Source organism: Athene noctua, chromosome 12 (genome assembly GCF_965140245.1).
Source record: "Athene noctua chromosome 12, bAthNoc1.hap1.1, whole genome shotgun sequence".
Taxonomy (NCBI): Eukaryota; Metazoa; Chordata; class Aves; order Strigiformes; family Strigidae; genus Athene; species Athene noctua.
The window spans coordinates 16,470,492-16,609,190 of record NC_134048.1 but is presented as its reverse complement, the minus strand read 5'-3'; the positions used below and the strand labels follow the sequence as shown (position 1 = coordinate 16,609,190).

General features: G+C 47.9%; 5 protein-coding genes across 11 annotated transcripts; 3 read left to right on the top strand and 2 right to left on the bottom strand.

Moving 5' to 3' along the window:
* The first annotated feature begins 21,057 nt into the window (after nt 1–21,057).
* On the top strand, nt 21,058–64,056 carry LARP1 (La ribonucleoprotein 1, translational regulator). 3 transcript variants are annotated; one of them, XM_074916171.1, is made up of 20 exons: nt 21,058–21,451; nt 38,136–38,162; nt 51,810–51,871; nt 53,465–53,530; nt 54,310–54,481; nt 55,053–55,184; nt 55,378–55,521; nt 56,212–56,374; nt 56,651–56,795; nt 56,988–57,162; nt 57,954–58,123; nt 58,586–58,945; nt 60,125–60,248; nt 60,871–61,076; nt 61,173–61,279; nt 61,665–61,816; nt 62,114–62,258; nt 62,499–62,608; nt 63,122–63,249; nt 63,810–64,056. In XM_074916171.1, exons 1-20 carry the CDS (start codon nt 21,091–21,093, stop codon nt 64,029–64,031), a joined length of 3,171 nt encoding a protein of 1,056 aa, XP_074772272.1. In that variant the 5' UTR covers nt 21,058–21,090; the 3' UTR covers nt 64,032–64,056. The 3 variants fall into 3 exon arrangements, with proteins under 3 accessions (XP_074772272.1, XP_074772273.1, XP_074772274.1); XM_074916172.1 differs by having other exon boundaries at nt 55,378–55,530; XM_074916173.1 differs by lacking the exon at nt 38,136–38,162 and having other exon boundaries at nt 54,313–54,481; nt 55,327–55,530.
* Nucleotides 64,057–70,748: 6,692 nt separating this feature from the next.
* Nucleotides 70,749–83,362, bottom strand: FAXDC2 (fatty acid hydroxylase domain containing 2). Of its 4 annotated transcripts, XM_074916013.1 has the most exons (12): nt 83,281–83,362; nt 83,032–83,152; nt 80,522–80,609; nt 80,294–80,355; nt 79,122–79,169; nt 76,148–76,239; nt 75,941–76,044; nt 75,106–75,227; nt 74,574–74,779; nt 73,536–73,641; nt 72,338–72,504; nt 70,749–71,117 (listed from the first exon to the last, which is right to left on the bottom strand). In XM_074916013.1, the coding sequence occupies exons 3-12, from the start codon at nt 80,538–80,540 to the stop codon at nt 70,961–70,963; spliced, it is 1,083 nt and encodes a 360-aa protein (XP_074772114.1). In that variant the 5' UTR covers nt 80,541–80,609; nt 83,032–83,152; nt 83,281–83,362; the 3' UTR covers nt 70,749–70,960. The 4 variants fall into 4 exon arrangements, with proteins under 4 accessions (XP_074772114.1, XP_074772117.1, XP_074772118.1 ...); XM_074916016.1 differs by having other exon boundaries at nt 80,580–80,609; nt 83,032–83,357; XM_074916017.1 differs by lacking the exons at nt 80,522–80,609; nt 83,032–83,152.
* A 4,252-nt stretch (nt 83,363–87,614) lies between these two features.
* Nucleotides 87,615–95,587, top strand: CNOT8 (CCR4-NOT transcription complex subunit 8). Of its 2 annotated transcripts, none has more exons than XM_074915694.1 (7): nt 87,615–87,669; nt 88,680–88,879; nt 90,463–90,656; nt 92,101–92,262; nt 93,056–93,200; nt 93,874–93,984; nt 94,282–95,587. In XM_074915694.1, exons 2-7 carry the CDS (start codon nt 88,763–88,765, stop codon nt 94,429–94,431), a joined length of 879 nt encoding a protein of 292 aa, XP_074771795.1. In that variant the 5' UTR covers nt 87,615–87,669; nt 88,680–88,762; the 3' UTR covers nt 94,432–95,587. The 2 variants fall into 2 exon arrangements, with proteins under 2 accessions (XP_074771795.1, XP_074771794.1); XM_074915693.1 differs by lacking the exon at nt 87,615–87,669 and adding an exon at nt 87,680–87,799.
* Nucleotides 95,588–95,681: 94 nt separating this feature from the next.
* GEMIN5 (gem nuclear organelle associated protein 5) lies at nt 95,682–115,048 on the bottom strand. Its single transcript, XM_074915692.1, has 28 exons — nt 114,891–115,048; nt 114,485–114,639; nt 113,778–113,959; nt 112,893–113,044; nt 112,559–112,690; nt 112,234–112,366; nt 111,630–111,789; nt 110,792–111,004; nt 109,973–110,058; nt 109,376–109,470; nt 108,679–108,815; nt 107,414–107,487; nt 106,824–107,005; nt 106,583–106,722; nt 105,959–106,130; nt 105,481–105,708; nt 104,859–104,972; nt 104,289–104,417; nt 103,801–103,896; nt 103,395–103,532; nt 102,706–102,853; nt 102,464–102,583; nt 101,385–101,595; nt 100,510–100,770; nt 99,664–99,826; nt 98,470–99,046; nt 97,930–98,026; nt 95,682–97,276 (listed from the first exon to the last, which is right to left on the bottom strand). The coding sequence occupies exons 1-28, from the start codon at nt 115,042–115,044 to the stop codon at nt 97,121–97,123; spliced, it is 4,605 nt and encodes a 1,534-aa protein (XP_074771793.1). The 5' UTR covers nt 115,045–115,048; the 3' UTR covers nt 95,682–97,120.
* A 62-nt stretch (nt 115,049–115,110) lies between these two features.
* On the top strand, nt 115,111–122,638 carry MRPL22 (mitochondrial ribosomal protein L22). The gene is made up of 7 exons (XM_074915852.1): nt 115,111–115,180; nt 115,265–115,310; nt 117,195–117,330; nt 119,248–119,313; nt 119,846–119,923; nt 120,753–120,822; nt 122,063–122,638. The coding sequence occupies exons 1-7, from the start codon at nt 115,153–115,155 to the stop codon at nt 122,272–122,274; spliced, it is 636 nt and encodes a 211-aa protein (XP_074771953.1). The 5' UTR covers nt 115,111–115,152; the 3' UTR covers nt 122,275–122,638.
* The last annotated feature ends 16,061 nt before the right edge of the window (nt 122,639–138,699 follow it).

Below are 138,699 nucleotides of genomic sequence, written 5' to 3'. Positions count from 1 at the left end.
CAGGTGGAGCGTGGATGTGTCTGGGCTCTTACTTTTCTCAGGAACAGCCCTAAATCTTCTGCATGACAGTCCACGAGCCAGTCTCCAGAGCTATTTTATGCCTGGTGAGACAGTTGCACATGAAAAGAAAGTGGCTCTCATTGCTCCTAGCAAATCACCTGCAGTGTATTTTTATGGGATGCTTTGGGAGCCTGTGGGTGCAGAGAGCCCACAGCCACAGGGCACAACCCTGCCTAGGGCTGAGCCGCTGCTTTTATCAGGCTGTGCCCATCCCAGTGCAGGGCAACCTGCTTTGCTCCTTGTCTGCATCCCATTTACATCCCATAGGAGACTTTGCTGGAGCTATGGCTCCGCGTGGGGCAAACCGTGGTCCTGGCACCTTATCCTGCCCACATCCCCCTCGCCGGGGCTGCCTCCACCCTCCCAGCACCCACACGGTCTTTGCAGCTGCATAAATTTCAGCTCGGTGCTTTGAAGTCCCCAAGGAAGGGGGTAGTTGTTTTTGTTTGTGGTGTGGCTTATCGCCGAGATGCCTCCTGCCTGTCTCCCGCCACACGGCCCCGGCCCGCCGTCCGTGCAGCCCCGCTGCCAAGGACCGCCGGGCTGCCAGCGCTGGCTGATAAGGATGATGGATGGGGAGGAGGCTGGCTCCACCACGGCCCAGCCGCTTCCTGGGAGCTGGAGCCGGCCCAGTGCTCCCTGAGCCCGGAGGAATTCATCTTCGAGGAATGGAGAGCTGGCACGGCATGCAAGCGGCTCCCTGCCCATCTGAGCACACCATCAGCCCTGACAGAGGGTGCTGGTATCACACGTGGGTACCCCCACATCAGCCAGGGTCCTTTCTGTATCCCCTGGCCTGAGCAGGGTGGGCAGTGAAGGCCCAATTCCACAGCCTGGAGGTGTGTGTCCCCCCTGCTCCATCACCTCCAGGGTGGCTCTGCAGCCCACCCTGGTCCCCTCTGTGGGATGAGGGCAGTGGGTGGCATTGGCAGGTGATGGGAGGCTGCAGCCACAGTGCTGCCAGGGTGGCACCACAACTATTAGCAGCAGCCTGATGGCATGGGGAGACCTGCAAGCAGAGGGTCCTCACTCATCATGCTTCAGTGGGGCTTCCTGGGGCTGGAGCAGGCCTGAGCAGCCCTTGCACACCCTGGTCTCTTTGATAGGTGCAGTGGCTCCAGCACTGGGAGGTCCCTGCCCTGAGTTTAGGGCATCCCAGCTGGGAAATGATGCTGCATCACATCCTTCATATCTGGGTCTCCCTGCCCTTTGGGGAAGCCCTTTGCAGTGATTCTCAGAGCTGAGCTGCTGCTAATACACCTGGAGCAACTCCCTCCATGGGTCAGCTCTTGTTTCTGACTCAAAACAAGCCAAGGGAAACATTTTCATGCAGCTACCACAAGGACCACATCGTAGTTTCTTTGCAATGCCATTCTCGCTTCTCTCCCTTACCACAATTTTTCTTTGCCTTCTTTTGACCCATATGTGCATCCCTTTCATATTTCTTTCCCATTCCCTTTCCCCCAACCTGCTCCATGGAGGAATAAACATCTCTGCTCCCAGGTTCCAGCAGCAGTAAGCAGCCAGCCCAAATCCCTTTCCCCTGGCAGGAGTCTGGATTCAGCCCCCTCTAACAGGCAGGATAACAAAGAGCCCAGAGTGCAGAGATTACGGCTAGCCCATTCCCCAAAGCATCACTCACCGAGCTGTGCCAAATGCAAACCTGGGATAAAACACACTAATTGCAGTGCCTCGGTCAGACAATGGAAAAATCGGATGCCTTTCCACGCCAGCCTCATTACAAGGGTTTCTTAAATGGAGGTTGTGCTTGTAATTAAATAGCCATATCTTGGCTCCCCAAGACAGAAGGAAAAGGCAGTTTGAAAATGTATTAAAACAGGGAGTTTGGCAATTCTCCTGGATTTAGAACAATTCATGGATTTAAATTGTTCCATTTCAAGTATGTGTGCTTGCTTTCAATGGAATTAAATAAAGATGTGTAAGATGGAGGGAAAGCAGTGCTTTCCTGGATGCTTTTCCCTCTCCAGCTATCAAGGGAAGGGGTAATACTGGGCTCTGAGAACTTATTTGGTAGCAGTGTGTTTTCTGGGCTGCTCTGTGCAGCTGACACTGTGGCTGACTCAGCTGATGAGTATAGGAAAGCAAGAAGTCCTATTAATGCCAAATTTTCTGAAGGTTTTAAGCCTGGCTCCTGGTTTTACACTTACCTCCTGTACTCCCTACCGTGCCCCTGCCACTGGCAGGACCGGATCCCCGAGCACAAGCCGTGACTGTCTGGGGATGGGCAGTCTCCTTCAGCTGCTTTTACTGCAGGGGTGCAGCATTAAAAATAGTAATTTAAAGGTCAGTAACAAAGGACTCCTTGGGCACCGTGCCTTTATACACACCCTTCGATTTGGCACAAAACATTGGTAATATCATCATTGTACAAGTTTCTACACCTACAGGGAGAAACACATCAGATATTTGAGAACCACGTGAAAACCTAACACTTCTTTTACTCCAAGAAAAGAAAAGGAAACCACCTTTAATTTCTCTTTAGACAGCAGCTCTTGTGCTGGGAAGGTTTATCTCAGTGATAACAGCTCCTCACTTGACCATGGGTAGCTACTGGGGAGGAAGGGTCCGGCAGCACCCCAAAAAGATGTTCCCCCTTTTATGTAGCTCCAGGAGAGAGCACCTCTTTGCAGAGCACTTGCACACCTTTGCCTGCTTGTGCATTTGTTAGTCACTTATCTGAAGCCCAAGTAACAGAAAAATCCCCTCCCTGCTCCCTCTGGCATCATGTGTGCGTGTGTGTCAGTGGGCAGCTGAGAGGTGAACAGGAGATGAACTATGAGATGACTTACTTCAGTATCAGGGGGGATGGAGGAGTAGTTTGAATCCAGCCCAAATCCTGAGTTCTGTGGGCTTGTCATAAGCATTTAAGCCTTTGCCTGGGATCTGGTGATAGAAGAGGGCTGGAAAGCACATTTCTTTTGTGGTTAAAGGTCCTTTTGTCGGTCCATAAATCCAGAGTGGGGTCTGTTTATTCTGTTTACTGCAGTTACCTAACCTGTGAGCCTCTGTGTAAATCATGGCAAGCCATGATTTAGAGGGGAGCTGGTCTCCCTGTGGCGTGTGCACCGTGTGCCTGCCCAGACCCCCACGCAGGCAGCGTGCTCCTCCAGAAGCTGGGAGATAAGAGCAATAAAAGGCACAGTTCTCTCTCCAGCGCCACTACCGCTTCATTTTTTTTTGGCACAATCACTCATTGCTGCTAACTGATGGAAAGAAGAACCCGAGCGCAAGTTATTTTCCTTTCTTTCCTTATTTTCAGGAAGCAGCAGGCATTTCCTGGGGTTCCTTGGCTGTAATATGCCATTCCCACCCCGTCACCCCCAGGGATGTCCAAGCACCGCTATCTGATGGGGCTTGGCCAGACGAGGAGGTGGCCAGGCTGATAACCCCCCTGCGGGTGCCGGGCATGGGCAGCTGGTAACCCAGCCTTCCTCACCTGAGACATGCTGACTCCCCGGAGCTGAAATCGGCTGCCAGATAAGGGACTGACTCCCAGATAATGGCGCCAGCTGCTCCGTATGAGCCCCCCAGGCCCCCAGGGAAAACTGCCTGTGTTATCTGTTGGTAGAGCATGGGAAGCAAGATGCAGAGGAGGGTTTGGGCAAATGAAAGGGGAAAAAATCACCTTTGAAACCCCAGCCCTGGCACGCTGGGCTTGGACATGCAGGTTTGGTGATGGAGGAGGGATGATATGAAGCCAGAGGACTGCAGTCGGGGAGCCAGTTCATCCTGGGGAGAGTGAGCCCCCAGCCTGCGGCAGGGTCCCCACTTCCCATAGCCTGGGCTCCATCCTCCAGGGTCCCTTCAGCCCTTCCTCCACCTCCTCCCAGCCGCCTCCATTAAGCAGCCACAGGATTCCCTTGGCCTTCTCCGTTAGGATGTTGCTGCCAGTTTTGATGCTAACCATTGCGCTCTCCCCGAGCCCTCCCCATTTCCAGGCCAGAGCAGCGCAGGGGGGGATCAGCCCAGGTCCTCGCTGTTTAGTCTACCGATCAGATTGGTGACGAGGAGTCTAGCAGCTAGCAAAAAGCACTTTTATAATTGCTTAGATGCTGGCTTCGAGCTGTTTGCCTGGTGGATCTTTCTTTCTTTAGAGCAGGGGGAAGGGGAGGATGATTGGCAGAGGGATGGGTGAAAAAAGTTATATCCCTGGCATTGAAGTCTGGGCATCTGGAGAGGGCTCTCTGCTGACTTCAAAGGCTTGTGGTGTTGGTCACTGCGAAAAGTAAAGACAGGAGGCAGCTGGTCAAAGCACAGCATCCTCCAGGCTGGACAGGCTGGCTCGCTCCACCTTCAGGCTGGAGCATCCTTGTCTGAAAAGCTGGACAGACAGCACATGGTTCTGGGTGTGCAGATGTGCATACAGATGTGCATGTGCATTTGGTGGTGCCTCGCAGGGAGGGTGAGGGTCTGAGGACCCCCCAGCCTGGAGCCTGTGGGCATCTTGGTCCCTCCAGCCCCAGCCACAATGCAGCGGGATGTTCTGCCTCAACTTCAAGGCTTGAAGTGTTGAGGAGACCATGCCCCATGTCCAGCAACAGATGAACCTCATTTGCTGGAAACCAGAGCTGCGTTTCTGAGAAAAACGTGGCAGAGTGCTTTACTGTACACAGCATCACTGAGAGGCACACTGGGGCTGCCGTGTGCCGAAGGGGGAGCCCAGATGGCCAAACCTCACTCAAAGCCTGCGAGTCATCTGTCTGGCTTCAACTCACGTGTGTGCTCAAGTGTGTAGGCAAAGCAAACGACCTAGGATGGTCTTCAGGGTGTTGGGGCTCCTTCTTTGAACACTGATCAAAGTGAGCCCCGCAGAGCTCAGGGCTGCTAGCTTGGAGTGGGATGCAGACGCTCAGAGGAGTCAGCACAGCAGCCCCAATGATGAAGTGGATGGTCCGATCTGGTCAAAGAGATGGGGTTTGTTTTCTCTAGAAAGCCAGAGATGAAGGGGGACATGATAAGAGCTTCCCAAGACCTCTGGGACAACAGTGATCAATTGGTCTTGGGGTCTGCTGGAGTTGAGAGAAGTTGTAATTAATTCGCAACGAGAAAGCTCGAAGGTTAGATATTAAGACAAACGATTCAGGCACGGTAGGAGGATAGTCAGCCCTGGGCCAGGTTACATGAAGAGTATTTTAAAACTGAGCTGGATGAGCTCTGTGGGGAGCAGTCGGGTGCAGGCATGGGGCTTGGAAAGACTTTAATTGCCCGAGTTTGGCAGCCAGGCAGGGGACACACAGCGGTGCCATGTGCCGAGGACACCCCTGTCCCACATCCCTGGCTGCCCCCATTTCAGCAGCTCTGTCTGCCTCCAAATTAACTGGGTAGGCTTGACCCAAACCATCCATCTCTCTGTCACCGCACAGCCTGGACCACTCAACATCCCCTCAGCAGCTCCTGCCCTGTGGTGGGACAGGGACCAGCGAGACCTCCCCAAGCCCTCCCATGTCTCGTGGCACCACTCTGGCGGTGGCATTTCTAAGCCCAAGTGGGGAAAGCTCGGAGGCTTTTAGTCACTTACAAGCTATTTTACAGGAATTTTCTAAGCCTTGTTTTGGGCTGGTGCCTTTTGGCATTTTAAAGAGAAAAATTATGAGGGGGCTGAGGCTTATTAAAATCCGAAACTCAACCACTCCTGCAAAAACAACCTCGCTTGTTCCAGGCTGGTTTTTATGGCTGTTGTATGTGTGTGATAAAAATTGGCTGGGGCTAGCGGCAGAGTGGTGTGGCTATTGCCATATCCCAAACCGCATGTTCACGGGTGTGTTAGTGATTTGCTGAAGCACTCTGACTTTGGAAAGGTTTCACTGAGAGAGGGTGAGGAGCAGTGATCATTTGGGATTTTGATGGCTCTTTTCACATGAAGTTAGATCTCTGGTTAAATAAGCAGAATTAATCAAGATTAGTAAAAATAAAAGGACTTTCCTTCCTTTTCGGAGGGTGGATCCGAGGATGCACACTCCGTAGCCACTGGCTGTTGCAGGAAAACTCCCAAATCCTGTATCTTCCCAAGCCCATGCTCCTGCCCACATCCTTTTGGTCGGTGCCTGCTGTCTGCTGGTGACTAAGGTGGTTTATCTGCAGGGTTTTACAATCAAAGGGTCATGATAGGCAGGGAGGGATTAACCCCAGAAGGGGAGGAAAATCCCTCGCCGGCCTCCTGCCCCATACATCAAACACAGCGGTCCCGCGGCTAATCTGCTGCGCAGCCCAGCAGTTAATCACGGAGGAGCCTGACCCTTTGCGATGGAGAAGACCTGAGATCTGGCTCCTCCAGTCCTGGGCCAGGCTGCCACAGGACCCTCCGTGCACCCTCCCACTGATACCCATCACCCTCCTCTGGGCTGCTCTCCTGACCTCTCCCACTCCAGACCCAGCTGGGGCTGGGTGTCCATTGTTTTTCCTGCAAAGGGAACCCGATGGGACATTTCATCCCGTGCTGATGGGACAGGTTGGAGACAAGTTGTTGGATGTGGCCACTCCAGATGCTGAGACTCCCATCCCGCCCAGCCACCAGCAGCTCCAGCCCCTCAGCTGCCCACTGAGCCCTCCTGCAGCCTTGTACACACATCCTTGGCATCTCCTTAACTTTGGCAGTCAGGTGCAGGGCGGCTTGGGGAAAAGGAGGGTCGTTAGATTCATCTGTTGACAGGCAGATACAGCAGCCAGCACCAGCGGTGTGCTGGGAGAGCTGCTCTCTGCACCGCTGGCTGTGATGCCAGGCAGTGCAGTGCAGGGCAGGGCAGGACGGTGCAGTGCAGGGGTGCAGTGCTGTGCAGGGGTGCAGTCTCCCCTAGGACCAGAGAGCCTCCCTGGGGGTGCAGCAATCTTTAGGAGCAAACTAGAGCAGAAGCCACAGCGGTGAAGCACCAGGCAGGGCGACCCATCTTCCTGTAGGTGTCAGGGACGGTGATGAGACCAGAGCCCTGTGGAGCTCAGAGGGGATGAGCTTTGGGGACAGCCTTGTCACACACCCCTTGACTGGAGGTGAGGGGCTGGGGGGGATTGGGAGGGACACTGCCACATCCCCTTACCCTGAAACTGAGGTGGCTTGTGAGGTCACCCTGGGACCTGCCCTTCAGCCGCCTCTGCCTCACTTCATGGCCCTGTACGTGGCTTCCTCCCATATGGTTTCCATCCCATGAGCTAATGCTTATTGCTGATGATTCTTTTGAAGCTTTTCCCAATTACTGTGAGAGGCAGCGGTCTGCAGCACAAACCCCACAATCCAGCGTATTTATGAACTTGCTACCTGTATACTTACCCCCTTCCTTTTGGACTAACCTGCACACCCTGTCCCCCAGCCCAGCATGTTCCCTCCAGTGCTGATGCTGGATCACACCCGCTGCCGGCTGGCAGTACAGTGATGTGCTGGGGACAGCCCTTCCCTGGGAAATGCCACCATCCATAAACGGCACCATGCCACACAGATCTGCCAAGAAGATATATCCCCACCAGGAATTCAGAAGAGAGCGATGGTGACCTTGGGAGCTGGATGGATGCATCGAGTGCGCACAGCTAACACCTTGGTACCCTGAACACAACAACCGAGAGTGGCTGTAACATCCGTCTGGCAGGTGAGTGGCTCCTGAACAAGCAGAGTTTTTGGAGAAAAACTCAAGGGAGCTTTTATGGAGAAAGATCCTGGTTTTACAGCTGTAAGAGTTTCCTTAGGGGAGGAGGTGGCCATCCCTGCCCTGTCCACAAGCTGTCCTGTGGGAAGCAGCCGGGCAGGGATGCCCCAGGCTGAGCTCTTGTAATCCATGGCCACCTCCAGTTTAGAGGGAATCACCTCTGGGACCTGCATGGCAGCCAGGAGGGGTGTAACCTACCCAGCACCAGGGATTTGTGCTGCCGCTCTGGCAGCTGCAGGCTGGGCATGTTTTCCGGCAGCTGCTCAGTGATGGCCAAACCCCTGGAGAGCCAGCAAATCCCCCCCCCCCTTGGTACATCATCCTGGCAGCTCATCCTCGCTGGTCATGGAAGGGACCAGCACTAAAGTGAGACCGTTGTGTTGGGCAGGATGCGAACGGCTCTCAGGGCACAGGCAGCGCAGGCAGCAAGCGCATCTGCACGTACATCTTAGGGGGTGTCAGGAAGGCAGGATCCCCGGGGAGGGCTCTGCTTCACCATCAGCGTCAGGTAGTGCCAGGCCTGTAAGGGATGGGAGCTGAGGGCCAAGGGGGTGATGTCGCCCTGCCTGCAGCTCTGTCTTGTCGCCCTGCTCATCCGCAGTGGGAAAAACTCAAAGGAGCAAGGCGGGATGCCCGTGTTGCCTGTGCTGCAGGGACTTCCCGACCACGGGTGACCGTCACCCGGCCAGCAGCATCCCTGGGCAGGAGGTGACCTGGGAGCGGCCGTGGGGCCCAGCCGGGAGGGCTGGATTGGGCCAAGCCCCGAGTGGAGCCACTGGCCACAGTCCACATGTGCCACCCCCTGGACACTCGGCGTAAATGACTGGAAGCTACTGGATCCCGCGGCAGAAACTTCCAGGTCTGGCTTCTGTGAGTGGGAAAGGCAGATGTTTGGCACTCCTGCTGGGACCCAAAGGGACACCGGGGCTCAGAGATGGGATGAGGGGTGCCGTGGGGTGACTTAAATTTTCCTCCCCATAGCCCTGTCAGCCCTTGGTGCATCCTCCCAGACAGGCGCTTGCTGGTTTGGGGGGATTTGTCTCTCCTGTCCCTGAGGAGCTCAAGGCACTGCAGGGAGCAGCAGGGTTCCATTAAATTCTCTCCAAATTTGCAAAGAGCATGTAAACTCTGGGCTTTTCCACTGCTGCGTTTCTGCCAGCCCACCCCTCCGGGTGTATCTCGGGTTGGTGGCAGCTGGGGTGTCTGTTTGGGGAAATGGGGGGGAAGGAATTGGGTCTCACTGGCCCTGAGAGCAGGGGACACAGAAAGAAAAAATTGCCTCTTTTGGGAACCCCTGGAAAATGGGATCTATTTGCACATATATCTATTTGCATCTATACATACACAAAGGCTATTGCTCTTGCAAAAGCGTCGCTGCCTCGCCTGGCACGGGCGCTGTGGGATGCCAGCTCTGGGAGCTGAGATGCTATCTCGGGGACTAGCTGGCAGTCCCAGCCAGAGCCAGGGCGTATCAACCTGTACTGTGCTAAGGACACCTTGCAAAAGTCCCGGTGTGTTCCTGAGATTTATTTCTGGGCTAAAGCCAGGCAGGAGGAGGCTTTCTGCAGGCAGCTGTCTGCCAGCAGAGTTTTCCCTGCCCCGGGCTAGCTGCTTTTCAAGCAAATCCTTTGTCACCACAGGTCAAACCCTTTTGAATGAGAGGAAGGGCTGATTTCAATGTTTTTAGGTGAAAGGGGGATCCTCCAGCTGAGCTAACCGGTGTTCTGGGTTTCCCTGTGAGCTGGGCGGTGTTTGGTCCCCGGGCTCGGTGGGCGGCAGATGGCAGCAAAGCCGGGCTCAGGCTGCGCCTCCGCTCCCCGGGGCTGTCCAGCTCCCAGGCCTAGCCTGGAAGAAGCCACCAGCAACATTTCCTTCTTAACTGATTTTTCTTGTGGGGCGAGGAACCTTTTCCCCTCCTCTGCCGTGCCCTGGCTCCCTTCCCAGCAGGAAGGGGGAAGCACACTGGCAAATTCAAGCCGGCTCTGGGCGGCTCCCCATCCCCAGCCGTCCCAAAGCTGCCACTGTGACCTTGCCAGGGCTCTGTGAGGCACAGTGGCAGTCCAAATGTCCCTCTCCCTGCCCCATCCTGGGGTCTTACCCTTCCCGGGAAGAATAAGCAATTCCCACTGCATCGAGCGATGGTTTCTGATCCCTCTCAAGAGAGAGCCCTGTGGGCTGGGGAGAGGGGCAAAGACACACACACACACACACACACACACCCCAAAACACTCTTTGGGAAAATAAAACAAAAGCAAAGCACAAGTCTGTGAGAGCCGTGAACAGGTTTTCAGTGGGTTTTCCATGGCACCTTCCTGATGGCCGAGAGCACAGCCAGAGCCCACAGGGGTGCATGGCCGGCCAAGGCAGCTGCAGCTCTCCCTTGGCACCCGGTGCCAGGGCGATGCCGGGAGGGGACCAAGGACAGCCCCCTTCTTGGGACACCCTGGGGTGCGTCTTTACAGGGGTGGCTGATTTTGTTGAGTCATAGGTTGGGGCTGGCAAGCAGCCAGTGCTTCAGCACCAGCCAGAGGGAGGCTTGGGCCTGTGTCACCCTCAAAGAAATAGTGGGGGAAAAAACTGTAAACCCTGGCAGGGAGCTGGGAGCATCTTCTCCAGCCCATCAGGCTCCCCTACCACCACACATGGTTTAAAAAAAAAAAATAAAATAGAGAGAAAGCAATGTCTGCTTCGTGAGTACAGAACCCTTGCTGGTGGAGCAGCTCCTGCCAGGAGAGTGGTCATGGGGACATGGTCGAGCTGTCCCCAGAGGCGTGGTAGGGGCTTCAAAGCTGGGGTCAGGCCTGCTTTGGTGTTAGACAATTTTAGGAAGCCCAGACCTGGCCACAGGGGCACATGAAGGCTGCTGCAAGCAAATAGTGAGTCTGAGCCTGCAAGTGCCTCTGAGCAGGAGAGGAGATGGGGATGCTGGTGGTGGAGGATCTGCAGTCCCCAGTGCTGAGCCACCCCCAAATAGCTTTCTTTTACTCCCTGGATCTCCTCTCCCTAGAAGCAGGGATGGGGGGATTTCTCCTATGGAAGCCTAGGGCAAGGGAGGGAGCACCAGCACTGGCTTTGCCAGTTCCCAAAGGAACGGTGCAGGGAAGCCCACCACAGCTGCACAACTTCTTGAGCTGCACCAGCACCTGCCATGGTGGGAAATACTCCGTGTCAGAAGCAACCCTCTCTCTCCCTTGCAAGCTCTGCCTCTTGGGGCATCGAGTTATCTCCAGTGCTGCTGTCCTGGGTGCCTGTGTCACCCCACCCAGCACGGCTCACCACAGATGCAGTTAAGAGCCAGGGCTGCCCTCCCCTGATTACACACACGGGTGATGAAGCTTTTATCGTGGGCAAAGCCCTGCTGGCTCACTCAGTCTTTTCAGCCGCTCCCAAGAGCCCTGTGCTCAGAGCCTGGCTGTGCTATCTGCCCTCCCCACGTGAACCACACCACTTGCAGCCTGCCTATCTGAAAAGCAATGCTGAGCAGGACAGGGTCCCTGACCTCTGCCCAAGGGAAAGTGCCATTTGCCACTACCCGTGGAACTGGTTGTTCTAAGGGAGGATGGATCTTGATTGCTCTTGTGCTGGTGTTGTGATCTCCTGAACACCAGCAGCTGCTCCTGGGACAGGTCCAGGCCAGGAGCCCGCTCCAAGCCCTGTTCTGTCCCTGGGAGTAGGATGAAGGGGCAGGACTGCCCTCCAGCAGCCAGCAGACCTTCAGGATGGGCTGAAAAGGGTTATGCAGTGTATTAGAAAAATGTTTAAATGTGAGCATCCAACCTCACTGCCATTTCCCTGGGGGTTTTCCTTGGTTTTGGGCTATCACACAACCAAGGAGATTGCTAGAGGGGTTGCATGGAGAGCGGCTTCACCAGGCAAAACATCCAAACCAGCAGCACTTGGGGGATCTCCACAGGAGCATCTTCCACTGCCCTGTGAAAGGATGGTGCCATCCCAAACAGCCCTCAAAGAGCAGCTGGGGCTCCTGCATCAGTCATCAGATCCCCTCCTTGGAAAAGAGGCAACATGGAAGTTTTTGGTTCTCCAGGGAGCACAGGGAGGGGGAGACAGGCTGGAGACCCCTGGGAGGAGGTATCTGTGTTTGAAGATCAAGCAGACGACGTGCCCAGAAGCCCCACAGTTAGCGTGAGCACCAGTGGCTTCGGCCTCCACCAATATTATCAGCAGTCATAACATGCTGTCAGCACGTGTGGAAGGGCAGGATGTGCCTTAATGATGCTCACTGAAGTAAATTATTAAATTAACAGCTAAGGCAGTACAGCTGCAGAAGCGACCAGTGCTGGCACAGGATTTGCAGCGCCACGTGGAGCAGGATGGCTCATGCCTGACGGAGGGAGCATGTTGGGCAAAGCTGCCTCAGGACCCTCTGGGAAGAGGAAGGGGGGAGCTGGTGATGTGGCAGGTGCAGGAGGGGAAGGATGTGTGTACAAGAACTGATGTTGCCCTGGGTGTTCCCCTCTGGTGACTCTGTCCCACCAGGCAGGAGATAAAATTAAAAGCAGCCTCTAACATGGCTTTTGTCCTTCTCTCGTGTTGTACTGGGGAGGTCTCATGCCCCACCAGCATTAACCATCCCCAGCTGCTCTGCAGGCTCCAGCTGCCATCCCGCTCCAGGCCACCATCAGGTGCTCCTCCCCGCTCAGATAAACGACAGAGATGTTTTGGTTTGGCACGAGCTTTGGTTTTGCATCTTTAGGAGAGGAGTTACAAAACAATAAGATAAGGCTGTAGACTGGAAGTAAGCTCAAAATGTTTCAAATGTAGAGGTCTCTCCTACCCGGCAGACTTGTGGGGTGATTTTGGTTTAGGACTAAATCGCTACCAAGGGTTTCTGGAGAGCTGGAGAGCCCTCAGTGCTGCCTTAGGGTGGCCCTGTGCTGACCTTGTGCTGACTCTACTGAAACAGTGACAAGGTTTTGCTGTGGGAGCAGGAGCTTAAAAGCAGCTTGCAGGGCTGGAAAGGGGTAATATGTGCTTTATCCCGTTTTTTGTTGCTGGTTTGTTTTTTTTTTTTCTGAGGGTGGAGACAATCTGAAAGGTGTTTCTCTCTGAAGAGGATGAGTTCCTCTCTGCGTCCTGTTGTTTCCACTCTGAAGTCCTGGCCCTGCTTGCTGTCAGATGAAAATGTGTTTAGAAACAAATGAGATTAGCTGAGAAGCATGAAAATTGAACAGACTGAAACACAGGCGAGAAATCCTGGCTCTGACTACACACAGCTTCACGTTGCATTTATTTTGCTTATGATTTAACTTCAAAGTCTAACAATCAGCCTGGGAGGAGGTCAGGCTCCCTTACAGGTCAGCACCGTTCCTCTTGCCGGATGAGGGAAAGCTCTCATATCACTGTGAAATCAGGCAAACAAAACATCAAAAAATCCACCTGCAAATTCTGCATTTCTAGCCTGAGATCCCTGTCACCCAGCATGGCTTGAACTGGTTGGTAATTTTCACTACTGCAACAACTTCCATCCATTAACATCATCAGGCCTTCTTAATTTGCTTGGTATAATTGATACTACATCATATAATTGTAAAAAATGAATGCATCAATGCAGAACATAGCCACTGCATCCCCAGCTTTGCAATTAAGCTTCCCATCCCACATTAATTTCCACTGACGGCGTTGGAGGCAGAGGATGTCTCGGGTCCCTGGGGTGGGTCTCTTTTTCCCTCGTTGCTCACTTGGCAGTCAAGAACCGCAGGAGCTCATTGGGAAGTACAGGGGCAGAAGAGCCAAGAGAAGGAATAAAATAATTAAGTAGGGGCTCTCGCAGCCTGGACTTCTGGTCCACTGTCTCTCTGTGGGCAGTGGATTCAGGATCCTCCTGGATGCTTTACAGCAGCATGTTCATGAACATCCCATAGTCTTGCTTGCCCCCTGGAGCTGGGAAAGAAGACATGCTACATTCTGGGATTAATTAGAGATAACTCTGGTTGATGCCTCTGCAGCTGCTGATCTCGATGAGCCTTTCCTACAGCAACAGCTTCAGGCTGACTTTTTAAAACCACTGATGGAGCAATTCCTTTCCATTCTTCCTGTCTCCAGAACCAGGTGAGATTCTCCAGCTCTGCTGAGGGCCACTATAGATCCAGGGAGCTCCCTACAACCTTCCTGGCATTACAGCATTATCCAACAACCCCAGTCCAGGTCTCTGCAGGGAGGGGAGCAGTGGGATGGGGGGGGGTTCCCCTTCCCCAGGCCAATCTCCCTCTGCTGTCCCCAGCCCTGTCACCCCTCTGGCTGCTCGGCCAAAGGGAGGGCTGACACAGATGCTGCACGTCTGGCCCTCCACAAACCATTCCCATCCCTGATGACCTCCCCGGGGACAAAGCATGAACATTAGCCCTTTTAGCTGTCGTGTTTGTATACACAGGCCTGCTGCTGACACAGAGCTCTTAATCCCCTCGCCTGTGTCCCATGGACCGTGCTTGTACAATGGTGGCCACGGCTGGGTGCTGGCACTGCACTTTACTGAAGCCTTTTTACCTCTGACTCGCTGATCAGCTGCTGACGGGGTGTTATTGGGAGGCTGCAACAGGCTCAGTTGTGGTGCCAGCATCCTGGCTAAGAGCACTGTCCCCAGCTTGACTTGGTGGTACCAGGACAGACTGACGGGGGATGGGGAGGACCGGTGTGTGCTGCTCTGTGCTTTGGCATTGCTTTGCTTCCAGGTTATCATTGCTCCCAATTCACAGGCCTTCAGCTCAGAGGTGGAGGTGGCTCAGCTCACCATGCAGCAGGCTGATGTTTCCTTTGCACTAGCAAAATATTTGGGAAAGCAAACACATAGCTGGTGAGGGTGGGTGGGAATTACAGCCAGAGAGCCCAGGTCACTGCAGGGCACAAGTGGAGGGGATGCTCAGAGCAGGCTGGAGCCATGGCCCCCCCTGCACCCTGGGTGTTGGGTGCATGAGATAGCTGTGCTGGCTGGTGGGGGAGAGTCTGTGTAGGATGGAGCTCTCCCCAAAAGACAGTGTGGAGAGGAAAGCCAGGAAAAACAGCTCAGCACAGAAACCTCCCTGCAATGGGAGCAGGGACGGGAGCGGAAGCATGCGCAGTGCAGGAGGATCCTCGTGGCACTGGGAGCATGACAGCCCCACGCAGCACATCCCTGCAGTTAAAGGGAGTTTAGTCACACCTGGCGGTCAGGCAGAGCCAGGCATGGAGCTGCCCTTGCTTTGGCCCCTTTGTTTATGTGCACGATGCGGCTCTTGGTCACAGAGAGATGTGCTGTCCCCTCCCAGGGTCCCTCGCTGTGTGTGTGGTGGCTGGTGCTTGGGGCAGGCGGGTGCGTGTAGACTCTGTCCTGAGGGTGATGGGGGGAGAGCTGAACACTGTGTAGGAGAGCTGGCCAGGCAGCTCGGCCTCACCATCCAGGACTGGCTCCTGATGGGGTTCCTGACTGGTTCCTCCTCCTCTGGTACCCCTGGGATTCCCGTCGGAGCCCACACTGCTGGCTGCTTGACCCTGTGCCAGAGTTGATGTGGCTGCAAAAGTGGGAAGGAAAGCATCAAGGTGGGATACCCAGTGCCCTCAAAAGTTGGGGACAGAAGTCAGAACTCTTGCAGACAAAACAACGAGAAGCTTTTAACTTTTCTTCTCACCCAGCAGCAATTTAATTGTGCTATGGGTCAGGCTAGGATTTGAATGGCAAAGCCCAGGGCTTTGCTTTAACTGCAGAGGGGTAAAACAATACTTAAATAACTGCCAGCCACTGAAAGGAGCAGGAGTCCCATGGGAAAAGAGAGAATTTGCAGCCGTGCGTGGCTGATGGTTTTATCATGAACGTACGACCAGCAAAGGGAGCAAACGAAGCTTCTGGGAGCTGCCTCTGATTTAGTATTTCATAACTTTGGTGGTTGACTTCGAGCCTTTTGGCTGTTAATTACCCTTAGGTGCTTAGAGGAAAATATCCCAGCAATTCCACCCATAAATCTTATTGATTCTCACCTTGAGTCTTTGGGAGCTTTTAGGACACCTGCACAAGCTGCCACCACTTGAATTAATTGAGCTCTGCAGAGCAGCTGCTGGATGGTGCCTCCCTGCACATTAGGCATGAGGCAGAAAGATGTATGTCCCCGGCGAGCTCTGGTGCGAGGAGCTGATGGCAGAGAAACATGAACTCCTGGGACTCGCAGCACATTGCCAGCATGCTTCGTTTCTCCGTGGGAGTGGCACATCCCTGGCTGGGCTGAGCCAGGGGCTTCCAGGGCTGCTGTGGGCAGTCCAGGACCTGCAAGGGATGCAGGACGTCTCCTCTGAAGCACAGAGAGCTTAAGGCATTTTGGAGAAGGATGCTAGACCATTTATACCTCATTTCTCTTTGCCAAAGTGTCTGAAATAATTTTGCTGAAATTTCTGATGGCAGAGGGGTGTCATGGAGGGTAAATATCCACTGAAGAAAATATCAGCCTCGGTGGTCAACTTATGCCATGTTTTCTTGAGCACCTGGAAACTGAAATGATTTAGGGGAGATGTTAAGCAACCTTGGCCTACTATATATCTACAGCAAAATATACAAGGTGGGAAATTCTGGTCTAGAGGAGGTATTACTTTCTACACCAATGTCATCAATAACTAGGAAATGGGGGTGTTTTCAGAATTTTTCTTGAGCAGACAGGGTTATTTATTGGCTTTGGGAGAGTCCTACAAGAACTGTGGCTTTTGGAGGAAAAACTTGTGATGATAAAAGTAGTTATGTATCATTCGCTGCCTCCAATCCGTTTATTAAAAATATGCAAAAACTGCATAGCAGACTTCAGATTTTTAATGATGGGATATTTACTCTCATTTAAATCTAACTTCTTAATACCAGCAAAATCCATGCGGTGTATTCTCAACACAAACATGTTTGCAGCACCACTTCCCATTGGGCAGCAGATGGGTGGAAGCAGTGAGGGGCCAGCAGCTCTGCAGAGATGATGGGAGCTGGTTTCTACCCCACACATGGCATGAGTGCCCAGACCAGCACGGTGCCTTCGGCTGGGCTGCAACACCAAACCACCGAGCCCCTGGGCCGTGGAGTCCTGCTAAGTGAAAGCACTTTTTAATGGGGATGTAATGGAACTCGTTAGTGTCTGCTGCTTTATTACACAGGTTGAAAATTACTTATTAGTGTGAATGTATTCACTCTTCATGCTGATTGTTCATATGCTTTGCTAGAAGGGTCCAATCGCATTTATCTCAGAACCAGGCACTATCTTCCATCTCTCCGGATCACACAGCTGCAGACAGAAAAAGCCTACAGGGCTGTCCGTGAGTACTCGATGTGTTCTCAGCCCCTTGCCCTCGCAGGGGAAGTGGAGTTTCCTGCCCTGGCTGTGTATCATGCTTTCATGTATGGCCCCTCTCCCCAGAGCAGGGGTGTGAGCTCTGGGGTTAAAAACTTGGAGCAAGGAGAGATTAAAATCTGGGTTAAAGAAGGAGATTTGGAGGAGGTCTCTCTGGCAGAAACCTGCAGGAATGGGCTCTTTCTTCTGGTTGAGTTAAAGTGGGTTGAAATGTCAATATTTAGAGTAGCAGAATAAAAAGTTTGGGTGTTTCATTTTAAAAGTACTTGAGTCCTTTGTGATGGTCACAGTGTGCCACTCATAGGTGTCTGCCGGGGTTGGGAGGCATCTGCCATGTGGGGTGACAGGGACTTGCTGGCAGCCTGCCCTCAGCCCCACTCACTGCTGGGGCTACAAACTGGGGCTCGCATTTGGGCTTCCACTGCTTTGTGGGAGAGAACCTGATCCAAACAGCAATGGTTGGGTTAGGGTTTCCTGATGAGGACTCATCCTTAGGGCAAGCTGGGTATTTTTCAATGGGAGGCTATCAGGTTTTCTGAAATTGAGAATTCCCAGTTCAATCTTAGGGTTGTAACTGGTGTTCCAGAGACCTGGGAATGGTTCTGCACCATCTCAAAGAGAAGATGTCTCTCTTCTAGGAATGAGCTCTGAGTGCCCTTCAAAAAGCTCTTCCCCTGTGGGTGGCAGAGGTAGCCCTGCAGTGTGGTTGGTCATGCTGCTTTTGCAAGTCCCTCGGGAGCAGGACTGTGACACCCCTCTGGGACAGCCGGGTGCGCTGGAGGGTGGCACTGCAGGGCTGCTGCACAAAAATTTGTCCAACCTTAAGTGCATCATCCATGACAACGTTCCTGCCTGGCAGGATTTATGGACCAGTAATAACTACACAAATAAGTCAAAGCATATGACTCAGGATAGGAAGTTTGGGCTTTTCTTGGCAAAATCCCCTTTCTCTTTTGCAAAGCGTTAAAGGTACCTGAGCCTTAATATTCTGCTATGCACATGTAAAGCTTGGGCTTTACTCAACTCACCAGGGAACAGCATGACCAGCACTTGCCGACAGCGAGCAAGTTGGAGGTGCTGGGAAGAGGAGAAGACTCCCTTTGGAAATGTGCTCTTGCTCCGAGCCGGCTGCGAGGTCGGCAGAGCCCCTGGATGCAGGGAAAAGAGATGTGATCAAGAGTGTGCTGCAGCTGCTGATGGGCATTCGGCCCTCAGGACCAGACTAGAGCAAAAGGAAAACTGTAGGAAGCATGTATAATGGTGATCTGCTCTCCCCAGCACCAGACAAAATTAGGGAAGTGGAACCTGACAGAGGGACTGAGCTAACACCCAAACAGGATGGTGGAGCTAAGGGGTCTATCAGCCACATGAGCTGCTTTGTGCTTCCATAGCACGCACATCCCTTGCTCCAGGCCACTGAATGAAAGCTGATCCTAGAGGGAGGGTCAGGACTCTGGTTGTGGCCGCCAGACAGGCAGAAATGAAACTGGGGATATTCAAGGCCAAGCAAGACCCAGAGATGCTCAAAGAAGTTAACAGCCACCATCAAAGTGTCTTTAAACCTCCAGGCCAGCATCAAAGCAGGCAGGCATCTGTGATAAATACACAAGCCACACTTTGGTCAGGGAGAAAAAAGTAAGCTCTTGTACATGGAGGAAGGGAGGTGGGGAGCTGCTGCACAAATCCCTGCTCAGCAGAGGAGTTTTCCTGGAGATGCTTCCTCAGAGCTTGCACGGGGCCGGCACAGGGCAGCACCTGGAGCTGCTTGGCATGGCCTGGGCAGGCACGGGGACATGTCTGGGGTGAAGGGTGAGGCAAAGAAGCAGGCTTGGGGATGACAGGTGCTTTCATTGAATTTGAGGAAAGCAGAGCTGGGTTACTTCCTGGTGAATTTTGCTGCAGAAATGCAGCGACTTCTTGGCTGCTTCTCTGCGAGTCCCTGGAACTGAGGAGCAGAATATCCCAGTGCTGCAGATGCTGGGCAGAGCAGAAGATGGGTCTGGCAGAGGTTAAGACACCAAGGGAGGAGTGAGGCGCTTGGAGCTCACTAGACATGGTCAGTGTGTTTACACCAGCTGGAGTTGGTGCAGACTCAGCTTCCCTTCACGTGAAGGATGGGTGTTTGAGAGCTGACCAGCCAAGGCGATTTCTCCCTATGGCTGATGCAGAAAGGTTGCACAGACGCTTCCCTTTCTTCCCCTTCATCCAAGCATTTATCTTCTAGCATTTAAAATTCTGAAGAGGTTTGGCCTGGCTGGCCACCGAGGGAGCGTGAGGGGTGAGACTCGCCCAGCTCCCTCCTGCCACTGCGGGCTCCTTCCCACTCATGTGGCAGACAGAGCAGTTGTCCCGAAGGGACCGAGTGGCAGGAACGCCGTGCCCTGGCTGGGGGACAGGAGAGGGACCCCGCTGGGCTGCACATCCCCCCGCTGCAGCCACCTTCCTCAACCCACGAGGGGCTGCACTCCCCACCCAAGGACCCACTCCTAGAGAGGGTAACGGTGCGAGCCTGGCTGGCGGGGAAGGTGGCCTGAACAGATGGGAGTTGTGCAGCCCCCAAGGAGCGCAGTGACCCCTGGCAAACAGGGGACCGGGCTGTACGGAGCGCGGGGGACAGCTCGTGTTATTGCAACTCGGGTCTCAGCGCGTCCCCTCTGGGTATTCAGCCAGGCAGGCAGGCCAGCTGCTGGCTCTTCTGGAGTTATATATAAACTTCCTTTTGGAATTTTACCAGCCAAATTCTTAAACGTATTTGGGATGTGTCACACGCCGGTGATCTCGGAGGCAGCAGCACATGAGGGTGCTCTCTGAGCCGAGGCTGGGTACTGAGGGGCGCAGAGAGCCAAGATGGTCCCAGTGGAGCAGCATCCCTGACGGCCCCAGACTCCCTCCACGGATCCACCAGGCCCGTAACGCTGTCGCCGTTCTAAATAGAGCGCTGAGCCCCTGTTCGTCGCTTCTTTTCTTCTAACAGCTCTGCTGTGAAATCGGCTTTTCATCCTTCTCCACGCGCCATCAGCTGGGAGCTGCATCTTCAGCGCCTTGCCAGGCTGGCGGCTCTCCGGTGGGGTTTGCGCAGACGAGTCCCTGGGGCCACAGGACTCGCCGGGGCTTCCCGAGGAACCTTTCCGGGGAGAAGTGGAGCAGCGTGCTAGCGGTTACGGGGAAAAGGCCGGGAGAGGTTTGTTACGAGTAAAAAAGGCACCAGCTAAGGGTCGCTGTGTATTAGGTTGTGCTAAATGACATCGGCAGTGCAAATTGACTTTTAAATGTGTGTATAATTTGCGTGCGCTTACACACAGGGTCTGGGCTCTCTCTGTCCTGCCGGCCGCAAGAATCTGGGGACAAATACCGGGGACGTTAGAGACGAAGATGAGCGAGCGACATCCCATCAGCTAGAGATCAGTCAAAGATTTTGACCTGCTCGGGTGAAGGTCTGTGGGTTTTGCCGGCTCAGGACACAGGAGGGGGGTCCCCAGGACAGGGTTATTTCCCAGCTCCCTTCCCCTGGAGATGAGCCCCCCCGCAGCCGCGCAGTCCGTTACCCCCGGGCGCGGGTACCCGAGAGCATCCCCGAGCCCCCGCTCGGGGCTGGAGCGTGCAGGCGACACCCCCGCGGCAGCCGTTGCTCCCCGCTCCGCACCCCCCACTCGTGTCTCTGTGCCGGCTCGGGGGCTCCGTTCCGAGCCGGAGCGGGCCGGGGGGCGCAGCCGGGCGGCGGGACTTGCCCCCGAGCGCGGAGAGACGAGGCGGCGCGGGCGGGGAGGGGGCGCGGCCCCTTTAAGCGCGCCCCCCCCCCCCCCCCCCGCCGCCTCCCGCGCAGCCGGGCGTTGCATCAGGCACGTGCGCGCCGCCGGCCGGCCCGCGGGGGCGCGCCCCGCCCCGCCCCGCCCCTCCCCTCGCCGGCGGCGCGCCCGGGGCCGGCGCGGCGCGCGCGCCCCCGCGTCAGTCGCGTGGTCCCCGCGCGTCTCCATATTGCGGCGGCGGTTGAGGGGAAGGGGGGGAGGGGGGCGGGCAGCGCGGCGGCGGCGGGGCCCGGGGAGTTCCCCGAGCGGGGCGGGGGCGCGCAGATGGCGACGCAGGTGGAGGCGCTGCTGCCCGGCGCCCCGCTGCTGCCCGCCGAGGAGCGCGCCCTGGTGCTGAAGCCGCCGCAGGACGGCGGCCGGGAGAAGGGCGAGCCGCCCATGGGCCCCGACGGCGGCCCCGCGGCGCCGCGGCCGCCCAGCGCCAAGCAGCAGAAGGAGGAGAGCAACAACCAGGAGAAGGAGAGCCTGCTGAGGGCGGGCGGCGAGGCGGAGGACGGCGGCGAGGCGGGCGGCGCGGGGCGCCGGGAGTTCATCGAGGCCCCGCCGCCCAAGGTGAACCCCTGGACGAAGAACGCCAACGCCGCCGCTGCCGCCGCGCCGGCGGTGAACGGGCAGTCGCCTCCAGGTGGGTGCCGGGGGGTGGCGGAGCCGGGGGCGGGTGTGCGTATGTGTGTGCGCCGCCGACCGCGCCCCGGCCGGCCGCGCCATGCGGCACGGCGTGGGGACGGCGCCGCGCCTGCGGCCTGCCGGGGAGCGGGGCCGCGGCCGGCGTGAGGGGAGCGCGGCGCGGGGCCGGGGGGGCGGCGGGTGGACGGGGGGGGTCGCTGTAAGTAGGAAGCGGCGGCGCCGTCCGTGGCCATGAGGCGGGGAGCGCGTGTGCGGGGGAGGGGAGCGCGGCCCGGCCCGGCCCGCGGCCATGAGGCGGCGGCGGGGCGGGGGGGGGGAGTGTGTGTGCGCGCGTGTGTGTGTGTGTGTGAGGTGAGGCGGGGGGCACCGAGGGCCCGGTGGTGGCGGCGGCTCGGCGGGCCGGGGCGTGCTGCGGCCGAATGCGTGAGGCGACCGGGCCGTGGCGGCGGGCACGCGGCGATCACGCCCCCCCCCCCCCGCGGTTCTGGTCCCCCTCCCCCCCGCTCCCAGCATTCCGCCGCAGCGCAGCGCAGGCAACGTGGTCGCTTCCCCGAGCGCCGCCAGCGTGCGGCTTCCCCCGGGAGCGCGGCCCGGCCCCCGCCGCTCCCCGCCACCGCCCCACCCCGGGAGGGAGGCGGGGGGGGGGGGGCCTTTCCCGGCGCTGCCCACGTGTGCGCGGCGGCGGCGGCTCCCCCCGTCGCGCAGGCCGCGCCGCCTTTCTCTGCCGACTCATGGCGGCGGCCGGGGCGGCGGGGCCGGGGGCTGCGGCCGAGCGCGGCTCTGCCCCTGCACGCTGGCAGCCGCGGATGGAGGCTGTCGGCAGCGAAGCGTGCGCGGCTGAGGGGGGGGTGCGGGTGTCCCCGAAAGGGAGCCGCGTGGGGAAGCGGAGGGGCAGCGTCCGGCGGTAGCGACGGGGCGACGTTGTCCAAATCGCGTTTGTAACCCGGTGCTGTCGTCAGCAAAAGCTGAAATTGCAGAACACCGTTTCCTCGGAAGTTGGGATAGGGGCTGATTTTACCAGCGGGGCTTCGCTCGTACCTGCTTCGAGTCAGTCGGTGCCGTGAGGAAAATACAGAAGTTTTCCCGAAGCGTCTTGTTTGGGAAAGACTTAATTTTGTCCGGCCTGCCTCTGTTAACTCTAAAATCACACTGCCAGATATGATATCAGATTCACAATTACTGTGTGTGCTAGTGTTTTGCAAGAATTGTTACTGCCTGGCGTGATGATTCATCAGAGGTATTGATCTTTGGAAGATGGACAGCTCTGCAATTGCCATCTGGAAAGCTGTCGTCTTTAATGGGGAGTATAGAGGAGAAGTTAATTGTGCCAGGTAAAAGTCCACGTTTGGGTTGTTTGGTGGTTTGTCATTGTACGCATCAACATAAGCAAAGCTTAATGAAATCCAGGACAGCGTGGCTGTCTGCATTTGCCTCTTGTGGCATGCCATAAAACTGGTCACATCACTCCTTTGTGTGGAAACCTCACTCAATCGCACAACCTTCTCAGGTAACAGTCCCTAGAAATAAACCAAAAGATGCAAAACCACAAGATTGAATGTTCCTGTTTGGGGCTTACGTCTGAGGCATGTCCAGATTCGTTACCAGGCCTGTCGCAAAGGTGGGTGACTCGTCAGAGCAAGCAACTGAGGCAGGAGCCAGCGAGACAGGCTGCCCAGCATGAGGAGGGGGCCCTTGCAACTCCTGACAGGACTTTTTGAGGGAGAGTGTGTCAGCAGCATGTCCACCCTATGGTAGGGCAAAGGACTAATGCTGCGCCACTCGGAATTTTGGGCCTGGCACAATTGTCCTGATAGTCCCAAAGGTGTTAAATAATGGAATTGGTCAGTAGTGTTTTGGCATGCTTGGCAGCAGCGACTGGTTCCTGCAATGCCCCAGACACTGCTGCTTGGCTCTCCTCTCTTGGGGCATTGTTTCTTTTGCTGGTTGTTTGTTAGCAGAAGAGAAAACGGGTAAAATAAACATGGCTGGCAAACTCCCACAGAGGCAGGCTGGCAGCTGACCTTGCCTGGTGGCCCTTCACCTAAGTACCTTCTTGTAGAGTTTGCAGGCTCCTGTTCATTGCTGCTTTGGGTGGAGGATTTCTTTTGGCAGATGCTTACAAAAAAAGATCTGGAGCATGAGTTTGTGTGGAAGGTGGTGCTGGTGAGGTGAGTTGTCTTGTTGAAGTGACCTCCAGGAGGTTCGCCTAAGGGAAGTGACTCCTTTGTATGCTGGAAGCAGACTGAGGGCTTTTAAACTCTAGAAAGTCACTGCTGGATGTTCTTTGGTTTTTCAGCAGAGCTTAGCATGGCACACGATACAGCAGTGATCCAGAGCAGTGCTTGTGTTCTGGAGATACTAAATGTTTCCAGCCCTGATTCTGCCAGAGGTGGTGAGGAGACCAAGGAGCCTAGCAAGGACAGATCTGTAAAGATAAAGGGATCCCTCTATGACTTGTTTTACAGGCTTTGAAAGCCCTAATTTTTTATAATAATTGTATTAATTATTGACCTGTAGAAGAGTTAATGGACAAGACCTACTCCTTAGGTGTTCACCTATTCTGTAATGGTCTGTGTCGGAACTGGTGCTGATAAAAGTAAAAGCACTGAGCTCTCGCCCAGAATAAACAGAGCCTCCTTCAAGATCTTTGAGTTTCTGTTGTCTGTGTCGGAATATGGATAGGGAAGAGCTTAACAAATGCACCTCTGGTTGTTTTGAACTGTTTGACTCGCTGCAGCTGGGAAAGTTAAATGCGTTTGGGGGACTGAAGAACATTGTCCTTTTTTTGACAGATTAGGATTTATCTTCAGAAGCTGGTGTCCTACCTGCTGCAGCATTTTTCCGCTCGAGGGTGGCAGTGAGGTCTGTAATAGGATGTTTGAGTCAATGTTTCTGCTTTTTCAGGAAGGAGGACTATTGAAGCAAAGCCTCTCCTTGCTGCTTAACCCCTCCTCCCAAAAGAACAACGGCATGGCAGTACGTGGAGCAACCATTAGATCGAGTTAGACAACAGTGATACTGCTGATGCTGTAAGCAGAGGCTGAGGTTCAGCTGGATTGGCACAGCAGAACATTTTTTTTTTTTTTCCTAGTGTCCTGACAAGATGCGTGTTACGGTTCTATTCGTGTGTGTTTCAGAGTCAGGGTACAGGAGAGCAGGGGGGATCCTTTGAGCCCTGAGAATAACACGTGGTCCTGTCCTGTGTGGCAAGGCTTGTACTTGACACGGCTTACTGCTTGTGAGGGACGCTGGCAGAGCTGGTAATGATGCCTCATTTTTACTCTCTAATGATCTAGTAATGAGGTCTGTGTGACTGTCCCCTCGTTATTGTACGTGCTCTTCTTATCATGTAAATAAATGCAGCCAGCAGCCTGACTGGTGAAGACATGATGGTAGTGTGTGTGTCTGCAGTAGCAAAGGAAATGTTTTCTGGCAAAACCAGCTTTGCACTTTTGGCTATAAACCAAATTCAAAGTATTTTCTCAAATTTTTCTATAGAGCAGAAGTGTGGCTTGCAGTTAAGACAGCTCGACCTTCTGGAACATGCTGTACTCCTCCGGTGTGCCCTGCACCAGGGCTGGTGCTGATGCAAGCATTGGTGCAGACAGGTGTTAACAGCACCCCGTTTTGAAAACCTGCTGGATTTATTTCAAGAAAGGTTGCATCAAGGCACTTGGCACTTCTTAATTTTTAAAGCCATTTACATCTTGGAAGTAAGAACACGAAGGTTTTTTCATGACTGGCACTGCAGTTGCCGAGCTTTGCCTGCACTGAGTTTAACGCCAGTTTTCGTTCTCGTTGCAAATGCTCGGCCAGGAGAAAACGGCGTATTTCCTAATGGAGATGCAGGAGGTGTTTTAATTTCTTGAGTAGAGTTTCTTGCTTGCCGTTTGGCAAATGCACTGGGCGGATAGGCAGTGCTTTCCAGAAGGCACACCTTAGTTGCTAGCAGCAAGCACCAGAGGTTAGCTGACTATTCTTCAGAGAGAGCGTGTGTTTCTTTATGCCAGAACAGACACTGGGTTGGCTACTGGTACTGAGGAGAAGGCAGGGGAAGATTCATTAGCTTCTCACCCTTTGCTGACTAACTCCCCATGGGGCTTTCCTTGAAACCAGCCTCCAGTACAGGAGATAAGATGTATGGCAAGCTTATTTTACCTTTGGCATTTCTTTGCGTTCAGAGTAGACGGCACGCATCTGCCTGCTTGGGTATCCAGCTCGGTAGGGCTGCATGCACCTATTTCCAAAGTGTTGGGCAATTCTTGCTGTGTCGTGGCATGTAATTGTGGAGCTCTCCTGGCTGTTTGTTGCAACAGAGCTGCTATCGCAGCAGGAGTCCTCCCGCCCCGCCCCAAGTTTCCTCTCTGAAATACTGTTTTGTTCCGATCCTACAACTCACGTTTGAGTAACTCTTCCCGTTTTGTCGGGGAAGACGAGAGTAACTGGAACTTGCTGCTCCAGAAAACTGTGAAGCTTAGTGTTTTCCCTCCCCTGCATACCTTTGCCCTTCAGCTTTGTGCTGGACCTTTGCCCTGTTCTGCACTGTTTGTTTCGGGAAGGCTGGGGAATGCAGCGCAGCTCCTGAGAGCTGACTCACTGGCCCTGGGCTTCAGCGCTTGCTTCTGCTGCGACCTCCGGTTCCAGATTTCCAGGTCTGAAGTGTTGCTGGAGGATTCTCGCTGACCACCTCCTTACTCTCACACCTCTTCTTTTAAGCTGTTTATTACCTGTGGTGCCATGGGGGTTTCCACCGGGGTTGCGTCTGGGATCACTGGACTGGGCAGCAGAAAGGCTTGGGTCAGCTGTGAAGACAAGGTGCAAAAAGCTGGGCTGGGAATGGGGGACTGGGACTGCAATGCTCTGCTCTCCCTTCCAGATTATGAGATCTGATCCTTTCGCTGTGCTTGAATAGTGTGAAATTATCCTCAGGGGAATGCCAAATGCCGATTTGGGTAGAGTTAGGTTGCTCTTTGCATACTTGAAACTACTTTGTAATGTATCTCCGTCAGTACCTCAGTGGCAGTGCTTGTTTGGCTAAATAAGGAATGTGCATTTTAGTAGAAAGCTGTGCTGTCTAGACCAGGTTGAATGTTTTAATCCTTACAGTTACTACAGCTACAAACAGCAAGGGTTTAAAAAAAAAAAATCTTAATGAAAATTTAAATACACTTAAATACTGCCAGAGGTCTGTGGTGTCCTTTATGGTGGTGCACCTGTCGGAGGAGCTCTCCTCCCATCTCAGGAACCAGGTAAACAGAGGTACAGTGACCTCACTGTAGATCTGGCAGATATCCGATAGGAGAGCTGGGAGGGCTTTTGGCTCTGCTCTTGCCATAAGTCCAGTTGGAAGTGGTGAGCTTAGTTCATTCCCAACCATGATACACATTTACATTATGGTCTTTAAAATGTTATTTATCCTCTGATCATTTTGGCATTGGAACTTTTGCTGATTTCCACAGAATCACAAAATCAACTAGGTTGGAAAGGACCTTGAAGATCATCTAGTGCAACCATTAACCTAACACTGACAGTTCCCAGCTACACCAGATCCCTCAGCGCTATGTCGACTCTACTCTTAAACCCCTCCAGGGATGGGGACTCCACCACCTCCCTGGGCAGCCCATTCCCACGCCCAACAACCCGTTCTGTAAAGAAATACTTTCTGATATCTAGTATAAACCTTCCCTAGCACAACTTGAGGCCATTCCCTCTTGTCGCTTATTACTTGGTTAAAGAGGCTCATCCCCAGCTCTCTGCAACCTCCTTTCCTACCAAGGGCTTAAGTCTCCACGCTGCTGGCTCTGTCAAATCCCTGGCTTGCTGTGCGCATAGAGAGCTTGGGGAAGGAGGTGGTGGTGCAGCCTTGGTGATACCTGCTGGGATCTCTCATGGTGGTAATGCTGTCTGGGTAGAGCTTTGCATGGGCTGGAAGTCATCTCCTGGGGTTGGGTAAAGTTCTGGGTGTTCTCTGGCATGGCCAGCTCTGCATTTGTCCCTTTCTTTGCTTGAGACCCGCTTTAGTTCCAGATTCATTCTGCAGGTCCAGGTCCTTGTTAGTGATCTCTGAGTGGAGTTGGGAGACTTTTCTCCTTGCATTGAAATAACTGGCTAATCTGAATATCTAGTAGCAAATGATACAGCTGCGTGACTTGAGCAGGTCAGAGGAAAGGTAAAAGAAAGGCTTTAGAGCAGTTAGTGCAGTGCTGTGAGAGCTTAAAGCAGCTACTTGTGTATTTAGGCAACAATAATTTGTGATCAGAACAAACGGGAAATGAATTTGGCCTTGAATGAATCAATTACCAGACTTCTTTCTGGGGGGAGTCCCAGGTCAGGGTCAGTCTGGATTGCTTGGCTGAAAGGAGAAGTGGGTGCGCTTGGGAAGGTCCTGCAGCCGTGGAGTAAAAACTGACACAAGGCATTTGGTGAAAATAGGTTTGCTGATGGCAATTCTAATACTGTGCAAGATGCACGTTTTTTTGGGGAAGGGTTGTGGAAATGGTGGTCAAGTGTCAACATGTTTCTAAACAGAGTCTCATCCTGTAATTAATTGCAGGTTTCCAGAAGATCCTCCTAACTGAACTTTTCTGTCAGAGCATGTGTGTGTGTGACAGTTTGGGGGGCATCTGTGGGCAGGCCTGGGTGAGTTGCCTTTTCTGAACGAATTGGCGTGTGACGTGTTGTGGCTCTGCTGGTTTCAGTACTGCATCGGGCTGCCGGAGCCATCCTTAGCAAGTTGTCCAGCCCAGCTTTGGTGTGACACTCGCTATGGATTTTGCCAGGATCAAGAGCTCTTCCTACAGCATTAAAGCTACATGTGCCGGGGGATATTCTGCTGTGACGTACAAGGAGAGAGGGAGGAAGGGCTGTGAACTGGCTGATTTAATACCTGCCTTATCAGTGGTTTACCTTCAGTGTCCTTCTGGAGCAAAGCTGACTTAGAGCAGCAGTTTGCCTTGACACTTCCATGTGTTGCAGCACCGTACAGGAATGCACAGCAGGCTTCGGTACTCTGCGGTGGTTGTGATTTTATTTTTGTTCTTTTGGGTTTGAGTCATCCTGTTCCTTTACACGGTCACAAGTTGGAAGGATTGGTAGAGATCTCTGCGGTGGATAGCTTGGGGCTTTGATGGTGTGTGGGAGGTGACCATGGTGGCCCTGGCTGGGTTGGATGCTCTGGCACGACAGATCAGGCGTAAGCCTCCATTTGCTTTAGAAACGGCTAATGGAGGAAGTGGCTGTTGGTATGACACAGGTCGTGTCAGTGCCACTCAGTCTGGTTCAGGTGGCACTCAGAGGTGACACAGGCACCCTTTCTTCCCTTGAGCTAGAAGATGGCACTCGGGTTCCCTCTGAAGCATGCGTGGCACGCACAACGTGCTGGCAGGTGCAGCTTGCCCTGACCTGCTCTCCTGGGGAAGCACATTCGCTTCCTGCCGGGCACCCCTTGAAGTGGCTGGAAACAGTCTGCAACCTGCTGCTTTAGCAGGCAGAGCTGGCCTGTGACCTGGCCACATGCCTGCAGGTGCTTCTCTGCACTCCTTACTTGCTCCCTGAAGTGGCCTTGGCCTCGGCTGGGGCCCAGGAGAGGCATCCCTGCCCCAAAAGGAAGGTGCTGGAGGAGAAGCATCTCTGGTGCTCCACAGTGATCCTTGCTCGGTTGCTGGCAGGCTCTGCAGCCATCCCTTAGTGACGGTGAGAGTGATAGCCAAGGGGGCAACGGGGAGAAACGCGGGCTTGGATGGGGCTTGTGAACCTCACGTGTCCTTGACACACGAGCCAGAGTCAAACCGTGACTGGAAAGCTGGGGCAGGGGCGGGGGGTGTGTGGAAATGTGCTGCGTGTCCTTCCCGTTGGATGCCGGTGCATAAGCCTGGGGGGGGGGGGAACGGCGTGCAGGTGGGAGCCCAGTGCTGCTCCATTCTTCCCTACCCAGGTATGGGGGTGCAGCCTGAGAGGCTGGGGGCGTTGGTGGGAGGAAGCAGAGTGCGTCCTGAGCACACTGCTGAGCACGTTTTTCCAGCTGAGCGGCAGCGTGTGCCGTACTCCTGCAGAGTGACTCTGCAGTCTGCAGGTCATGGCTGCGTGCTGGAAGGGATCCGTCGGCAAGAGGGAGGGTGCAGGGGGCTGCTTATCTCTTCTCCTTTCCTGGTAGTCATTTGACTTTTTTGACTTGGCTGCTGGATGTGTGCGTGGAGAGAACAGAGGATTTTCAGGGCTATATATGTTAGGTTTTAAGAAGTCTAAAACACTGAGAAAAGAGGTGAGTTTTTCCTGACTAAACATGTGGGGAAACAGGTATGAAATTGGAAAAGCCACAAAAATGAGGAAAGGGTAGAGTTTTGTTGATGGGAAAGTAAGAGAAAAGGTGTGTGAGGAGATGGGTGTCTTAACCTGCCTGGTAACTTGTATGTGCTGCCAGAAGGTGGGTATGTTGCTAAATATGTAGGTAGCATTGTCCCTCCGCAGATTATTTGTAATTCATATTCAGCCTTCACACTAAATTCACTCTGCTTTTATTTTTTTTCTTTCCTCTTTATAACTGTGCTTTTGAAAGCCTCTGGTCAGTGGTGCAAATGAGTGATTGAGAGACATTTTACTGAATGTGAGTTACCAAACTGTCTGGTTTGCACACTTACAGACGATAAAGCTAGTGATAGAATGAAATAGGGAGAATTTATAAGAACATTCACTTCACTTCAGACTATAGGAAATTAATTTCTTCAGATTCTCCAAAGTCAGTTACTCCATTTTTTTTGTATCAAGTGTTGCAAAAGAAGCACTGAGTTTACTCCCACGAGACACTTAGGATTCTCACTACAATAATTTTTTACCTTCACTGTAGCCCTTCTAAATAGCCACAAAGTCAGCATAGCTTGGGAGCAGTGTCTGTTTATGTCAGCTCTCCCAGCCTCCCAGAACAAGCCTACCGAAAATAAAGACTCAACCATAATAACAAATAGCAATGCTTTTGGCCTCATCTAGCATGAAAAGAGACATTTAAAGGAGTGACTGAAGCACTTTGCCCCACCTGTATATCTCCAGACAGGCTCACATTGGCAAGTCAGCTACAAGGCTGTGCAAGGGGGCAAGTAAAGGTAAAAAGAACAAAGCAAAGATTTAAGTGTGAAGAGTGACACCAGTATGCATGATGCTGAGAAGTTATTTGACTGTAGCAGTAGATACTGAAATGTGGAAAAATGCATCCCAAAAATGATGTTGGGAGGTTTTACTCGGACTGAAACAGAAGTGATAGGATATTTGTGCATGAGATCCCACCCAACCAGACAGAAAAGCGAATCATGGAGGTGTCTCCACCATGTGCTCAGATGACAAAGCATGAGACTTTGCTGGCTGTAATCATATTAAATTTCACTTCCCAGCTAAACCTTGAGAGCTCGGGGGAATACCTAATATGATCTAATGCATCTTCTGAGTGTTCAGAAATCCTCTGCCACTGCAAACAGTCCTGCACTGAGATGAACAAAAAGGAGACTGATTTCTTGTGGCTTCCCAAACTCGGGTGAATTCTTCTAGCTCCCCCTTTTTAGTTGGAGAATGACAGAAGTGACATTTGCATGCTCTGTAGGGGAGGAATTTGCTGTAAGTGACCCTTGTTTTTAAAATCTAAAATTAAACCTGTAAGTGCAACTGTGAATGTGATTTGGAAGAGAGGGTGCATGTTACAGGTGGACAACCTTCTTGACTTCAGTTGGAACTGAAATCGGAGTTATCTAAATAACAGCAGAGAAGTGGAACCAAGCAAGGATGGAATTTGGAGAGTGATTGGAAAAGCTGTGTGTTTGATTAAAAACAATCAAATAGACTGGACCAGAGAGGGGAACATCTAAGACTGTGAGTCTGATGATTTTTGATTCAGTTAAAAGATTTAATTATTCTGTCTTCACTGTGCTGCCTTGTGTATCCTGCAGACACCCTGCTTGGCCCTCTGCCCACAGCCCCAAGGAGGAGAGTGCCTCGCAGTTTTCAATTCCTGGGGTTTTATGGCATCCCTGCCTGATGTTACAGGGCAAACCCATAATACTGGGGCTTTTGAGGAGGTGTGGGGGGGGGATCTTCTTTCATGGAGAGGCTGGATTTTTGTTACAGTAATGGGTTCTCCTCTGTAGTGTCTTGCTCACGGCTTACTGAGCTGTCTTTAGGCAAAGCTTTGCAGTGGTGTCTGAGACTGCCTGCCCTTGATGTGCACTTCGAAAAGCATGTTGTAGAGCAGTGTGCGATGACCCTGTCAGAGGGAAACGCCATCCTATATTGATTTCCACAGCGTGGGATCCAGTTGGCTTCTAGGCCGTACCAAAATGGTTCCTGTGTTTCAGGAAGAGTCCCTGACACGTGTTAATTTTGCTTGACCGTGTCTGAAATTCTACTGCCTGTTCAATATCCAGTAGCTTAAAGAACAGTTTGGGGAGGGTGACTGTGATCATTGGGCCTAGACTGGGTTGGTCTTCTGGAAGGCTGGAGACTTCCAGCGGTGTCACTTGAGGCTTACTGGTGATTAAAGGATGTGAGGTGGAGAGCTGGATCACCAGCTGCTTCATGGGAGCAGTAATCGGGCATCTTTAAGGTGCCTTGTACTTTCTCCACAGCTTTTCGTCAGATGCATGAATAGGAGCGTTAGGGCTTATGGTTGGAGCAGTAGCGCTTTGCTGCTTGTCCATTTTGGAGATGGGGGGAGAAGGAGTTAATGGCAGAGAGCGCCCAGTGTTTGTTCTTTCCAGTGCAAGCACTGATAAGTGGATGGGAGAAAAAACAGCCGTGACCTTACAGTTACTCCTCGTGTGCCTGTGCATATGTGAGTGTTGCATTTGCAAGACTGTCTGTTTGGAGAGATCTCGAGTCTTTTCTGGTCACGCTGACCAGATGCATTCTTCAGAACCCTGTTGGCATCTCCAGTGCTCGGAGAAGAGACCTGGACCCTTTTCCAAGCAGATCTCTGGAAGGTGCTTTTATCAGGCACGGTGCTGGTGACCGTGACTTCAGCCAGAGTCGCAGCCCTGCTCGGTCAGCTCTGCTCATCTTCTGTCTGGAAGAGGCTGTACGTCAGCATTAAGGTACTAATTTAGTGTGTGGTGTGAAGTTAAAGCTAGGGAGCTATCTCACTCAGTTAATGCTCTGATTTTGGAATAGGTGATTTTTGTCCCACGGGTGTGTTCCTCTTGCAGCTTGGTAATGCTGGAAGTCTTCATCCCTTTTCAACTACATGAAGTTACAGGGGCACCCCAGCTGAGCTTCACCAAAACCATGGTTGTTTATACTCTGAAAAGGTATTTCAACCATTTGTTTCCACGTGGTTTGTGGGAAATCAGTGTCAGAGCTCACACTGGCTGCAGCTCTTCAGCCTCTTAGTGTGGGTGGTGGGGGTGTCTGAGAAGGAAACAAGCCTCTCCCTTGGATGAAGAGCAGAAAACCATTTACTAGGGGGCTGGTGGTCTGGATACCCTTGCAGAGAAAGTGATTTGGGAGCTGATAAACACTTCTGTAGGGTTTTTTTTATCTTGCACAGACCTTATTGGTATTAGGACCTAACCAACATCAGGTTAGGGTTGAGCCATCTGGTTTGGATCTTTTACCCATCTCAAGCTTCAGCTTCTCTTTGAGGGGGTAAATATACTTATTACAGTAGCTGAGCATTGTTAAGAGATATGGGAGGTGTTTGCCCAGACCTGGCAGCTGGGGAGGGTTGGGAAGATCTGGGTGGCTGAGAGCCGGACCCTCCCTGAGCCTGCTTGGCGAGTAATGAAGAAGGAGAGCAGGAAGCAAGCAAGATCTCGGGAGGGACGTAATTGTCCATGCTAATCTTTGGGTTTGGGGTTTCTTGCTTTGCTACTTTTTCCTAGCAGACCTCACCCCCTTCTCCGCTGAGCATTGCTTTGAAGAGGCCTGTAACTGTCTTGGGAACCTGTGCAGGCACTACCTTGGCCTCTGAGGGGGAGCCAGGTGATACAGATTTGAGCCTGGGGATGGTGAAGGGATTTGAGCAGCACTGGTCTCTTTGCAGCAGATGCTGGACTATGTAATTTGGACCTTCTCCCTGCCTGTGCTGTTTGCACTGGGAGGATTGCTGGCATAGCCAGAGGAGCAGAACTGAATCGTCCCTGCTGGGCGGCAGGTCAGGTTAGGAGGAGAGATCCTCGGAGATCCTGCTATGCATTAGCATCTCCCTTCCCCAGCCCTCTCTCGGGCAGCCAGTGCAGCCCTGCAGCTTTTGAGCCATTGTGACCAAGTTCTGGTCAACGTCTCTGCTGCCGAGTCCCCGCGTGACCTTGGAGAGGTCATTTTTTTGCTGACGTCCGAGTCTTTTGTCTGCAAAACGTGGAGGATGATTTAGTTACAACTTAATGGGTCAAAAGCCAGAACAAATCAGCTGGCTTCTCCCTGTAGCAGTGGCAGTGTGGATGAGCCCTGTGTCCCACTGGGAGCGGCTGAGGAGTGTGTTGTTGTGTATACTTGTACCTGTGCGTGCAGAGGAGCAGCCCTCGCTCCGCACACCGGTGCAGTGATACCAGTCAGCGTGCTTTGGTGACGGGCAGGTGACAGAAAGCAGATGAGGTCATTTTTCCCCCAGTTTGGAGAGCAGAAGGGTAATTGCAGGGGGCTGGTGGTGGGCGTCAGGGTGCAGGGATCTGGTTCTTGCTGGCACTCTGCCTGCGGCCGTGCTGCCCCTCTCGGCAGTTACGGCTGTGGGTTGCTGTAATAACGAGTCAGCGTTTCTCTTGCGTCAGGGCTAATGAGCTGCTCTTCAGTTACTGCCTCTCGGGCCCTGCTGGGAAGAAGCAGCATCCGTGGCAGAAGAGAGGTGCTGGTGGCAGAGAGGCTGGGGCAGGCAGCGGGTGGTGGAGGTCCCTGCCTGACTAGCTGCCGTGCAGGGAGAAGGCAGGTGAGCAGGAAGAAGGCAGGCTTCCTGTGAGGGGGTTTGGATTCAGCACTGAAGCGTGGCTGGCTGAGGAGCCCAGTTAGCAGCATGCTTCTGCAGTGAGCGGGGGGAGCAGCAGAGGGGAGATATGTGCTCGTAAATGGGGTAGCCTTTCTGGACCTGTCCCAGATACCTGAATAGCAGTGGTGGCCAGATAACCCTTCGGGAGGGGGTATGTGTGTGGATGCATCAGCTTTTCTCTTTAAATGCCCCATTTTAGCATATGGTCTTCTGCGTTTAAAAATACCATCAGGCAAAAATTGGGATTCTGTATCCACCCCCCAGCACTGCCTCAAGAAGGAGTGCCCTCAATTTGGTTATGTCTCATAGGCTTTATGTGCAGCGGCTCTGGGTATTGTGTTCAGAGCGAGCACTCCTGTATCTCATCTGCGCTCTCATGACAATCCTGAAAGGGATGCTCCGCGCCTGTCCTGACATCCTGCTGCCTGCCACATGCCTCTTGACCTCCGGCTCGCTCCTTCCTCCACCCCCCTTTGCTGATAACAGGGAGATTCATGAAACGTGGTTTCCTCTGAGATGTTGTAGTTCCGTATGAATAATGTACAGAGCTGAGGAGGATGAAAGGTCTTGGGAAATACCTGGCTTGGCAGAGGCTGGACCTGTGATGAAGAGGTCACTGGTTCCTGTGGTGATTATAGACCTTCTCTTTAGACTCCAGGTCTTTCTGGTTTTGGGCCCACGCTGAGAAACAAAGTGTCTGCATGCAAGAAGGGGACGGAAATGTGAGACCACAGGGTCCGAATTTCATGAGTCTTCCTTGCTTGCATCGCGATATTGTTACTTCTTGCTCCTTTCCATTTGGCTGCCTGGGGACTATTTTGTATTCGCCCAGTGCAGCAGGCTGGATTTGGCTGGGAGGTGTGGTGGAGGCAGGAGCAGAGCTGTCTGTGGCTCCCACATGGGGAGTGCCCACTGCTGGGCAGGTAGTGGGTCGGATGGTGGAGAGCTGCAGAGCATCATCCTCCACAGCATCTGGATACCGGGCATCGGGGTGCCTTGGCGGGGAAAATAGTTGGGAAAGTGGGTCTGTGTGGTGGGAGGAATTGGTGGGGCTGGTTTGCTGGCTTTGACTTTCCATGTTGGGACTTTGCTTGAGCAAAACCCCAGAATGGTCTCTCTGCCTGGGTCCTTCTTGTTTGATTTTTAACCTTGGGAGCACTGGGAAGGGAGCTGACCTGGACAGGCAGGCTCAGCCCTGCAGTGTGCTAGACAGGCTCCATGGAGAGCAGCCCTAGGGGTTTATCTTTGCCCTGTCAGCCACACACATTCCTGCCTCCTTCCCCACCGTGACTTTCTTGGGAAAAAAAGGCGCTGCCTGATTTAGACTTCTCTTGGGCACCTCAGGTGCTGCCCTTAATTGGCAGGCTAATTTCTAATCTAGTCCCTTGTGCTTGCAAGAGAAGGCGGCGTCCCAGAGGGTCGTTGTGCCTGGCATTCCCTGACCAGCCCTGCCTCCTGCATGTCCTCCCAGCAATCCTATTTTTCAGAAGAGCAAGTCCTACAGACTGTTCTGTTCTTGTTCTTAGCGGTGGGGAAAGCTGCCTGCAAACCCAGCACTCTGGGTTTCTGCTCTGGAGAGCTTGGAGTCAAATCTGCGTTAATCATAGGTGTAATGAGTTATGACAAGCTCCGTCTCTCCCAGACAGGAGGGCTGAGGACTGGAGGCAAGTGTCCTTCCTCAACAGGAGTTGCACTAGCAGACCTCTCCCTGAGTGTGAGCAATGTCTGCCCCTGCTCATCATGTGCAGCTCTTGATTTCTACTGACCTGAGCAGCTGAGGAGCTTCCACTGCTTTTTTAGCAAATGTGGTGGCAAATACACTGTCGGGTCGCTTTGGTTTCTAGAAGGAGATAGCCTGGACCTCTTGGGGGTAGTTGGTTGCGCAGATGGCTGGCCAGGCTGCGGCGTGCATTTGATGGAGAGTTGGTTGGACAGGCTAGCAGGAATGCTAACTGGAGAACTGCACCTGGCAGGGGTATAGCGGTGGGAATGGTTGCCAAGGCCTGTAGTTCTTGGCTGACACAAAGAAATTCCTTTTCTCAGTCATTGTAGTAGTATTATTTGTTAATTTTGGTTTTTGCTAATAGCTGGTACAGCTAGCTGATCCAAACAGGTGGGATATGCATTAACCAGTGCTTCTACTTCGTTCCTCTGTGGAGAAGCTGTCTGGGAGTTGCCCAGTAGGAAAATGCAGAAGTTGCCTCTTGGGACCTGTTAGATCAAGTACAGAATGTTTCTACTCACTGTTGTAGGAGCCTGATCTTGTCAGCAACCATGACAGAAATACAAAATGTTTAGGTGTACCTTGGTGACATGCTGGTGGAGGGTTGCGGTAGAACATGCAGTCTGCAAAAGATCCAGGCTGGTGCTTGGATGCCTCTCTGGATGTGCTGGCTTTTCACCGAGATCATGCCTTCAATGCAGACCATAACCCTGTATAACTACAGAGGTAGTTTTGATTTTATTTTATTTTTTTCTCCCCACCACTTGCTTCTGCTGCTTATACGTGGGATGAAAGCATCCCTGCCTGAGGACGCCTTGAACACGGTGCACTGTTAAAGGTAGATAAATAGGAGCTCTTTGGTAGAGGCGTGTTTTTGCTGTTTCTGCATTGGTTGAGCCTGGGCCAGAGAGCATTGCCCTGTCCAAGGGGTAGTCCTTGCCGCAACTCTTGTGACTTTACAGCTGAATGTGTGTTTTGGGCAGCTGATAAGCAGGAGCCGGGGGCCTGCCCCTGTCCTAGGAGGACCTTGGCTTCCTGGCAGCCTCCCTTCCCTCTCTTCCAAGTTCCTTGAAGAAAACAGTGTGTTGCTCTCTTGAAAGTGCTGTTTTCATAGCTTCCTGGGGAGCCTTTATCAACAGGGTTTCTCCACACATGCTGTTGTGCATGCTCCTCAAAAGAACAAGTCTTTCATCTGATCCTTCCCAGCTACTTCAGTGAACATCTTTCTCCCAGCAATAAATAGGGTCCTCAGGAGAAGGACCTGTACCTCTAACTGGAAAGAACTTGCAGGGTGGGAAGGTTGAGTAATCCGTTTTGGCATCTGACACCCTCCAGACTCCAGCAGCTCTGTGCAACAGGCCATGCTTGCTGGCAGAGCCACCTGAGATGGGAAGGGGAGGGCAAAGGCAAAAGTGTTTCCCCCAGGGTGATGTGTGACATACCAAGGCACGGGGCATCTGTTTGGGTGATGGATACGTGCTTCTGGCTGCCTGTTCTCTGGTGTAGGTGCTGTGTTGGAGCCAGGCACAGCTGTTGATGTCCCTTGTGGCTGCAAAAATCAAGAACCATCAGGAAAATGCTCATTTTGCTTTTGCTTTGGCTGCCACCTGCACTTCCCAGTAGGTCAGCATGTTGGATGTTCTCTGTGCAGGTTTTCATTTGATAATGCTGGCCAGGGGGAGCATGTGGGTGTCACCAACGAGCTCATTGTGTGGATCCTTGTACATCTTAACGAGCTTTTCATTCCTCATGGCTGTCTGTTAGAAGCCAATTTAGAAGGTTGTTTGAGAGCAATACATTCAGGTAAACACTGTCTCCTTCAAAATCTTTCTCACAAGTGGTGAATTGAGGTGGGTTCCAAGCTGGATTGATGTTTAACTTGGGATACTAAGAAAATACTTCCTCTGTTTAGCTAAAGCAAACAAATCAAGAGAGGAGGGACCTTTTAAATATGATTCGTGCTCCAGCTGCAATCAATACTGATTTTTTCTTTTTTTTTTTTTACAGATATATTTCCAACTGATGGCCAGTCTGGTATGTATTAATTAATAATAGAGTTCTTCAAACCTCCTTCCCCCATTCCCTGCACTTCTCTTTCTACAGAGTCAGCACAAACCAGATTTAGAAGACTGGTACAGGAATATGTTACAGACATTAATTAAAAAAACAACCCCACAAAAAAAACCTCCTCAGAAATGCAAACCAAAAAAGCCCCGTTAATATTTGGCCATGCCTGTATGACAGTGACATGTTTTATGCTTTCATGTAGTGATGCCTGCAACTGCTGGAAGGTAACTTTCCTCCCATACGTTGTAGCATGGCAAGTTTGGGTGTCCAGGGTGAAAGAGTTTGGGAACTTGTAGGTCTTGATCATCACAACTGAAAACATTTACGTGTCAAGATGCAAATGTAACTCAGAATTGCTGCTGTTAGTCTGTATGTTAGTTGTATACAGCTTGATGTGTCTGTGAACCTGAACCTGAAGATACATATTTGAATTTGCAATACTTTGCAAAGATGCAGACTTCCCTCTTGGCTTGTTTAGTCTGTGTGTTGCTGCTGAGTGCTGCTGTTAATGACAACCAAGATACACAGTGCGTTGCCATCAGTGCAGAACCAATGAAAACTTCCTGGCGCCAGCAGTGCATGCAGCCATGCTGGGAGGGACTGCAGAAATGGATTGGGGTCCTAGGGAGGGAGGGGAGGCTACTCTGGCTGGAGATCCCAAATCAGGAAGGGCATGTAGCTTTTAAAAGCAGGTATTGATGATCTCAATTCTTGCATTTCCCAAACTGCCAGGAGCTCTTCATCCAGGTTGGTGTTGCTGAAGTGCCAAGACTGAAGGAAAGGCTTATGTTTTACCCAGTGATACCACGACCAGTCAGTAAGATCCTCTTGTCTCAGAGCTGTCGTGCCCTGTGGAGATGTCCTGTAGCAAACGCACCAGGAGTGGGCATCAGTGCCCGGCTTGGCCTTGTGCAGTCTTAGACACATCACTATGTCCACCAATCTTTGGCTTTACACAGGGTCACATTTCCCAGTTCACACGATAGTGTGAGGATAAATGGCTGTTGATTGTGGAGGCATTGCATGATCAGGATTTGGAAGTATGGAAATCAGCTCCATTGTCTTCAAGCTGATTTCGGTAAAAGCAACTCACTGGTTTTGACTGTTCTGGTGTGACGTTAGAGACTCTGTAATTTGACTTCCTGAACTGAACAGAGGGCTGGAAGTTGTGCATGTGTATGTGTTTCCAGAGCTCTAGCCAGATCCACTGGAACGTTGCAGAAGATGCCTCTGTAGGTGTTGGAGAAGTAACCCAAGTATTAACCCAACCCATTTGTACGTCTTCCATGATTTCCCTGCATTTGGAACATGTTTGAGAGTGAAATACTAAGACTGGTTTTGAAGGAGCAAACGTATATTCCCATGTGTTGAGTTCGTAAGAGGCTTTTCTCCACCCTGCTGAAGATCGTTCTTCATGAGGTGTTTAGTTTTATCTGCCTGTGCTGCAGACTGGGAGATGTCCTTTGCTTGGCATAACTCTGTCCTCTGCTCTCCAGCTGGTTGGGGACCTTCACAGCTGCCTCGAGGGTGGGGCACGAGTGTGTGTCTGCAGCAGATGATAGCGTTTCAGTAAGTGCATGTTACATGTCAGTAGTGTTGCAGAAAACATTACCTACAGAGCTTGGGTTGTTTGGTTTCTTTTTTTTTTTTTTTTTTTTTTTTTTACAATTCTCTGTATTTAAGGAGATAAGTGAAAGCTTAAGCAGGATTTTTCTTAATGGTAGCTGCACAGGACACTGCACAGTCTTTTCTCATGCCTTCTCCAGAAAAGCCTTAAAGCTGGTGCCACGGTTTTTCTTCCCATGTACTAAGCTTATCTGGGAGCCCTGATACCTCAAGACAGTGAAGTGTGAAGGCAGCAGGCGAAGGCAGGGTAGCACCGCTGGTGGGGGGCAACAGGCTTGCCTGGAGCATACCTGCTCCTAGCATCAGGGTGGTTGTGCACTCCTGAGGCTGTTGGGTTTGGCTCCCTTACCTCCCTTTCATTGCTGAGGTTGTTTAACAAGTTAATTTGCTCAAGTATGTTACTGTAAACCACCAGGACTCCCATATCTGTGTCAGTGCCTATTTTTTAAGATTAATCTTGTAAGGCCAGGTGGGTCTGTATGACTGGTTTCCCCTCTTGGTGAGAAGTCCGTTGTTCTTCTGCCCAAGGAAGCAGTCAGCATAATGATGGAGGATGATGAGTTGTGGTAACAGAGTTGAGACTTGCATAGGTGGGGAGCCTGAGCCAAAAATCAACCATTTTGTAGGCACAGTAGCTGTAACGTGCCCCAAAGCATGTTCCTGCTTGTTAGCGTATGGATGCTGGAAGCTTTCTGCCCTCAGCCTGGTGTCACGTGCAAGCGCTATGGAGGTGGAAGGGCAGCAGTGCTTGCGTCCCAGTTACCTAACAGCCTTTGGAAATAAAACTGTTCTCGGAGAGAGACAACTGGCTTTCCTTCTGTCTAGCGCAGCAGTTCCTCGGACCTCTCCTCTCCAACATCCAGCGACTAGGATTCAGCAGCTGTAGGGTGCTTTTCAGAAGGTAGCACTTCAAACCTTGTGATCTGGAGTTCAGGTGGAAAGCTTCAACACCTTTGAGAAATGCGGGGCTGGGCTTGGTGGTGTGATGGCAGAGTGGAGGGACAGACTCTCATTCCCCACTTCTGCTGTTAGAGGAGGGCCCTGAGGGCATTTCTTCACCTGGACCTCTGTGGAAATGCTGGCTGTGAACACATAACCCCTCTGCAAGGCCGCCGGTGCTGTCCACCTCCCTGGACTTGCTGTCACAGGTGGTGGTGAAGTTTGGTGCCTGCTATTTAAGCAAATATTTTTTTCTTGCTTTAAACAGATCTCCTGCTAGCTTTGTGTGCTGTTCTTGTGCCCTCCTAGCATCGTACACTGCAGCCAGCCCTCCTCCTCAGTGGTGGAAGATCCCGGCCCTTTTAGTCTCGCCTCATAAGGGGCGATGTAATTGCTTTTCTCTGTGCAGCTGTAGCACTGCTGTGCTCTTGTTGAAATGCAGAGACCAGAGTTGACTGCAGTTGTGGATGCACTGGTGTTCAACAGAGTGGCAAGTGATGTTCTGTCTTGGTCTCACTACTCCTGATGTTTTGGGGTTTTTTTAATCTTCTGCTGCACCCTGAGCTGATAGTTTTGGAGAACTGTCAGCAGTGGCTGAGATACCTTTCAAGTTTTAAATGCCACTTTGAATTAAATGCTGTGAAGTTTTCCATAAAGAGATGTGGGTGATGCTCTCACTGCAAGGAAGCGATTTTTAATCCTTTATAAAGAAAAGGAGGAGAGATGGATTTTTAAATTAGGAGAGAGAGTGCTGTGTTGCACTCTGTAGCTGGGTATTCCTGACTCCTTTGGGAAGGCTCACTCTGGTTAGGGTGTTTTACTCAGGCTGTGTATTGAGACAGGGAGACAGCCACCTGTAGTACCAGAGTTGCCTGGTTTGGAGAGAGTGGTTTGTGCAGCAGGATCCACGTGATTGTGCACCCAGGAAGGAAGTTGGCAGTATTTGTTACAACAAAGTTCTTCAGAAAAATCTTGAATTTCACTGTGTCTGACTTAAGGTGGGGGATGTAAGTGGAGATGTTGTCTTGTGATTGGTGAGCACGCCCTGAAATTGGCTCAGCTGAGGTACAGTAATCCTTAAGTAGCAAAAAAAAAAAAGAGCCTTTCTGCCTGCTCTCAAAGATTGCAAGGATGTTTGGCTGCCTTGTTATCATGATTTTAATGCTCTGGATTTGCCAGTGGGAGGAAGCCCCCATACCTGTGCTTAGTTTAATCGGGTGGTTATGGGACTGTAGGATTTCTTCAGCTCATTTCTGGAGACACCCTGTTTAGCAGGTGACCTAGGTCTGACCTCTCTAAACTCCTGGGAGTGTTTGCTGCACCTGGTCCTACCACCAAATCGCTATTGCTTTCCCTTGCCCGGAGAGGTGGGGCTGGATTTCTGCCTGGTGGTGGCTTTGTCTTCCTTGGCCTCGCAATCTGAGCTGCTGCTCAGTTTCCTTTTGTTATGTATGCAGTCGGGAAGCAGGTTTGCAGCTGAATTGGTGCAGGCTTCGAGGGTGAGGTCTAGCCGTCACTTTGGAAGTGGCTGCTGCACAGGGGACACACAGGTCCAGCAGAGATCCCTCTGGAGAAGTAGCCAAAGCTGGGCATGGGAATCACAGCAGGGAGGAACTAAGAATGATGTTACTTAAATTACGTCACAGTCTCATTTCTAGAAAGTCTCTGTCTCTCTTCTTTAAAATGACGGGTTTTCCAGAGGCAGGTTTTGTGCGGAGTTTGCACCTTTGCCTTGTGTGACCCCTCACCCCCTCCACTGGCACAGGCCGTGGGAGCTGCGCAGACCCCTCCTAGACAGTGCGAATATTCAGAGCCGGAGGGTCTCACGCCAGGCACTTGGCACTCCACTCCTGTCTCTTCGTTGCTAAATATTTACAGTGAGATGTACCAGATGCTTCCCAGGAAGGGTTTTGTCAGCTTCCAAGTCCCCAGATGCAGCTGCAGGAGAGGCTGACGGCCACTGAAGGGATCCTACCAGTGCGATGCCCTGCGTTCGGCAGCAGCGCAGTGACCTCTTCCCGTTCATCCTGCGGGCACTGCCAGTTGTGCTGTCTCATCGGCTGCAGCGGGATGCAGGCGGAGAGCACCCCACTGCTGATGACAGGAGATTAATGATGTCTGGTCTTCAGGCTTTGGTGGTGGTTTTTTTTTTTCTTCTCCTTTGAAGCTCTTCCACTGCAGTGGGAGGGGGAGCAGGTGATGCTCTCGGCTCTTGTTGCCTCACGTCTTTTTTCTGGGACCTTCTCTCCACAGCAGTGGCACACGTGTGTGACTGCTGCACGGCTGCCTTTGCTCCCTCTCTGTTCTCAGCATGGCCATACCTATCTCATTCACCCAGCTGCCATGCAGAGGGGTGGACTGATCCAGGTGAGGCAAACTCCCATCTCCAGCTCTGAACATCCCCAGCCCTAGGCAGGCAGAGGCTGGCTGCAAGAGCGTTGCTGCTGAATGCCACCCTTGCACTGGTCACACTGGTCAGGTTCCCAGTGTGCCTCCTGCTTTCAAGATAAGGTCCAGGACGTTGGGCAGGGCCCTGTTTGTTGCTTTTGGTGCTTATCAGCTTTTGCCGCTGACAAGGTGACCCACTGTGCAGCGCCGAGGATGAGGAGGAAAGGTGCTTGTGGCCCAGGGTGTGTGTTGGTCTGGCCCCCCAGGACAGCCTCTGTGTGTGTGTGCGCGCACACTGGGCTCGCCCTCAGACCAGCCATCCCCCTCTTGGTGTTAGAACTGGATGAGGGACTTCTGGGTGCCATGGAGGTAGGATCTCCGAAGGTGGCAGGTCAGCTCCTCCAAGGGGGGGCCGGAGAGGTGCGGGCTCGCTAGGTCATCGTTTTTCCAACTAAATATAGTTGACCATGCTTTCATAAGGCCAGGATTTTTGTGTCACGTGACTGTCTTATCCCTCCCAGCCGGCAGTCGGTCAGAGTAGGGGATCGTGTGTCTGAATGGGTAATAATTAACTGTTAACTAGCTTTTCATTAGAGCCTGGCAGAACAAGCAGAGCAGTGCAGCAGAGGTAAGCAGGAGCCGAGGAAAACTGCTCCTGGTCCCTCCTGGAGGGTGGACAACCCCCTTTAATTTGGAAATCAGTTGCCCCCAAAGGTGAGTGGGCTGGGTCTTTTGCTGCTGTGTTTTATTAGGAGTTGGGAGTCCTGCCATGCCTTGTGTGTCTGTCCCTGCTGTCCTGTAGTTCCTGCTCATGTCACCCCTCTCTCTCCTCCACCACTGATTTTTATTTTTTGAGGTCATGAACTATCAGCTGGTCTTTGAGCCAGCTTGGAGGAGAGCCTGACCCGTTGGCTCCTCCATGATTTGGCCCGCCTGCATGCCCCGGGCCCTGCAGCCTTGCCTCGGGCACCGTCCTCTCCCAACGCTGAGGTGTCCTTGCTGTGCCTCCACCGTGAGCAGCAGCTGGATCAACTCGTGCCTTTTCTCAGGGGCCCCAGCCTGCCTGTGATGGACTGATGTGGTGTTTGAGAGGGAATGTTGCTGGCTTTTCTCACCCCTCTCCCTGAACAATTTAACCTGACGGAGTGTTTGCAGGTGTCCTTGGAGGCTTTTCTCTCTTACATGATGGCAGAGAAGTTGCTGGCTAAATGCTCTGCCAACGGGAGACTTGTATGTACTAGACAAGCTGGGTCAGGCACTGGTGCTGGAGCAGCCTCTCCTGCAGGGTGGTGGAGTGATGGGTACCTTTCTCCCTGCTCAGGGAGAGCAGGGTGGCTCAGCAACTGTGGGGGCCTGAGCCAGCATGGCTCCCTCGTTTTGACAATTTCTGGAGTCCAGTCAGCTGGGTCACCTTGGCTGCATCCCCATTGTGATGCCTTCGGGGGTGTGGGAACCACTGGTTTTCCCAGCAGAGACCCCAAACAGAGTTTAGGGCTTGGTTTCCCTTAGCACAGGAACCCCCCTGTTTTCTATTTCATTTTGCACAAGCCTGGCATCTCGGGGATGGGTGCAGTGGTGTGAGTGTGGATTGTGTGTCAAAAGTTTCCTAGAAAACCTCTTCAGGGAAGAGCGTTGCTTGAAAAGGTGGTGGAAAGATGTCAATCACCCTTGAGAGGGTTCATTTACTACCTTTAATAGTAGCTGTCTGTGCCAGGAAGAATCCACGGTGCCCTTGCTGATGCTGTTAACATTAGAAATGCCTGTCGGCGTTTCTTAACCTGCTCCTTCTGCAGCGTAGCTTGGCCACAAATCGAAGGGTTTTCTGTCTTGGACTGGGAGGCTGCATCTTTGCTAAGTCCAGATCCTTCCTAGCTCTCATTTGCCCTGGAAAGAAAAGTCAGATTCTGCAGATAACTTGGGTGTGCAGAGCTTATGACAGTTATGTGCATTTAAGAAGCAATGCTGTTTGTCAGCTCCCTGTGACCCAGGCTGTGTTACATCTGGTGCCCCTGCCTGCTCTGAAGGTCTCTCTGCAGGTCTGCGCTGCCTGTAGGGAGGTTGCTGTCGGCAGAGAGACAAGGCTCTGCCAGTGTCCTGAGCTGCTTCACCTCCCCCTGCTCCGGGGCTGTTTTAGGAGTATCAGCTGAGGGATGCGAGGGCTTGAAGAGCTGGGAATATAACTCAATGCCCTCACTCCCAGCCCCTGACACTGCTGTCCTGGCATGCTGTATTGAACCTGCTTGTACCCATGGCCTCTCTCCCAGCAGTTTTCCAGGGCAAACTCCCCAGCTCTCGCAGCCTGCCTAGGACACCCAGGTGGGAGTGTTCTCATGCTCTCTGTGGAGCTGTCAGATGCCCTTTTTGAAGTTATTTTTAGCGAGTGATCTTTGCAGCAGTTGCAGAGCTTACATTGCAGAAAAGTGTAGGCAGCTCTCTACTTCCTTTGCTGTTACAGTAGGGCTTGTAAGGTGGAGCTGTGTGCTGAGGAGCTGCACAAAATTGCTTGGAAGGCTTTGAGCCATGGTGCCTGCAGCTTGTTTCTTGCTCCTGCTGAACAGGCTTCCCACATGCCTTACAAGTCTGAATCCTGCTCAGCCATGCAGCTAAAGGGTCTGGTCTTTTGCTTGGTCCTGACCTTGTCCATTCTAATGCAGTTTTTCTTGCATGTGCAGGAAACTTTTGATGTTGCAGAGATGTTGCAAATATTCCTCTTACCTTTGTAAACAAGGCCAGATGCTGTGGTGCCAGCTGTGAGGCCACATGCTGCAGCTGGTGGGGCCAGCTGTGGTTCTGTGCAGTGCCCAGGCGCCGGTGGGAGCCCCTGTTGACACTCACTCCTTTATGCTGGAAGACGTCCTTGTGATGGCATCTCTTAAAGCTGTTGGAGAACTCTATTCAGTGCTCCCTTGATTTCTCATGCATGCACCTCCAGCTGCAACAGTGATTTGGCAGGAGGTAGAGCTGTAAAATGTTGCAAACCCAGAGAAGAAGCAGTCAGCATGCCCAGTTTCCCCTGAAACTTGCTGGGTTTTTGTACCTTATGATGTCTTCAGCAAAATGTGAGCATGCCAAGCAGTCAGCTTTATAAATCCCAGGCTTTTCTGCTTGTGCGTGGAGCTAGAGACAAGCATTTCCCATCTCAGTCTGGCATTAGCTGTGACATATGGCTGAGGCAGGCAGAGGTGGAAGCTACTCCTTGGTTTCTGGGGGTATCTGCACCTCTCTCTGCACGCAGGGGTGCTACCAAATTGCTCCCTGGAGAGACTGAAGTCCCCTCCTGACTGCCTGTGCTTCCCAGCCCCTTTACAGTAAGGGTGTGTTGTCCACTGCCGCTGTCTTGCTGATGAAGAAATGGGTGCAGCAGCCACAGGAGGTGGGCAGGAAGGGTCTGTGTCCCTCAAGGCTTTTCTGCCTGTAACTTCAGGGGGGCCCTCATGGGATGGACTGTCAACAAGAAAATACTTCAGCACTGTCCACAGCAGGTGGGCTGAGGAAGGCAGTTCTCAGCTTGCAGGTCACATCTGGTCTGCAGGACTGATCCTGCAAATGTCTCCAGAGAAGGTGTGGTGTTGGTGGGCACAAAGCTTGCCAGCTGTGTCCCCTGATGGCTCAGTCAGGCTCAAACTCCCAGTTGTGGAGTTTGAGTGCATGGGCAGTGATGAGTGTCACAGGAGAGCCTCCGAATCAGTGTCTTGCCCCTGCTGCTGTGTGGGTCAGGCTGCTATGGGAGAAAGCTTGCTTGAGGCCTGGAGGAAGGACAGGGACAAGGTTGCAGCTCTGAGTTTCCCGTGTTGGCAAGGTGGAGATAAACCTTTGTGTAGCTCTTCTCTGTTGGCTCCCTACGTCTCTTTTGGGGCAGCAAGGGGATTTTTGCAGCCACGGTGGGGTCCTGGCAGGCTTGGCTGTGGCTGGCTGCATGCTGGGTCCCTCTTTCTTACAGGTATTGCTTTACAGGTTGGTGCTGTCCCTCCACACTGTCCTGTGTGTCGTACCCCAGGAGGGACTTTCCTGCCCTCCCGGAAAGACTGAAGGAGCTGGCTGTCTCCAGGGGAGACAGCTAATCCCCAGGCTGATTTTCTCTGCCTGGACAATGAGTGCATATATACAAATAGTGTGAGTGAGTAGCAGTCCTCTTTGGTGTAAACTGTCTAATGGTTTCTGTCTTTACTCTTTTCAGAAGTTGTTGCACCTGGGTGTGCATTGGTTTCTCAGGAGGGCAATACCTTTTCCTTGCTCTGACATTTTGACTGGGGCACTGTTCCCCTCTCACCTCCAGACCCCCAGGCTGCTCAGGGCTCAGCTCACCCTTGCCCAAGCTGCACTTGCTCTTTCTCACCTAGAGACCTTGAAGAAGCATTGCTGGAATGAGTGTCCTGTCGTGTTGGTTATGAGCTGTGGTCCTCATGTGTGGCAGGACAGTCCCATGGAGCATGGGAAGGAGGGAAGATCGTTCAGAGGCTGTTGAGTAGTGAAGTGGATCCCGTTGGACTGCAGAGTGCCTGGACAACTGTCCTGCACAATGCCCTCGGGCTCCTGCCAGGGCGCTGGGGAAACTGGGGATACCAGTTTGGCTCTTCCAGCCCCAGCAGGACCTGTAGCACGGAGCATGCGCCCCTGCCTCAGCCTCTCCAGCACAAAGTCCGGGCTCTTGGCTTCAAAACTGCCTTCATTAGCAGTTTTTCCTAGGTGCTGGGCTGTGGGCTGGAGCAGCTTGGGGGCAGGCCGGCTCCTTTCTGTTGACTTGGCTGCAGGGGAAGGAGGGGTGTGCTGTGTCAGGGATGGAGTGTGTGTTGGAGCTGAGGACTCTGCATTCCTGCTGGGAGCCTGGGCTGCCCTCTGAGGCTGTCCTAGCTGGTGCTAGGGTGCTCTGAGGCCTTGTCTATGTTGTACATGAGTGGTACACCACGAGCAGGTACTACAGCTTTCTTGCTAGAGGTGCAGGTATTTCTGCAGTATAACGCCAGGTCTCTGCCCAGTCCTGCAGATTTCATCTGCCTTCTCTAAAAATATATCACAAGCTGCATTGAATGTAAGAGAAGACAGGGAACCAGGCCATTGGGTGTTAGGTTTGCTTTTCCCAGGTAAGATAGTAAATACGTCTCCTAGGCTGAGCTCAGTGATCCTGCAGCATGTGTCCCTCTCAGGGCAGGGACGCACGTTTAGCTGTGAAGCTGCTGTTGCCCTGGCTGTCTCGTCCTTGTGCAATGACTCTTCTCCTTCCAGATACAAGGCGTTTGCTCACCTGGATGCCCCTGCGAGCTTCCCGCCTCAAGGGCTGTGCCACAGCCAGCCGCAGGCTGGAAGGAAAGCACAAGGTGTCTGCACAGCCTTGCCCTTCTTGGTGCTCACCTGGTGTGTTAGGGAGTGAGAATCAAAAGCCAGGGAATGCTTTAACGGTGCCTTGGCCATGGGAGGGGTTTGGCTGCAATCCTGGCATTGGGGACATGGTGCTCCTACCTGTGCCTTGTCCCCTTGGTTGTTAAGAAATAACCTCTGCGTGGCTGGGCAACCCCACGGGCAAACAAGCTGGTTCTGGCTGCAGGCAGCAGATCAAAACTCAAGACCTGCTTATCTGTTCCTGGCTGTGCCAGCATCTGCTCTGTGGCCGCAGGCAAAGCTGCTCCTTCCTTCCCTGCCCACTGTCCCCTTGCCAGTCTCACACCACTAAAGCCCTGGCTCCTGCTGCAGCTGTTTTGTCTGTCCCCTCGCACGGAGGGATCCTGTTTTTTGGTGGGGGTGGTGGGGGCGATCAGGTGGTGCTACTGCAACTGAAAATTACTTACTGCCACCAAATAAATGCAAAAGGAGGTTTGTGAGATGTCAGGAGGTCTGAGACATCTGTCAGCAGCTTTTAAGGGCTCAGCTATCAACCAGGGCAGTGTCTAGTATCCCTCGCTAGCACTGCTTGTCCTGAGCTCCTGTCTGGGGGTGAGTGACACCCAGTTGCTGCCCATTTCCTGGGTTGATGCAGTGACAAAGGGCAGCGGGGTTTGCCAGGGGCTCTTTTCAGCTGTGCACTGCAAGATAACGTTGATGTCTTTGTAGGAAGATTTTCTTCTGAAGCCTTAGCACCTGAGTTAGCCTAATATGTTTTGCATGGGTTGGGTTTGGTTTATAAATGTTTGGGTTTCTCTGCAAGAAAACATGAAGAGCAGTTTGGGGTTGGATGTCCAGGAGCTTGACTACAGAATCGCTGATGGATTGGAGCTGGGGCTCTCAGTTAAGCTGATGTGCCCTGGAGGGTGCCAGACATGCACAGCTCCTGCTCACCATGGCTCTTGGCTCTGCGAATGGTGTGTCTGTCTGTCTATCTACTAGGATGGTTACACCCCCTCGGTCTCCTGCCTTGGTCTGAGCAGTCTCCACCATGACTTGCAGATCTCCACTCCATCCACACTGGCGAGAGCCACCTGCAGCTCCCACTGTGGTGCTGGCCTGGCTGCACTCCCTGGAGCAGCCTCCCTGCCAGGCTGCAGCACTTTGCTTTGCGTGTTTTGTCTTCTGCAGCACTCTGCAAATGCTAATTACTCTTCTCAGCACCTCAGCTAGATAAGGGATCCCTGTTCCTATCTTTCAGATAAGGAAAGTAGCAAAACTTGTTTCAAACAATCTCCTTCCTCCCCCACAAAGATGGAGTCCATGGCACCTACCTCTGCAGCCTGTGCCTCTGCGTCCTCTTTCACTAGAGGTTGTGAGGGGGCCTCTTTGACTGGTCCCCAAAAAAGCACAAGGACATCTGTGACCGCGAGGCTCCTGAGCTGAAGCAGCTGGAGGAAAGGGCTGGATGCCATTGCCAGGAGCTCCGGGGCTGCAGTGCAGTGGGAGCAGGCACCCAGCTGAGATGCTCCCAGTGAGAGAGGGAGCCCTGCTCTTCCCTAGCTGGGGAGATTGGTGCCTAATCAGGCTGCAGAGCAAGTTCAGTTATTTTTTTTTTCATGGTGCCAGGTATGTCGGTGCTGTCAGAGCAGGCAGAGGTGCTCCATACCTGTGGAAAATGAGGCTGGCTGCGGGTTTGCGCTGTGTAGCGCTTGGTGGCTTTTGAAGCTATATTTAGTTGGTGACATCTGTGGGCGTTTGAGTGGAGGATTTTAGGGGCTGTTTTGAAAGCACTTGCTCTTCCTACACTAGCAGGAAAGTTTAAAAGCCTTGTGGTAAACTTTGTACCGTGGAACTGGGATTCTCAATGAAGTGCACGTGGAATAAGTGAGGGACATGTGGGACTGCTGCTGCTCAGGGGGGGAGGTGGTGCATGTGGGCTGGGGAGGTTCTGGGGAGAAAGGGGAAGATTTGGGGATCCAGCTGAGAGCTTGGACTCTCCTGAGGGTGAAATCCCCACAGAGGAGCCTTGGGGAAGGGGTGCACGTGGCTCTGTCATGCCATGTCTGACTCTGTCATACTGACACTTCAAAGCCTCCAGCTCTGAGCAAGGCTGGGCCAACAGGATGAATCACAGGTTTCAAGGCTAGGAAGGGGACCGGTTTTGATCATCTAGGCAAAGTTGTCCTGCCTTACGCAGGAGATCAAAGCCAGCTTTGAGTGGAGCTGGGTAGGCTATTCCGGGTGTTTTCCCGGGGCATCCCAAGATAGCCTCTGCTATGCCTGGGGGCTCTCTCTTCACTTCCCTCCCACCCTTGCCCCCCACCCCAATCTGGGCTGCTTTTCTTTGAAACAAGCCAGTGGAATCAGCAGAAATGGTCGCTCCTGGTGGGCATGTGGCATCTGGCATGGGCTGCCCCTCGAGCCAGGGGCCAGCAGGCTCTCCTGTCCCTGTGGAGCGCTGCTGTCGGAGAGGGGACCCTCGTATGTGCTCCTCCTGGGGCTGGTGTGTGTGAGGCAACAGCATGCTGCTCTGCTGGACTCTGTGCATGCCCTGCGTGAGCCTGGGACCTTACAGCCAAGCCTGGGAGGGAGAAAACAAGACAGATTTCTTCTGCTGCTTGTAAGGAGGTGCTGTATGAGCAGGAGCTGAGACATGGTGGGACTGAAGTCCTGTGTGAAGTCTGCAGTGGTGTGAACCCCAGCAGTTCCACTCTGATACCTTAAAACACCCTAGAGGCACTCAAGTGCCTAGATAGTTTTGACTGTAGCAGGATTTAGGCATTTCCCAGGTCTGCCTCCTTCTCTCTGTATGTTCCCCTCTTGTGAACTTGATGCCCCGTGCTGGAGTGCACTGGAAATCAAAGCATGAGCTGAGCAGTGCCGTGTCAGAGCTCTCCTCTGATCCCTGGGGAGGGCCAGCTGCCTTGGTTCAGTGATGGGCCTTGCCTGTTCAAGGGCATGTTTGTTTTGCTGCGCATAACAGCAGATCAGGTTCTGTGTGGCACTTCACAGAGCAACCTTAACTCCTCACCACCCCTCCTTCCTGGCTGGCAAGGCCAAGTGGGGAGGGCTGAGCTAAGTCAGGGAGTGCCTTCCTGTGGTGGGACGGGGTTAAAGGTCTGTTTCTTGGCTACCTGGATTGATCATGAGTTGTCTGATCTTGATGGGGCCCTCCTGAGACCCAGGTCAGAAGCTGGCTCTGTTTTCCGTTCACCTTTTCCTCTGAGCCCTTCTTTGCTGCAGAGGGAACTGGCTTGCTTCTCACCTGCTTCCCTCCAGAGCTAACACCTCCATGAGCCTCAGCTGTGTTTTAAGAGTTTTGTTCTCCTCCTCCTTTTGCAGAACATACAACTCCTGCGAAAGTGGTGAGGGCTGCCAACCCAAGACAGCGGAAAGGAAGCAAGGTAAGGTTGTGCCTGCTGTCCCCCTTGCTGGCCACCAGCTTCTGGCACAGTTGTCAGTGCTGTGTGAGCATCTTGAGGGTCTAGTGAGCAGACTGCTTCCTTCACAAGCCTGGCTGTGGAGGGGTTAATGTGCTGACCTGGCCACTTGCAAGAGCATGGAGGAGAAGGTCCTGATTCTCCCATCTCCTCTTCATCGTTTTAGTGGTGTTGTATGCTGCCTGGACTGATTTTCTGCCCAGCTAGGCTAGGGCTGATTTTCTCACCTCCCCTCTTTCAGGGAGGTGCTTGGAGCACAGTACTGGCTGTGGAAAGACTCTCCCCACACACCCAAAGACACCCCAAGTCCCCTGTGGGCTTAGCCAGTGCTTAGCAGTGCAGACAGGGCAGTGCCGTGATGGAGCATTGTGTCCACAGATCCTTTCTTCCCTTGTGCAATCTGTTCTTTACTGGCACACGGAGAGTCAGGGTAATTGATTTCAAACAAAGACTCTTTTGGAGGAAGCAGGGCAATCTGTTCCAGAGGATAAATGTAATGGAGGGACAGTTGCTTCTGAGGATGTTGCATGCAGTTGGGGCACAACTAGGGACATGGGCTGTTGGTGTTGGCTCCCATCAGCCAGTGAAGATGCATCTGAAACTTGATACGGCTTTCCTTAACTGTTCCATCTTGGGGAGAGGAGGGCCCTGGGGATGGAAGGTGCTCCTGTCTGTGAAACAGGCATGGTCCTGCACTGGAGGTGGATTTTCCCAGGAAACTACCTCCTGGGGAGAAGACCATGGCACATGAATGTAGAAATATGATATCATGGGGAACTTGGGGACTCCAAATTAATTTAGGAATAACCCCACAAGGGCAAGGAGTAGTTTGCCCATCCATGATTCTTCATGTACCTGGACAGCTGTTTGGGTCCTTTCTGTCCTGCAGGTCCTCTCTGAAACCTGGAAGAAGTAGAAATAATGGTAGTGGCCAGCTCACTTAGTCAGCAGAGAAGTGACTGGTGGTCCCCCATGTGGCCATGGAGTGTGTGGGATGAGGGAGCTCCCATCACCATCAGATACCTGTTTGAACTTTCTCATCAATTCTACTACATGATCCCTTTGCACTTGGTTGCAGCTGGGCACTTAAGTGAAGCTCTGCCTGCTGTAATCTACCACTGGGTGGAGGCAGCTTCTTCGCTGGGGCGTAGTTGGTTCAGGTGATTGAGGATGCTGAAAGCTGTGTGCTTCCCCTGTCCAAGGGACAGGGCTATGATGAGTGAGTTACCTCAGGCAGCTTGGTGCCAAATGCTGCTGCTGGGGCAAAAAGTTTAGTGGGAGCTGAGAGGCTGATAGCTTACGGGACTGGTGGCAGCCTCATTACAATCCCCGATAGCCTTGTCTGCAGTTATTTGGGATTAATTTGGGTGCCCTGCTTGGGTGGGGGGAGGGGCTGTTTGTGTGTGGTGTGGGTGCCACCCCCAAACCTCTTGGGGATGGCTGTCTGCAGGGCAGCGGTGGGTAGTGGCGCTGTGTCTGGAAGGGCTTCTGGATGCTGATGCAGGGAATAGCACCTGCAGCTTGTGCACTAATGAGACCTTTCTCTTTGGATACAAGGTTGGTGACTTCGGTGATGCCACAAATTGGCCAACACCTGGAGAAATAGCCCACAAGAGTGTCCAGGTGAGAACACAAAATCTCTCTGGTGAGCAGGGTAAGGCCCTTGCAGACCTTCCCCGTCCCTTTGGAAGCACTGGCTGAGCCAGGCCATTTGGGGTGCTGAGTGTCAGTGTGGAGGCAGCCAGGAATAGCGTGCAGGGGATTTCCTTTTAGGGCTACTCTGTGTGTTGGGCTCCCTCCCCCAGTGCTATTCTGGGAGTCTGGAGCCTGATCTAAGCCCCCCTGGCTGGGTGAAGCAGGTAGGGCAGCTCCCAGACCTGCTCTCCTCAGGGCTGCTCAGTGCAAGAAGGGGGCTGGGCAAAAGTCAAGACTTTCACAGGAGAAACTGAAAACACAACGAGAAAGGGCTGGTGTGCCCGAGGGGCATGGTCTTCCTCTCTTGCTACGGACATGTGTGTTGTTGAAACCTTTCTATTTTTGGATGCTGCTTTGCCAGCTCCTGGCTGCCTATCAGGGCATGAGGGTTAGTCACCCTTTTGCCACTGGGGCAGTCTGGTCCCTTGTAGGACACCCCCATCCAAGGAGCAACAGGCCTTCCTGGCAGCCCATCTTGGTAACTTCTGTGCCTGGGGATTGTGTCTCGCCTCAAGTACTTCATAGCATCTGTAGAGGCCCTTGTCCTGCTCAGATACAAGCCAAGCCCTTCCCTGGGAACAGAACAGCTCTGGGAGGCATGGAGCAGGGATGCTCCTGTTCCTGCTCCTGCTGGGACAGCTGGGGTCTGCGTCCAGCTCTTCATTCCTCCCACCTCTCACATCTTTCCTGCACTGATATGTCTCCAGCAGCCGCACAAAGCACCATCTCTCCGGAAACTGCCTGTCAAGAAAGACATGAAAGAGCAGGAGAAAGGCGATGGTAGCGATGGTAAAGAGAGCCTGAAAACCAAATCAGATGAGTCTGGGGAGGAGAAGAATGGTGATGATGACAACCAGAAGTCAGCCCAGAAGAAGAAAGGTAAGGCAGGACCTGGTGGGTGCTGTCCCCCCTGCTATGACCCACAGCTAGGTGGGAGCATCCACTGCCTTCTTGGGGGCCTTGCTGCAGGACATGGTCCCAGCATGGGGTCAGCTCTGGTGAAAAGGTGTTTGCAGGCTTCAAGGGGGCAGCGTGTCATTTTGGTGGGAGCAGGGCCCAAGTAGGGGAGTCTGTGTCTAGGGAGTGTGGCAGTAGCTTGCCCTCTTGTGTGTGCTCTGTGGTGGCACAGAAAAGTCCCTGACCATGGGTTGCACCACCTGTGGTTGACACGTGAGCCTTGGTGGGCAGAAAGGGGCAGAGGAAGGACAAATGCCATGAAGTAATGGGGTGGGTGGGGGTCTCTCATGTCCCTCCATGCCCAAGAGTCCAGGATGGAGCTTTTCTGCATCCAAGCCTGGAGGAGGGATATCAGAGGACAGGGTCGGTTCAAAAGGCCCTGCTGCTGCTCTCTCTCCTCCATGTGTGGGGGCTGTGTGGCAAGAGGGGGCTGCAGGGGATGAAGTAGATGTGCTCTGAACCTGTGTCACACCCAAACCCTGTCCTTTTGCAGGCAACAAACACAAGTGGGTCCCTTTGCAGATAGACATGAAGTCAGAGGTGCCTAGGGACAAAACGGCCTCTCGGAACAACCGGCAAAACGAGCAGCACAGGCACCCCTCCAACAACCGCAGTGAGCTGAAAGGTGGGGGCTGAGGCTGGGGACCAGCTCTCCCTGCTCTGGCTGCGGGGCAGAGCAAGCCCTGATGCCCAGGCATGGCATGGGGCAGCGGGCACGCTCTCTGCATTCAGAGGGCTCCGGGTGCAGCAGGCTTGCTCCAGGGAAGTGCTTTCATCTTGTAACACTCCTCCTGCCTCTTCTTCCCTGTCTCCTGCAGGCTGGCACCCAGACAACAAGCATGAGCGCAGCTGGCAGGACCACGACGAAACCTCCAGCGTGAAGAGTGAGGGAGGAGCTGTGCGAGGGACCTTCCGGGGCCGAGGCCGGGGCCGTGGCAGGGGCCGTGGCCGTGGCAGAGGAGGTGATCACTGTATGTGTGGTCTTGTGACAGTAAGGAGAGAGCAGGACATGTGCTGAAGTGTGCAGGGCTTTGTGTGTGTATGAGAGTTGGGGCTCCAAAGCAGGCTGGGGAGGGCAGAGCACTGTAGGGATACAGGAGAATATTGTGGCAGGTCATCCCAGCTCATAATTTGAGCTGCTTTTAATAAAAGCAAATTATTTCTATTAGTATTTTAATAAAGGCAAATGTCTTTCCGCTGCTTAGGCCAAGCTCTTCCACCTGTTTTCTGCCCCTTGCAGTACCCTGTGTGCAATAGTTGAAGCATGCTGATACTCTGCGTAGGCTTTATGTCGTGTTGAGAGCCAGGCAGGAGTCATGGCTTGGATGGGGAAGAGCATCTGCACTTGGCATTTGACAGGGCAGTGTCTGTGCTGACCCTGGCACAGCTTCAGTGTAGGGCCTTCGTGTTTCACCTGGGCTGCCCAGTTGCTCCTGGGTAAGAGTTGAAGCTTCACTGGGATCCCTTCTGCAGCAAAGGCTGAGAGCAGGAGGGTGAGGGATGGGGGTGGGTGATGCCCCATTGTGGGCTGCCATGGGGGCCCCAGGAACAGTGCAGAGGAGCTGTTTGTGCAGGAGTCCGGCCCCATCTGGCAGTGCAGTGTCTAGCAGATCCCAGGGGCTCTGTGCTGACCCTTAACTGGTGTCCTACAGGGCACTTTGACTATCAGTATGGGTACCGGAAATTCGAGGGCTCGGACGGCTCCCGCACCCAGAAGTACGCTAGCAACATCACTTACTACTTCGACAACATCAGCAGTGCTGAGCTCTACAGTGTGGACCAGGAACTGCTCAAAGACTACATCAAGCGGCAGATGTAAGCACCACCTCTTCTTGTCTGAGCATTGGGTGGTGGTGGTAAGTTCACAGGTACCCTCCCTGGAGTCTGTGTAGCTAATCCCATGGGTTAGAGCTGAGGTGTGTTGACTTTGCCACACCGCTTACAGTGCCAGTTTGCCCCAAGTCAGGGCTCTCCAGGCTGTCTCTCTTCAGCCTCACAGTAGCAGAAGGTGAGAGGGGAGGATTATTTTCTCAGTGGTGCCCAGAGGAAAGTGGCTTGGAGCTGCCTCTCACCGATGTGTTGTTCATACAGAGAATATTACTTCAGCGTGGACAACCTGGAGCGAGACTTCTTCCTGCGTCGCAAGATGGACTCAGATGGCTTCCTTCCCATCACCCTGATCGCCAGCTTCCACCGGGTGCAGGCGCTGACCACCGACATCAGCCTCATCATCAAGGTGATGAACTTTCCTTCTTGTGCTTCTCACCACTCCTGTCTGAGGCCTCTTTTCTAGATGGGCTGTGGGTGAGATGCAAGCAGAGCCTTCCCTTGTCCTTGACTTGGTCCTCCTAGGGAGGAAGGGCTGGGGCTGAGCTGCTCAATGTGCCAAGGCAGGGCCCTAAGTTAACTGGTTATCACTTGGTTCCAGGCTCTGAAGGACAGCAAGGTGGTGGAAATTGTGGATGAGAAGATCAGGAGAAAAGAGCAGCCAGAAAAATGGGCTCTGCCTGGCCCTCCTATGGCAGACTACACACAAACAGACTTCTCACAGTTCATCAACTGCCCCGAGTTTGTGCCCCGGCAAAGCTTCCAGAAGGAGACAGGTGAGCACTGGGGCAATATGGAGGGAGGTGTGGCTGCAGTGCTAGTACTGCAGCAGAATTGAGACCCTAAGAGTCAGGAGTGTTCTCCAGGGCAGAGCTCTGCCGTTTGCTTTCTGCTTGGTGGTGGGAGCTGGTGTGGGCTCTGTCCTATGACCTGCAGAGTGCTGCTATCTCCGTGCATGGGGAAATGTGAAAGAGACTGTGATTTTTTCCTCTGCGGGGGCTGAAGGGATTCGGGGAGGGTCAGTCCTGCTTGGAAGTCTCTTGTCTGTGCCTGGAAATACTCTACTACTGCTCGGAAGAGCAGAGGACACTCATGAACCCAACCTTTCCTTAATGGGTGAGGGTACAGATGGGCAGCAGGTATGGAGCTGTCAGCTCCATGTCAGCTGAGGAAGGGTCTGCTGTCCTTCATGGTCTGCCCCCTGCTCTTGTCACCCATCCCATGGGGGCTGGCAGGAGCCCAGGGCTGAGCCCAAGAAACCAAGTAAAAGATCTTCTTGATGCTGTTAGAAGAACTTGTTTGGGCAGGAGAAGATCTGTTCCCAGTAGCTCCAGACTGTTGTGGGAAGATTTCCCCAAGAGCAGCTGCTTTAGGGCTTTGTGGGGAAACTGGGGAAACTTTGGGAAATGGTCACCCGCAGAGCTCTTTGGCCACTGGATGCTAGCTAGTCCCACAAGCTGTGCCATGCTGCCAAAATAACTCTCTCTTCAGTTGAGTGCCTGAAATACACAAACCCCCAGTCTCCCTCCTTCCCTCTAAAGCACCTTGTGGCTCTTGTTGGCTCTAGAGTCTGCTCCTGGCTCCCCACGTCCTGCCAGCCCGGTCCCTACCAAAACGGAGGAGGTCAGTAACCTGAAGACAATGCCCAAGGGCCTGTCTGCAAGTCTACCAGACCTGGATTCAGAGACATGGATTGAAGTGAAGAAGAGACCTCGGCCCTCCCCAGCCAGGCCCAAGGTAGGTGGTGATGTAGGAGCTGTCACGATGGGGATTTCCCAGTTGTCTGAGTGACCTGAATCATGAGTAGACGGGTTTCAGATCAAATAGGGTCTTTTGGTCATGGGAGTGCTGTCTTAGTTTCTCCTGGCCCCCTCTTGAGACCCCCTTTGGAGCTGCTCCTCAGTGGTGTAAATAAGGTGTTCTCCCCAGATGGGCATCTTCTGGCTGTGGTAAGGGCTGCCCAGGGCAGTGGTGGAGTCCCCATCTCTGGAGGTGTTTAAGAGTTGCGTTGACATAGCACTGAGGGATATGGTGGAGTTGGGAACTGTCAGCGTTAGGTTAATTGTTGGACTGGATGATCTTCAAGGTCTTTTCCAACCTTGATGATTCTGTGAAGGGGCAGTAGTTGTGTCGCCAAGCAGTAGACTTGCATTGCTATGTGGTCTTTACCTTGTGTTACTCTTTCCCCCCTACCTGTAGAAACCGGAGGAGTCAAAGACACCACAGCAGCAAAAGCAAAAGGACCAAGATGAACCTGAGGAGCTAGACTTCCTCTTTGATGAGGAGATGGAGCAGATGGATGGCCGCAAGAACACCTTCACCGACTGGTCAGACGAAGATTCGGATTATGAGATCGACGATCGGGATGTGAACAAGATCCTCATCGTGACACAGACACCTCCTTACCTGCGCCGGCATCCTGGCGGGGACCGGACTGGCAACCACACATCCAGGGCTAAAATGAGCTCAGAGCTGGCCAAGGTGATCAATGATGGGCTGTACTACTACGAGCAGGACCTGTGGACAGAGCAGTTTGAGCCAGAGTATTCACAGATCAAGGTGAGAGCAGCTGATCTGAGGACAGGAGTGCGTGAGGGGCACGGGGAGCCTTGTCGGTGTGGGGTGGAAAGGGCAGTGCAGCAGGTTACAGCTTACTTGTGGGGTAGAGCTAAGATGGGATTAGTCCTCTTGCAGAGCTTGGGATTCCTGGTTCCCAGCATCATGCTCTGCTGTATCAGGGATAAACACAGCTCTGTAACGTGGCGTAAGGGTGCAGCCAGGTAAACAAAGTGTCAGTAACGAGGTGACCTGGAACATGAGGCCCACTGGTCTGCTGTCTGCCAGGGTCTTCGCAGGCAGTGCCAGATCTATGGGGAGAACTGGGTGTCTCTGCTCTGTCCGTAATGCCCAGCGCTCCCATGGAGACCACACTTACTGGGAACGGGTTCATAGATGGCTGGCCTGCACTTGGCCTGTGCTCTTCTCTGTTTTGGTGCCAGTTGCATAGACTTGGGCTTTTTATAGAAAGCCCATCTGCTGCTTTGAAACATTTGAGTCCCAACTTGGTGACTTTCGCAGTTGGGGACTTGCCTAGACTCATTCAGCGACGGAAATTATTTTGGCTGCGAGGTGGGATGGCCTGTTGGAGCTACCAGCTGGGCTCAGTGTTCCCATGTCTGGTACCTGGCACGTTGCTGAAGCGGTGCTGCTGTCTGGGGTGGCAGAAACTGAGGGCATGGAGAGAGCAGGTGCCAGAGGGACAGTGTGTGCTGGGGTTATGGGCCCTTCAAATGCACGGGACCGTTGTGTCCCACTGCCGGTGTGGCTGTGACAGTGCAGGGAGGAGGCTCCAGGGACACAAGGTGTCAGGGGCAGTGGGGTCCTGGCCAAGCATGGGTTACCAAGCTTGCCTTGAACCTGGTTGCACTGGCACTGACCTGGGTTGGTAAAAGCCTGAAAAAAACAAGTGATGGTTAGTGGACCTGCCTTGTAGGATCCCTGAAAGCTCGAGAGCAGCCGATGGCTCAGACCTGGCCCATGCAGTGCCCAGTCTTCTGTCTGCTGCATCTCCCCTTCCTACCTCTACACAGCACGCTCCTGGGCAATCAGGCCCCATGGCTGCACTTGGTGCCCAGCGTTGTGGCTGTTGCACAAGCAGAGTGGTGGTCATGCTGAGCTGATGGGGTGAGGGGAGAAGAGGGCAACTGGTTGCTTCATCATCTTCGTCTTCCAATGCAGCAAGAGGTGGAGAACTTCAAGAAGGTGAATATGATCAGCAGGGAGCAGTTTGACACCCTGACCCCAGAGCCCCCTGTGGATCCAAACCAGGAAGTCCCTCCTGGTCCCCCCAGGTTCCAGCAAGGTAAGAGACAGGGGGCACAAATGCGTGGAACTGAGTTTGTCCTTATTCCCCCAGGTGAGAGGTACTTGGAGGCTGCATAGCAGCTGGAGAGAAGGAACTGGGGCCACAGGATTGTGAGATTATCTTTCCCAGAGCAATGCTCTTCTCTCAGCTGTGTGTTTTGGGGCTGCAGAAGAGGAGGCTCAAAAGCAGGGGTGTCCCAGCTGAGTGAGGAAACCTTGGCAGACTTTGATATATCTCCCTGGATGTCACTTTCCTCTTGGACCCTCTCTGAGTACCTGGAAAGCAGCTGCCTTCTGGGCCTTGTTTGCCTGTGCATGGCCCCTGGTGCCCTGTCCCCCTCTTGGGAGGGAGAATTTGTCACTGCTGTTAGCCCCTAGGAAGCAGATACCTTGTGAGATCCCTGGAAGCTCAGTCCTTGGATCTGCTGCTTGGGCTTTGGGCTATCTGGCCAAGCTGGTGACATGCTGGATTTGAAGCTGCTTGTCTCGGAGGGCTGGAATGTGTCCCTGCGTTCCTGTCCCTCTGTTTCCTGTCTCCCAGATGGGTGTTCCTTGACTGTAGGGATGCTTTCATGCTCAGAGCTCAGCTTGACTCAGGGTGGGGGGGTTTCTCTCTGCAGTACCTACAGATGCTTTGGCTAACAAGTTGTTTGGAGTCCCTGAACCTTCAACCATTGCCCGGTCTTTGCCTACGACTGTACCAGAATCACCCAACTACCGCAATGCCAGGACCCCCCGGACCCCTCGCACGCCTCAGCTGAAGGACCCAACCCAGACGCCCCGGTTCTACCCAGTGGTGAAAGAGGGCAGGACGATAGATGCCAAGGTGGGACCAGGGCTGCGGTGCGAGACGGGAGCTGGCGTTTCTCAGCTGGGGACTGGGGAGGAAGGGGATGCTTTCCTGATGTGCCGTGTCTTGCAGACTCCACGGAAGAGGAAGACAAGGCACAGTTCAAACCCCCCGATGGAGTGCCACGTGGGCTGGGTGATGGACTCTCGGGAGCACAGGCCCCGAACTGCCTCCATCAGGTACTGGAGACAAGTGTGCTGGGTCACGGAGGAGCCAGAAATGGGAAAGGGAGCGAGTGTGGGAGGGAAGGGGAAAGGCAGCATCTGGTTTTGCAGAGGAGGTTTCTTGTTAGGTGGCTGCAGAGAGGACTGGGACTCAACTTGTCCCTCATGGAAGAAGCTGAGGAAAGTCTGAAGCCTTGGAATATTGAGATGAGACTCAGTTGGAACCATGGGTTCCCTTCCTAGTAGTCTGCCCCATGGCTCAGGTCCCAAACCCAGAGTAGATAGTCACAGGGGGTCAGTGGGTCCAACAGACAAGTGCCATGGCGCGGAGTGTGACCCCACTCCACTGTCAGCTGGGTGATGCCAGGGGTGGGGGTTGACAGGAGTCTCTCATGCTCAGCTCCAGCCCCTCGGAGGGGACCCCAGCTGTTGGAAGCTACGGCTGCACCCCGCAGTCCCTGCCCAAGTTTCAGCATCCTTCACACGAGCTGCTCAAGGAGAACGGCTTCACGCAACATGTCTACCACAAGTACCGTCGGCGCTGCCTTAACGGTAGGGACACTTGCACTGTGAGGAGTGGGGCAGGGTGTCTGTGCCCCGCTGCATCGGGGGCAGGGTGCGGCTGCGGAGCACACACACGGGGCTAAGCAGGGTCCTATGGGACAGCCTTGCTGGGAGCTGGTGTTTCCCTGCAGTTTGTGGCAAGCGTGAGCTGTGGCTCAGGGTGTCGAGCGCTGGGGCTGGGTGTAGTCACAGTGCCACAGGGCCTTCCTGTACATGAGCCCCTGTGCAAGAGCTGGCTGCCTGGGAGAGGATCTGCCTTGTAATCATCCCCTCTTCCCAAAACAGAGCGGAAACGACTGGGCATTGGTCAGTCCCAGGAGATGAACACGCTTTTCCGGTTCTGGTCCTTCTTCCTCCGAGATCACTTCAACAAGAAAATGTACGAGGAGTTCAAGCAACTGGCTGTGGAAGATGGGAAGGAGGGATACAGGTAGGAGAGGAGGCGCAGAGTGGCCTTTCCTGGGAGGGGAGTGAGGGAAGAAGGGTTCAGCCTTTTGCAGGGCTCACAGCAAATCAAAGGCAGCATCTCTAACTTGCTTGAAGGTAGGACTGGGGTAGCCCTCAGTCACCTCCTGCTGCTGGTGTGCAGCAGGGCTCCTGCCTCAGCAGTGTCTCTGCCTGGGTGTTGCCTGCTGCAGTGTCCAGTCACCATATGCTGCTCTGTTCCCAGGTACGGTCTGGAGTGCCTTTTCAGATACTACAGCTACGGGCTGGAGAAGAAATTCCGGCCAGACATATTTAAGGACTTTCAAGAAGAGACCATCAAGGATTATGAAGCTGGTAGGTGCCTCCTTTGGCCTCCCCTGGGATTGGCAGTGATGTAGCCCAGTGGCATGTCTGACACTGGGCCTCTTCTTGTGGCTTTGGGGAAGCCCCATAACACTGTAGGTTAACGTGTGTGATGGGGACTGGCTGGGTGTTGTGTTGTTTACTTCATGGGGGAAGGTTGAGTGGATGCTCATGGTCCTGAACGCTGCTGGGGGGATGGAGGACGGCAGTGGGAGGTTGTAGCTCTCCCAAAACATTTCTCTAGAGGCACCAGTTCTTCTGAGGTTTCTCAAGGTCATGCATTGGCTGAGCCTTGCCACCACCAGGTCAGCCAAGCCTGGGGACATCCCCCTTCGAGAGGGCTCACCGTTACAGATGTAATGATTCTCTAGGTTCTCAGCTGTGGCCATCGGTGGGCCAGGAGGGTCCATGGGATGAATGGTGGGGAAGCCTGGAGGAAAGGGTTCTGATGTCTGGTTTGATTTTTGTGCTGCTGATGCCTGGTTTGGTTTTCTTCCCCTTCAGGACAGCTCTATGGGCTGGAAAAGTTCTGGGCCTTCTTAAAATATTCCAAAGCCAAAAACCTGGACATTAACAGCAAACTGCAAGAATACCTCAGCAAGTTCAAGCGCCTCGAGGACTTCCGAGTGGATGTGAGTAGATATAACGTCTGCACTACACTGGCCTCTTCAAACACCCCTCGGCCCCCTCCAAGGATGGAGGATTTGGGGGGCCAGTCCCCAAGCAGTGCCAGGCGGGGGAAGTTAGTGACACCTAGTGTCATGCCCTGTCATTGCAGCCAGGCCAGGAACAAGCCACAGGGTTTGAATATTGCAAATCCACTTCAGAGCAGCAATCTGGGAAATTGGGTGAGCCCATCTTTGCTGAGGAGGGAGGAAGAAAGGGAGCCCTGATAGCTTGAGTGGAGCCAGCGTTGTGTGGAGCTTTGTCTTTTGGACTGTGCCCCTGTTGGGAAGGAGGTGCCCGAGAGCAAGTTGTCACCCTTGTGTTTGGTTGGAAGTCAGTCTGACTTTCAGCAAATCTGGCTGTGGTAGATCTGGAGAGGTCACCTGTGTGCTTTGGGGCAGATTCCTTGTGGGTCAGGGAGAGAATTTGCAACTGGAGGTTTGCAGGAAGGCTGTTCTCTGATCCAGGGGGGAGGGCAGCTGCATTTGGAGGGGGCTGTGCTGATACTGGGGTGCTTCTCTTCCAGCCACCCATGGGGGAGGAAGGTGGACACAAGAGATACCCTACCACATCAGGGGGAGATGGCAGGAAGCGCTACCCATCCCAGTCTTCCAGCAAAACGGTCAGCCAGTGCCCATCCAGCCAAGCCCACGCCTCACCCAGCCAGCCTGCGCAAGAGGATGCCAAAAACCTGAGCCAGCAATCCCCCGCCCCATCGGCTGCAGAATCGCAGACAGTGGGGAAGTAGAGAGGCTGCAGCGTCTGCTTCCTGCCGGGGGATGGGGGGGGTTGGTGGGGGACTGGCTTGGAGAAGGGGAGACGTGAGGGGGTGGGACAGGAAGGGAGCTGGAAGGTGGGTACCCAGGAATAGACCGTTTGGGAGAAACTTCAGCGCACACGATTTTTTCTCTTGTGGCTGGAAAGCAAAGATGATCTGCATCTGAAACACCATTTTGCTATTACAACCCTGACCAGAGCCAGACCCACTCCCAGCAGACCCAGCCTTTGCTTTCCCTTCTCTCCCCTCCTGTGCACACACTCATGTCTTAGTGTCTCTTCAAAAAAAGAAAAAAAGTTCTGGCTGGCTTGGAAAGGGGAGATTTTTTTATTATTATATATATATATATCAAGTTTTAAATTATTGCTAGAAGTTCGTCTGGATTTACCAAAACAAGTCTGCGCTGTGCGGCCCCGACGCCTCCCCTCTGTGTCTCCCCTCGGATCCAGGGCAGCCCGCTCGGGAAGCTCGGAGGAGCGAGGTTCCCCGATGGGGGACCGAAGCCGCAGCGTGTCGTGATGCTGCGGAGCCTCTGATCTCCGTGACCTGGCTGACACCTCCCATTCCACGTACGGCGGGGCCTCTCCCACACCAACCGCCGCCACAGGAGCTTCACCCTGTTCGCCCTCCTGATCCCTCCTCCCCAGTGTCTTCACCTCTAACTTTCCTGAGGGTCTGGCTCTCCCTCTGCCCGTCTCTCCCTTCCATCACGGACAATTTGGAAGTCAACCAAAGGACCTTTGCCAAGGATAGGCTTGTTCTGACTCCTTCCTGCGAGGACAGCTGGTGGGAGGCCGGCAGGCACCTGGACTCGAGCCTGCATGGACGGTGCCCCCACTGCCCCAGGAATACCCATCACATGCAAAGACAGGACTTTGCTGAAGGAGGTTTTCTCTTCCTTTTCTCTTGGAAAAATGAAAAATGACAACAAAAAAAACCCCCACAAACCCCTCTAAAACAACAACAAAAATACCCTTTAAAAAGACATCTCCCTTTGCTTTCTTCCTTGGAAATATTATTGAAGAAAAAAAAAAAAAAAAACAACAAAAAACAAACAAACAAAAAAAAAACCACAAAAAAAAAAAGTTGCCTTATGGTGGAGCTGGACCGAGGAGGCTCTCTGGCTTCCTGCACCCTGGGGTGTGCTGGGCTCTTGGGCCCCCCCCCAGCCCAGAGACTCCTCACGGCATTGCTGCCGAGCTGATCTTCCCCGCGGCCTTTCCTCTGACGCCACAGCTCGCTCGGATGCCTCCCCCCATCGTGGAGACCCCCCTGCCAGCCCTGGTTCTCATGGGGGAGGGTGCCAAGGGCAGTCAAATCTAAGACTTGTGCTCACAAAGTAGTTGAAGCCGCTCCGTTGTGTATATACCATTGTAGCATCCTCCCTACGACAGCGACTGTACATGCTTACGGCCTCGCTCGGACCCGCCGAGCTCTCTCCAGGCAGGCTGGGGCAGGAGGTTGGTCTGCTCCAGTCTGTGCCTCCAGCGTGGTCGGGAGGTGAGCACGGAGATGTGTCATAGCAGCCGGAGGGACTGGTCCTCGCTGCGAGCAAGCGAGAGGGCTGGCATGTCCCTGCTGCCACTTAATGCTGTAGCCTGACGAGGGAGCGCCGCAGCCCCGGACAACTTGGTTCTCCCACAGCTGTCACTGGCCCCGGGGTTGCTGGTGGGACTAGTGCTGGGTGCGAGTAGAAGACCTGCCTGGCAGAGGGGGGCTCTCGCCTGGGTTTGCTTGTGCATCGTGTCTTGGCAGGCGGCTGCGTGGAGCCTCTTGCTCAGGGCACCGTCCCTGTGCAGCGCCGACGGCTGAGATAACACCGTGCTGCTCCTCGCTCGGCTGAGGCGAGGGGATGGCTGCAGAGCTGCTGTGGCATTTACTTGGTTCTTTTGCCCAGCCACCAGGTGGGCTTCGGCAGGCAAACCCTCACTGTGAGCCGCGTTCCCTCACAGGGGGCACGTGTCAGAGAGGGGAGGTCCTGCTCCTGCCGTAAGGGTAGAAGCTTCTTTTCAGCCAGAGCTGCTTGCCTTGCTGCTGCTGTGCTCCGTCTCTGGTGTCGGGATACCTGCTTTGCAGCTGGCTTGGTTGTGGCTCCGGCACTCCGTCCTGGTGAGCTGCCGAGCGTGCTCCTTCGCGTGGCGCAGAGTGGGCACCGCAATGGGCTAATCAACGATGCAGCTAATTGCGTTACCCTCTCTGCAAAATCACAAGCTGGTAACGAACAGTGTTTTCCCAAAATATCCAGTTGATCCAGAGCTGTGTCTCATAGCTGGGGAGGAGAAGTTGTGTCTCTGGGGCTGTCCCCATACAGCTGTGGGGCCGGCGGGTGAGAGCAGCCAGGAGCGGAGATGAAGAGGGCGAGCTGGGGCGAGTTTTTGATCAGCAGTGGCTGTGGATGCTCGCGGGGCCCTGGCTGCAGTTACCACCTTCCCGAACTGACACTGCGTTGAAGATGCTGCTTTAGTAGGTGGGGGGGGAGGGAGGGGGGGAGCTGGGCTGGTCCGTGTGGAGCAGCTTCGTGAACTGCTGCTAGAATCGAAAGCACAGCTGGGTTTGAGTGAGGCTGGGTAGCTGCTACTTTGCCGTTTCCTGGTGGTGTGATCCTGGCCGGGTCTGTCCGCCCCTGCCACGTCACCCTGCGGCTCGGTACCGCTCGCGGGCCCCGTTCCAGCACGCCAACCTGGCTGAGTGCGTGGCCTGCTCCCTCACAGCAGCAGTGCTCTGGGGTTGCGGGGTGGTATCTGGGCAAGGATGGGCAAGTAATGCTTGTACAGTGCTGTGGCTGAGACTGTTATCTCTGGATTTCCCCTCTCTCGTGAGTCAGAGTCGGATCTCTGAAGTTAAGGATGCGGCTGGGTTTGCCCCTGATTTGGGAAGGACGAGCCTCAGAGGCTGGAGATGGGGGGTTGATGGAGGATGTTGGAGATGCATTGCTGGGGTTTGCAAGTGGAAGCAGGTCTGGATGTGCCACGGGTGGTCCTTGCTGCTGTGTCCCTGTGCTCCTCTCGTTGGTGCGTGTTCTCTTTTGAAGCCAATTGTGTTCTAGCAACAAATGAAATAGGAAACTAAGAGGAACAAGCTCCTACTGCGGAGTTATTGCTTGTGGAGCAGACTGTGGAATTACTTGGGTGGTAGAAGAGGTAAGATATTTCCCAGAGAATTTCCCCAAATCTGAATTGATTCTAAATTTTTTTTTTTTTTTTTTTAAATTTCTAAGGCTGAGACTCTAGCCTTGGCACAGAAGAGTTTCCCCTCCCCCCTCTGCTGAGTCAGTGGTTTGTCACATCAGTGTGGCTGAGAGCCCCGTATGAAACCCCCCGTTTCCCAGGGGAAGAAGAGCAATCCCAGAGGTCCCACCACCCTCCAGATTTGTGGACTGTGTGCCTTGTTTTACCGTCTGTTGGACAGCAGTGCAGCCAGGGAGCGAAGGGGAGATGGACCAGGCGGCCCTTGCTTGCTCCTGCCTGTTCCTCCAGCCTGAGGGAACACGGGACCCTTCCCTGTCACTTCTGCGCTGCGCCAGGGCCAGTGGCAGAGGGCAGGGTGCTCTGGGTGCTCTGGCTCCAGGGCACCATCCCGCACCCCTGTGCGGCAGGAGGAGCCGCAGGAGGCCGGGGCTGCAGGGTGCCTGCGCCGTGCCAGGCTGAGGAGGGACTGGCCATGGCAGGGATTTCCCCTGGCCTGTGGCCTGGCGGGGGACCAGTCTGTGGAGGCACTTGGCCTCTTGCTCGTAGCTGCGTACCCAAAGCATCGCACAGGGCTCGCTCCACCGCTGGACCAAGGGACAGCTGTCCTGAGAGGGGGTTGGTTTTGAGGAAGCTTTTTCCCTCCTCCTGAGGAGGGAGTTTCGCCTTGCTTTTAGCTTGGATGCTTCACCACGATCCCGTTTTGTGCTTTTTTTTTTTTTGATTTTAGTGGTCTGAGCGGTTGGGCACTTGGATTCCTGTGAATGCTGATGGGTCCTGCAGCTCGTGAGGGCCGCACGGTGCTGGCACCCAGCCGCCGCTCGGCCGGAGGGAGCCCCGGCTGCTGTCGGAAGGGCTGGGGGAGGCCGTTGGGCCCGCAGGCAGAGCGGGGGGAGCGCTCCCCATCTCACCCCTCTTCTCGGGAGGTCCCAGGCTGCCACAGCCCGGGGCTCCTTGCCGAGCCCAGCCCGTCTGTGGGATTCAGGCGGTTGTAACGGGTACAGAGCTCTGGCATGGGGTCAGGTCAGGAGTGGAGGTGGAAAGGTGTGTTTTGGAGGAGACTTTATTGCTTTGCCATGATAATTTGGGGGGGGGGGGGGCCAGGACACAAAAATTTTAAAAAGTAATAATCCTGCTGCTCTGTTCGCCTGTCTGTCCCTCTTCCTGCTGCCCCCCTCGCACCCCCGATGGCGGCTTGTCACTGTAGCCCTTGGGGTCCCTCGAATTACGGCAACTGCTTGTCTTGCTTGGGACTGGTCGACTGTACTGTAACAAAACGATGCGTTAACCTCAGTAACCTGCCACGTGTCTGTACACGTTCCGCATGGCAGTGCAGAGGGGGCCTTCTAGCTGTTAATGCCTTTCCAGTTATTTTATCAAAAGGAAAAAAAAAAAAAAGAAAACTGTAAATGTAGCAAGCTGTGTTTGCAATGCTTATTTTCTCCTGTCTCCTCTGAGACTGGTTATGTCACTTTGTCACTGTTTTGAAATGAATGCTAGGTTCTTTTTAAGAGAGGGTTGCTACACTTGATGTTAAATGCCTCGCTGACTCTGGTTTTTGGGGTTTTTTTGTTTTTAAAGTTTCCAATACAGGTAATAGATAAACGACCTTTTTTTTTTTCTTAAAGAAAATGTTCATCTCGGTGGCACGGAGCGGGTGGCTGGAGGGCAGCGTTTCAATGAGTAGTTTACAGTTTCACTTTCTGCAGACACTTGAACATAGGACCGATGTATCTGTGACAAGCACACCCCCTTGGTGGGAAGCTCAGGAGGAGCGGGGAGCGCCCTGGGTGCCAGCCAGCGCCCCGTGGAGCCTGCTCGGGGCAACTCCGGGGTCCCCCCGCTGTGCCCCTGCGGCTCGCTCCCCGGCTGGTGCCGTGGTGCCCCTCGCGGGAGGGGGTGCCTGGCACCACTTGGTCCCTCGAGCCTCCTCGGTGCAGCCCCGCTCCCCCTCCTCCTCTCCCAGCCTGTCCCGGTCCCGTTGGGGTTGGAAACCTTTGGATCTGTGGCTCAGAGCCCCGCTGAGCTGCACCCCCATGAGGGTGGCCCTCTGCTCGCTCGCCTGGGGCAAAAGGGGTGATGGTTCGATGTGCTGGCCCTTCTCAAACCCTGTGTGTCCCGACCTCAGCCTTCTGTTTTCCAAAACTAGAAAGTGTGTGCAACCTTCTTCAGCTGCATTTATCGTAGAGAAAAACTTAAAATGACTCATCACAGACCATGTATCACTTGGGAGGAAAATCTTGTTAATATGGCCCGCTGTACATGATCCATCTTCTGTCGATAGTACATAATCTTTGACCCATGTGCTAGGATCATCATCACATATAAAAGGAAAAGAGAAAAATGTAAAATACTTGAATGAGAGCTTGTATTATAACATTAATATTATTCAGAGTATCTGCTTTCTAGGCTGATGTGATTCATTATTCTAGTAATGCTTTAGTCCTTTGTAATTTGTGGTAATTATGCTTTTTCCTTTTTAATACAAAAAAATGTATAAAAATAAAAACTTCAAAAGACAATGCAGCCTGGGTTTTCTGTTCTGCTGACTTGCCCTCTCCAGGGGGCTGCAGGTGGGTGAACAGGGTTCATCCCTGTGTGGCTGCAGGGACTGGGAGGAGTTGGCTTCTGTGTGTGGAGCGGGGCTGACAGCAGGTAAGTGCAGCCCAGGTCAGCCCTGCGTGTCCCCTCCTCGGAGGGCAGGGTCTGGCAGCGGGGAGAGACCCCTCACTCTTGTCCCGGGGTCCCAGGCAGGACTGAGACTTAGAAAATCCTGGGGAAAACGTGCAGCATGGCTTGAGATTGGTTGTGTAGGTGCATCTGGATGTGCATAAAGGTGCAGGCGCTTTTTGTTGGGTCCTTGCAGGATTTCACTGATCTTCACCCAGCTCAGGACCTCAGAAAGTCTCTTTCTGTAGTTTATCATCATACAGAGTCTTGGTTTGTGCCTCCTTTTGGCGTGTGGGGAGCAAGGTGAGGCTCGGCAGGAGGAGGTAAGGTACGGGGGCTTTGTCAGCTCCCAGCTCTGCTTCCCTGTCCCACGAGGGGGAAACCTGCTTTCTGCTGGCAGACACTTGTTTGTGGAGCGGAGGTGAGGACCTGACAGCCCGTAATTCAGACCTGGACTGACCATGAAGAACCGCTCGGGGGAAGTCGGGCCTCTCTAGCATGCGCAGGGGAGTGTTTCTAAAGTGTTGCCCCCCTGACTCTCCATGGGGTTGTATCCCATATCCCAGGAGTTCAGAATCTCAGAAAAATAATGGTTTTAATCCTATCATGTGTAGTTACAGTGATCTTTCTGGTATTTCTATTGAGTGTTGCTGAAAGAGGCCAAAACATGGTCTGTGAAACTGAAGTGTTAAAACCTTAATAACGAGAATTCCCCAGGAGTTCCCCAAACCCATGTGGCCCAGAGCACACCTGGCTTACACGCAGGCAGCTAGAACCATGGAGCAGTGCAAGTAATTAAGAAAAAAAACCACACCACACTCTAAACTTTGTTTAAAAATAGCTTTCTAGAGTTTTTTTTGTGTATTAGGTAAAAAATAACAGGCAGCAAAAGTGCAGTCATCTCAAGTAGCATGTCTTAAGTTCAGCTTCGGGTTTCATTACGTGTGAATAATAACTCGTTTTCCAATTAAAATACTATTTGGCATAAATCATTTCTCGCTCTGCTAGTCCCTGGGCTCGAAGAACACAGGCTGCTGGGCTAGTTCACTCTGCTCTCCTGGGTGCCTCGGGGATGCTTTCTGAGAGCGGCGTGAGGCTGAGGAGGACCCTGTGTCTCTGGTAGGCTTTGCTTTGTCTGAACACTGTATCGGTTCCATGCAGATAATCCAGCACTCCCAGGACTCCATAGCACTGGTTGAACCTGGAAAGCAAATGGAGAATAAACATGAAGTTACTGAGGTTGTCTTGCCCTTCCTGTTTCCATCTCCTTTCAGAGCCCCGATGAGCCGTCCCTGTGATTTCTGGTACTGCCCCCACCTCCCTCGCCGCCCCGAGGAAGCCTGGGTGAAACTTCTCCCACAATTTCCCTCTGGAATTGTCGTTTCACAGAAATGGTGGCCCTGAACATCAGCCGTGTCTCTCCCGGGCATCTGGGAGCAGCTGGACAGCCACGCTGCCGCGTCCGTGTGCTCCTGGGACACGGAGCTGCCGTGTGTCCAGCGCCGGGGCGCTGGCACAGCCCTTCTGCCCGGAGAGCGTCTGGGTGGGCTCTGCAAGGATCCAGGTCCTGGCATCAGCCCAGCTTCCTGCAAATGACTGATGGCAAGAACTGGCACCCTGGTGTGGGTGTTGCCCAGCATTCGGGTGGCGACAGAACTGCCACATTGGCTGTTTCTGCAGGAGAGGCAAACTGTCGGGGGGAGCGTGTGTGAATTCAGCGCACAGCTGGGAGCCAGGAAATCTTCCACTCCTGTGGTACGTATCCCTGAACGACCTGCCGAAACTCTGCTCTCTCCAGTGCAGGAGGAGGATGGGAATCTCTGCCAGGAAGGGTTAATTGCGATTGTTTGGGCAAGCCGTTATCTGATCAGTGTTACTAATCCCAGTGTATGGGAGAGGGACAGACTGGGAGGCTCCCTGCAAATTTATTTCAGCTGTGTGACTTGCCCTTGCTCTGTCTTTGTTCTAGATCTCATGCAGTTTCCTGTAAATTTCTAGGCAGAGCCTTGCAGAGGACTGCCTCTGACCCTGTGCTTGTGCCAGGGAAAGTCCGGGTGATACCTGCTACTACAGAATCTATGTGCTTTCTTCTCATGTAATCCTGGGAAACTTGAAACGCGCAGCCTCGGCTGCGGTGTCCGTGCTTTGGAGAAAGTTTGCAAGTGAGCTGATGGAGGAGGGTGGGTGTCAGTGAGGTGTCAGGCAGCCGCGGGGGCAGTGGAGTTCTCTGAAATCCCCATCTCTGTTTAAGTGCTTTAAGAACTGACAGCACGCAGCCTGCCACGGGCGAACTGGAAAGGCTTCTCTGCTTGTGCCCGAGTTACGCAAACCCGCTGCACCCTCAGAAAGGAGCTTTGCCCATCGGCGGTGCCCGGGCGCAGGCAGGAGGGGAAGGGCAAGCTGAGCAGTGCCCAGACGTACTTGAAGTGGTGGAAGTCGTGGAACTCCGGCGACGGTAGGAAGGGCAGGTGGTAGCCGCAGTGCGAAATGCTCGTGGTTATGAGAGCGAGGGAGAACCACGCTGCGATGGAAACAATGTGAGACCCCATGATCATCGGGCCAGTCATGACAGGCAGCGTGTTGGAGAGCTAGAAATGAGAAGTAAACTCGACCTCATTAATTGGTCCACAATGAGCAGACTCTCCTCTAGGAGCTGAATTGTTTCACCTGGGTGATACATCTCATTAGTTTTGTGCAAGCAGCAAAAGGGAAGATCTCTCTGCAAACACCTTACTAAAATTACATAATCATCAATTAAATGGTTTACCCTTGAGTTTTACTCCCTGCAAAAAACATAGTCACAGCCCAAGCTCTCTAAGCTTGTTGTAGAGATCAAAACCAGGGGTGTGCATACAGCGTGATTCCAGTAAATCTCCCTGGTGTCAGAGGTCTGGATTTCAGCTTCACCTTGGAATAATGCTGGAGCTGCTCTTGGGAAACCCAGCTGTAGAGGGCATGGCCTGGGGGCATGTGCAGTCGAGGCAGCCATGTGATGATCCCGGCTGCATCACTTCATTGTGTCCTACCAGCAGCACAAATGGCTGTCGCTGCCCAGACCAAGCTTACTGCACCAGCTAGGCTTAGCTGGACTCCTGAGTATAAAAAGCCATTCTGCTGCCCAAAGATTGTCAGCTGGTGCTGCAGCCCAGGGCTATTGTTAACAGGAGATGGCATTTATAACTGGAATCTGAAGGTGGGATGGGTTTTCGTAAGTCTCAGCTGGAGCAGCACTGGGAGACACTCCTGCAAACACTGATCCCAGCCACCAGCATGAAAATCGTGACAGAATTCTGAGTCCGTGCAGTAACTCAGACTGTGCAAGTGTCACATCTGCTGAAAGCACCGTCTGTGCTCCCAGCCTTTTCTGTGCTGAAGGAAGCACCATTCAGTCAGTTCCTTATCTGCTGGAGGCCCTTGGACCTGTGCTCTTAAAGCTAGCGGAGTCCCGTGTAAACTGGTACTACAGCCAAGCCTCTTGGCAATGCAGCTTAGCTTCCCCTTCCTACACAAGAAGAGTCTAAGGGTGCATTTGCTTTTCTCCTCTTAGCACTCCTCCTCATCCCACAGAAATCCCACTCCATGCAGAAACTAGAGAGGGACCATGGGAGAATCCACTTACTATGTGCTCTACCGGGTGAGCATAAATGGAGACCACACCAATGGGGGCTGTCCATTCGTGGTGCTTCTTGTGAATGTGCTTATACAGCAGTGGGAGGTGAACAAACCTAAGCAGAGAAAACAGAGAAGGGCAGGTTTTGAGCACCACAAGAAAAGAACATAGTGTAACATAACGCAGAATTTCTGCGGGGGACTCGTTCATGTCTTCTCTTTAATGTAAAGATTTCAGAGCAGCTGGGAGTAACAGTGCAGGACTCCTGGCTGCCCTCTCTCTCTTTCTTTAGCGCTGAGCCCTTACTCCATTGCTGTGTCCGCTGGCTCATATTAAGTCCAGATAAATCCCATAAATCAGTTTCTGAATGACTCATTTGCTCAAACCTTGGAGTACTACTTAGGGGAAGACTTGCTTTGTATTTTCACTGTTTTGACTTTTCCTACTGGCAGCTGTTAGAGTCAGAATTTTAGGTTTTGTGGGTCCTTTGTAAGAAATGGCTTTTTACATTTTTTGTGTGCATTCATCTAGAAGAGAAACCCACATATTTCTGAGAATGCTGTGCTTGCTGATGCACAGTTTTTTTGCAGGATTTTTTTCTTCCTTGCTTTAGTTTTTTGCTCCAACGTTGGTGTCTGTACTTAGAAAGCCTGCAGCGTCAGGAGCCAGGCCCTGTTTCATGGGTGCTCAACAAGTGAATGGGAGATCAGTCACTGACATTTTGAGCTTTTTTCTTTCAGGACAGTTAGTGTTGTTCTTTTCTTTTTTCAAAGAATACTGGGTCACAGCTTTTGTGTAAAGCTACCTGGATTGTTTCTTCCCTAGCTTCTAAGCTGCTCCCCCTTTGTAATTTTACCCATTTTTGCTTACTGTAGTTACTGGCAGCACCAAAGCCTCATGTTGTAAGCGTGGATTTCAGGACCTGTGAACCTTCCCTTATAAATACAAGACTGGTGGGGATCTAGGACTACTGCTGTTGCAGGAGGTAGGTATAAGCTTAAAGGCATGGAGGAAAACAAGGGAGTCCTGTTCCTGTGCTTGGCTCACCTGTGTGTATAATAGAAGAGAATTTCCTCTATTAAGGTGAAGATGCTTAGTTCCACAAGAAACCAGCGGAAGGTAGGTAATTCCTTGCTGAAGGTGTTGCCCCACCACTTCATGACATAGAACATGGGCACAAGCATGGGTAACGAGATAAAGAACTGATTGCACAGCGCTGTGTAGATGGCTTGGCGCAATTTCTTTGTGTCCACCTGCAAAAGAGAAGTCAGGAGTCGAGGCTAACTCAGAAGCAACACAGCTTTGAGTTGGAAGGTTAAAGAGCTTCAACATTTGTAGGCAGTTTCCATATTAGTTTGGGGATCAACTTTGTAACAAGCAGCCAATCCAGATCAGATCAGTAGCCTAATTACAAGAACTGCCTTCCTCCCTGCAGTGGATATACAAGACTCAGCTTGATTCTACTTGAATCCTATCTGGTTGCAAGAGGAAGGCATAACAGGTTCTTCTCCCTGCTCCTAGCCTAAGAGACTGCAAGAAGTGTTTAGCCAGCAGAAGAGGCAGAGTGAGAAATACTTACAGGATCATTCTTGCCCAGCTGAATGCGATAGCGAGTAATGAAAGTTGGCTTTCCTGTTACATCAGCCACCATAAGGATTCCATTGAAGCCCCAGAAAGCCAGGCCAGGCACCAATGCAGCCCCTGTGGTGTGAGGAGAGAGCAGGGATGTGTGAATAAACTGAGAGCTATGCCTAAATCAGAAACAAAATACACTGGCATAGAGAGGACCTTGCGGGGACCCAGATGTGTTAGGTGTGTATCCACTGCCCTGAGATGCTTTAAAAAGGAATACGGGTAAGTTCTGACCTCCAGGTGAGACCTGGGGAATGGGGAGGAGGTTAGAGTAGACAAATGTCTTGTAGGTTAAAACTTGCCACAAGTGAGGCTAACAAAGGGCTTTTCTGGGAGGCTGCTGGATCTCTGTCATGGGTGGTTTTTAAATACAAGTAGGATAAGGTTGAGCTGATCCCTTGGACCTTGCAAGGTCTCTACCAGGCTTGTTTACCAGCTGTTAATCACAGACAGATAAGAGATTTATAGGTGCTACAGCAAGAGTAAAATTCACTAACTTCACTAATTTTCAGCAATTAGTTTTATTGAGTCATTCAGTTCTCACAGGAGCAAAGTGTCTTCACAGGGAAGCCATTTCAGCAGCAGCAAAAAGATTAAATATTTAATCTGAATAGGGGGTCTAATGCTGAACCAGTCCACAGGCAGCACAGTTGCCTTCATAGGCAAAAAGCCTACACACGCTTTTTTTGGTGGGAGGATTAGTGAGTTTGGGAAGGCATGTCCATGTCCCCCTTTTAGATGTAATATATGATGGTTCCTCCTACAGAGCTGTTAAAACTCACCAAGGAGGAAGATTGTCCACTCCTTTCCCTCAAACATGTAGTAGAACTTTAGCCATGATGTTTGCCAGAAATGGCCTAAAGTGTCCCAGATATTCTGCACGCACCTGTAGGAATAAGCATTTTTGATTGCCCATCTTTTCATCATCCGCTTTTTCCCTTTTCCACAGAAAAGTTTCTCCTCAAGCCCCTTTGTTTGAACAATCTTACCCAGAAACAGAGTTCACCAAGGCAGTGAATATGAGCAGGCCTGTACCAAGGACGCAGGCAGTGATCTTCAGGGCATCCCAGAGCTTCTCTTCCTGTGAGCAAGAAACAAGTCAGCATGTGCTGCTGCGCCCTACACTTGCGGTTTTTGTATTAGAAATGCAGGAGGTAAAGGTAGTTCTAAGATGGCCTGTTTTGTTTCACAAACTCTGTAAAGAACATAAGAACAAAGCTGTTACAGGACATTGTGTGTAATTGAGGGGGAGAGTACAGACACATCCATCTGCCGTGCTTACCAGAGACCTGAAGTGTCACTGACAGGGAATTTCTCTGGAATAACCAAAGGGAAAGGACCACTGATTCTTTCCTCTTTGGGTTTGTTTTTTTTTTGGCATGCTTCTTGGTACCTGGAGGATAACTTAAGGGGCTTCTGGATAACTCAGAGCAGTAGGAAAGGAAGACCTGGGGGTATGAAATGGTGCTCCATCTCAACACCTCCCTCCCTCAGTATTTTCTCCCTGCCAGCATGTAGTCTGATTTCTCCCCACAGCAGTCAAGAACTGCTGTGCTCAGATGATCTGATTAACAGCTCCAGTTAATCCAGAACCACTCCTCTCAACTTTCCTCTTTGCTTTGAAGACTGATTCTGAAGTCAGGCTCACATGCCCAGAAGCTATCGAAGGGTACAGACTAGAGGTTATACAGGATAAGAGAGGTTTAGTACAGGATATTACCTTTCCTTGCATAATTCACTCTGCTGTGCCTTTAAGCCATCACAGGTACAACTCAGCTGTGGTACTGAGAGTACAGCTTGGCTAGTAGGTACCGTGTGTCATAGGTATACAACAACTGCACATTAACAAGGAGCTTCTCAAAAGTGTAAAGATCTCTAAATCCCTGCTTTCAGTCACAGAAATATTATCTACTGAAGACATATTCCATGTACAGCATAAGGGCACCTGTGATGTTAGTGTGAGTCTCTTACCAGAGTAAGGATTTAAACTACGTAAAACAACTACAAGAGAGTAAGAAAATTACCAGTGGGACCTTTTGATTCTAGGAATAAGTATATTCAAAATGCAGTATTCAATATATTTGAGCATTTGATTATTAAAACCGGAGTTGTTCACCAAATATATGCCAAATGTATCATTAACTATCTGTCTTTAGGGTAGCCCAAGTTGGAATTGGTTCTGGAGTTCAGCAATCTTAGTTTGGGTTTTCTTGGGTGAATATGCATTATATATATTTATCTGCAGGATACAGGCTTAAAAAAATAATCAATGCAATTCCAAAATAATACAGTGTAATAACCAGCTAGTGTCTTGTTTATTGCTCTGTCCTTCCTGTTTTTTAACTGTGGTGTTGTGCTGAACAAACAAACTGGAGTAAAAATAGCATGATTCATAGTCGCTGTCCTCTTGTCTCCTGTCAGAGAGGACAAACAAGAGAGACAGCACACTAATAAATGTTGAATGCAGGTGTGTTTAGGGTAATGCAATATAGAGGAATCCTCTCTACACAGCTTTCAGTGCTAAGAGCGTCTTTAAGATTCTGTAACAGCTACAGATCATTAAACATTGCCCAGGACTTGTCAGCAATATTTATCTGTCCCAGGACAGAACTTTGCTCATTAGCACTGAAACTTTCCTTATTAAAACAAACAACTGTTTCCTCCTATCATCTCTCTCTCTTTTTTTTTTTTTTTTAAAATCAACTTAGCAGCTGGGGAGGAAGTAATTTAAAGGACTCTTGCCCTACAGCTTGATGTTTGTGAACCCTATAGGTTTATATTAGAAGCAACGCACTCAGTTGCTGGCATTATCACTGGGTGTACTGAACGACAAATGCAAGGCTGGCAAAAGCCACCTATTCCAGCTTCAGATAGTGCAGGCTGGATTCTGGGCTGAAGATTTGCTCTCTTAGCAGTTTCATACTTCCAATTGCATCCATGTTATGCCTCACATATACTGACATGAGATAAGACTTTCTTAATCTTTAGACCCTGGAACACCATCTACATACTCTTCCGTAAAAAGGTTACAAAAGCTATAAAAAGCTTAAAGCTTCTGTTAAAAAGATTTTTAACAGAATCATATCCTATAAAACCTCCTTTCTCCTGGGATGAAGGAAGAACGTACCGAAGAAAAACTCTGATGTCTTATAAGTGTCAGAATTTTTAGTTAGACCAAAAAGCATTTCAGATTTTTTAGCATTTTCCAGCTGAAGAACTCAGGAGTTTCAAAAACTAGCAACTCCTAATACCCATCAGATACTGTGTATGTCCTGCTTTAAGACAGGAGAGTACCTAAAGCTCAGTACTTCAGCTATTTTAAAAGCCCTTTGATTAGAAACTGTCTTGTTTTGAGGTTGTGTTTTTATTGCACGTGATTACGTGAATGAATCCCACACAGTGTAATTACAGGAGCTGTAGAAGCAGAGAAGTTTACATAGAAAAAAAAAAATCTTGTTCATCAAGTCCAAGTGCTAACACCCTGTTTCTCTTCATGCCGACAGCTCCAGCACAGTAGTTTCCAAACTCTGATCCATGGATTGCTTGAGATCTTGCCCTTAAAGGGCTCGTACAAGTTGGCAAATTCCTGAAGTGTGGAACAGGGCTGCTGCCTGCAAGGGAAAGAGACTGGGGCACATCAGCTGGGAAACATATAATTAATCAGGACCACTTTGAGGACTGGGCCCAGTTAGGTGGCACAGCTTTTGGTTACAGGGGAGTGTTGTGGTCTCTCGCCACACAAGCAGAGATAACAGGTCCTTCACCGCTTGGTGCTGTAGCTGCAGTCCACAGGAAGGGAAAAATGCTGGGAAAATATTGGTGTAGTGATAAGAGATGAGTTCCTAGTTGTGCTAAAGTGATCAGAGCGTGGATGTGTCTGTCACTTAGAAGATGATTCAACACATCCAGCCTTCCAAAGCACCTGCATAATGCTTCCTTTAAAAGATGACCTTGGGCCTTTACCTGCTTCTGCTGCTCCGCCGTGGTGGAATATCCCGAGTCTCTCTTCATCTGAAATAAAAGGTGATCTACATAAGTGAATCTGGTATAGCTGGAGAGTGGAAGAATACACAGCTGACAATAGCAAATCCCCTCAACTTTGAGTTCAGCTGCAAAACTATAAAATATTTACTCTCTGTGCTCTGTCCTGTCCTGCTCCCTCCTTCATGTTGACCGTGGAGCAAAGCCGTGCTCTTGAGAAGAAAAATCCCCTTGTTTCCTGATGAGTTAGTATTGTCCCAGAAGACTAACAGGGATGCAAGAGTAGCAAAAATGGGAGAACAGCCAAAAGCAAAGCTTTTGATCGTGGCGCTGGTGTGTTGTGGCACAGCTGCCACCCTTAATCTGGCCCAGGAATACATTACACCCAGCAGGAACTCCAACCCTCCACAGGCTGCAAGGGAAGGATGAGAGGGGACATGCGCTTTTCCTTAATGATGACATGCTGTTAAACTAACAAGGATGAAAACAAAAATCTGACTACAACAAAGTGAGTTTGTGCCATGAAGAATTAACACAGTAGAGCCCCACACAGCCTTCACTCACGTGGCAGAGGAACTGTAAGTTACAGTTTAAACACATGGTAAGTGAGAAAATCATCATTGCTTCAAGTCCAGCTATGGTCAGTTTGAGGGTTTAAAGTCCTAAATGGACAGGTGGCCACCTTGTAATAAATTTCCCTGCATTTGGCTCTACATTGACCATTTCTTGGTTAAAAAAAAAAAAAAAATCAAACCCAAGTTTAAGTAGCTGTTAGGGCTTCACAGCTGGCCGTGGCCATGAAAAGATCTGTGTGTATTTCAGGACGTGTTGTGGCTGTCCTAAGGATTATTGCATAGCTGTTTTTATATTGCTGCACTCTTACCATAAATTATAATTAGCAAAAGCTAATTCCTTCAGGTTTTCTTGGTTTCACCTAGTCTTCAAGAACAAACACACAAATACTAATAGTATGAAATCCAGATTACTGAGGAATGTAGAATTTAATCATCTTGCTTTTCCTATTCAGAAGAATATTTAAGCACAGTCAAACTGTGTTACCCAAGGTAACAAATGAAAGCACAAAGAAAGCAGAAAGGCACATACAAAGAAAAACAGCTGGAAAATTATTCATTAGAAAGATGATATTCTATTACCTTTATGATGGTTGCAAGCCTCTTGGGAGTACTCTTGCAGCGTTTCAAAAAGGAAGAATATACTGCCAAAAAGAAGTCTCCATGTTAGCCAGGAGGTTATATTTTAGCTTTGAAATGATAGCTTTCTTATAAATGCAAGTCTGTTTAGTTACAGGTGTTTCCAGCTCTGTTTCTCTATGTTACATGTTAGTATGCAGGTCAAGAACACAAGACAGAAAAACTGGACACCTTGTTCCTGCTCACTCATGGACAGAAAAGGACAAGGCCAGACCCCCACACTACATACTTTACTAGAAGAAACTGATGTCAAATGGTTCTGTGAAGAAAGAAAAAAAAAAAAAAAAATCAGGCAAAAAGTGATATGAAACTTGAAACCATGCCCCCAAACTCCCATCCCCCTGTTTCGACACTAGGGCTGTATGTACTCCTATGGGAAATGCTAACTTTTGGTAACAGCCTTAAAAAAAATAAACAAGTTAACTTTGTCTCCCTTGGCCAAAAAGAGTAGTGTGAGTGGTGCCCTAAGGTGCTATTGCTTAAAATGAGAATGTGTTAAGGAAGTCACAGTGTCCTAGGACTTCTTGCCTTTCCCCACATCTAGAGCTCCTCGCTCTAGACTTTGTGGGCTACTAAAGTCAGTCTACAAGATCTTCCATATGTTTTATTTCCTCAGATATGTTAAGTTTGCCAACCATAACCTTACTGAAAAAATATAGATGGACTAACATATCTATCTGATGAAGAATACCTGTAACTAGCAATCACAAATAACCTGCTAGCCTGAATAGAAGAGTGTAAATAACTTGCCACAGGACAAATTGATCTTATCTTCGTTTCCAAAAGACCTTCTGATCACAATGATGCATTTTATATTATGTAACATGCACTATATGCCCATCTTGTCACACAGGTCCTCTCAGGGCAGGTGTGCCCACTCTCTACAAGAAAACACTACTAATACTCGCAACATGTCAAGCTTGAATAATCCATTCCTCTTCGAGACTTTCCTCCATTCCAACTTTCTTAGCGGGTTGTTAGGAGCCTTCAACAGTTTTGAGTATCTGCGTGGAAGGACATTCCACAGCTTCTCTGGGAAATCCGTTCCAGTATTTGACTGCCTCCACTGTAATTTTTTTCCCTACTAGTACCTAATCAGAATTTCCCTTGTTATAACTCACATCCCTTGCCCTTTTGTTGAGCTCTTCCCTGTCTTCTCTGTAACCACCCAGTAGGGAGCTGAAAACAGCAATATGGGGCAGTGCAGTAAACAGCGTTGGTCATCGTTTTCTGTGGTTAGAGAGATTATTCTACTCTGACCTTGTAGTAGACAACATTAGATGTCCGAGAGGCACACAAAAGTGGGCTGTCTCAGTTAGCTGCTTGCTGGAAGGCTGATGCTCCAGAATGGTTGCTCCATATAGCAGTGCTGTGTCAAACCCTGTTCAATCTTAGCATGCAAAGAGCTAGAAAGCAGAGCACAGTAGAAAATGTGACTCTGCTTAGAGTTTTTAGGAGGAGAAAGCCATTGCTTGATTGAGTCTCGAGAGGCAAGAGTTAAAATTATAATCATGCTTCTAGTAGTAGTCCTTTTAAAATAATCCAATTATGATACAAGTCTTGCTTGGACAAAGACTTCCAAATCAAAACAGTACTGCCATGCCTGCTTACCCTCCCTCTCCCCAAAATCTCAGTACACTACCTTCATTATCACATTTACAGGGCCAAAATTTTACATTATTTACATTAAAATAAGATAAATTTTGATGGATTAGGTTTTCCCCAACATCTCATTACCTACTCTTTTTTTGTCGGATAACATCTCTTCTGATTCAGAATACACCAAATACATTAAAAAAGCATTTGTGTAACCATGGCTATTTCGGCAAACAAAAAAGCCATTCAACTGCTTGGCACTGATCTCATGTTGGCAAGTTATACAGCCCCAAATCAACCAGTGAAGATCCCGGCTGCCTGCAGCTATTTCCAAATATTGGCTAGAAATGGTGCTGTTTAAAAAGAAGTTCCTTTTTAGTTATTTCAAATTAGTTAACACAGAATGATCCAAACCAAATTCACAAGCCTGAAGTAATTGTTTTTCCAGTCAGTCTCTTGACATTACAGGGGAAACATACACTAGTCAATAAAGAATTCTAATACTTCTTTTTAAAATTATTTTTTCCATGTACTTCATCATTTGTCCAGTAACTGTTCATTAAGTCACATGTCTGTTTTCACCAAATTTTCCACTTCAGGTATCAGAAAAAGCTAGTTTGTCTGAGTCATGTTTTAAAATGCTCAACATAATCTGAAAAGGAAAGAACTGCTATATTTTTTTATGTCTGTTTCAACGTTTACATTCTTATTTGTGTCCCATCCCTGCTGTCCCCTAACATTTCTGCTGCCCAGACAGTCCCAAGCTGAGGCTGCACAGTGCCCGCTTCTCCTTGTTTGGCACCCAGTGTTGTACCCAGGATTGCATCCTTGTTCCAACACCAGGCAGAGCCCTGCTGCTGACAGGCACAGCTGAGGAACAGGGTACGTCTGCTGTGACGGACCGGCTGCCTACCACTGTTCCACAGTATTCCTTTTTCCCTCCTGCTTTAATCTTCTGTAGTAGACCTTATTTCTCTGGAATCAACCTTTACAGTTCATAGACAGCAGAAGACAACTGTGCCTGAGAGAAAAAAGGCTATGACTATCCATGAAAGTATAGAAAAGAAAACATAAGGACAACTTACCTGGTCACCCAGAAAGTTGCATATCAGCCACACTATGTGGACAGACACGGGAGTAGACGTCGTGTTTGGGGGATGTCCTACTGTGCCAAGCACTGCACAGATCTAAAGGCAACCACAGTTCCTAAAAAAAAGCTTACAGTCGTGCTTTACACAGACACATGACGTTGCCTTTTAATGATTTCCTCAAAGTTTCTATCATCTTTTCAAGCTGCTACACCCCTGAACTCTGGCTGCCCATTCTGTGCTCACCTCCTGCTGATGGTAGCCTAGGAGAGGTCCTTTGTGTCTATTCAGAGCCCAGAGTTCAACTCCTCACCTTTCACTACTGCTGTGGAAACTTTATGAGGGTTTGGGCAAGGAGAGGGGGGTGTTTCCAAGCAGGAGCTGGCCGTCCCCTCCCAGACAAGTCATGTGAAGCCAGTGCCATGTCACTGTTAGTACTGGCAGTGTTCCCTGTGCATATGCGCATGCTGTCACTCAGTCAAGCGCCTGGAATACATCTCTGCAGGTAAGAGTTTTTCATCAAGAGTTAACGGCTGTATCTGAGGATAAAAAAGCCACCTACACCTTAAAGGTAAGTAGTTTTTATAATGCACCAACTCATGTTTTGAGTACAAAATAGCTAGTGCCAGTGCAAGTGAATGGGTCAAGGGTGTATTTGTTAAAAGCAGTCAGGGTTACTGTGCAATTTGGTAAAAAAACAGCAGTCCAGTTTTCACTGTGTTGTACTAAGTCTATAAATTACACCAACACTGTTGCTACATAGCGTCCTCAACCAGTACAGGTATTGGTTCCATCTGTAAGGACAAGATACAAATAGGTTAGAATGTGCTTGGGCTCAGTTGTCTTTAAATATGCTGTTTACAGACCATAAAGTCTGTAATTATGGTATTGCAGAGAGCAAGATGTGATTTGCAGTAACATTGGTCATTATTATGCAAATGTGGCCCCAATCTATGTTGCTTACCTAATAGACAGTTCCATGTTATGGACTAAGCTCTGAGAACTGAGGGTGTTACTCGCCATAACTTACCAGATTTATATTTCCACATGAGGAAAAACCTCCCTCTGCCTCACAGTATGGCCGTTCACAGGTGAAGCAACACACGCTCTTGTCCGGTAAGCAACATCTCAAGCTGGCAGCAGCTAGAGCTGCAGAGAGATCTGCAGTGGTGGATAATAGTGGTGCCTCATTGTCTGCGCCTGGTTTCTTGTACCTACTACTGCATCTTTATTTTTATCAATTAACTTTCTTCTGGAAGAAGAGTATTGCCAGGACTCCCCTCCCAACCTCATGCTGTTTGTCCTCTTAGCGCAATAAACATTCACTGTGGCTTCATTTCAGGTTAAGGCTGTGTTTTCATTGACACTTTCTCTTGACTAATCCAAACTATTTCCTATTGGGGAAAAAGTCTGTAATTCTTAGCTGTTGCTACTAATTGTTATTTATCAAAGACAGCAGACTCAACAGGGAGGAATGTGATTCCTTCAAATTATTTACACACATGCAGAGGAGGAAGTGAAAATTGGCATTTCAAGAGAGGAGTGCCATATGAGTGCTGTCCTCAGCTGATCTTTATTTGGACTTGAGCTTGTACTGGGAGGACTGTTCACCCACTAGCCAAAACCAGGTGGTAAACCAGTGAATTTCACAGTCCTCAGTGTTTCTTTTTAACCACAGTTCAATCTGACACAGGTTATCTCTGAAATATTTATACCCAACAGCAACAGACAGCTCAGCATGTTAGTCATAAGGATGTAAACGTAATTTACCTTCTGCCTCAAGTCTGTGTCTAGCGCCGGTTGGCAGTAATCTAGAAGTGGCTTCTGTCTGTTGGCTAGCCTGTGCCCTGCACTGGTGTGCTCACCACAGACACTCCAGCGTTCGTGCAATCTTTGCTGAGGCATGTAAGAAGCCTGATTTCATCTTAGCAGAAAGGCTTTTTGATCAGACACTTCATAAAATAACTTATTTTTGTTCACTCCCCACAGTTTTTGTAATAGTCACTGTTTGTTTCACTGTCTGAAAAGAAACATTAGGAGAAAAACTATGAATTATCCTTCAGGATTGTACAAACCCACATTGCTATTTCCTCCAGTGTTGAAAAGGAATCTGAACTTGGCACACGTCACCTAATCAATAATTCCCTGCATTCTGAATATTTCCTGCATATTTCCAGCCACCTGCCAGGGCACACGTGTGCTACCACCTAGTACTGTGGTGGTACAGTTTGGAAACATCTGTGGGGCAATGGAAGGGCTAGGAAAATGTAAGTGATGGCCTTGCTGTTACAGTTCAAACACGTTCAGCAACAGTTGTATCTTTTAACTCTCAATTCATGTTTTAAGATGTCCATAAGTAAATCTTCTACCACTGGTGGTGGTGGTACCAAGCTCTGAAGGAAACGCACAACCGTTTCAGCAGGGCATGATCCAGGACATAGAGCTCAAGCCGACTTATGTGAAAATGTTGATCTGAAGCTCGTTATTCCACCCTTTATTCCACCTTATGGTGTAGTAGGTCTACACAAACTGTTTTGTTACTGTGGTCTTAACAGAACCATATAGAGGGTGTGAGGACTCTTCAAGAACCTGCTTTGGAATGCTGGACACAGAAGAAAGTTTGTTAACTTCCAAATATGAGAACTATGGGACTTTTTTAAAGAGCAGGGTGCCTTTTCCAGCTATTCTTCATCTTTATCGGCCATGGTCAAAACCCCAAATTCTGATCTCCTTAAGCAAAACATGTTTCCAGCTCTTACCACTAATGTTTGTAAACATCCTTGAATAGCTGCTCTTTTTTTTTTTTTTTTTTTTTTAACTACATTCACAAGCATAATGTATCACAAGTGATTATTTCCTGCAATACATTCTTATTCAAGTAGCAAGGCAGACATATTTTTGGTATCCTGAGAAGATTCATCCTCTCTTTTTCCCTGGATTCAATGTACCTTCATGCACTGGGTTTATCAACAAGAAAAATGACATATGTATTTTACTTTGAACTCTTTAGGAAAAAAAAATTTCTAACCTTATATCTACAGAGCGCTGTAATCCAACCTGCTATATTTACCTGCTAACAATGTATGTTTTCTTGCACAAAATCCCAGACTCAAGTGACCATGGAAAGAAAGGTGATTACTTTCTGCCAACCTAGCATATTGCATAATATATAAATTATGCAATACAAGAGACAGCAGAGCTGAGAAGGCAAAATGGTAACTACCATCTATGAAGATAAACTTTGAATCAAAATATCATCCAATGATGCTGACAGCACCAAGTTCACTTGATAGAGAGCAGTACTCAGAAAAACCTCTCCTTTTCTGAAAGTTGTTTCTGCTGAGTTATGAACATTAAACCTGAGACACTGAACTATGTCTGAAGTGTCAAAGATACCAAGATTTGTTTTTCCAGATACTTGTAATCAAATGGTAGGCAAGCAGCCCAGATCCAGTGAGAGGAGACTCCCAAATGGTGGCCAGATAACAACTCCGTAGCAGTACTGGAACTGCAGTATTTTATAACAGATGCAACCCTGTCCAGAAGGCAATCTAGAAGAAAGGAAATACTATCTAAGCTTAATTCTTAGTAGACAAGCTTCCAAATAAGTTCAGTATCTGCAGTCAGCATCAGCCAGCAAAGCAAGTGTTGTCAGCTATGTTACACAGGGAGTTACATTATGCTGCCTTACTGGGTACAAATGTCCGTTGCTAATGCAATTTAAATGGCATTTCTGGAAAAGGAGAAGTCAGCCTAAAAGTTTGCAGACATAGCAGGTACTTGAATGACGAGCTCTAAGCTTCAGCAGGAAGAGGCAGGCCTTCCTCAACTAACGAGCTTGCTCCGCGCTACAATCACTACAACATATAAGCAACACGACCCAGGACAGCAGCAGTTTGCCCTCGTGGCCTTTAACAACCCACCCTCGCCCGCCCCACAGCCCAGCGCGCCCGTGGCTGGGCCGTGCCGCGAGGGCCTGTGCGTCCGGGGGAGACTCGTGCCCAGCGCAGCCCAGGCCTGGCGGAGGCCGCAGCCTGGCTCTCTGCTGTGACCCGCTCGTCCCTCTCCGGTGAGGGAGGGCTGGACGCTATTTCTTTTGGGGACGTTCGTTCGTCCCAGGCCTGGCACTGTCCCTGCCGCGGGGTTGCTGCGGGGTTGCTGGGGGGCTCCCAGGCCGCCATGCCTCAATTCCACCGCGCCTCGAGGCGGCTGTTCCCTCCGGGAGCAGACGGCCCCTCGCTCCCTTATCTCTCCCCCCGGCCCGCGGACTTTGGCCTCGCCCGCGGCTCCGGGCACAGGCCGCGGCGGGCGAGCCCATGAGCCGCGGGGTGTGTCTGTGTGTGTGCGTGTGTGTGTACACGGCCCGGCCCAAGGGGGGCGGCTTTGCGCAGGCGCACTGCGCGCTGCCCCGCCCCGCCTCCCTCCGCCCCCTCCCCTCCCCTCCCCTCCCCTCGGCGGGAGCGCGCGCGGCCGCCGGAACGGAGCGCGCGGCAGCGCCCCCCGCCGCGCGCCCCTGCGGCGCTGCCAATAGCTCTCGCGAGAGCGCAGCCGCAACCCGGAAGTCCCGCCCCTCCCGGAGGCCGCGTCGCGCCTGCGCGCAGGGAGCGGCCCGGCCCCGCCCCGGCTTCCGGGCAGGTAGCGTGGGGGCGGGGAAGGCGATGGGCAGCGCCGGAGCAGACGAGTCGCGGGGGGAACTGAGGGCTAGAGCGGCCGGGCGGCCCGGCTGCCGGAGCGCGAGCGGCGGGGCCTGGCGGCGCGCGAGCAGGTGCGGGCGGGGACCCCCCCGGGCGCTGTGCGGGGACCCCCCCGGGCGCTGTGCGGGGACCCCCCCGGCCGAGGGGAAAGGGGCGGGGGGGCGGCACGACGGCGCGGGCCTCCCGCCTCCCGATCGGGATGAGCCGCGTCCGGGGCGGCCTCGGCCCTGCGCGGGGCTGGCGGCGCCGGGGTGGGCCTGGCCCTGGCCCTGAGGCAGCGCGGCCTTTGTCGGCGGGCTGAGGAGGGGGGGCACACCCCCCGTGGCGGTCGGGTTAAGTCCCTCCGACCGCCGCAGGCAGCCCCAGGTAACGACGTGCAGGGCCCGGCCGGCGGTCCCAGCGCTTGAGCCCTGCTTGCAGAAACCCGGCATTGTTTTGCCCGTGTTTTTGCTGGAAATGGTAAACAACCGGTGGTTTATCCTAGGTGTAGCACTGCTGAAGCTGCCGTTAGTGTAAGCTGAAATACCGTGCTTCAGGCTTCCCTGGATTATATCAGAGAAGCTCATGTCTATAAATGTAGTCTGTAACGCATTCTGTTACTGTTGGTAAAGGCTGTCACAGTAGCTGAACACTAAATATGAACATTCCCTGCTTGTACATCTGATGCCCAGAGTTTCAGAGCTTATGCCAGGAGAAGAAGAAAGACAGGGAGAATGACTTTTCATAAATGACTGGACTGTTAATTGTGCATCCACTCTTGTAGCTGGAACAGATGCTCTAGATTTTCTTCTCGTTCAGCATGTTTACAGGAGGTGATAAAAGCAAGAAGTAACTTTGTGTGAACTTTAAGTGGGCTATTTGAAGCTAAAAATGGAAGTGGGACTGACTCCAACAGTCTTATGTGTAGATCTTCCCTCATATAAAGCATTATTTATTTATCTTTTAATGCAGCACACTGATAAGATCACACAGCTTGCCGTTCTACGCTGTCATCTGAATTCAACATCAGCTGTCTTAACTGTGGTCCCTGCAAAATGCCAGCAGCCCTTGCAGAGAACAGCCAGGTCATCTGTGAAGTATGGGCGAACAATCTGGAAGAAGAGATGAGGAAAATTCGAGAGATTGTTCTAAGTTACAGCTACATTGCAATGGTAAATATTTTATACTTGGCCTAATTGCCTTAGTCAAGGGATTTTTTTTTGGGGGGGGGAGGGGAGGGTAGGGGAATAAGTTGGTTCTTGAGTGAGAAATTATTTCCTCCTAACCCTAGTCAAACTGAGCTAGAAATGGTGAAAAATTAGAAGTTCAGTAGAAACTTTCCATAATTTAATACATGTAGTGTTGAGTATGGACTGAACTAAAGATGGGGAAGAGAGAGACCACATTAAAACCTGAACTCATTTAATATTCAGTTATTCATAATTAGTTTGTGCATCAGAAAAATGAAGCAGACGGGTTTAAATCTTTAGTTTTCCACCAGTGTATTTGTCCTTTGAGTATCTTTCTCTGGTCATGGAAGATGCCATGGTCCTGTAGGACAAAAGGTCTGCAAGTGACAGCTAGGCTGCCTCCTTTTTAATGAGTTCAGATGTTGATTCTTAGTGAAGAAAAATATTGTGGGTGTAGGTATGACAGTGTGTTCAGAAAGTTTTACTTAAGATGACCAAAATCTCTTCCAAGTGGGAAGAATCTCCTCCTGCTCTTAAATGTCTCTCTACTTGGCAGGAGCCAGTTAGGTACATAAATAACTGGTTTTAGTTACGATACTGCCAACTTTGTTATGCCACATTTGCTTAGGAATACTAAAGTTCAAGATATGAAAAGTTCTTAATAAAAGCATGTAATAAAAAACATGCCCCTGCAGAGTGTGTAGTATTTCAGTGTAGAATGCAGTTGTGTAAGTGAATGACTTTTTGTTATTGTATGTCAATGGGAGATGAAGTTTCTTGCTTCTATTTGATCTTACTGGAAGTGTGCTTACGACCTGTTTTAGTGGTTGTGCTGTAAGAGTGGACACAAAAATATCTTGGGCAAGGGAGAGCTTTTGTCACATACATGGGACTGGATTTTTCATTAAAGTTTTTGCATACAGTCTAGTCAATAGAAGTTACATCTCCTAATCTGAGAGTAAAAATAATATGGAAGTTTGGGTTTCAACAGAGATAGCACACACTCACTGGCCAAGTAAAAATGTTTTTCATCTAGTAGATGGTTGATCTGCTGTTAAGGTCTGTTTTAATTGGCAGTAGCGTTTGTTAATGTAGACATTGGCTGTTCCTCAAAAACAGTGAAGGTTATCACTGTCTAGACTATGGAATGAAGATGGTCAGAGTGCTAAATTTAACTTGTATTTAGAACATGAAAGAACCCTGAATAAATAAATTAAAGTCCATTTTAGGACGTTTAGGGAAAATGAGAGGGTTAGTCCTTTTTGAGAAAGAGATGTTTATATTATACAGTCATGTATATTGGATAACTTTGAATAGATAACTAGAAGGAAACAAAACTGAAATAAAGGATACCTGTAATAAATGAATGCAGTAGTTAACAAATTATGTAGGGCTTTTTTTTAGTGTCTGACTTGTAGCAGATTAAAATCTGTATGAATATGGAAAAGGAGGAAAAAAAAAGGTGATTTTTGCAGAAGAATTCACAGAATGCAGTGCTGAGACCTGCAAGTGTGGAACTCTTCATAGAGTAAGTAGTGAAATAAGATTTTTCCCTTCTCTCCTAGGACACAGAGTTCCCTGGAGTTGTTGTAAGGCCAATTGGTGAATTCCGCAGCTCCATAGACTATCAGTATCAGCTCCTTCGGTGTAACGTTGACCTTCTGAAGATTATCCAGCTGGGCCTGACTTTCACAAATGAGAAAGGAGAATATCCTTCTGGCATCAACACCTGGCAGTTTAACTTTAAATTCAACCTTACGTGAGTCTTTTGAGCCAGGGAAAATGGCCCTTTCTTTTCTGTTGAAGTGATGCTTTCCTTTGGCAAACGCAGGTGTCTGTATCTTCATCATCGCTGGGTGATTCCGAGCCATAAAAATTTAGATTGTAACACAGATTATGTGGGAACCTATTTTGGCATGACAGGAGTTTGCAGTATTTCTGGAAGTCAAAGCCATGCTAAAATCCTGTCCTTAATACTTATTCCCTTGATATTATCTATCCCCAGTAATTTTTTTGTCTGAAACTTCATACGTTTTATTTATATATATATATATATATATATGTAAAAATCCATCTTTTTCTGCTAAAAATAAATGGATGTGCTGTTTTCAGCAAAAAGGAAAATACCTCTTTATAGATCCATGCCAAAAATTAACACTGGGATCTAAAAAAAGAGTTGGTGTAATTGTCACACCTGCTCAGGAGAATGAATCTTGCTAAATGGAGTGTGGCAATTGTTCTTGTCTTCTCCATACTGCAATATGCTGGCTTACAGTTTAAACAAGTTTCATTATCTCTTTCCCTGTAAGTGTAAAGACAAACTCAGCACAATTGCCACTAGAGCTGCCTGGAAATAAAGAGAGGGTTTATCTGGCACAAAGACAGATTTATAGGAAATCAGTCCGTGTTTTTATAGAACTGTCACTGGAAAAGATTACAAAGATTTGTAGCTAGTGTGTGCAGATCATACAGTTCTCGAACCCAAAAGTTGCAATATTTGCCTCCACGAAGTTGTGAGCGTAAAGTATTGAAATCAGAGTGAAATGGTTTTCGCAGTGTGATCACTTCATTTGACTCAATTATCATATTTGGCATGAATCTTGCTCTCTGTGTGGTCATGTCCTTCCCTCCCGCCCTCCCTCAAATGAAACAAACTGTAGAAGTCAGGTTCCTGCTCAGCTCTCCACCAAGCATATCCTCACTCATCATTGTCCTCCTTCCTTAGGCAACTATTACGCAATTTTGTTTACTCCCAGAGATGGAACTGGAGATGATGATATGGCGGTATGTGTTGTGAAGTGAAAAAGAAAAATGTAGACAGGAATGATGCTCAGTGCTTTAGAGTTGCACATCTTCCTATTTTGGAGAACTCTCCGATTCTCCATGCTTTCAACTCTGGTGCTGCCATTTAACCTTGCAGAAGTGACATTATTCAAAATGTTCAGTTCTGTGGAGGTGGAATCTTTGGAATTTGCACTAGCAACAGAATTATTAACTAGTTACAATCACAGAATGTTATGGATGTAGGAGGCTGCAGTAGTGGTATTAAAACTGATGCAATTTGGATTTTCTTGAGACAAATGTGGAACCCAGAGGTAGCCTACTGGTCACTCCAATGTTTGAAATAGAGCGTGGGGAGAATTTTTAACAAAATGAACCTGAGTTTTTAGCATCTTGACTGCAAAGCTGCTTTTCTCCTTCAGGGAGGACATGTACTCTCAGGATTCCATAGACCTCCTTGCCAGCTCTGGGTTGCAGTTCCAGAAGCATGAAGAAGAAGGAATCGATACCCTGCATTTTGCCGAGTTGCTTATGACATCTGGGGTCGTCCTTAGTGACAGTGTGAAATGGCTGTCCTTCCACAGGTACGTCAGGGTGGTTGCTGATGCTGTGAAGTGAGACATCTCTTGAAACACTTCTGCTTTTGTCCATGGAGACTACTGCAGATTTAAGGAGAATTGGCAGCTCTGCAGTTCTTAAATAAGCTTAAAGATATGAAGGCCAAGAAGTGAGGGCACTTGGCACTTAATTTTGTACCAGCAGTTACTGTAGTCTGAATTTTGTGTATGCATTGCTTGCAAATCCTTTCGCTGTTACAGTCTTTCCCTGTGGAGGAAGTTATTAACAAGTTGAAATGTGATTTCTGGACTTCAGTAACTTGCATGCATTAGGAAAGTATGTTTTTTGTTTCTTCTTTCTTACAATGTTGGTAGTGTTCACAACTTCCGTCTTGTATTTCCTTCTCCGTAGAGGAAGAAATCTGTGTAGTTAAGGTATATTTCTTGTAGTGTTTCAAGCAACTTGATTACAAAGCCTCTGGTCCAAGGGAGGCGGAGGTGGTGGCAACAGATAAAGGGCTTCCTGCTTTTCTGTATTGGCCCTAGTGACAGAAACTTGTAGTGTGGGGAAGAAAAGGATGTTTTTCCCCATGGCTTAGCTTCTTCCACAAGAGGTTAGCGGAGGCATCCAGGGAGCATTCCAAAGTCCTGTATTGACATGGACGATCCGGATGAATTCTGGCTCTAATCCAAAGTTTTATGTCAAAAAATGTTAGGGTTTGAAAGCTACAGCACGTAAAACTCTTGTGAAAAATGAGATAATGGGTCCCAAATATAGGTGTTGTCTGCTTATCTGGTTTCTGTATGTTTTTGTTTTCAGTGGTTATGACTTTGGCTACATGGTGAAGTTGTTGACAGATTCCAGGTTACCGGAAGAGGAACATGAGTTTTTCCATATCTTGAACCTTTTCTTCCCATCTATCTACGATGTAAAGTACTTAATGAAGAGCTGCAAAAACCTCAAGGTACTTGTATCTCCCCAGCAAGCGATGGATGGGCATCAACACTGTAAATGTACAGTAAGCTGAGTGACAGAACTGCTGCAATTATAGTCTTAAAACTGGAAGGTGTATAAAAGCCAGTAGTCACACATAAGCACCTATGGCTAAGTTTGTATCTAATAGATGCTGCCTCCCCAGTTTTAGTCTTATCAATGTGTGTCTTATTTAGGGGACATTCCCATAACCTTCCAGTTCGTATATCAGTAGTTTCAGAGGCTAATTGTAATTCAGCATGCTCATCTTTCCTATGCAAGGTGGAGTGTTTCTTCTCACATGAACTACTACATGACTTGATTAACTGGTAGACACTCAGAGGGTTGGAAGTAATTTATCTGCTGAATCACAGCCTTGTTTGAGGAAAGGGTGGGAAAGGTCCAGCATTTGTAAACTATGAATGTACCTATAGTCATCTCAAGCATCCGTGGCAGGGAAGCAAGGTACCTAAATGTGAGAAGAGTGTTTCTGCATTCTTGAACAGTATTTACCACCGTGTTTCACTCACAGCTGGTGTGTGTGTACTGCTGGCATCTTCACCGATTCATCAAGGCCAGTGTTTGCCCTCATGTTTTGGAGAAGCATGGCAATTTTGGTAAGAGATGGATCTTCCAAAATAAAATCTGTTCTGTGCTCATTGCAGGGTGGCCTTCAGGAAGTGGCAGATCAGCTGGATTTGCAGCGAATTGGACGACAACATCAGGCGGGATCAGACTCTCTTCTCACGGGAATGGCATTCTTCAGAATGAAAGAGGTACTGCAGTATGCTCCTTTATGGTTCTTTCACCAGTTCCTGTCCATAAATGTCAACGTTCTCAATGTGTGGTTTGGTTTTTTGAGCCTTGTGGCCATCGGGCTTCAGTCTGTCAGTTAATAGGGATTGTTGATATTGGCACAGACTTCTGTTTACTGTTCTTCTATGTACTTATTTTAATTTGCACACTGCATCTTGGAGGTGGCTGACTTCAAATCAGATGTTTAATTAACATTAGGTGCTTTCTGATTTAGAGGCACAATTAAACAATACCTGTTTTGTTTTTTTAATCTGCAGTTGTTTTTTGAGGATACAATTGATGATGCAAAGTATTGTGGGCGGCTGTATGGCCTTGGCACAGGAGTGGCTCAGAAACAAAATGAAGATGTGGACTCGGCCCAAGAAAAAATGAGCATTTTGGCTATTATCAACAACATGCAGCCGTGATAAGCGGTACCCCCCAGCAGAACATGGTTACCATATTGGCAGCTGCTGTCCTCAACCTTTTTCCCTAATAGTGTCTCAAACAAAAGACATCTACAGTCTACGGCCTGCAGTTTTGCTGAAGAGCTGCATCTTCATTTGAAACCCAGAAGAGAGTTGACTGAATTCCTAATGCCAGCATTTGTGGTTTGCCATCTTTTTAATACCAAGGGCAAAAGACAAGAACCTACTGTGAATACCTCTGTTTTTTTCCTCTTTATACTGTACAGAATCTGCAAGGAAGGCTTAACAGTCCAGAAATCCAGCAAAAATGGACACAGACATGCACACAAACTTAAAAATTGTGCTTTATAAAGCTTATTTTAAAACTTCTGCATGTTGTGAGGGTGACTGCTTCACCTCATGTTTTCTTATTTTATCTTTGTGTAGTCTGTGGAAATTGCTCCCTTTGATCACTGCAGAGGTTTGGGAATGGATGACATTAAAATGATCCTTGCGGCTAAAAATATTCAGAGATTTGCTTTAACAACAGTGGGAATGGATATTACTGGAGTTGATTTGATCAGCTCTCCCTGGTTTCTAATTCTGTATGGTACAGGTTTGACCTATACTGAACCTCAGCTTAGTTCTTAGGGTATTAAAGTGTTCTGAAAGTAGATTAAGAGGCCTAAAGGTTCACCTTTGACAGGGGACTGGACTAGTACTCTGACTTCAGTATTTTTCAACAACCTACAAATGTTATTCTTCTCTTTGCAACACAGGTAGTTCAGCAGATGGATAAATATTTGTTCCTCTTCTCCAGCCCCTAATTTTACTATATGCTTAAAAACAGACAAAAGGGCTCCAGTTCTCATTATAAACATCTAAAAAGTAGTTAGAGGATGGAAGAACAACTTGGGATTCTGACTTTTTAAAACACAAGCTATTCTACACTATCTTTTTTATTTTCAACAGCTTTGTAATGACATTTCTTAAAAAAGCCCCAAACCACCAACAACCCTTTTGGACATGGCAGACCTAAAATTTTGAATACTTTGTCTTACATTTTAAACATGCTTAAACAATCCATTATTAGGAGTTGAGGTTTAGAACTGCTATTTAAAATGCTTGTAAATATTACTTGGTTTTAATTTTTGTAAAATAAATTTTTTTAAACCAGGCCTTGTTTTGGATTTTCCATCAAGCACTAAAATTCCCAAAATTCAGATTTGGAATCTGAATAAGCAATGCATGCCCAAAGATGTTCAAGTTTCTTCTTTTACTATTTCTGATATGCTACTGGGGTAGTTCTTAGTAAAATCTACCTTTGATCTTCTTGTACAGGAGTTGATGAAAGCTGAGCTTAGGATCTCTTCAGGGGACTCGTATTCTCTTCTGCTCGTCTCCCAGCACAGCTAGCAGTGTTGTGGAGAATTCTTTCAGTGCAGCATAGCCACTTAAGCAAAATGATTTGTCGCTATCTGTCCTGTGTGAAGTTTTCCACCTCCACTCTAGTGGGGTTCCTGCTTTAAAGTGTAGGAGGGCTGTTTGGTTAAGCACTGGCTCCCCCTCCTGGTTTTCAAGTGCTTTGTACAGAATTTAACGAGTTCCAAGTTAGTGGCAGCAATTTACCAGATTAACACATCCGCAGGAGGATCGTCTTTTAATATAACCCCACCTTTCACCGGCTGCTTTTCAAAATGTTCTGAGGCTTTACTCAGCTTGGAGCAGGAGATATTACCAGTATCAAGACTGTATTGTGACTGGAAGAATCTGAAAAAGCTCTTCATCTAAAAAAATCCATCCCTCCTACTTTTTTTCAATAATCTTTATAGTACAATAATCTTTATTGTACTTACAGACTTTCTAAATTTATGACCTACCTTCTATCCTACCATGAACTCTTCTGCTTCATTTAAAAGCTTTGAGAAATTACTAAGATAAATGCTATGTTCACTAAAGTTTATATAGCCTTATTCTGAGGAAGAAAGTTTTTCTAACAAAACAGGCAAAGCCTTTAGGTAAGCTGTAAGACTCCAGAATTTAGGATTGGTTTTAGCACTTCTCTAGAAAAGCTGCTATTCTAGAACTTGGTAGTACCTCATACAGGTGGCATAAGTCATAAGTCATAGCACACAGTTCATTTTATCTACTGAGTTTGATTTATGGAGAAAGTTTAACAAAAGAACCCAACAAACCAGGCTTATTTTTAATGCATTTGCCTCTGATTGATACAGATTTCTATCCATGAAATTAAATGCCAATTTATGGTGGTAGACGACTTTATTTAAAGGAGGGAAAATGAACTCAAAATGCTTTTAAGAACAATACTGGCTTAAAGGTCAGTTTGCCTACAGAAACCATTGTTTTTCCTGAGGGCAGCTACTATTCCTCCTCTGCTGAAAGACTGATAGAGCTGCTCAAAACTGTTTCTCTTACATCTAAGAGAAGTATAACTTTTTTATTTGTTGGAAAAGACTGTACAAAAATCTTGTATACAGTTCAAGGCCACAACCTACTGCTTTTCAATTTTCTAACACAATCTCCTTTAGTAGTAGTAATTGTTGACTTCAAATGAGTCTGTATATAAACCTGTTTTTTACTAGTTTTACCCAAAATAACCATGGCCATCAAAACAAGCTTTCACTCTAAGAACAGCCTCGGTGTTAAGTATCTGTAGGCAGCTCAAGGGAGACAGTTATGTCTCAAAATGTCATGTGAAGAACCTCCTGCCAGCCCTGCTGTACATATGGGCACTACCGTGCTTCCTAAGGAGAGCTGATGCCTCTTCCTGTAGCTCGGGAGCACACTGGGATCCGATGTGAAGGAGCACAAGGCAGCACTCCAGCACGTCAGGGAACGGGAAGACCTGCAAAAAAAAAGGAACATGAGGTGATGTCTACTCTTTCAATTATAATTGTTCAACTACAATGTATTCAGACAATGAGTTCTCTAAAAGACACTGCTTTACAGTATCTTTTGAACAGATACTAATTCAGATGCATTTCCTCCTCTTTTTTCCAGTGCATGTTTGACAAGGTTTGCCCCCTCTTGCACAATCACCAAGATTACCTTCAGTTATAGACTAGAGAACAGCAGGGATGAGACAGCCTAGGAAACGTTGTTTTCAAACATGTTGTGTGTAGTTTCTACAGTTCCTAATCTAGAAAGGCCATTTTATACCTTAAATTTCTGGTTTCACTGTTTATCAAAACTGTTTTTGCATACATAATTCTAAGTAGCAAGGGATTACTTCTAAAACGCATGGGAGAGATTAATACAGAACATCCGCTTGAGTTCTCCCATGCGGGAGCTTTACCTACACTTTCCAACTGTATGGAGAAAGTTATGTGTCAAAGAAAAATATTACCCTGATGCCATGCATCCATTCTCTCTCAAAATTGCCAGATCACAAAGAAAGTTTCCTTTCACAGAAAGTAAGGAATGGTGTTCTGTTATGAGGCTGCCCTGACAAAAAGACTGTCTTTTTTCAGAACCACAATGCCTCTTCTGAAAACTTACCTTTAAATTGTCTGGAAATTCTGCTAGTTTCTGCTTTGCTTTTAGAAGCTGCTTTGTTAGCTCAGGGAGTGTAATTGGTTCCTTTACTTCATCTTTACTGTCAAGAAAAGAGCAGGTGTTGTGAGTAACTTTTGCTTAAATGACTGCATAAGCCTCCCTCCTGGACAGGCAGCACAGGAGAGCTGGACAGGTGTTACATGTTCTAGTTCATTCCTACCAAAGTCCCAAATAATTGTTCAACCAAGAGATAGACCTCTTAGATCATGCTTGTCCTTTTCATTATCCTCCCCTTTTTAAGCTGCCCTGTTTATTCACCGTACCAACACACTCTGTGTATCAGGAATTATTCAGCTGTAGTAAATTTATGCACGTGGTAGTTCAGCCCCAAGAAAACGCAAGACTTTTGAGCTGTATGTTGAAGTGTCCCTGGGTGACAAGCTTGAGATGAGAAGCAATCTGAGCTAAACAAGAAATCTGCTGCACAAACACACAACCCCCCCCAATGCTTTTCAATCCATTCATTCACATTCAGATGCTTACCAGTTCATCTGATTGCTGTCAGAGAATGGTTTGTCTGATTCAGTCTCTGAACTCTGCTGCAGGTTGCTTTCCTGGGTGCTTCCATTTGCGTTTTCCTGGAGATTGTTCCTCTGCTGCTGATGCTGGCGGATCATCTCTGCTAAAATCTGCTGGACCTCAGCTATATCTCTCTGGGTGTTCTGTAAAGCAGCCATCTCTTCTGAAAGAAGCACTTTGCAGCCATTCAGTTTTGACTGTCTGTCTACCAAATCGATCGAACTAGTTCTTGAGTTACTTTCTGTCTCACATGTATGAACTTCAGTTGCATTGCACAGGTTTTCATCCATCTCAGCTGCAGTTTGATCAGGAGTTTCTTCAGAGGAAGACTGACCTGAATTGTAACTCTTCTCCAGAGCTGTCTGCTCCCTGGGACCCTGCACAGGATCCAAACCAGCCTTCTGCAAGACAAGGGTGTCTCTGGGTGGGTTCCACCACAGGTCATACAGCAGTCCGTAAGCCACAAAGCCCTCTAAACTTCTGCAGGCATCCATGCTCTGAGAATTTGTGCTGTCCAGTTTGTGTCTCAGGTTACCACAGCCTAATAATGAAAAAAGGATTACAAATAGTATGGAGATTTCCAAAGAAGATGACCAGATCTGGTAAATGAACAGCTATCCTGGAGACCCAAATCAGAGATCTGCTCAGTAGCTGGCAGTGGTGCAGGAAGCAGAAAAGCAAAGGCAGACATCTTTGGCATCTTTTTAAACCCATGTAGCTATGCATAAGACTGCATGGTCTCATCATCTACAGCAAAATTCCTTGGTCCCAAGCTGCACAGCAAGATATTCACATGATCAAGAGCCACCAATGCACTGCATACTGTGCAGAGAACGACGGGAAGGGCTGGTTGGAGGGATCTGTAACTGAGATGAACACAGCCTTCCAGCATCCACATCTCCCTCACAGAACAGAATTTGCTCGGTTTCCTACATCACCCACGACAGCTGACACTGCTGAGCTTCCTTCCACAGCCAGGAATTTTGATTGCCCAATGGTCCTTGCGCTAGACAAATTCCATAGGTTGCCACATATGTGGGTATGTCTTACTCCTTCTAAATGTTATTATCCCTAGTATTACTAATGGAGACACAGCTATGCTTACAAGGAGGATTCCCCTGTCTGTCAGTACCAGGAGATACACAAGACGAGACATACCTTCAGGAAGGATGATCCTGCAAATCTCTTGCATCAGAGTGAAATTACCCGCATCGTAACTGCGGGCCACAGCTCCAAGTATACTTTTCACTGCTTCATCCCAGGTAGCAGTGTGATAGCTCAGAGCTGCAAGGGTCAGGTCATGGGAGATATGGAAAAGCACCTATAGGAAGCACCAGAGAGCATGATTAATAGTTTTACTGCAAAGTACAAATTACTCACAGCTTATGACCACTGTGGAAGAGCCCAGAAACACATGACTTAACCAAAAGCAATTTTAATGACAATGCAATGTACATAGTCTCCTTCATGCAGGAGACAAGAGCATTTTTACATGGCTTAGAACTGTAAAACCAGCAGCTGTGCTTGCATGTGTCCTACTAAACAGATGAGAAATGGGAACACACCAAAGGTCAGTGACTCACTGTGGTAAGAGGAGAGCTGCAGGAGCACCACTACAACCAGACCCTCTGAACTCCAGGATAATTTAACAAGCAGCCCTGCCTCTCCAGTCAGTTCAACACAAAACCCCGAGTCACTGCTGAGACCACTCAGCTACTGCAATCCCTCCCACCCAGCCAGCACATTTTGGTGATCTCAGTGCTCATGACTGACACCTTATGTCAGTTCCTACCCTGTACAGAAACAAACGCAGAAACAAACTGGTGGCTACACAAGCTGTCCCAGCTGCCTATCAGCTACTTCTCCCAGACTATAACCTCACCCTGCAGCAGGGTGCAGACATCGTTTCCCTGAGAATGGCTGGCAAAACACCACAGAGGGGCTGCGTTTTACCGCGTGTGCCACAGTAAGGCTTAGTGTGTCTACAGATCTAAATCCATTTACCTGTTTTGGGGGTGTGTTGTTGGTAGAAGGAGGATGCTCAACACTGCGCAGCTGCTCCCACGCACACGTGGCTTGCTCGGTGGTGTCCATGCACAATATCTTCTGCCACACTTCGATCACCATGTCAAAAAATGAGAGCTCTCTGTTCAGCTCCCAGCTGTGATAACAGGGAGGCACGGGGGAGCTCTTCCAGTCACAGGGATTTCTTTCACTAAGGCACTTGCAAAGCAGTTCGTTGAGGCAGAAAACAAGTCTTTGTCCCTTTAACAAGACAAAAAAAAAAAAAAAAAAGTACTGAGCTGCTGCTAAAAGAAAAACAATCCCTTACTGACCACAGCAAGTAGGCAAATTTAAGAACATCATGGGTAGTAACAGCTTGTTGGTGACAGACTGTTTCACAACTGCAGCTACAAAGAACAGTGCTGATAGGCTCAAGAGACTCTAGGGTCAGAAGGAAACCACAGAACAAGCTGAGCCAGCCTTCTGCTTCTCAGTCCACACAAAAATGACTTTCTGGATTAAGTCTCCGGCAGATGGACTTACAGTTATTTCATTTGTTCCTTTAATGTAAACAGCAAATACTTTCCTCCACTTCTTTCTTCTTATGATCAGTATTACATACTTAAAAAGAAATTACACTTTTTTCAACTACGTCTCCTATAACTAACAAGCATAGAGAGTACATGCCTCCCCACCATGGGCCCTTTGCCTCTGCAAATACACATGCTGTTTCATAAGGTCATTTCAATAAAAATATTTTGAGGCAAAACCATCTCAAAGGACTATGTGTGGACTATTAACATATGGGAAGTTAATCAAGTTAATCTGAAGAGAGACAACACTAAAGCAAGCAGAAAGGAAATGACCAGACTCACAAATAAAGTTTTATGTTGCTGAAGGACTTCCTGAGCTCCCACCCAGTTCCTGGATAACAGCAGGTCTTGGGCACATCTGAAAGACAAAGTTGCTGACAACTTCTCCTCTCCAGATAACAGTGCAAGCTCAGCAGCAGTTTTAAGAGATGTCACATCCCCCTTTTTTGCCAACACCTTAACTGCATCATAGGGTGAGGAAGCCCCCAAATAACTGAAAAGAGATAAAAGCAAATCGACTTGATTAATACTAAAATACTGTTTTAAAATCGTATTGCAACAGATTAGCACAAACATACAAATGAAGATAAACGTGTGTTCTCCACAGGTTCTCAGAGCTCTCATCGCTTTGCCTTACCAGAGTTTACTGTAGACATACTGCACCTGATCTGACAGAGCTACAAAGGGAAAGTCACACAGCCTAATAATCTGGACTGAAACCTCTGGCGGTGTGCCTACCATACACAGCTTGGATGAGAAATGGAAATTATAAATAGATTCAAGAGAGAAAGGTTATATGCAGTACTTTATCCCTACTGCATTTCTCTGGATTTCATCTGAATCCTTTCACAAGTATGAACATCCTCAAAAACGCCAAAACTGAAATCAGCATCAAGCAAAGAACACTACAGCAGCCAAAATATTTCAAGTGTTACTAGTAATTTTGGTAGTCAAAAATTTGAAATACTCTAGTTGGAGGAGGATAATCCAGTGATTAGGGTATTAGCTACAGCCTCAAGAAACTCAAGGTAAACTGCTGCACTGCACATTTACAGTGGAAAGGTTGGAAAGATCACACAGTCTTTCTGTATATATCCTGATCTTAGTCTTGCTAGGCTAGTGTTCAAAGCCTCCCAGTAATGTCTATGGAAAAGCATGGCTCTACTGTAGTATGGCATTTGGACCTTCTTCTCTGAACTGCCCTCTGGAGCTTCTTGAGGGAGTCCAGTGAGATCAGGCTCAGAAAGCACCTTAGACAAATAACAACCAGACCAGTTAACAGATTCCAGCTGCTACAAAACCCAGAACCTTCTTTGTTTCAGGCATGGAACCAATTCTGTCTTCTTCCCAGTAACACTCACCATTTGGCAGCCATGGAGTAATGACCATCTTTCTCCAACAGAGCTGCCCAACTGGTGTAGAGATCCTTCAGAATTGGATCTTCTGGACGCAACCTGGCCTTAGCAATTACAATTGCTTCCCTAACACACATAAGGGAAACAAGATAGAAAAGTTAATTGACTGTATACAAAAAATGAACCAAAACATCAAAGCTACCCCACGAGAAAACAGGAACGAATCCTAAACATAAATATACAGCAACCTGTAAAAATGGTTCACTCTCAGCAGCTCGACAGCCTCATACACTTTATGGATGGACAGGAGGTGGGAGGCAGCCTTCACATACTGCTCCTGAAAACACAGCTGCTTCGCAAAGGCTTCTACTGTCCAAACCCAGGCCTGATACCCAACTGCAAAAGAGAAGACAATTGGAGGCAAAATTTTAAAACTGGAAGAATTCCTATGGGATGACGTAATCACTACTTTCTTCAACGTGTACCTCTTCTCTGCCCCAGATTAGTTTCTTGTTTCTAAACCATCCTAATACAAGTCACTGAGGCAGTGAAGCAGGGCTTGAAGATTACTGGAGGACTTTACTATGAGTAAAATAACTTAAAAGCATATTTAAACCAAGAGCAGACTGGAAGGAGTGCTACGTATTACAAAAAACCAACTTTGTGCTTGGAAGGATGGGCCTGCTCCTTCAATAAGTCCCAAAGTAAACCACTCTAGTTCCTGCTATCCCAACCTAAGGGTGCTTGTGGAAACATCCCAGCCTATAATCCATCATAAATAGGAAATGTTTTGTGTTTGATTTTTGTTATCAAGCAGTTAAAGAAGCAACTTCTTTCCAGTCTGGAACAATCATGAGTTTCCAACCCAGAACAATCAGAATGAGGCTACCCTTAGCAGCTAATTCTATTTGCTCCTGTGTTACAAGAGCAAACATACCCATGGGCGAGATTGCTACCAGCTGGTCTGTCAGCTCTCCCCTCTCAGCAGCTGCCTGGAGGACACCCTTCATATCTCCTTTCCACAACATGAGCTGCTGAAAGAGGTCTGGATGCCCATTCTCCAAATGATGTTTTCCTGTTGGAAGCAAACACACTTCCTATCAGCACACACCTGCAATAGCATTAGTAAAATAACTTGGCTAAAGTGAGATCACTCAAGTGTAAGGTATTGCAGGTTTGCAACTTAAGGATGTAAAAGTATGTCTTTCCTTCTTTTCACACACACCTGCATTCTTAATCCTACACAGTGAAGAAAACTGAAGTGTTCTTCCCAATTTCTTTTCTCCTTGAATAAAACAGTTACAGTGGACATACTGTCAAGGTGGATTCATTATTCCACTTACCTTCCACATCAATCATCTTGTGCAGAGAAGCCCTGTCTGTGAACAGCCCCAAGTGGATGCAACCCTTGAGGTCAGGGGACACATCTTCATTATTATCTAAACCAGATAAAAAGAATTACATCTATTCTAAATCAAACATACCACATTCCTTTGCGTGAGGAACAATATTGTGAGAATACAAACATCTCCCTTAATGGCTTATCTTCTCCAGCCCATACTATACTTCTGAAGATGAAAAACACTTTGCATGTATGCAGACAATTCTCTATCTCCACAACATAGGATCCTACTCAAGACTTGTCTGGAGTGACTACAGAGTGCTAAAACACTGCTACAGAAATTAAATAAGAGGCCATAACTAGTCACACAGTTTGATAAAGGTAAGGATTTAAAAAAAATTCCTAGTGGTCAAAGTCAGGTCCTTGGACACACACTTCTGAATCCTTCAGAGGGCCTATCCTGTAAGTTTTTTAGCTTTAGACTAATACCTTTGGTTTTTAGACATGTAGCCAGCCTCAAGCAGTCCTGATGCAATTCATCTTTTGATCTGTGATCCATGGATGTGCTGAAGGGTAGAATAGAACGAGGCTTCCTCTTCTTCAGAGAGGCATCAGGAGCTGAAAAATCAGACATGTTTTAGTCTCTGCTGCACAGTTACAAAAGCCTCCTACAGCAGAACTCTCCAAAGTATTCCAAACCCCGCCTCTTCCTCACACAGGAAAACAAAAACCAGATACTGAAGTGCCAAATACATCTCTATTATGACTACTTTTGAATACGGGTCACTTTGTATATTTTTCTGCCCATCTTGCCTGGAATGAAACTAATAACTAAAAGGCAGTATCTAAGACTACACTAAACAACTACTCAAGTGACCTGACAAGCAGGGCAAATAAAAGAAGAAACAAAACGTTTTATGATATTTTAAAAGCACTCTCTTCTTTCTTTGGTGCTTATTTGATGTCACATTAGGAGGGGAAGCTGCAGCCAAACAGAAACGTAGAATGAGGAACTCTGCCTTGATGCAAGACTGCTAATAGTCCCTGAAACATACTAACTTGGTTTCTCTTTAGGTGAATCCTTTTTCACAGGAATGGCTTTCTGGGTCACAAAAGGCTTTGTCAAGCTGAAGGAAGAATAATTATATGCAGATGAAGATGTATCCTTGGACACTGTGGAATTAAGTGATAAAAAAAGGAAAAGAGTAAATGGAAAAGCCCAAAGAATGTGTAGATGTCAAGTATGCTGCTATTATATTAATTTCAAAATATACAGAAACCAAGCTTCACTTTACCATAGAAATGAATAGCTTTTTAGGGAAAGGAAATATTAAGAAAACATGACAGAACTGTCAGAATACTAAATAAGATGTCAAAAGACACTAACAAAGGTCCACCAGTATTATAGGATTTATCCCCAGAAGGCAACACTGATCAAAAATGTCACTGTTCCAAGCCAAACACAGTAACTTTGTTTGTTAGGCCAAAATCATTTTAAAGACAATTAGTCCCAAACTAGTTTTGAAAATTACAAAAGGCATTCCAGAAACATATTTCCTTCAAGTGGAGTATTTCAATAAACTGTTATTATGAGAAAATCTGCATGAAAATATTAAAACTGGTGATGCTCCAAGGGCTAAACAGTCTGGGAACCACTGAACTAAGATGATTTGATTATTACCAGTTGTGGAGACTTTATGAGGCAACTCTGCCTCCTGAGCTTCTTTTTCTCCTTCATGGTCCGACACTCCATTTTCCTCTACCGACACTTCCTTCATGCTCTCATCTCCATTCATGGAATCACTTGGATCCTGCTTGGCTGGACTTTTCCCTATAGGCTTTTTCTTCTTCTTGGTTTTGACTTTTGGTTGCATACTTCTTTTTTTCTCTAATTCTATACTCTTTTTACCTGTAAAAGGTTGCAAAAGTTACCCCTGGTATTATCTGTAGAGTCTATTAGCTGTCTCTCAAGATCAACATTCAGTTTCCAAATAAGGATATAACTCAATTTAACCCAGACACAGTTTGTTCCTGAAGAGGTAGCAGGCAGATTTGGAATTCAGCATAAGAATTTATCATACCATTTCAATGTGGCAGCCTTCTATTTCCCAGCTCCAACATCATCTGCAGGGAAGGATCTTCTGTTTGAATATACTTACCCTGAGGAGGCCGTGTATGCTCCTGCTTTGAAATCTGCCATTTGTGAACAGAAAAATCATCTGCTCCTGTATAAACAGAATCTGAATCCACTGGTGACCACTGGACACTCAGTAGCCGACCCTGGTGCCCTCGGTAGTTGCAGAGTGGCTCTTCCTTCATAACATCCCATACCTTATAAACAAGAAAGAAATCCAGTTACTCAGAAAGTCTCATCTTCCCCTAATAGTCTGCATTTTCTCTTCAGTGATTTGCACTTCTAGGAGCTTCTGTTTTCGGGTATTTGAACAGGTATTTCAAATACCAACATGCAAACAAAGAAAATTCAGGGCTTCCTTTGTTTGCATAGATACATTTGCATATCATCTTTCTTTTTTGAGGATCCAAAAGTGGCAATATGAAAATGGTAATGACTGGACTTACAAATCAATTTGCAAATGGCAAAAACATACTGATACCTATCAGGTATCTAGAACCAGGAAACAGTTACCAAGGGTAAATTTGCAGTACTTCAGTAGTTTATCTCACAAAAAGCAGCTTTGCTGTTTAGTCAGCTTGGTTCTAAAGCACTAATGGATTACTTGAAACTAAAAAAAATACACTTCTGAGTGGCTGTGGAACAATACCTGTGCAGTGCCATCATAGCAAGCAGATACCAGTCTTCCTTCGTGGTGGGGGCTCCAAGAAAGACTTGTGATTTTAGCTGTGTGCCCAGCCAGAGTTCGAAAAGGCTCTGTTATTGTCAAAGGACTTTCTGAAGTGCTCTCTGAAAGAATAAAGAACAGGATCAAGTATGGCCAGCAAGACAAACGAGGAGTAAACCAAAACAAGATGCCAAGTTTTGGAATATAATCTGCAGACTGTTACCTATGACACTCTTTAGATTATGCACGTAAATAGTGGCATTGATTGAGCCTGAAGCTATCAGGTAACTCAGCTCTGGTTGACTCCCATGCTCATGATGCCAACGAATAGCGTTAATCAGTTTATGATGCTGCTGGATAGTGCAGAGCAACTTCAAGTCTGGTGCCTGAAATATTTCAATTGAGCTGAAATGTAAGAACAGCAGCATAAGAATTCCAGCAGTCAATGAAAATGGGTATTTTCTGTTACACTGCATAAGCGGAATCACAGAACATGAAATAGAGTAACTAAATGAGTTTTTCTTTTCTGGATTTATCTCAAGCCCTCACTTATACATCAGCAATACACCAGCAAAAGTGCATTTCAACCATGAGCAGATCCTTGAAAAATAATTTAACATGATGATGTGGATCCTCCATGCCAGGAGTGGCTAAACCAAGTAACAGCAAGGAATGCCGTATTATCACAATTCAAATACATCTCCAGAAAAAGAACAGAGACAAACCAGGGCAACAAAAAGTGCTTTTGCTTCACTACAGTGGTTGTAGTCAAGATCAGCACATATATCACCTTAACCTACAAGGGAAACATACCCATCTTCATTGCCAAGAGCCAAGAGTTTGCCATCAGGTTTCCAGCTGATCTCTGTACGTGCAGGCAGTTTGTGCTGTAGAAAGTCAAGACACAACTATTGTAAAAATTCTGAAACCTCTCTTGCATCCATTCAACAGAGCAAGACTGGCAACTGGACAAACTTGAAATTAGTCTGCAAAATGAAAGTTACAAAAGCATCCCATTGCTTTTGTAGCAGTGACATAAGCTTGAGCGATTAAGACTGAATGAACTGATGCAAGAACCAGTTTTAGCTGGTTTATCCAGTTTATTTATTTTTATCAGTTCAGTGAAACGTCTCAAAGGAAGTCTGTCTGGATTCTGGTAGGACCTTGATGCTCAGTCTTTGTATGCTCCCTGGAAAGCCCTATACATTGCAAGCAAATTCTGTCATCTTTCAAAAGAAATCAAAGTTTACTTGTAATTATTTCTATTCTTCCTAATTCAGATGAAAGTTACTTACAATTTACATGCCTAAAAATGATCATTTTGTTGCCTGTGACATTAGTCTCAACCCCCAGTGAGTCTTCTACTTGAGGAAGAAGCCAAAACCCAGCTGATATCAATCAATAGTTTGACTGACTTCAGTTGGCTTATGCTAACTTAAAACAACTGAAGGTCTTACCCACTTCACTTATTTTATACTTTCAACTAAGTGACTGATCATACTTGAGAAGATGTTATAGTCTGTTATCACCAACCACTCTGTATTACCTGCAGTGTAAATGCAAACAAACTCCTGCAAAATCATGACTGCCTTTACTGCACCATTTATTTAAAAAAAGAAGTTAATGTCCGAAACAAGAGAAGTTGAGGTAGTTACCTCATGCATGTCCATCACGTGACCTAAGCTACAACATTATTCAGGACATTACTTCAAGTGCTTTGAAACTGGAAAGCTCTGTGTGAGCTTATTTTAAACAGCTACACAGAGCTTTAAAACCAGACTCTATACTTGAATTTAACTTTTCTGGTTAAGTAAATTAAGTAATTGATGCCAGGAACAGATGTGCCATGTTGACACTGGGGCAAGAAGAGACTCTTTTACAGAGGCAAACACATAAATGTTTAAAGAGTTTTAGCCAATAAGTGTCTCTGAAGTTAATCTACAGAGACTGTGGTTTCCAGATTTTTTATTTGTTACAGGTACATCACGAAGGCGAAATCAGAAACCTACAACTACAAGGCCATAGACACTATGACACGGTTACCACAAATCCATTAAAAAAGTCGAAATACTACTCACTCGGATTGAATTAGTGTCTCGGATGACTTTGTTGATGTCATTTGCCTCTCCATTAAGCTTCCAGGGGTTGTGCTGAAAAACAATACCTTCTCCAGCACAACTATATAGAGTTACAGAGGGCTGTTCACCTTCTCCTCCTATACAACAGAGGAAAAAAAGCTAAATATACCATGTTCTTCATCAGTCTTAGCAGAAGTAATCACTCCCGCTATAAATCAAAACATTATCTACCAGTAGATCGCTCCATAGCACAATCACTGCAAGCATTAAAATTCCCTTTATTTTTGATACTTAAAATAATTCCAGTTTTGTAAGAAGAGCTAATGGAGCTGTTCTGTTTAGTTCAAATCATAGAAACCTACTTCTGGAGCTAAGGAACTCATCTCTGATCTGACACAGTTACTGCAGGAAGCCTGCACAGACAGGTACTGTCTGTAAAACCCTGAAGTAAGCACAGAGGTGTGGTACTCCACTCCCCTCTACTTCCTGAAGCTACCAGAATTCAAGAACTAGAAGAGATTGTTTTGCTCCCTTGCAAAACTTAACAGCTCTTCAAGCAGGATGCATTCTTAGCTGCTAGAAAGGATTGCTACCAAGCAAATGGGGCTCCTTTTCTTAAGGGAGGGCATACCAACTTCATGGCATCTGTGTGCTCTGCATAGAGGACCTGCTTTGTCACAGGCATTGGAAGACTCACCAGAAGACAGAGGAGGAGTTGGAGGCCCCCAGGCTAATGTGTATACAGTCTTCTTGTGGTAAGTACTGGAGATCTGAGGTGGTTTATTCTTAGTACTGGGCAGGAAAATAAGGAAGCAGAGGCAGTCAGATTTCAGCAAAGGGAAAAAAAGGGTTTTTTAAAAAAATATTTCAAAGCAACATATTTCCAGTGGTGAAAACGGACACCAGGTGCTATAACATACTAAAGCAACAGCACAACCAAGCCTTCTTTAACATCTCCTCTAGGACACTACTAAAAAAACATAACAAAACTGTCCTGATGACCTGCACCTGCATGTTGCTTTTCATGCTCTGAAAACATCTTTCTGGCTAAAGATTTCCTTGACTGATGTCCTCCCACAGATGATCTCTGGTCACGCAATTTGAGTAAAATTACCTTAGAAGCTACCAGACATAATGGAGACATGAAAAGATGCACTGAAAATCCAACTGTTTGACTAGGTTTTTTTAATTCTACTCGTCTAATAGTAAAGAAATACCTCAGGAAAAACCACGCCACCTATGCATGGGAACATACAGGCAGGATCTGACACGAATTTGAAAGCTACTTTCTTACCTGCCGGAGAAGGTGTCAAATATACCAACTTTTCCATCATCTGTGCCAAAAGCCAAGCAGCCTTCCTTAGTTGGATGCCAGGATAACTGCAAGGAAAACAGAAAGAGATCTGTAATGACCCAAGCTACAGACACTTTATTTCTAAATAATAAACAAAAGGAAAACATTGAAACTGATGAGCAAACACCATCCCTTATACCCGCCTTTCCAACTGCAGCCACTTGATTTGATCCCTCTGAGTATCAGAGGCTCTCCCCCTACCAGCTATTGTGTGATGAGATGAAACGGACTAGAATTATTAAAATATTACTTTATATCTACATTACAAAATGGAAGTGGAGAATATTGTAGGATGGTGAGAAAACTTTTGGTGTGAACAAGAATAACTACTGTGTTTTAATGCTGCCAGCAATTTTACCAGGCAGTAGCTTCTGGCCAACCACTGGTCAAACCCAACCTGAAGACATCCACATTGGTTTCTGCATGTGTCAAACTTCCTAGCAGCACAAGGGAAACCATGGATGAAGCGAGAAAGGATCACAAAGGAGAATAAAAGCAAGAAAGTAATGTAACAGTCAGCTGGACTTCAGCTCATTTTCACTAGCTGTAATGCAAGCACCTAGGGCTGTAAAAAGGTCTAAAGATTTGTTGCCAGATTCCAAAGTGCACTGTATATATGAAAATAATCAAGTACAAAAGAAACAACTTGGCTTTACAGATTTTTAGTTTGAAAAATCTTCTTCAGAGCCCAAGAGAAATACTCTTCTAATGGAGTGAGAAGAGGAAAAGAGACAAAAGGGGAATGAAAAGCACACTTACTGCTGTAACCTTGGACTTTATGCTTTGCCAGAAGGTTTTAACATCATAGATATTGTTCATGGACAAAGTATTCCACACCCGGATCATGCTGTCTCCAACACCGATGGCAAGACAGCCTGTGTCCACAGGGGAGAAGGCGAGACTATAGACGAACCCCCCAAGTGAGGGCATTGTCCAGCAACAATCAAGAGTTGACAAGTCCCAGCACTTCACCTGAAGAGTGTTTAAGGAACAAGGAATAGTTAAATGGAGAGTGACTGATACGACAAGGGACAACGAAGCACAAGTGAGATGAAAAATCAAAGGGTCAAATTCAAGGCTTGACATAGTATGTGATCTGCACCCAGAGGATTACATGTCAGAGCTGCAAGTTGGAAGACTGTAATGAAATGGACAAAAGGACTACATTTTAATACCGTGGTCCTCTTCTGACTTCAAAACAGGAGGTGGTCTGCTGCCTGTAAAAGGCAGAAAGCTTTTTTTTTTTAAAAAAAATAGATGCTTTAGGTTGTACAAGTAAACGTTTTTAAAAAGGAAAAATAGACCTTTTTAAAATGAAGCATATAGGAAAAAAAGATGGTAAACTCCCTTTATTAAACGCTTACCAGTCAAGTCCAGAATGTCATAACCATTCACTCTACCATGGTAAGAGCTTGAGCTTACAAACTAACAAAAATATAGACAGCTTGTGCTCAGAACAAACTTTAAGCAAGATGTTGTAAAATGCTGCAGTAAACCCCCCTGAAGAAAATATTTGTGGCCCTAAAAGGGGTAGCCTCACTCAGTCAAACCGTACAGCTACTGCTATTTTTATGTTTATTTTACAAATGGTTCTTACATCTCTGTCCATTGAAATGGAGAAAAGGAGCTCTTTGTCTTGACACTTCACAGAACTCAGATTGAACACAATACGTGAGTGATTTTGTCCATCAGAAGATCCTAGAAGCATCCACTTGCGTTTCCCAGATTGGGCCAAATCCCAGAGTAGCAGTTCTCCTCTGAAAAATTTAAAGTGTATACTTCATTGTTCACTTCAGAAGAATATAGACTATATATAGACTGTATTACATGTGTACAGACTGCAAATACAAAGTTATACAGCTAGACACGCATCCACTGCATGTGCCTATACGCAGATATGCACAAATACCACCCTACAAATTACATCCATAGTTAACCACACTGAGAACTGTTATATCATTTTTTTCCTTTTAGATGGACAAACCTACAATTAGTGCCATTAGCAGTCAATATTCAGTTACATTATCAGACAAATTATGGGACCAATAGTTTTCTACTACTGAACCCCCACTTTAACACTTGGCCTGTCTTCCCTCCAGCTATACAGGGAAAAAGGGGGTGTCAAAGTTTCCTACCCAGTTCTTCCTTAAGTGTTATCTGCAGATGTTGATGGTACCCAGGCTGCTGTGTACCCCACTTACCCAAAACAGCTGGATACAATTTCTGTGGAACGACCAGAAGGCCAGTGAAGAGTAAGCCAAATGCGCTCTTTAACAGCAGGATCCACAGCTCCACCTCTTCTCTTCGTGGGTGGCAACTTCAAAGTCATCACACCTGCAGAACCAAGAGGGATCATAGACCTAGTACATCAAAATTCTCTGGCAGAAAAAGTTCTGTGAATCTGCAGCTTTAAGTATGCTCCCCATGCTGTATAAACTATCAAGTTAGCAAATGAAGGCTGCAGGTAGAGAATAACTCTTCCACCATATCATTATTGTGTTATCTCACATTATTAATCTTACTTACTTCTGCCTCTAGTACAGCTCCATATTCGTATGGTCTGATCTTTGCTTCCCGAAGCCAGGTAACAACCTTTCTTCGTGGTTGTGTCCTGTGTCAGCTCCCCGTTTGGAAGTCTGCCTTCCTCTGATGGAACCACTGAATACCATTGAAGTCATGTTATTATACTTTAAAATTCAAAGCTTTATAAAAATTAACTGGAAATATATTGATTTGTATCAGAACGTACTTTATTTATCAGTTGTCTTTGCTTAGCTTTTTTCTATAAGGATTTAAATTCCCTAGAAAGACGTTTAGATGAACTAAAAATTACTTCAAACTATTAATCGCTTCTGCATACCTTGAAGCTCATCTTGCCAAGCAGGTAACTTTTCTTCACCAGGCACAGGGCACCAGGCCAGACAATGTATTTCATCGTCATGGCCTCTCAGTCGATGAAGTACTTCTCTTTTCCTGCTGATATCAATTATAACCACCATGCCATCCTTGTAGCTAAAAATAAAGACTTAAATTAATGAAGAGATTCTTGGAGAATAATATCTGACTTGATTTCTGAGCTCTTTACCAGGATCACTATCTCTGTATTACAGAGAAGCCAAATCACAAGCAGCAAGAGGACTAGCAGACTGTCAGAGCTCTGGTACAGCACTGGGTACCTGCAGCTGCCTTTACAGGAAGTGCAACCAGTACATGTGGCTTCAAGAGATGACACTCATTCATTGGTAATACAGCTTTCAGAGACTTAAAAGACTACAGTGGCTTTTACACAAGGAAAACTTTTCCCTTTACCACAAATCACTTTCATTCCTGCCCTCTGGTGTTTGTTCTCCTTCAAGAGAACTGTATCATAAAGCCTAAAGGGCTTTCACATTCCTCCTCTGTTCAGTACAGAGCACCTAAGCACTGGAATTGCAGTGGTTGACAAAGGCCTAATCAAACTAAGAAATTCTCTTCAGATGAAGTAACCTATAATGTGACAAACGCCAATCAAATCTAATTAAAAAATAACATTTCAAAGAAACTTCAAAGATTCAAAACAAACCCGGACCCTTACACTGTTACGGATTTCTATGTCTTGCTGGTCTACCAAATCTAAATTTTATTTCTGAACTGTTGCATACCAGAATAAAACAGAAAAAAAAATAACCTTGCAACTGTGTAGCAAAAATTCACAATAAGGTTCTCACAGAAGAGGAACAGAAAACAAAATGTAATGAATATTTACCCAATTGCCACCAGGTTTTCATGGTGAGGAGAACAAGTGAGACAAAAAATTGTCCGAGGCTCTGGGAAGAACTGCTGGCTGTCACTTCTGTTGTTCCAGTAACAAACAATTATACCTTTTTCATCACCGGATACAATCAAATCTTTCACAAGGGGTGACCAGTGCAACGCTGAGATTGCATTCTGAAGAAAGAATTGAATACATTTAAAGCTGGTTTACCACCATCTAACACAGAATAACGGGCAGAAAATAATCTGTGAGTACTCCCCAGCATCTGCTGAACTAGTTCTAAAGCGTTTCAGTTCTTTCGGGCTTTGGCACGACTTAGGCATTTGCCGACATGCTGCCCTGAGTTACAGTAACTGTTAAAATGCTTAGTCTGGCCAGTGTGGAACAATAACTCGCTGAAAAGATTTTAATCGAGCTGGGTTAAGTGGCAGGGAGTTTGCCCTGCGAGCATACTCATTCACACACGGAGGCTTTGATGGTAACAGCCCATTAAGGTGATGCAACAACGCCGCAGCCCTAACTAAGGCCAGAACAAAATGCTGGCCAGAAGCGTTCAACGGTTTTAATTTCACCGGGTTTGAAATTCACCTTTAGTTCAAGTAACATCACCCTGCTTTGTGTGCGAGGCCTAAAAACACCCACCCCACGCTGTGAGCGCTCCCGGTCTCGTCCCCTCCGTCTCCCGGCGGGCACCCTACCTGGTGCAGGCTGTACCCCCCCACCGGCGCCAGGGCCTCCGTGTCCCAGATTTTGATGCTCCCGTCGTCGGAGCTGCTGGCGCAGAGGCTGCTTTGCCCGGGGCTGTGGCAAAACGCGAACCCGGAGATCCTCTCCGTGTGCCCGATGAGCTCTCCTGCACCGACAGCAAGAGACCGCGATGAGGCCCCCCCTGAGCACACACCTTCCCAAACCCGCCTCCGCCCCCCGGGGCTCCCGCCGCCCCCCACGTGCTCGAGCGGCTCCCGGCGGCGGGGCGGCCCCGCAGGGCCGGAGCGATCCGATAAAACCGGGGAGGGGAGACAGGGAGCACCGTAGGGGGAGGCAGGGAGGGCCATGGTGGGCTCGACGGGCCGGGGGTCCCACAAGAGAGGGTTGCGGCGGTACCGTAAAACGCGGGTGCGGCGGCGCTGACATCCAGCAGGCAGACGCGATGCCTCGCCGCGAAGCCGAAGAGGCGGCCATCACCGCTGGTATCGCTGCAGCGGCTGCTGTACCAGTTGGGCGAGGCGGGCAGCACCCGCACCCCCGCCGCCGCCATCGCCCCGGGCCGCTCCGCGCTGCCGCCAAGCGCCGCGCACGCCGTCGCAAACCGTCGCAAACCAACGCGCTGCGCCGAGAGCGCCTGCCGTGAAGCGAGGCGGGGAAGATGGCGGTGCAGTGGGCTCTTGGCTCGGGTAAGTGTGAGGGGATGGAGCGGAGTGCTGGTTTCGGAGGGCCGCGCCTGTTTATTCCTTGCTTACGGTGTTGCTTCCTTCCAGGTGGCGCCTGGGCGCGCGGTCTCCTCGGCTGGGCGCGGCCGCAGAGGTGAGTCCGGCTCTGCCGGCATCCTGCCGCAGGCGCGGCCCTCCGGCCCCCCGGGCAGTGGGGTGCGGGCCGCCTCGCCCCGGGGGTCCCCGGGGTCGCCTGGCTAGGTCTTCTTGTTAACTTTTCGCCCTGCCCCGGAGCTGTGGGGAACAGGTTGTTCCGTTCCTCTATAGTGTATTTTTTGGAGACTGTGGCATGATGGAGGTGTCTCTCTCTCCTGACCCCTCTCTATTGGGCATCCAGATTTTTTCTAGTTCTACAGTGCAGGTCACAATAACATATTACCTGTTGTTCCCCTCTGTGCTCTCTCCAGTCTTTGCTTTTCTGTAGTTGCTGGTCTTTCCCCTCAGTCAGGGGAATGACAGAGTTGTGCTGGGGGAGCGTTGGTCACTGCTGACTATCTTTGACTTAAGAAAAAAGGCTGCTGTGGATTCTTAAAGCGCAGAGCTTTGGTCTCTTGAGCCTGTGGAGGTAGATTGCAGAGACCTGTGTCACTGAAAGAAGAACAAACAGGCTTATGTTCCTGTGCTTTGCTCACGGCCTTGCAGTTAGACAATTACATGTTAATTGTTTATTTTAGTTCTAGTCTGTATGTCTCTCACTTGCTGCTTGTGCATGATTCTTTCTAGAAAAGTGCAGCTCAGCTTGTTTCTTTCCTGTTCCCCTTGCTCACCCTTATATAATGTACTCTGGTTTGTTGCTTGTTACTGTTTTCTTTTGCTTACAATGTGTTTGTGTCCTCTTTCTTCTCTAAAGCTATGATAGAGTTGATCCTTATATGAGGTTGGATTACCTTAACATAGAGGGAATGTAAGATTTCTTAGTTTGCCGAATGTATTGATATGTTTTGCTAATACCAGGAAGATAATATGTAGTTTGTTAACTGCTTAAGTTGTTAAATTGCAGAATGATATTCATATGCTTGTCAAATATTTTATTGTATTAATTGATGATATTATGTCTGGTGATAAAGAATTTTTGTCTCAATGAGTGACATTTTTAAGTATTAAGCAAATAAACTGGTTTTGGTAAGTAGCTGAAAAAACATTCCGTAACATTTGAAATAGTATATTATACTACCCCCTCCTGATAGGATGTGAAAACTTTAAGGTGTATAGTGCCCTTTTGAAACTAATCAACGTGTTCTGTTTGTCAGTCGTTTTTAAAATGCTTTGCACACTTCGGCTACCCACACGAAGCTGCTGAAGCTGTAGTAAAACTCACAGTATGTGGTCTTAAACTCATCTGTTACTTGCAGTCGAGTGGCTGCCCAGTACTGCTCGGTCTGGTCAGCAGGGGGCGAAATATAGCTTGTGTTTTCTGAATCTGAGGTGAGCGAACTGGCTCAAAACTATTTTGTTACTGGCTGTCTTATATTGGCTTGATTGCTTTTTTGAAAGTAGTGTAGAATATATTTCCTTTCAAATTTAAGAATGTTTATAAACTTCTGATACTTTGTTGCTACTCAGTCCCTTGAAAAGCTAGAAAATTTTATTGCTAAAAATGTTGGTGAAAGTTAAATAAGTATTGGCTAGTTTGGGAAAAGATAAATTTTTATTTGTGTGAGTAGTGATCCCCACATAAGAACAAAGAGGTGACTGTGTCTCTGTGTGATGATCCAGGGACACTTAATGTGGAACCTCATGTTATTTATACTGATGTTACTTATTGTTCATGGTTTGCTTTAGGAAGCCTGAGGCTTCTTGTTGAAATAAAAAGCCATTTCAACATAAACCATAGAGGACTTAAACAGTTTAATTTTGTGTGTAGTCAAATGTGTCAGTTCTTTTTACCAAAACAGGTAAGTTCACAATTTTCCAAGTAAACTGGGCAGGGACAAAGAACTCTGTGTTCAGCAGCAAAGCCTGTGGTCTTGTCTTGCAGGTGGCTAGCATCTGGTAGCCTTTTTGCTCAGTCATGTATCCACACAAGTTCATCTCTGCAGAAATTTGGGAAGTGGGAGAAGAAAAACAGGATTGTTTACCCGCCACAGCTGCCTGGAGAACCTCGCAGACCAGCTGTAAGGATACACCTGTGAATTTCCTTACATGCTTATACTTTAGCAATTTCTGAACAGATTGTCGCTGTCTCTGGGTGACTCCACAAGGTGCTAATTTGATAGATTATTCATTTGTTATTTCAGATTTTAGTCAGTGTGGTGTATTTATACTGTAAAAGTTAATGTTACTTTGAATGGTTTCCATCTCTACATTATATTGGAGCTTCAAGTTGCTTGCAGCTGATCAACTATATGTGATGCAAACTGCAAAGGTACCATCCTCTGTTTGTAGAAGTTTGCAAGGATGTATCATTATACGCTTGTTCTGTTTGTATTTACTAGAGAAGAATGTGGCTGTATTGCTACTTCTCTGCACAAAGATATAAATGTAACTTTCCTTGGGTAGTGGAACTAGGGGTGCCTGTTTGATGTAGGTACAAGAGTGCACACTCTTCATTTCTTAATATCTCTGCCTTATAGATTCTCTGTGGTCTGATAATGTGTTGCCTCTTGCTGTGGCCTCCCCTTAATTAAGCTATTCAGGGGTTATTTTCTGTCATAGTGGTTGCTTGAAATGTTTAATGTGGACTGAGAGGTTCTAAAGTTACATGGGGAGGGATGTGAGTCAGATGTGACATATGATTGCAGGTTTTCTCTTAGGAAACCATTTTATATATACTGTACAGTGGGATTGTTTCTTCCGTCTGCACAATAACTTGTGTTGTACTAAGCCACAAACTGAAGCAAAGAATCTAAAATCCTTTTGTTACCTGTGTGGTCAGTGTAGGGCCTTTGCTGGCTGTTCAAGACAACTTTTGGAAAAGTCAGCATGAGTAACATGGTAAAGCTTTAAAAGCAGTGATAACAGTTTAGTTTTTGATAATAGCAGGTTTATGCCTGTTTCTCCCTGTTCCCTCTTAGTGATCATTTTATAACTGGGAAGTACAGTTAAATGCAGACAGAAGCAAGCCTCTTCAATGAAAACTTGCATGAAAATGAAGTGTTGTGTATTTGATCATGGGAGGGTCTTCTCACTTCTGCTTTCCCTACAGCACAACCTGGGAGAATTTTAGGTTAATTCTTCAGTATTTCCTCACTCTCAAGAACTGATATTTTGGAATTCCATTTTTGTAATTGTTCTTCACTGGGAATTAATGTGTTGAGGTGTCTGTTAGGCACGCTGCTCAGCAAAGCAAAGTATTTGCATCTCAAAAGAATTAGGGGTTTTGGACGTGCTTTTGTGGGCTGTGAGCGTTTATTGCCTTTGTGAACCTTATGGCCTATGATGTAGAAATACACGCTGTGTACTGTGCTGACTCATACAGTGTATGTGAAAATGCAGTTATTGACTAACTCGCTTATTAAATCAGTTTTTTAAGCTGTTCATAAGGAATGCCCTCTCTTTCAAATTTATATTGATATTAAGGTTTACTAGCTAGTTTTGGTCCTTGTTGGTACAGTAATAATGTTAAATGGATCTTTGGAGGCAGCTTTTCATGCCAATCAAACTTGAAAACCTCTTCACTTCTGAAGAACTAATTAAGTTCATGCTGGTAACATTGTTTAGTTGCTATCCCAGTAAGGTGACTTGACAACAGAGTGGTATTTTTAGGACTGAATGGGCTTGTCAGTCTTAGACTGCTTCAGAAGATGGGGAGGAGGAAGGGAAAAGATAATGAAAAATATTATCCTTTTCAGGGATTTCTGTTTATAAACTAATTCTTGTAAGATTATATTAAAATTTTCTGTATGCTAGCTGCTTTTGTTCATGCTTTCAGTTTTAAATCTTAAAGGTATGCCAGATTTGGTATGTTCATTGTATAGGAGGGGGAGTCATACTTTATTCCTAGTAAGAAAATAGATTGTGGAGTGGATGTGTATGCTCCATTTTTGTTTTCACAGCAAAATTACTGATCCTCTAACTTTTTTTGCACCTAGGAAATATATCACTGTCGGAGGGAAATAAAATACAGCAATGATAAGATGTGGTATCTGGCAAAACTGGTAAGCAAAAAGTACTTTGCACTGTATTTGATAGAATGTAAAATTTAATTGCTGTATTTGCCTTAACCTAGTTTAATCACAGTCTAATCAGCATAATAGAGTCCTGGGGAAAAGCATGTATCTGTGCAGGCGAGCAGTTGTTTGTAGTTTGGTTTAGCTACTTTTATCCTAGTATGCTCTCAGATGTGTACCCAGGATCACATGAAGATTATGCACCGTGGAAGAATTTTTGTGTTGATTTCTGCCTAGTAGTAGATGGCAAGGGGAGCTTTGAAGGATAGTAATGCGGTGTAATAATTGAATTAATAATAATTCAATATTAATAATTGTACTAATTGAATGTTTTATCAAGATTGATTCAGCATTTAGTTCAGATGTTCTATATGTAAGATATTACATTGAAGAAATGTAGGGAAACTAAAGTCTTTTGCCATTATGCATAGCAAATCAAAATAATATAAATATTGGCTTCTGAATAAAAGAAGAGAAATACTTGTAATTGCAGAAGTTAACTTGAACACTTTGATTGCAGATAAAAGGAATGTCCATTGATCAGGCTCTTGCTCAGTTGGAATTTAATGATAAAAAGGGAGCAAAGGTGATCAAAGAGGTATGTAGTAATATTCTTTAATACTCCTAGTTTCAAGAAGACTTTAAAATCAATACTTATCACCAGAAGTTTGGGGATGTTTCTATTTCTGTGTTTTCTGTGTTTCTATTAAGCCTGTTGGGAGCACATTCAAACAATATATTTTTGTAGCAGTCATGTAATGTGGTGACTTAGGAGTATGCAGAGGTCACTTGTGCTGGCGGTTGTAATTTATTATCATTACAAGTTAAATGTGTGTCCCCTGTCTAACAATGCGTGGTGTTAAGTCCGTGATAAATAATGCAGAATCCTTGTCACTAACAGCTGCTACATCTATGTGCTTTGGTTCTTAAAATTGTAAGAGATGAAGGATATCATCAGGGAAAGGACCGAGTTCTGTAAAGGCATGAAAGTTTTTCATGCACTGTTGTTGTTAAGAGTCTCACATTACTCATTTTCTTGGCCAAAGCATTGCTTTCTGGCATAATAATGACAAAGAAGTATCCTGTATTAACTGAAAATATTGAATAGCCTAAGTTAATTTTGCCCACCTTAGAACTGGATTTAACTCTGATGTCTATTCAGACAAAAGTCCATGGATGGAAGGCAGACAAATGCTGGTGGGAACCATCTTTTCCACTCCCTTCCAAAAAATGAAATAAAGCTTTTCAATCTGTATGCAAAGAACGTATTTGTTAAGACAAACATCTTTTACATAATTTTGATCTCTATATAATACTTTATCTATAACTAAGTAACACTTGTGATTTCTTCTGTGTTCTCTAGAGATAAGATGTAGTATTGCTTAGTTGGAAATACTGAGGAGGAATTTCTTTTCCTTTTGTTACAGGTTCTGTTAGAAGCACAGGAAATAGCAGTACGAAATCACAACGTGGAATTCAAATCAAATTTACATATAGGTACATTTTTTTTTTAGTGAAGAAAAATGTTTTCCTATCCTGCTAGAAAGTTTTATCCTTAATAAGGTTTTGCTGTTTCAGATCAGCAGAAATGAATAGAGGATAGTTTCTAGTGAGTTTATCTTTACTGAAACATGAAAGGCACGTGCTTCCAACTTGCAGCACAGCTGAAGTTAGTGTGGTTGTTGAGCCTTCAACCATCAGTTTATCCTTGGTGTCTGAGTGGTGTTCTTATGGCATCTGCTAGATGCATTTTTTTTAACATGCTTTCATCTGAAAGTGGAATTTCTGCTCCTTGTGTGAACAGAAAGTCCTGAAGAGGAAGATGCTTGACATGATTATGAAAGACTAGACACAAGAAGTGAATTGTTACTGCTTTTTAATATTGCCATGAAAACAGATGCTGGAAGCTTTGTCCGTGGCTAGTACTACTAGCTTTGATTTTTTTTTTTTGAATCTAAACTTCTGTAAGAAATGGTGTAAAAGTAAATTAATATTTACAGTAAACTTCTTAATAAAAAGGCTTTGTTATAGATGATTACAGAATAAGATTGTAATAACCACAGCACTTTTTTGCCTCGAAAAATGTTAGAGGAATGTTTACTTACAGTTGGGTTTAGGCCCATAGAAAAAATTCCTGTTTTGCCAAATATGGTATAACTGTTATTGAGCTGACCTTATAAGCTTTACGTAACCTGGATTGTAGAGCAGATTTGATTAGAATTCTTTGGAGCCTTCCAGGCCTCTGCCATAAGAAGGTTTATCTACTAGTGCAGGACTGGATGTGTAGATAATGAAAATACCTATGATGAGTGCAATAAAGGGAGAAAGGAGGGGAAATGAAGTCTGTAAGACTCCTACAGGAATTCATGAGACAAACTGCTGAAAAGCAGTGGAATTAATACCACCTTCAGAAGAGCTATATAATCCAGTAAGTGCTCAGTGTAGCTTCCTTTGGATTTGTCCTTTACTACATATTTATCTTTGCGTGTATGCTTCCAAAACGCACCTTTTTGGTGCTCCTGAAGAGTGTTAATTCAACTCACAGGTTCCTCTACAGCAGTAATCTGCTAAAATTCTAAATGTAATAGAAGAAAGATGAAGAGAATCCCAAGTAGAATTAACTCTTCATATGCAGTCATGAAAAATACACTGGCAAGACAGTGTTTCAGTTGCAGATGTGTAGTGGTTTATTCTTGACTGAATAGTCTTCTCTCCCCTCCCTGCCTTTTTCCTTCAGCTGAGTCAGTGTCGGGCAGAGGCCGCTATGTGAAGCGGATTCGTTACCACGGCAAAGGCATGTTTGGCATCATGAAAATCGTCAGGTGCCATTATTTTGTGAAGTTGGTGGAAGGTCCTCCTCCTCCTCCAGAGCCACCAAGGACTGGTTTTGACCAAGCAAAAGAATACGTGCAGCAGCTGCGAAGTAGAACCCTTGTTAATACACTGTGACAAACTTTTGTGACTACATAGGTATTTCTTGTTTGACAATGTAATTATATAAAAGAATAATTAAAGTAATGTTTTAGTTATATATTTGGTGCTGCTGGAGCTGAATGATGCAAGAATGATCATAGGTTTTTCTTATTTGTCAAGCCATAGGTATGGAAAAATCTTGGAAAAGCAACAAAAGATGTTACTTTTTTCTGAGTTACTTGGACCACATCATTCAAGCTCTGGACTATCAAATCTAGAATATACACTGCCATTCTAAAACTTGTAAGGAACTGTGGTTGTCCTCAAATTCACACAGCTGTCTGTTATGTATGGTTGAGTCTTTTATTGTAAAAATACATGCTTGACAGTCACATTGCAAGATCAAGACTTGGACTAAAATGACTAAAATTTACATCTTAAAGTAGCTACAACAGTGGAAAAACCCCAACAATAATAGTTGAGGTTATCAGGCATCAATTATCATTTCTTTATCTAGGCTGTAATGCTCTTTCCTTACAGCCTCTCTTGTACATCTTGTACATTGTGTCTGGGAGTGGGGAATGAAAAAATCATGTAAAAGTCAGGTTTTGACAGAGTCGGTAGGTGGCAATGTTTAGTTTGTCAGAGGGTGGCAGTGAAAACTTACAGCATCTTGGAACTCTGTTCTTGATTCTGACCATGACATTAATAGTCTGATATGTGCATGGAGTTCAGGCTGTTCTCTGTGGAAACTCAGTATGGGTAACAGGCACAATATGGAGAAAAGCTTGTCTTGGTGAAGAGTCAACTAATTATTCTGCACTGTCTGGAAAAAAAAAAAAAAGATTTTGTAATCTTGAGGTGAGTAAAATGCTCTGTGGGTTTAATATTGAGTGGCTTGTTGCATATACAAATCAGGCTTTCAGTTCTCCGAAAACAATCCCATCTTTATCATGACATATTAGAAGAGAAAAAGACTGAGGTCAATAGGGGGAATCTTGTTTCACCTAGTCAGATTTTCAACTCATTTGGCCAGAGATCAGCATAAAAAGAGAATGAGTAGTTGATTGTTTATGCAAATGTCTGATATTTACAACTTTCTTTTCCATTCTGGGAACATTAGAGTGGGAGATAGATTGCTTACCTCATTTGAGTCTTTTTACCATACCAGCTAGTGGTAGCCTTTCTTTCATGTGTTTACTTTTGATCAGTACTTGAATGATGGCAAAGGGACAGTTCCTATAAGGAAACAAATTATCTTTCTCATCTTAATGAAGGTGGTGTACAGCTGTTTCTTTTGGCTACCAAAGAAAAGGTCCCATGATGTTAGAGAGTGTTAGGGGATTGTGAAGTTACATGAGTACATGCATAGCTCAGTACCATTAATGGGTGCTTACTTGCAGTCTGTTTTTCTGCAGTGCACTTACAGAAGCATTACTTGTGGCTTTAAAGCCACGATTTAGTAACTTGTGTCTGAAAGGTGTGTTCCTGGCAAAACTCTATAGTCCCTGACGTGTTTGAAGAACTGTTTCTGATGTGCTATGATAAACAGCTGTGCTTTGCTCTGCCAGCTGCCATTAAACACTTTTTTTTGTCATACTAAATCTCTTACAAGTTACAGCAAACTTGAATGACTTAATCTTTCTGAGGGCCAGTGATCTGGGAGAAGACTTATGGAATCGCAAGATAATCAAAGCTTAATAAGCACTTGTCATCTAAGCATATAAAAACCTGACTTCTAGATATTCCAGTACCTGTTTCTCCTGTGTGGTGTAGATTTTGCATCAGATGCCTTCGGGACCTCCAGACAAGGCTGTATCCTTATAGATATCATTGCTCTAGTTATGAATCTGCAGACTTGGAGAGAAGGGAGAATGTGCCTGATGTCTTTTCCAGCTTCTTCATGATGCAGCAGGTGGCCCTGACACTCTTTAAACAAACAGACCTGGGATTTTAAATTTTTTCAGTCAAAAAGCAAGTTTGTTGCATGTCATTCTTGTTTTCTTTCTTAAAACTAAGTGGGAAGGCTTTTTTTGACATGTGTTTCAGCATTCCTCTTAATCCTTAGTACCCTTTTCCGCTGCCTTAAAGGTGTGTAGCCCTTAGTGCATCCTTACGGCGTTGGCAAAGGAAACTTGACAGCCATGGCTGTAACTGTCAGTGGTGGGAGAATTGGTGAGACGAGGGGCTTGAACTGGCTTGATCCCTGTTCTTCACTGGTAGGACAGTGGGAGTGTCTGAAGTGGTTTCTGTGATAGGTGCATCAAAACATTGGTATGGGAACCTGCCTGAACCTTTTTAAAATTCAGTAAGACATAAAGGTCCATACTGTCAAGTTCTATATATAAATAAAAGTTGAGGGTTTTGATTCTACTGTGCTTCCTTGGTAATTTGTACATCAGCCCTTCAGCTAGGTATTTTATATGGTTTCAGACAGGAAACTTCATGCTAATGGCAACAAGTCTTTAGCAGAAGATCATCATTTATTATTATGACCTCTAATAAAAGAAGATTCTTAAAGGAGCCGTCACCAGAAGGGAGGGAGAGAGGCACCTAGGCCTCCACTTGATGCTCATTTTATTAGTAACGTCTGGGGGCACTGTAAACTCACCACTTGTGTGTGTATGTGCTGATGTTACAGAAGCTGGGGAAGGAGCAAGTATGCGTGAAGGTGTAGTAAGGCTTCAGGGAAATCTGAGGAGAGCAGAACTGAACTGCGCTCTGCAATGTGAGATGTAATTGAGGAAAACTTAAAAACCTGCTGTTGGGCTTGTTCATAAACTTTAAAGTATCCAGTGAGAAAGTCAAAGTACTTTCTGTCAGACAGCCTGATGTCTTTTTGGATGTGTGGGTTTGGTTTGTTTTTTTTCCTTTTTAAAACACCTGGGCAGTTACTGAGAGGGTAGCTCATTAAAGGTAAAGAAAGGCTCATGAATATAGTTACCAAGTGATCATCAGCCTCTTCCTCTTTAAAAACATGGAAGATAAGTATGAGTGATAGACAATGACTAGACAGTTATGAGTTAGAGACCTGTGATTCTGGTCAGGTCTGTACTGGAAACTACTGTTGTGAAGTGGGTGGACTGTGTTAGGGCTCAGGTGGTACCTGGGTACAGACAGGCAGGTTCTGCCAGTGCTTCAGCTATGTTGCTGTACGTGGCATGAACTTGGCTACACCAAGGGCATGCAGCACAAATCTGATTACCCCTGTTTGCACAAATGAGAGGTGTATAACGGTACTGCCACCTTTGCATTGCAGTGTTGCTTGGGAAATCCTTCAGGTTTTCTTCCACAGAAAGAGTGGTCAGACAGTGGAATAGGCTGCCCAGGGAGGGGGTGGAGTCACCATCCCTGGATGTGTTTAAGGGTCATTTAGATGAGATGTTGGAGGATATGGTATAGGGGAGAACTTCGTAGAGTCGGGCTGATGGTTGGACTCATGATTCTAAGAGTCTTTTCCAACCTGAATGATTCTGTGATTCGGAGAACTTCCTCTGGTCATGGTTTTAATGGAGCCAAGTATGCAGTCTGCTGTATCAGATGTGACCATGTTCTTGGCTCCCACTCAGCCTGATGTTCATGCAAGTCCCAGATCCTTTTTAGGTTGCTCATCAGAATTGCAGTAAGTACCTGTGGTGCCTGTGTTCCAGCTCTCATTGCTTTTCTGTAATGAGGACTACTTTACAACTAGGAAATTGTTCTGTTATGTGGATGATAATTTTCTTTCCTAATAGAAAAGTTGCAAAACAGTTTACTGGCTTCTGTTATTAGTGAAACTCCTAAGACTGGAGTAAAGGCATTGCTACATGCTACTGTGGTAAACTCCATCAATGTATGCAGCTAAGAAGCAGTGAAATGTGTCTACATCTCTCCCATTGATCATCTCCTTCAGAGCAAGACAAACATAGGTCCTTACTGTATGCTGGCCATGTAAAGTAAAACTTTAAATGAAAACAGAGCAGACTGTGAGGTGTGCTACTTAAGGCTATAAAAGGATTGCTGTTCAAAATGAGTTCTTCTAGATGCCCCCAATTCCTTGCCTTTTTTCCCCACTAAAAATTCCCAATAGTGCATTAAGATGAACCTGATAGTTAGTAAATTTTCCCCTATGTAGTTTACAAGCTCAAGGTTATGGACTAGAACAAGTAGTGTCATGCTATAAATCAGGTGTAATGGAACAGCTTGAGAGAGCGCACAGAAGTCCTACTTCTCCTCACGCAGTGTGTGTCCTAAAACTCTGAAGATAGAATTGGCACAAACTCAGAAACCCCCACAAATGGCTGATTAAATCATTAATAATGAGCCTTGTCCTGCTACCCTCTCCTGGCATTTGAATTCCCCAAATCATTCCAGTACAGCAAGGAGTACTGGAAAATTCTTAAAAGGGCTGCAAATCAGAAGACAGAACTTTTCACCAGAAATGGGAGGTAGCTGAAGCCTGCTGTGGTGCAGAATGGAGGTGGCACATCTGCCTTGTAGTTCTCTTTCCAGCAACTAAATGCCTTTTGTCGATGTGCTGGATCATAACTTACATAGCTTTAGCTTTCAGCTATTTTTGATGGTTCTTGTTCTCTCCACTGGCTTAAAAAGTCATTTTCTGTTTCTTTCAGGCCTGAAATGTGTCGCTAGCTCAGTGAGTATGAACGCAAATGGTCTAAAGGAGAACCTGCCTGCACAGGCAGGGGGAGGAGGCATTCCTGAGTGAGCAGCTATCATCCTCCCAGCAGAACTGGGCTGAGGGTTTTATACACGGGTTAATATTTTGGCTGAAGGTTGCCTGGATGGGTTTGTATTCTGTCAGCTCAGAGCCCAGGCTGAAGAAGTGGTCTGTGCTGTGACAGAGATGTCCTGAGTTGGAGCCTGTAATGTGGTTCTTGTGAGAAAAAGACAAGCTGGAGGTATCAAATCTTGAGCTGGAAATACTCAGTCACCGGAGGTGACTTCTACATAGTTTATATTATAGTAGTGGAAGAATTATGATAGTATATCCATGCGTATGCTTTAGCTATGTTTTGTCTGCCCTGTCCATGTGAATTGGGGAAGCCACCCGATATCCCTGTTAGTGGCAACCTCTTAAGTAATGCTATTGCTTAGTGTCATCCTGAGTGTGCCCAGAGCCTTAGGTAAATGTAGAAATGTGGTTGCAGACAGTTGAATGTGGGAAGAAAAATAGCACCTTCTTGACTGAGATGTACCTGGAGAAATTTGAGTGTGAAACGACTGGAACTGTGGTGCCCTTAGCAGGAGGAGGTGATTTCCAAAATCAGTGAAGGGAAGGGACAGAATGATGTGGAACTTTGATTTACCTTGGGCTGACTGGAGTCAAGAATAAGGGTCAGAAGTGTGGTGCAGTTACACCTCTCTTACCGACAGAAGTCAGTGAAAATTCCTATCCAAGTTCAAGGCAATACCAACTAAACTATTGGCTAAGTGGCTAGAAAGGTCTGGGTTTGTCTTTAGTATGTCACACCTCAAAGCAGAGATTCCCACCTGTTCTCATCAAGTCCTAGGTGTTTCAAAGATAATCTTCATTTTTCTTTTGCTGTTATTATCTGTCTCTTTAGGGGGCCTATGCTCACTGCTTTTGTGGGGATGAATGCTTGGCAAGCAGTTACTGTTCATCAGTTCTCATGCTAGATATGCCTGTCTTGTTGAAGGCTTTCAGAGTCCGTGCTGGGAATGCATTTCTTTTCCTAGTGTTGAGAGATTTATATTTTTAATGGGTATTTGTTTTATCTATCACATGCTAGATATATTCACTTGATAATCTTAATCTTGCAGCAATGCAGGCAATCTTCTCATGTCGTGATCTAGCATGCAGGGATTTTATTCATTTAACAGTTTGGCTTTTGGATCAGATAGCCATTAGAGGTAAATCCTGCAGTGTGCTGAGTATGCTTAACATCACCGGAACTGAGAGCAGAAGTAATTTGTAGGGAGCCTGCAGCATCTTTCAGGATTGTGCTCGTAGAGGCTTTCTTTACACATTAAGTACATGAGTAAGTTAATTTGTGGTCTTCCCTTCCTAGACCATACCCTTCGTTAATATGATTTCTGGCTGATGCAATTTTTGCAATGGCTGTCTGTGTTCAGTTAACCACTTTTGGGTCTCTTAAGAGTTCTTTTTGATATCTCTTTGATACCAAACAAAGACATCCTTCCTTCTTTAAGGTGTGTATTGTTAGTTGGAAAATGAGGGGGGAAAAGCAGACGGAAAGAATTCCATGAAGTGGCACTTCTACCCCACTCCAGCACAGTACAATAAATTCAGTACTATTGTCCCTGAATGCAAGACATAAACGTTTCTTTCTGTCTACAGCAGGAAAAAACAACAGGTTTCTTTCTTGATCTTTGACACAGAAGCTTCCAACTTATTACTACTCAAAAAAAACCCAAACCAACCAAACCCCAAAATGTAATTCAGAGCCTTTATCAGACAAAATAGTATCTTCATTTCCCAAAAGTAGGTTTCAGATGTTATATTTGTTCCTGATGGCAATCATGGGGGCCAGAATTCTAGGTTTCAGAAGGAGGCTAATGATGAATTTCCCCGATATGATTCCTGGGATAGCAGGGGAATAGGAGGGATGACCAGGGCTTCATCATATACCTACAAGGTTAAATGCAACAGCAGCCCCAGCAGCAGACAGTTCCTTGGCACAGCTGTGACTTTGGCAAGCCAGCACATTCATGGCACTGACAGCGTAAACATTTTGTGGCAACTGTGCAAAGCAGGCAGCCAATTATTTTACTAATGATTGCTTCTCAGTATTCTCCTCCCTCATCTGCCCTAGAGGGGAAAACTTTCTCCCCTGTACTCTAGCCTCTTGGATAATGGCATAAATGGTTTCTTTCTGTAAAAACACTGTGCTAACACCGCAGTAGTCCGTGCTGTGTGGGACTTGAATGTAATTACATAGTCCTCCTCTGAGTTCCCTCCCTTTCCAGACTTTATTTGTAGATCCTGCCTGTGACTGTGATAGCTGTAGCAGGGATAGTCTGAGAGCTTGCATCTCCACTGACTCCTCTCTCAGCTGTTCCACTGCTTCCTGTTAACCGAAGTGGTAGGAGAGTTAATGCTTCCAAAGCATTTCTAAAATTCTCCTTGTGAGATGCTCAGCGAGGACTTGGGATAAGTTGGTGGTGACCTCCTGCTGACTCGTTTGCACAGCTGGTCAAGGTTGACTCTAACAGTTTCAACTGAGGAGCATAAAAAAAGTTTGTGCCCATTAAGTTCTCAGAGTAGTCAGGCCCATGGGGAAGTGTATATGGCAGTGTATATACACAAACACAAAGAAACTGTTTGGTCCAATATGTGGTTATGTCAGGAACAGAGTGGTAATTCTTCCTGCTTGAAGGTATGTTCTTGATTCAGTGAGCTGAAGGTTAGTCTTGCTCTAAACAGGAGTAACGATGGCAGGAATCCCAACTTAAAAAGCTGATTTTGGTTATGAAAGCCCAGGGTTCATCCCTATGTTTAGTGAATCCTGTGGATTAAATGAGTGTTTAAGTTGTACTAAGTTAACTCAGTTTCTGGGTAGCAGATGCCTACTGGAAATGATCCCCAGCTTCCTTAGCAGTTATCTTGTACTGTCAACAGAATCTTGGAAGATTTCTGGGCAATATGAGCATGGCATCACTCTGACCTTAATTCTGATAAATGCAATGATTAATAGAAACTGAGCTTCACCCTGCTGGTACTAGACTGCTACCAGCGTCTGAACTACCTAGATTAAAGCTAGCTAGAGTGTTCAGCAGTGAAAAGGTAACTTCAGGTACTGTCTTCCTCCATCAGTTTTAAAAGGAGAGGGGTATAACTTCCTAACTGAAGGCTATCCTCTACCTCACCACTGTTGTCAGCTATGGAATCCAATATAGCACTTTCGTCTAGTGACAGTGATGAAGTGGTTATTAAACGCAATAGAAATCATTCAGGTCCCTTTTTGATTAAAAGCTTCACTCTTATCTGTGGTTTTCTGTGTTCTTAGAAAAGAGCTTGTCAGAAATACAGAGCTAGGGGAAAATATGCTCCCCTACTTTGTTGTTTTGGGGGGACAGGGCTTTCAAGCACACAAAGGTAAGTATTTGCATCTGAAGCAGAGGGTTGGTATATTGTCATCTAAACCTTAATCTTGAGAGGCTGGGGTACCTTTCCTCCCCAGCTTGGGCACAGGGCTTTTGAGTAATGATCCAAGTGGATTCAACTGTGTGGAAATGTCATCTTTTGGGTACTCATCATGGTTATTTCTCAAATGTTTGGTGCTTTATTCCATTACTTTGCATATAACACATGCCAGAGAAAGAGTGTGAAAAAATGTCAGTACCCTTCTATTAGCCAGCTCTTTTGAATACAAACATAAAATATTAATTTAAATCAACTGAAAGGCATTAAAAACTTGATGTTCTCTTTGCCCCAGAAGTACTCTACTGATAAGAAACAAATTAAAAATGCAGAGTTTTTCAAATAGCAGAAATGCTGCATATTTCAAATGAAGCTGGTCTTTTTATGTGTAGTGTTTTGGACTAAAAAAATAATATTAAATGCACATAAAAATGATTACTGTAAATGGTAAGACATCAAAGTTTGGCATCAAAGTTAAATGAAAGCGCTTGGAAGTCTGTCTGTTTGATCTGTACATAAATAAGCTTAAAAAGAAGCCAGGGTGCTTTTACACAGCTGGAACTGGGTAGCCAGTTCAAATTCCCCTGCATCCCAGGGATTCCCAAACTAGGCTAGATCCAAACACGGTCATTATTTTTCGTTTGTTTTTTTTTGTCTTTGCCCAGCATGCTTCTATGCCAGTGCACCAGGGAAGTGAATTAGCAGAAGATACAAGTCATAGGCTCTTATAAAATGTTTTTGAGTTCAGATGGGGAAAGGACAAGCTCTAGGACACTGAAATAAAAACCTCTTTTCTCATCTAGTTTTGGAATGAGGACTATCAAAATGAGGGTAAATTGGTAAGTCCCTAACCTTGTTGAAGCCAAGACTTGTATAGTTAACTGTAGTCATCTTGGTTGTGTTTTACCACCAAACATCCATTCTTGGGTTGGCAAGAAGGTGTGAATCAGAAATATGGGTCAGAGCTCTGTTAATTTATACCAGCTAAGGGTCTAGTATAGAATTGAGCCACGCTAATGTTCAGATCATTTCAGTTCATACTTAGAAAAAAGAAAAAACAATGCACAAACTTGAGATGTGGAATCTGTAAGAAAAAAAAAGGACTTGACTTCTCTGGTGCCTTTCACCAAAAGACCAGACTGTGCTTTACAGTGATTCACTCTTACAGGAATCTACGTGGTGTAGAGGAATTATTCAGTGTTCTGGGAGCTCTTTTGGTATAGTGCAAATCTAAGACCTTTATCTACAGAGAACCAAGCTTCAGCTCATTTAGTTTTGGAGCTGGAAGTTGTAAGCAACTAGAAGCAAGACTTCAAAGAAAACTACCTTGACTCTTGTGACTTCTGTTTAGTGGCCTGAACCTTTTGGGATCAACAGACTTTCAACACTCAAGGGTGCTTGACAGTCAGTAAAACATGCTCTCAAACCCACTACAAATTTATCCTGTTTCACTTGGCCTCTAATCACGGCCTCTCTAAGCACAGACCTTTCACCAGTAACCTAAGCTGGAGCTGTGTGTGCCTCTGGTCCAGATGATGTTCTATTTTGAAGAGGAACTTGAAAGGCCACACTTTACCTGACACAGGAGAACATGCTGCTGCTTCACCCTGGCCTCTGTTTGTGGCCCTGGAGTTAAATGTACGTCCTCCTCGGGAAGGCAGAATATCTCTGAGGACACACATCTCAGCCTGTGCCTTTGGAGATGACGACTTCAAGGCCTGTATGAGGTCACTGTAGGGCAACCAGCAAGGTGAGTTTTAGTGGAGGACTTGCCCTTCAAAAATTCAGCCACAACCTCAGGGTGTGTCCCTCTGACTTATAAAGAGATTATTTTTCCCTGCTGAGAAAGTAAAAATTGTCTTCCCCCTGTGTTCTCTTCCATTGAACAATTCTACAACACACATCCTCAAAACCAATTTATTATCTTGTTAAAGTGGGCTTTCTTTTCCTTTGTTCAAAACTTCCCCTGTCAAGTGCTAGAAGGAGAAACCTAAGGTCTCTGGAGCACTTTTCCATTTACTTGCTGTGAGTGGGAGTGCAGGAAAGATGCTTTTTATGAAAATAGCTGTTTTTTAAGTGAGAGAAATAACAAAAAGCCTCCACTGGAATGAAAATACAACTTCCTCCTGGAGGGGTGGCAGCTGAGGTGAAGTTGACAGGCTGCAGTTTGGCACTGTAGTCTGCTCCTCAGGCAACATGCCACTTTTTATGTGGCGAGCCCAAATTTCATTGGAGCCCCTTGAGAGGGTGGCTGTGCTTGCTGGGGAGGGTGACAGGGATGTGGTCAGCTCCCCTGTTGCAGCATGATGCTGAGGCCACTGGGCTTACCTTCTCTGGAGATCGAAGTCAGCTTTTCAACATGCCTTCCTGGCTCTTGCAGGTGTGTTTATTATAGTTGCCACTTAACAACATCTGGTTTATTTTAGTTTTGTACAGACTACTGTATTCTCCGCTGCTTCTGTTTAGTGCTAAGCTGAATTTCCTGGGGACCTGCGAAGCATCCTGAGGGAGGGCTGAAGGAAGGAGGCTGCAGAAATGGACAGCGTTGGTATGTCACTGTGCTTAAAGTAAAAATGGTTTCAGTGTAGAAGTGGATAGCAGGCTATCAGTGCACGGCAAGCTGTTTTTCGGGTATGAAATTAGCTTGGAAATTTGCATGGTTCCACTTTGTGGACAAGAGGAGGACTCAATGTTATCACCTGCATCTCCCTTACCTGGGAGAGCTTCTCTGCAAATGCAATAAATCTGTTTTCCTACGAATACAAGAGAGCTCTCGAAATAATCTCATTTCAATCCCTCTTGTTATTTTTAATGGATTCCAGGATGAGCTGGTTGCTATGTATAGCATTTTTACATACAAATTTGGGTTTGAACCCAGCTGAATATTCAGTCCAATTAAAAGCAAAGTCTCTGCTGAAACAAAGGCAAGGGAAACAGTGGGGAAGGCTTTCATGCAAATGAACGAAACAACAAAACCAGGAGGACTGAATGTTTGTTATTCATACATATTCTTAGAGGTAATTATTGTGATTTCATTCCTAAAAACTGCCCGCTTTAAGAAGAAATGATTGCATTCTAATAAGTACTTGTTTATTAAACTTGCAGTAACTGAAGTTGAATATGAATTATTAAAATGTCTGTGAGGTGCAGGGTTGTTTTGCCAGGTGTCTGTGAAAAATAAAGACAATAGGAGAACACGCAGCAAAGCAGGAGAGGTGAAATGTAAGGCAAGAACTGGCCCTGGGTCAGTGGCCGTGAGACAGGATTCCCAAAGGCTGCCAGAGCTCTGAACCTTTGTCACCTGCAGGATGGCCCCTACCCTGGGGTGTGGGAAAGGGTCTGCACTGCCCAGGAATGCAAGCTGACAGTTTACTGCTCTCATCAACTTCTGTCGGGCTGAGGCATATTTTTCTCATGAGAAATAAAGGGAAACTTGCGGGGGAATAAGAATGCTGGGAGGGCAAAAGTAACAGCAGGTGTGTTGTGGCACATGACAAAGGGAGGAGGGAAAAGGGGAGGGTCTGTAAGAACAGGTGACATCTGTTTGCTTATAAAGAACATGGTCTAGCCCACAATTTCTAAGTACTGAAAAGGTTTTTGCAGGGAAGTAAGAACAGAGCAAGGGAAGCCTAGAGAACTCAATAGATTTAGCCTTGTAAGAGGTTAATAGCTTAGCCCTTAAAATGGACCAGAAAATACAAGGAGGTTTATGTGATGGCTTTGACGTATTCTGGCAATAAATGCAATGTGAAGATGTTCCCTCCATTTGCTCTAAGCTCTTGACTTTACTCTGTCACTATGGGAAACTCACTGTACGTAACAGAAAAGAGAGGATGTGAACTTCTGTTGCAAAATTTTTGTGTTTTTCTTTAGTACAGTTTACAACAGAAAGAAAGCTTATGCCTTTGCACTCTATCTCCCAGACTTCCCATCAGTGTCGGAACCTTTTGACCAAGTTTGACAGATGAGAACAAGTGTGGAAGAGAATGAAGTTTATAGAAAATCAGTGACAGGTAGAGCGGAGATCCTGTAAGCATCTGAAAAAGGAAAAACTGTGATGACCTCCAGAAAAGAGACTTTATCCTGGTCCTACTCCAGGAAAAATTTCAACTGGAGTTCACATCTTCCTAGAGCATGAAGACGCTTAGTCACTTGACACAAGCCAAGTAGAAAATCAAACTAAATTTTTTTTTTTGTGCTAATGTGGGTAAATTCTGGAGAACTATAGAAGCAGTATGTCCTGAACAGGTGATACACCTGATTTCAGTGAGACATCCTATATTAAAATCAGTTCTTGTTTGAACAGCACCTGTGCAATCGCAGTCTTTAATTTTGCCCTGATTCCTGGGAGTTTGCTGCGTGGTTGTACAGTTTTGTCTAAAAGAAATGTAAGCCAAATGATTCTTTAAGCTCAACAACCTGCTGGGTGACAGGACGCAGGTACAGTCATATCCATATTTTTGATTGCTGCTTATTCATATGAGGAGATGTAGGCACATGTGCCTTTTTAGCAGAGTTCCCTGCTGCGTAGTCCTGCTTCTGTCAGTCTCCCAGTAGAAAAACATGCCTTAGCCCAGTGATGTCTGCATGTTACTGTTTTTTTTTTTTTTTTTTCACAGTGCTCATATTCTTAACATTTATAATTCAAATCTTCAGAAAGAAGTGACAGTTTCTCTTCTAAAAAAAATAAAAAGCAAAATGACTTGTGTTAATTATTCCATCTCGCTTACTCACTTACCAGGTCATATATTACTCCAAGGCTTTTAGTGCCTCGGGCCAAAAAGGGTCATTACAGCTCACAGCCTAATGACCTGACCAAAAAAAAAAAATCTGAGGGAGAATGAGTCCTTCTCTGCTGAGCTCTCTGAAGTCGTTAAGGGATGCCTTGGGAATTCTACAAAGCAACAGCTCGGAAAACAAACAGAATTGTTCAGTGTTGGATATCACTCTCATGACATCTATGCTATTACAAAGATTTACAGCTGGAATAATTTGATCTGGGTTTTTTCCTCTTTCCCCCATTGACTCACATTTTGGAAGGCAGTCAGACCCTGAGAGTTGGGTTTTGCATAATTGAAGCACCAGAACATATTAAGTGGAACGACTAATGGGGACGAAGCTTTTCCCTTCCTTCCACACTGGGTTATCAATTATGAATTAGTGGCAATCTAAGATCAAAGGGGTTCCATTTTTGCAGCTGAATTTGAGGATTTTGGAACTGAACAGATGAAATGCAGTTAATGACTCATTTCAGGAAGGCAGAGACAGGAGGTAACTGACAGGGGTGGAGTTAAGTGTTTGCTTTAGTATGTTTCTGAACATGGACACACATTCTCGAATGTAAAACTGGATGCTGAGATCAAGTTACATACGTAAGGTGATGCTGTTAGTTCCCCTTGTGGGGCATGGCAGATGGGAATCTGATCCGTAGCATTTTTCGTAACGCGGTATATGACCTAGTTGAGACATACTAGAGAAATGTGTTAGGGTTACCATGTATTTGTTACACAAAAGGCTGTTTTGCATTAATACGACTAGTTCCATTGCCGTGGAGAAAATGCATCTCTCCAGCAAGAACAGTTCAACACATGCTTAAAAACTTATGAGGGTTTTAATTTAGAAGTGGTTACAACCTAATGGATGGAAGAGCAGTCCAAGTCAGGACTTTGTTACACGCTCCCCGAAGCAGCAAACAATAAAGCAGTTTATGATTCTAGATAGTGGATGGTGCCACAAAGAAGCCTTAGGGAACAAATAGTAATCTGCTGTGATTTCTGCAAGGAAAGTGCATGAGCACTCGACAAAACTGACAGGTGCATCAGGTGCCTGTTGTTTAAAAGCCGTTTCTCTTTGAAATACTCTCGTTCTGAGTAAGCAGGACCTAGGTCAAACCAGGTGAAAAGGTGTTTGTGATGAGGGGCTCAAAGCTCTCCCCACAGCTGCCCCTCAGCTTTGAGGTAACAAGCTCTGCGGGGCAGGGGGGCTGCACGGGTGAGGCTGGGGTGACCTGCTGGGGCTGGCAGGGAGAGCACACCGCCCGTGGTGCTCCCCGCAGTGAGGGAAGGGGAATTTCTAAACTCTGAGGCTTGAAGGTAGCAAGAGCCTGCAAACAAGCTTCTTAAGGAGTCCTGGCAAAAGTGAGTGACTGCTGAATAGCATCCCTGAATTCCTAGAGGAAAATATTTGAGAGGGTGAGACTGGCTGGGTGGGCTGGGCTCTGGGAACAGCCTTGTGAGGTGACGCCTCTGTGGCTGCCCTGCATCTCTCTGTTCTAGCACTGTGCCTGGCTATCTGCTCTCCGCAAATGCAGCAGAAAAAGTCAATTATATTGTATGCTTTTAAGTAAAATATTCTTTTTGGCCTGTAAGTCATCATTTTTAATAAGGTATTAGATACATTTCATGCTACGTATTACTTATTTTGTTTGGGTAATGCTTCATAAGTAGGATTTTAGATTAATTTGCTTTTAATTGTTTCTTATTTTGTTTGGATATTGCCTCATAGTGAGATTTTTGAAATTAATGTGAATCTATTACTAAATTATAGTGGAGCAATTATGAAAATAATGAATTTATTATCACAACTGCTGTTGGAATAAGGAAGGAGATTCTAATAACCCAACTTGCCTTTGCTGATATATCAGAAGAAAATGTGGTTTGGACTAGTAAATTTTATATTCAAAGAGTTTAATGTTTGGGGAGAAACTTTCAGAATTTCGTGCTTACCTGAAACGTGAAATGAATATTTACTTTGGAACAAAAAACCTTTTCTAATTGGGCTGAATGCAGAGGCCAAATTAATAAAACCCGTTTTAGCTTTTATTCGGAAATCGGTTTTATTTCTTTTGCCTTGAAGGCTTCAAACACTCTTTTTGGAGGATCTCGAATGAAAAATGCCCCCTTTTTTTTTCCCTCCTAAATTTTGCTTTTCATTTGAGCAAGTTCTGATGTTGGGAAGGTGTGTCCTGTTGCTCTGAGTTGTACAAAGCTCTATTGTTATTGCTGGCTCTAACAATGAGCACCTGGAGATAAGATTATCTGTCTACAAAACAGCAAGGAATTTGTTTAAATCAGTGGTTTAAATGATTCTTTTTCTTTGTCTGGGTCACTGTCTGCATTTGTTCACATTCTTCATGTTTCTCCAAGGGCTTATCTACTTCCTGATACTAATTTTATTCAGATATCTGAAAATTTATAAATCTTTGTGGGAGACAATAGAAGGCATGGTCTTTTAGAAATCAACCTAAAGCATTTATTATAGGGAAGATGCTTAGCCTTTAAAACTCTGGGCTAGATTTGTTCCTGATGACTCGATCTTCAGACCACAGTGTAAAGTTTCTCTAAAGGTTCTTCTTGTGGCAGCAGAGCTATTGCTTAAGAAGTTACTACTCTGTCTAGAGAGGAGTGCTAGCTGGTGCACTGAAAAGGGGGACAGCAATAACTTTGATGTATTATTGATTTGTTTTCTGATGGTTTAATTCTGCTCCAGAAACGGGCAGCTCTGCCCTCTCACCTCTGGTGTGTAAGTAGTCTGTCTAGCTAGCTAGAGGAGGGTGTGGAGATGGGGAACTTCAAGCTCGGGGGTCTTGTTTGAGAAGGGGAAGAGATCTCCTTGGTACGTGAGTTTTCACCAACCTGCCTGGGCTCTCTGCTTTGAGTATCATGGGCTGGAAGGGGGGAGCGTCTCGCCCCTTGGGAAGGGGGATCTGGCTAACGCAGGCAAGTAAGTCGTACGGTCTCTTTCAGGGCCATCTCGAAAGCTGCTGGTTGCTCACCTCCTGGCAGCATGTGTCATCCTGAATGCTTTTGAGAAGGGTACTCTTCAGTGGGTTTTGGGCTTTGAGCCTAGATGCAGGCTGCCTGTGCAGAGGGAGCCCTGTGAACCCCCGTGCTGCTGTCCTTACCCAGCCTGGGCTGGAGGTAGAGGGCTGCTGTTCATTATGGGACCTGATCCAGGGGCTTCTGGAGGTGCAGATGTCCTCGCAAAGCTGTTGTGCTCAGTGGGCTGCAGGGCTGGGAGCTAGTCTGGGGAGTTAAACCCCATTCCTTAACTCTGACATCTCTGTATGGCTCTGCATCCTCTGGGGTCTTCCCTTGTTCTGCCAGGACATGCAGCAATTTTATTCCCTGGAGCGTGCCAGTGATGTGAGCCAGTAGGTCCTATCCCCTCTGTTTGCTGTTTGTTTTATTTGGTGTGTTGTTAACCTTTACTCAGGGCACTTATTTACTTCAGGTTTTAATAGTGTGATAAGGTCACAACAAATTTAGTGGGAGGCATTTTAAGCACTTACAGCAATAAATCACAGTGTACATCACCCTTGTGCGGTTTATCCAGAACCA

What these genes read in the sequence shown, in the direction of transcription:
- LARP1 (XM_074916173.1), top strand. Translation starts at nt 21,091, where the DNA reads ATGGCGACGCAGGTGGAGGCGCTGCTGCCCGGCGCCCCGCTGCTGCCC. An exon ending in CCGTCGGCGCTGCCTTAACG is followed by an intron (nt 61,817 to 62,113) that starts GTAGGGACACTT and finishes TTCCCAAAACAG; the next exon opens with AGCGGAAACGACTGGGCATT. An exon ending in CATCAAGGATTATGAAGCTG is followed by an intron (nt 62,609 to 63,121) that starts GTAGGTGCCTCC and finishes CTTCCCCTTCAG; the next exon opens with GACAGCTCTATGGGCTGGAA.
- FAXDC2 (XM_074916013.1), bottom strand. An exon ending in GGCTTGCAACCATCATAAAG is followed by an intron (nt 79,170 to 80,293) that starts GTAATAGAATAT and finishes CTTTTATTTCAG; the next exon opens with ATGAAGAGAGACTCGGGATA. An exon ending in GTGGACAATCTTCCTCCTTG is followed by an intron (nt 75,228 to 75,940) that starts GTGAGTTTTAAC and finishes CTCACACCACAG; the next exon opens with GGGCTGCATTGGTGCCTGGC.
- CNOT8 (XM_074915694.1), top strand. Translation starts at nt 88,763, where the DNA reads ATGCCAGCAGCCCTTGCAGAGAACAGCCAGGTCATCTGTGAAGTATGG. An exon ending in AAATGGCTGTCCTTCCACAG is followed by an intron (nt 92,263 to 93,055) that starts GTACGTCAGGGT and finishes TTTTGTTTTCAG; the next exon opens with TGGTTATGACTTTGGCTACA. An exon ending in AGAGCTGCAAAAACCTCAAG is followed by an intron (nt 93,201 to 93,873) that starts GTACTTGTATCT and finishes TGCTCATTGCAG; the next exon opens with GGTGGCCTTCAGGAAGTGGC.
- MRPL22 (XM_074915852.1), top strand. Translation starts at nt 115,153, where the DNA reads ATGGCGGTGCAGTGGGCTCTTGGCTCGG. An exon ending in GCAGTGGGCTCTTGGCTCGG is followed by an intron (nt 115,181 to 115,264) that starts GTAAGTGTGAGG and finishes GCTTCCTTCCAG; the next exon opens with GTGGCGCCTGGGCGCGCGGT. An exon ending in GAGAACCTCGCAGACCAGCT is followed by an intron (nt 117,331 to 119,247) that starts GTAAGGATACAC and finishes TTTTGCACCTAG; the next exon opens with GAAATATATCACTGTCGGAG.
- GEMIN5 (XM_074915692.1), bottom strand. Translation starts at nt 115,044, where the DNA reads ATGGCGGCGGCGGGGGTGCGGGTGCTGCCCGCCTCGCCCAACTGGTAC. An exon ending in TCATAAAGTCTCCACAACTG is followed by an intron (nt 104,973 to 105,480) that starts GTAATAATCAAA and finishes TTAATTCCACAG; the next exon opens with TGTCCAAGGATACATCTTCA. An exon ending in TACTCCATGGCTGCCAAATG is followed by an intron (nt 101,596 to 102,463) that starts GTGAGTGTTACT and finishes ATCTCTTTTCAG; the next exon opens with TTATTTGGGGGCTTCCTCAC.